Source organism: Trematomus bernacchii, unplaced genomic scaffold, assembly GCF_902827165.1.
Source record: "Trematomus bernacchii unplaced genomic scaffold, fTreBer1.1, whole genome shotgun sequence".
Taxonomy (NCBI): Eukaryota; Metazoa; Chordata; class Actinopteri; order Perciformes; family Nototheniidae; genus Trematomus; species Trematomus bernacchii.
In genome coordinates this window covers 16113-138722 of record NW_022987905.1, presented here as the reverse complement: position 1 = coordinate 138722, position 122610 = coordinate 16113, and the positions used below count along the sequence as shown (strand labels likewise).

Sequence of the window (122610 nt, the reverse complement as noted above, 5' to 3'; positions counted from 1 at the left end):
GGTGGGCCGGCGGTACCGAAGTGGGCCGGTCGAGAGTCCCGGGCTGATTTGTAGTCCCAGTCCGCCCCTGTCTCTGAACCACTGCGGAGGCTCCGGCGACTTGACAGTACATGAGCGTGCTCCACTAGCACCCCGCCCCCCGGTCAAGAACTTCAAAATGCAGGGCTATATAAAAATCGCTGGCCCCCGAAAGTGTCTCTAGGAATACTTTTTGCCCTTGGACAAATGTAGTTGGTGATCCCTGCACTAGAGGGAGGGTGAGGTCTGCACTCAGGCTGCACTGTCAGTTTGTATGCTGTTAAACCCATTTTCTAGATAGGCTACTATTTTATTTTTTTCCTGTAATTGAAATAATTACTAATGCAATGCCAGACTGACTGACAGTGTGTGCACCCACAGATCCTCAGATACAAACCACATTATGCCAGTGGAGCATTTTATTGCTTTAATCAGTGCATCCTCACTCTGATAGGGACTGGGAGCCACTCATCAGCCTCAGTCAGCCCATTGATAATATTTTATTTAGAAAGCTTTTGAGCATAATAATCATCCTCAATAGCTGCTTGTTTGGTTTCTTGGACTCAATGAGCACAAAAGTTATTTATAATCTAATCAAGGTCCTTTTAAAAAAAAGAAAGGATGTCAGAGTTCAGGTTCAGATTCAGGTTTTTCCCTATGAGGATTATTAAAGGTCCATTTGATCTTATCTTAAATATGGAAAGGAAATCTAGACCCTCATTGATACATTGATACACAAAACACTGTAAAATAAGTATAGGTGAGTGAATACCTTTGTTAGAGTTGAGCTCTTAGTGATCTATGAAGTGATCTAATTAATCGTCCCTAAAATGCCAGCTTTACTGCATTTCAGTGTTTTTTTTGTATTGATATGAATTGATGAATTGCAAATGTAATAACAAATCTGCACCACTAACATACATTTATTAATTAATGTAGGTCCTGCATAACCTCTGTTTTGTAGCTGGTCAATGTTTTATAGACTAGTTTTAAGATATTTACAATCTAGGTTATATGATGCTCATATCATATATTTTGTAGAAGTTAACACAATATTTAGCTTTTTGATACGAGTTTGGACTTGTTGACTTATTTAGCTAAAATAAAACGTTTTTTTCAATCATCATTTTGTTCTGCTGTGAGAGAGCTAAAAATAGTCCTTTTAGATGACTTCAGCTCTGATGGCCACAGAGGTGATTAACCAGCTTGGTGACTGACATTATGAGCTGTTGTTTAGTCTGTGAATGAGCTCCCCAAACGTCACTCTTTGACGTCAGAAGCGGGTGATAAAATAATGAAATCCAGACCTCAGGGATGCTGGTTCACACACTCTTTCATATATTTCCTTCTACATACAGTGAGGATAATTCAAATGTCAAATTGGAGACAGGTATTAATCCAGCAATATGTATTTGGTGTAATACTTGTTGTTCTCTCACCTTATAATGAATCTGCAATGTGTTGTCTGCTGATTGCTGATCAATGTGGTGTTTGTAGGCAACAGGATCAACAGATAAGAGGATAAGAGTTTAGTCATGTGTAGTGCGGGGAACATCACATTATAGCCATTGTCATAATGAATTAATATTATTATAACAAGATATTAATATATAAATAGGATGTGAAACAATCAATTTTTAAAATCACCAAAGCAGAAAGCCTCACATGAAGTTTGTTTGAAACCTTTTGAATTATTTTCAGTTGATCAGCTGTGGGAACGTTAACTGTGAGAGTGAAACCTGTCAAATCTGGAGTGAAGAGGAAGGACACTCCCTTTGGCCACAACATGGTGGTCTATGTATATAACTCAGCATGACTGCACTGCTGTTACCACTCCCTTTTTCTGTTAGTAATCTAATATTGCACCCTTAAAAAACAACAGTTTCACTTTTCTGTTAAGCAGAAGTTCCATTCGACACACACTCCTGCTGTGACGTGTTAATAGATGTCATGACTCAGGACTTATTAAGCTATACACAAAACATACCAATTAACTGTACCCAATACATCAACTGTACCCATTAAGCGCCATTTACTTTGTGAGAACTGTGAGTGACCAATAGGCTCACCACAGGTTACACAGGGTAGGAAGTGACCCAATTCTGTGTGTGTGTGTGTGTGTGTGTGTGTGTGTGTGTTTGTAAAAGAAACAGAGAGTCAGAAAGGAGTATGTGGCCCCTCCTCCCCTTGCTCCTCCCCCTGCTTGCGTGTGGACCTCAGTGTACCTGTTTGTGTGAGTGTGTCAGATTGTTGTTGTGTGTCTGTGAAAGCAGAAGAGCTAGCAGCATAAGGGGGAAAAGTAGTCGACTGGTCAAGTGGCGGAAAAGTGGAAAACAACAGCTCTGGGGAGGCGAGTGTCAAAGAAGAAGAGAACGGAAAAAATAGAGGCAAGTGAGAGAGATAGAGGCAGGGAGGGAAGGGAGGCAGATTGGGTCAGAGAGAGACACAAAGTGCAAGTATACACTGTAAAGAGAGAGAGTGTGTGTCAGCAGAGCACACTTCCCAGAGGAGAGCCAGAGAGCGAGAGAGACTGCTGAGAAGTTCAGTCTGACAAAATGCTCAGGAGGAGGAGAAGCGTGTCCTTTGGCGGATTTGGATGGTACGTTACCTTTTCATTGGATGCTGTGTGTGTGTGAATGTCTGCATTATGTCTGCAAAGGCTCATGGTTGTGCACATTATGGTTTATAATGAGTTTAAAGGATGCACAATGTGCTGTTGAAATGTGTGTGCACTGCTGGGTGTTGTGTTGTGCAGAAATGTAAACTTTTTTTCTAAAAAGGAAGGATGGGTGGAGGCTGTTACTCTGTGTCACTCCTATGACACTTTGTCCTTTGTGGTGTGTGTGAGAATGTGTGTGTGTGTGAGAGAATGTACAGTTTCACTCTGTGCTGTCTCCGTTTGGGGGGTGGTGGTGGTGGGGGGGGATACAATCAACAGGCTGCTTTGTCTGTTGTTTTTTTTATAATGTCCAATTAAGGGTCTTTTGTCACTTTTCTTACCCGTCATATTTGCCCCCACCTATTGACCGAGAGGTTTTTCCCATGATGCAGCGCTGACGAAGTTGCCAGAGAGTCCATTTAGTCCTGAATGAGCTGACACGCTCAGATGGAGTGTTTTTGTTTCTGGCTCCCCTGCTGCTTTTGGGTCGTTCTGGCACTGAAGCACTTCTTCAGAGCACTTTCCCATCCCAGCTGGGCTGATGTAGCACGTTCATCCAGACAGGAAGATACAGTATAACCTGAAACAGGCACAGCTGTGTAGAGCAACACAGGGACTATGTGATAAAAACATGAGAACAAATCTAATCATTTGCAGTAAAACTTTGGATTTCTCAAAAGGAAACTAATTCACACATGAATTTCAGGTCGCTACTCAGTTCAGTTTACTTTTCCTAGTTTAATCTAGCTCTTGGTATATTCCCTCATAATGGTGTAAGTGCAAAACTTAAATTTTCTGGACAGATCAGCAACAGCTAAGTTCAGACACCTTGACTGTTGTGCGACTCAAAACACAAACGTTCATCATGCACAGCCTGAGTGTGAAAACAATTAGAGGGTATGCTTATAGTCCCTTTTAGATTAAACCATTTCTTATGATATGAACTGTCCTGCTGCAGGAAAGTCTATGAAAACATTAATTTGTTTGTTTTTTTGGATTTCATGAAGAGGCACTAATATGGATGTGTGGATGGCTAGTTCAGACTGCATGCATTTCTAAATGAAGAGCTGACACATTTTTTTCTCCCCAGTGTTTACATGCACACACACACACACACACACACAGTAAACTATTCCTTTAATCTCTAAGATGTGGGATGAATAAAGCTTCCACATGATAGACATGATCTGCTTTGTTTCAGGCATACGGTGGGTGGTGTGTCTTGTAAACTACTTAGTAGTAGTAGTAATAAACTTGTGAGCACAGACTGCAGTCACAAACAATATGGTGTCACTGCAGCAGAGAAGCAAACTCAATGTTACTGTAGATGTTCACTGGGAATGTTTGCATTTCAATATTTATCTGTCTATTATCTGGATCCCTATTAGCTTACGCCTGTCATGTCATGGCCATTTCTACTGATCATATTTCCATTGTTGAGGTCTACTAGAATAGATTTAAATTGTGCAATTTTCCAAACTCACATTGGTTTGCCATACAGCATCTCTGTATAGTATGTGTATTCACCAGGTATTCACTCTCTGTCCTAAACGGCTTGTTGGAGCTCCTGCCCCCCCTCCCTGTGAGCCCAGTGTGCTCTGATTGGTCGGGACGTTGCGAGGAACGGACAGGTTTCGGGTCGGCGATACAGAGAGACACAGCGAAACTCATCCTTAGCACACACAAACACTCATAGCCGAAGTAAAAACAATAAGTGTGGCTTGATATTGAGTAAGAAAAAGGTTTATAACGCTGTGAGAATGGGTCGGTGGAGAGCATTTCTCCGCGATCCCAACTCGTCTATTACCAGCGTTCAGGGAGCTCTATGCAAGTCAATGGGGACTCCCTGTTAGTTAGCCAAGGGATCCTGGTGTGCGAGGTGCTCCGCGGATTGGTCCATTTGGGCCAATCCGGTCATTTGTTGTTGATTTGGGTGTTCACACGTCACAGAACCCAGGAAGCAAACAATGGAAAATGAGAAATCTCCAACGAGGCGTTCTGGGGCAGCATACAGTAGACAGGTCTCTTCTGTGTTAGAGTTTTACTCGCTACAGGGTGTACTTTGAGGGTTTTTGACTCTGCAGACCGTTTACATGCATAACAACCTTCATAACACACAAGGGGACGGGTAATAACCGGAAAAGCATGACATGGCATGATGTGCCTTTTCTTTTGGCGCAGAGCCTCGTTAAAGTCCTCATTGAATAGAGATGTTTGTTCCTTTCAGATGTCTTGAGTTTACCTTCGTTACTGTTGATTGAGGTGCATATTAAATAAAGCATTATGCAAACTGTTGTATATACTACATAAGATGACCTCGCTGCACTGTACAGGCAGTCAGCTGTCAGCGGGCTGGCCTTCGGCTTGAAGGGGAAATTCAAGGTATTTCTGTGGTTCAATATGAATCTGTTATCCTGACATCGAGTATCTAGTTTACAACATGATCTCAGTTCTCTCTGTCGAATGTGCCTCTGTTGACTCTGCTGATAACATTCAAAAACCCTGGAAAAAATTCAAATGATATTTAAATCATCCAGGTTGGATTATAAAAAAAAGCACACACTGTGTCAAAGCACTCTCTGTTTTGATGTGTGTTTGTCGGTTGTGAGTGCACATTTTTGGATGAATTAGATCAGGCACTGTTCTGCATGGTTCATTCTACAAATTAATGGGATTAAAATATTAATGTCATAACATCCTCTTTGTAAAGGCATGTGAGGGGGGCGTAAAACAAGCACTGAACATGCACGTACACACACCTGCAACTTGCAAATAAAAACATATTTGCATATACAGTTTATCTTAAACCTCACAGGCCCTGCTCTATTATCAGCAGTACATATAAACTGAACTGACAGGTTTTCCATGAAACGTCTTCTGACCTCCATGTTTATAGTACGAACAGTATTTAGTGAAGCATGAATGAATCCCTTATAAACATGAATACCTGTCTTAACCGGTCTGAGCAGCTTTAAGAGATTCAATCTTATTAAAGTCAGCTGTTACACAGTGATTTTTACACTGATATGTTCACACAGTCTGCAGGCTCTACATACTCTGCATGAATTGAAGATTCTATTTGGAAATAAACACATTTACTCTTGGTCATGTTGTAAGCTCGGTTGCGCAAATTACCAAAATATGTTCAGGAAATGCGTTTTGAAACGCCTTAGAAATATTCACTTTTTTTTTTCTTTCTCAGGTCTGTGGTTCATGCACTTCACTTTATATAAATTGCTTTGAGGCTTCCACATTTTCCTGAATGCCAATAATGACAGGAGAAGCAATCACGCATTAATGACCATTCTTTTAAGTGCCGGATCACCCGAGGGAGCCATCATTCCACTCCATTTGATGTGCAGTGTTCATTTGCTTATTACTGTAATAATAGAGCACTTAAAGCAAGGAGTTTAATTGCTGCTTTTACACTATTTGAATCAGAGACGTGATCAATAATATCTCCCTCTCTCTACCCCCCCCCCCCCCCCCCCCCCCCACTCTCTCTCTTCCTCTGTGTGTGTGCGGATGCTGCCTCTCCAGGATTGACAAAACCACTTTGTCTGCACTGAGAGCCCGGTAAGTTCTTCTTTTTATTCCGGTTTCTTTTTTGCTTCTTACATGATCAAATTAAGCTCTATATCCAGTGAATATCCTAATCGAATTTAATCAGGCAAAGGCATAATTTGTGCAAACTTGCCTGTGGAGAAATTCATGAGGAAAGGAAATCCTTTGCATTGCCTCAGATATTTTACGGGGTGATGGATTGCCCTGAGTTTCGCCTCTCAGGTTGCCTCTATACCTGGTGATTGATGTCTTTGTAGAGAGTGTATGCAACCTGACAGGATCTGCAGACACTCCTCAGGAAAGGAAAATCTCCTCTGCAGTTTTGGAAAATAATACATTTTTAATTATTATTTTTTTTTTTTCAATTTAACATGAATCAAAGCAGAAGCAGTAAAGGATAATACATTTTACTTAAGCTATATTCTAAGTATTTTAACACAGAAAATGGGACTTCATTTTGAGTTCTATTTTTACAGTGTTGGACTTATAGAAGACCAATTTCATTATAATATACGATAACTTATACAATACGTAAAATATAAATCTTTGTATATGAACACATTTCTCTTTCTCTCGTTTAGTTGAAACAACAAAATATATAATATAGTTTATATAATATTTATTTTGCCCAAGTCAGATTTGACCAATGCTTTTTATTTATCACGTGACCTCTCATAGCCACAGTACTCTTTACTAGTTGACTTGAGCTGCACTGTGTTGCTCCACTTCTTATTGTGTTGATGCTTGATTCATTGAGCAGCTGCCATTGGTCACTTTCACTTTGGTCGTCTATGTTTTGGAAACAAGAAGTGACTATGTTCAACAGATAATTATGAGCTTCCTTTACAACACACGGCTGTAAAAGGAGACGAAAGGGTCTTGAAAGATGTGTGACTGTGTTGTGCACGTTGAGAAAAACCATTCATTATAAATGAAACACATTGTGTAATTATCATCTGAGGTACAAACAGCCACATGGTCAAATTAATTCTGGAGTGGAGAGCTGAATATCATTTGCTGAGTTGTGTACCTGCTTCCTGAGATGTTCTTTGAGGATATTGTGTTCGAGGAGCTTCCCTTTGTTGAAACAAACCACCGCGGCAAGCCCTGCTAATGGAGGTTGCCATAGTGATGGAGGTGAAGGGCTTCTGTGAGTGTATTTATATTAACTCTGTCTGTACTCTCACCCACTACCCCGCTTCATCTGTGTCTCACTTTTAAGTGTATCACACTGACATTGACTGTCTGAACAAACATGTTGAGACCTCTTGTTATGTACTTCCTTCGTCTCTCACCTGCTGCCAAAGCTCCGCTTGGCCACAATGATGCCACCTTTTGAAACTCTGATAAGGGATTTTTTTAATAATTGGAGATTGTAGTCCCGATTTAAAAAAAGTTGCCATAACTCTGGATTTTGGTAAGCTGGGAATGATGAAAAATGATGAAAAATGCCCTCACTGTAGGGTAATTCCCACCTGTTTCAGCAGGTTGTTGTTCTTGAATCAAGGTAAATGAGACTTGATTTGATAAAATACCAGATACTCAATGATTTGCATTGGAAACATTAAAAGATAATGTTATTGCACTGGCAGATTTTTTACATGGGCTTTTAGTTTGCAGCTAACAATACCATTGGCTGGCTGATTGAAGGTGTTCCCATCATTACTGATGTGCATAGACTATGGCTTGGGAATATTACCCCTCTATGTATCCTATCAATTATATCAATTATTATAATTTTCTTTTGTCTCTCTTTCTTACAATTTGTCTGCATCTACGGTATTCTTAGACACACGCACACGCACACACACACACACACACACACACACACACACACACACATACACACACACACACACACACGCACACGCACACGCACACACGCACACCTCAGTGTCTCCCTTGGTTCCTGGCCAGGTGTCATTAGACCGTCTGCTCCGGAGTGTCTCTGAATATGAATGAGTGAGTCGTGACTCCTACTCGAGCTCCGCTCCGCTCACACGCTGAATAGAATTTAATTGTGAGCCTGTGTGTGTTTGATCCAGTTGTTAGATGTAACAAAATGGTGTAGAAGCGAGCATTCTAAGTTAAAGAAAGAGAGGAACAGAGATGTCACTCTACAGGATGGAAAGGATTGGCATATGTCTAACTTAACGCATACAGGCTCACAGTGGGAATCTAATCAGGAGGATTGGCAGAGCTAGTTTTGTCCTTATTGCTGTGGGGACGCTTAGCTAACTCTGGATTTCTAAAATGTGTTTTTAATATAAATATTTGGCAGCAAAGCAGCGTCACGGGTCAAACAAGGTTGAGGAAGCCTACACTTTGTAAAAATGACTCGCAGCTTGGCATACTCCTAAATTATGACTTTTATGCCTTTTCATTTTACTCAGTTGTCCGTAGCTGGAATCCTAGGATGAAATAGTACCCGGTAGATGTATCGATATAAAGAAAAATAAGGCCACGGGAACACAAATCATCAGATGCAACAGGTGTGAAGATTTGAATGTGATTTCTTCTTTTATTGACTGCCCTCAGTTCACATTGTGCTTTTCATCTCATCCCTTATTCCAACTTGTTCTCCCCTCCCCTCCCTCCCTCTCTCCTGTCATTAATCCTCCTCTCTGCTCATGGTTACTACATTACAAAGAGATCTCTCTGTCTTTGCCGCACACACACCACCTCATTAATAACTGCATAATCAAACCTGTGTGTGTGTGTGTGTGTGAGCAAACACATGCATCTGGTTGTGGATGTTGTCTTGAAGTGGTGGTGAGGGTAAATGAATATTACAAGTGGGCAAACAGAGATAATAGAGGAGAGAGAGGATGAAACATACAGTATAGAGGCAGAGACCTGACCATCGTCTTAATACAGCAACCATGCCCCGCAAGCTGTGGTGAGTAACGGCTGTCCGTCTTGTTTGTTTTTCTACACTGTCTTACTTTTCTTACTGGTTGTTTTGTAATTCCATATTCTGATTGAGTCTTTTATCTTTTTACTTGTTTATAATAATAAGTTGTTGCTATTAAGTATATCTGTAAGTGAGTTTCCTTACAAGTAGAGATTAGAGCTGATATACTCTACATTTGTATTAAGTCTGAGTCATTTTACGAATGATTACTTTGAATGAAATACGTTGTTAAGACTGCTATAATGTTATACAGCAGTAGGCTACATCTTAACAGACTTTTCTTTTTTTAGATTTTTATTGGATTTGAATGTCACAGCGCAACCTTTAAGAAAATGTCAAGATTGTAATTCTTTACACATATAAATGAAAAATGACTTAATATAAAACTGGATTTGCTCCTACAGTATGAGATGAGATTGTAATGGGAAAAAATGTATCTTTACCTCTTTATTTTTGGACACTGTCCTTAAGCTTTACTCTGAATGAATTGAACATCATTTTTAAACACCTTCTGCTTGATTTTTTTTGTCACAATTCTGGTGAGAATATTATGTGGAGCTATTGTTTTGAGTTATTCTGCATTGTAAAGTATTGCAAATGAATATGTATGGACCCCAGTACAGTAGCAACAAATGATGTTACATGTGCATTATAAGCAGAGGGGAAAGGAAAGGGTTTTAGTTGATTTAATAAGTAAGTCTAGGTGACTACAGCCAAATTGAAAAGAATATAATCAAGCAGTAAAGGAAACAGTTTGTTGTATGTGTTTCCACAGGATATTTGATGCCTCTAATCATAAAGCACTTCAGATACAGATCTGTTCGGTGTGAGGAGAATACATTAAATGGCACGATCTGCATCAGTCTGAAGGATTAATCAACCTGTTTCAATAAGGAAAGCTATTACACCGGTGTGCCTCTGTACTTTCCAATTTGTCTTGTAAGAGCTGCTGGTGTCCAGTGTGCCGCATGTCCTTATGTATCGCATCACTTACAAGCTGTAAGAGGGCTTTAGGTGGATTTAGTGGAAGTACCAACACAAATGACCTGAGGATTTTGTTTCTCAGACTCAACCAGATGGTTTTACCCGCTTACTTGTCATTCTGTCCTACTCCCTGTCTGTCTCCTGCTGTTGTAATCATGCATGTGTGTGTGTGAGACAGAGAGAGTCTGCAGCCAGCTGCTTCTACTTAGATGCTGATACTCGCTGTGCATTATTTCCATCCTTATCAACCCCTCCTCGGTTGTCTTCATCCCTTCTCCTCATCTCTGCCATTCTCTGCTTAGTTCAAACAGAGCAGCTGTTCAGACACACTCCTCTCAGCCCTGTGATGTGGCACTGCAGAAACCTGTCGATGTATCCTTTCTGCTGTTCAAGAATAAGGCTGCAGCCAGGATACTCCTTGATAGATTGTGCTGTACTTTTTACCACTTATATTTGAGTTTTAAGATGCTTTTTTTTGTGTCACAGAGATCAGAGCAGGGTGGACCAAAATGCAGGAGGCAGGGACGGACAGAAAATACCTCTTATTTAGGTTAAATCCAGCAAGGCAAGACAAACAGAGCCAAAACAAACGTCCTGTTACACAACATAAAAGGTTCTGGCAAAGACTAACGGAAGACTTAAATACAAGCTTATACTAATGAGGGCTAAAGTGCTCCTGTTAGCAGGGCTGTTCGGGAATAGTTGAAACTAATGAACACAGGACAGACAATCAAACAGGGGGGAAAACTGAAATTAAAAACAGACATAATGTTACAAGTTATTTAGCTGATGATTTTATCCAAAACCCACTTACAAACACTTTATAACCATAACTATGCCTACAGGATCTTTGAGGTTAAGTATCTTGCCCAAGGACACTTCGACATGATGACTGCAACATCTGGGATCGAACACCTGACCCCTTCATTGACAAATTACTGCATTTATCTCCTCAGCCTCAACCGCCCCCGTGATACAGATAAATGGAAAAATCTGAGTTATGTTTGGACTGACTGGCAGGATGAGTGACAGAAATGAGGATGGGTCCCTGGAGAAAATAGGCTTTGATAAAATAAAGTGAAAGAGGTAGGAGAGGATGATAAGGGGAGGTGCCTTCCTCCTAGAGACGCCCCCACCTCTTATCTTTGTCTAGCCAATTTTTTTTGGGGGGGGGCCAGGTGTAAATGTTATCTGTCTGCCAGCATCACGGAAAAGAGCAAATGTGCTGCTGCTATTTCTGGAGCCTGGCATTTACCGTATTTCCTGCTGCACCTTCTATATTGCAGGAAGAGGTGGTGAGTTGTGGCCAGAACAAACACGGGTATAAAAATCTGCTGGTATTATATTTACTTTAGGTGATGGCTTATTAAAACCCAAGGCTCTGCTTTATAACACCATGATTAGTCACAGGGAGGTTGTGTAAAGGCTTTAAGTAGCTGTCAGCTTTATTGAGATTTGAGATTTTATAGTGTACACAGTCACAGTCAGTTTATGTATGAGCCTACAGGCAACAACAGAGAGAAAGGATAGAAGATAGTTAGATATATGATAGATACTTTATTGATCCCAATTTGGGAAATTCTTTCGTCACAGAAGCAGAAGTGTGTTCAGACTTTATAATACAATACAATACTTAAAATACTTAAAAAAGTGGAAAAGATAATTAACAATAAAAAATAAAAAAAACCTTATAAACAAAACAATATACAATATTCTGGAAAGTTAAAATAAAAAGTCAAAAATACAACAGGATCCAAAATACTACAGGTCTTTTAAAAGAAAAAGAAGAAACTCAAACTATGTAGCAGTAATATATAGGACAAAATTCAGACATGTTTTATGTAAAACACAAGTTCCCAGGCGGGTACATTTGGGAACTAGGTTTTGCTGTAACCACACACACAGACACATCCAATCCATTGTATTTCTATAGCACATTTAAAAACAACAGAGTTGAACAAAGTGCTGTACATCAACATCTCTCAACATGTACAACGATCTGGTGGGATTGACTCCTCTTAGCACTTTTTCAAACAATACAGCTGTAGGGCTTGGGTGAGAGTTTGTTCACTTGCCTAGAGGTGGCTGAGTGTGGTATGAGTGTGTGTGAGAAAAAGGCAGAGAAACAGAAAGCCACACACTTGCGGTGATACTTGTATGTGGGAAGTGGAGGAACTCCACCCATCCTCAAGCGCTCAAAGGAGGATGCCCCACTTCCCCTCCTCGCACTGCTCCGATACCACTGAATTTAAGTTGGACAGTTTCATATTGTATGATGAAGAAGAGGCAAAAAACCCACTGCTCTTATTTGGAGCGTTCACCTCTGTAAGGTTAAAAATCACAATTTTACAAAAAGCACAAGATCAATATACAAACAATAGCTTAAACATCAATAAAATAACATGTGAATAAGTAAAGCAGGTATCATACAGTGGTCAAATGATTTCTCATGCATTTCTTTTAAGCAATCCATAGAGGTTAAGTATGTGTTATCGGAAGCCATTCCATATTTTTGTTCACCTAAAATGGATGGAAACTTAAGATGAATAAACTTCCCCTTGGTTAAGTGAGGATAAAATCTCCTTCTGATCATGTATTCACTTCTTGCTCTGTCCTCTATTCTGTATAAATCAGATTGTGGCTGGTATAGTCCACACATTTTCACCTATTCCTGCTGTGACCACATGAGGGAGCTGACGGCACATGTTTTTCTCAAAGTTTCTCTCAGAGGGGGGACTGACGTGAAGGCAGCTGAAATGAAGAGAAATGATCACTAGAGAGAGCCATTTCTCCATTTGCATGCGGGCTGAATCAGTGCAGAGGTCTGACACACCTGTTAACACGTCTACTTGTTGAAGCTCTCACAGGGCGACAGCTCAATTTACTCTTCATTTTTGTTATTATCTAGAGGTAAACCAAAGAAAAAATATGACACATAAAGGTGATATAATTTAAGATAAGATGTACTTTATTAATCCCAAATTGGGATTTTTGTTGGTCAAAGGCATGTTATAAGGCATTACATATGAGTTAAACATATAATCAAATATAATACAAGTAGAATACAAATAAATAAATAATATAAACTGTAAATATAGAGGACAATCAGAAGTCCTTGGTTAGTCCCAAAGCGGGGACATTTACCAACAAAAGACAATCATTTGATTTCATATTGTTGCAGAGTAATGGTTTATTTTAATAATGCCTGTGTCTTCATGGCTAAAAAATGCTTAACAAGGTGGAAAAAAACAACAACAGTTTCATCACATGTTCCATCTAATGTCCCCTGACATATACTTTAAACCCAGTAGGCTTATGTCTATAGGTTACCCCTGCAAGACCAGTGCACCGTGTTTTGCCGCCATACTGCATGTAGCAGCCTATAGGGAGTCAATGCTGTTGCTGTGGCAACAAGAACTGATGATCACCTCCGGGATGGTCCAGTATGGTTCATTACCATGGTGATAGGCCCTGTTGTCTCGCCTTGCAGCCAGACTTATTCACCAGTGCATCAAAATATGACCAGCAGAAACACAACCTGACTTGCAATGCTAGTGGTTGCCCATAGAGACCACAGTGTGTTTTTCTCTGCCAAAATAGCTAACCATAGAAACAGATAAGGACATACACAACATATTAGGGAGGAATTATTTGAAGAATGTTACAAAGAAAATCCCCAAATTCATCCATGCAGTGTTGTCTACTTATTATGTCGGTACCTCCCTTGAAAAGGAAACAATATTTTAATTACCAACAACAATTTATGCTGTTATTTATAGATTTATGGCTGTCTATTACGATAATATCAGATTAACCTTTTAATTATCCCCAGAGGGAAATGTGGGTGTTATGGCAGCAACAGCAATGACTATTAAACCCAGGAGAGGTTCACCTTAGAGTACAAACCACAGAGGTAACACAAATTAACATATGAAACATTAATGAAAATAATAAGTATCTGCACTAGATTTAATGTGTAAACTTGGATTTGCACTTTCACACTTGCACGTGTATTTTAACATATTCATATTATTCATATTATGTTAAAAAAAAGTATTTTTTATTCTATACTGTCACTTGATATTTTAAATGTTAATATTTAATATTCTATTTATTCCTTGTGTGAACACCTACCTGTCCTCTTCTTTGTTTCTTATCTTATTTGTGTTACTGCTAAAACACCTGAATTTCCCTATCAATAAAAGTTGATCTTATCTTAAACGTTATATACAGTCTTCAACAATAATAGATACATATTTACATAACTTTTATCCCTACCTTTCACTGTATTGTAACATCTATTAACTGTATATTGTTTAATCTCTTTACTCTCTTTATATTATCAGTAGATTTGTGTTGGACGTGTGTGTCAAAAGTATCGTGTTGATAAAAGGGGACAGCCTAACATGAGCAGTAACACGACACCTGCAGTATTTGTGCCCTGTGTGTTGACCCGTAACTCTGAACTGTCTGTCTGTAGGGAAGTTTTATTTCATTCATCGCCTTGCATTCTTTAATTCAAATGAATAAACAAGATGCCTTGATATTTATAGACATGTTAGGAGAGACAGTGACAGGTGGCTGTTTCAGGCTGATGAGCACGTAGGAGCTCTTTCTTACAAAAAGGTTACATCTGATGTAACAGTTCAGGAGTGGAGTCTATTCAGAGGGAAATATTAAGGACATTATGATGATTACTGCCTGTGAGGTTTTGTCTTTTGTCATTAATTGAAAGTTATTGAAATCAGGGGTTTCATAATATTGCATTTTACTTTTTTGATGCTAAAATTAGCAATCCATAATTTCAGGTGTCATCTGTCTAACCCAAAGGTACATAAGAAGGTGTCAATGCTTCTCTTTGTACACTGTAAATATATGGAGGCAGCAACTTGTTAGCAGCTGCGTATTTAAACAGCGTGCAGATATCGTTCCTGGCCAACCTGATAATTCAAAGTCAAATATTAACTCTTGTTTTCATTCTGTTTTGATCTCTAACAACTCCTTAGGGAAATAGGTTGCCCCTTAGCAGTTCATTGCTTAATTATATTCAGCAGCTTGTTGCTAACTGTTTCTCTCTGCAGTTTGGTGCTGAACACGTTGTGTACAGTTGGAGTGTTTTTGCTGGCTCTGGCTTAAAGTAATGCACTGAACAAGTTTGTTTTGTGGGAACAAACAACATTGTTGCAGGTTGTAAAAGCAAAACAACAAGATGAAAGAAGAGATAAAACTCAGTTGATATGTGGGTTGATAACTATTGGAAAACCTCTTTTACATAAAAACGGGATCCATTGTTAAATAAATATGTTGATTATAGCAGCTTTAATTACACTAGATTTGATCAAACAGAAATGCTACACACCTAGGAGATGAACTTTAATTGTTTGAACTATGAGCAGTTTATGGGAAATATTTCACAAGCCTGGGAACAAAGCCAGTTTAACTAAATGTGGGACTGTTTCTTTTTTCTATTGCACTATTTTCCCATTATACCCGTGTTCTGTATGTGGTGTTTTTTGCTATATGTTCTTTTATGATATTTTGAAGCTTGTTTTTAAATGTTTTGCCTTGTAAAATCTGACAACAGATGATAATTCACCTAAAAGCTAACTGCTTCATTACCACCATGTTGGTTGATCAATAGCAATGTCCTCTTAAGGAAATACCAAACAAAAAACACCATATCTGCTTTTCTCTCTCTTTAGTCTCGATCTCTGAAACATGTAACCTATTCCTATTAGTTTCACCGTGTTTGTGTGCCCTGCTTGTTAAGCGAACGTCTTGTTACTCTGAAGTCCCCAAGACAACCAGCTGCCTCTTTGCTTTTGACAAATATTTACTTCTTGCCTTCTGGCTCATGCTACACACACTCACACACTCACACACTCAGACACACAGAGTAGCTGATAAGCGCACCATCTGGCCTGAGTGCTGGCTGTTAAGGGCTCATAAAAACAGCCCCTCACCTATTTAGAGGCAGAGGGCTCCCACAGCGGCAAGCTGTGGATAACAGGTAAACAACATGCACACGTTTGCATGTGCATCCACGCACACACACACATTCATGTGCACCCACTCTCATACCAATCTGTATCCACGGGGGACGTAGGAGGTGAGAAAGTGAGCATCAGAGGATGTACCTGTTCTTGTTCTGTGAATGTCTTCATCTCTACTGCCCTCACTGACCTTCTTTGAGGATTCAGATATAGAGATTGATTCTGAAAACCTGCAAACTGATCCTACAGTTATGAACGCGGCAGTACTGCAAAATACTCATCCACCAATCTTATACAACGTTTCAGCGCTGGGTTTGTTATTGGAAATGGTTCATTATTATCCATAGCAATTGGTTCACAGTATTATTACGGAATGATGTTTGGTGTAGCTTGATTCTTAAAAAAATTAAGCTACCCCCTTATTGTCAAAATCCTTGGGAAATCCACACCTCTGAACACACTCGGTCTTCAGTTTGTTGTGCTACATTTTCATGAGGCCGGGATTATCCTGGAGTTCACAAAAGGTTATTTTGTTCTGTGTGGTCAGGTTACAAAAATTGTTTTCACCTTAATGAAATACTACTCTTAGGGTCTAACAAACAAATACCATTCGGCTCATTTGATTCACAAGAGTCTCAGTTTTCCACAGACATGCAATTAATGCAATTCAAAACTTGTTTGGCTATGTCTCAATATGAATATCCCCTTAAAACACTACCATTTTGTTGCTCTTTGATTACTTGTACACATGGATTTGTGTGCAACGGTTGAACATTGTCTCAAAACACACTTGGCTACTATGCCACTGGAATTGCCGCCGTTAGCTAGCTTGCTAACATCGATCAGGCTCTACCTCCCTAGTGAGCTAATAATAGCAAATCATCCCAGACTGCTCAATTAACCCGAAAAAGATTTACGGGCTTTGTTTTCAAAACCTATATGGTGGTAGGTGTATAAAGTATTTAAAAAAAAACATAGTATCACCTATTTGTATAATGCTGTGTTGATTGGAGCCACTACAATCCCAGCTAGTCCCGCAGTTTCCATAGAGTGGCGAAGTCCCTCCCCTTCCGGTGGACCTCCATGGGACCTTATTTCGGAAAAATTATGTATTGAAGTCAATGGAGAGAGAAAGATTATCTTTCGATCCCGTTTGAATTGTGCCACGAATTACACATATGATGTTTGTCAATTTAAAAGATAATTTTGCAAGTCAAAAGTTCTATCTATATTGCGCTGATCTTAGCTATCTCTTAGTGGAGGAAATCTGGGATTTGTAGTCTTTCGAGTTGCGTATTTTTCATAGTCTTATATTTTAACAGTTTTACGACAAACTGTGACTTTTTTGACATGGAAATGATTTTTTAAGATTGACAAACATCATATGTGTAATTCATGGCACAATTCAAACGGGATGAAAAGATAAGTTTTCTCTCTCCATTGACTTCAATACATTATTTTTCCGAAATAAGGTCCCATGGGGCGGAAGTAGATGGGCGTGACTTCGCCACTCTATTCCTAGCGTCCAGCGTTCCACACTCAACTTTTTGAACATTTGTACCGGCCCCTACACGCGGCGGCGTGCGTTGACTCTTCAACGCTTCTGTCCATTCAATTTGAATGGGGTGACGTCATGCTTCGTCGAACTGCATTGTGGGAGCAAAGCGTAGCTTTTCTCGCGGGGCTCGCTGCAAAAGTAGAGCAATGTTCTACTTTTGAAGCTTCGACGGAGGCGTCAGCCAATCAAATCCCGCTTATGCAAATCTGCCAGTACAAGCGCTAGCCAATCAAACCGCGTGTATGCTGGGAGAGCCAGACCGCAGTTCATTTCCTCATATGCCAAAAAATTGAGGAGAAAATAATCGTAGCGGTAGGGAATCACCCGGTGCTTTATGATCAGTCCCTGTTCACCTACTGGGATACAAACCGGAGGAGCCAGGCATGGAGGGAGGTGGCAGAGACAGTGGGTGAAACTGGTAGGTTTTCGTGTACTTCGTTTGAATGGACAGCTAGTAGGCATAGACAGTATTTAGCCAGCATGGAATGTTGTGTAAAATAGCACCATAGACATTAATGTCATAAATGTTCATCATATAAAGTGTGACATGTAAAACCTTGTATTCAATTGACAGGAGAGATTAATGTGATTGGTTGTTGGTCGCGTTGCTCGTGTAAACTCCCCAAGCTCAAGACACGCCCACTGCCAAGCGTCAACGCACGCCGCCGTGTGTAGGGGCCGTGTAGATAGATAGATAGATCGTACTTTATTGATCCCAAATTGGGAAATTGTTTTTGTGCACCATACTCATAGCACATAGCACATGTACAGTAAAGAAGTACGCAAATTGAGACGCAGCATTAGACTTCTTTCTGACAAGCTAGCATGACATGGTTGATACTCAAAACTGAGCCCACTACAACTGCTCAAAGACAAAATTAAACCGGTGGGGGATTACATTTCGTTTTCAGATTTTTGAGGACCCTTCCAGCAAGACTCGCAGGTCTCCCTTGAAAAAGAGATCGATGATCTCAATGGGATTCACCTGGTTAAATAAAGGTTTGAAATTAAATGAAGAGAAAGTAAACTTTACCACCAGCTGAAATGAATATGAGCAGTCTGACGTTTCATAACAGAAGTTGTTATGTGCTATTTGTTGGCAACTGCAATATCATCACAGCTGCTAATTAAAGGATTTTAGAATATTATCATATCCTCATTGGGGAAAGTTATACCCTATTTCATCTTTTCATCACTATTTGATACAGAACTGATCTCAGCGTGTCTTGTGTACATATTTTCAGTGTCTTGTCAATCTCTGTTGTGTCTCTCGAAGTCTTTACCAAACAATAACCAGCCCTGGCCCTGTTGCGAGGATGCTGTAAGTTACGCTCTGCAATGGCTGCTGTTACTGTTTTGTACACAAACACTTGACATAAGCTGGCGGCAAATTACAGCCCGTCTTCTCATCCAGGAGAAAGCAGGGTAGTTCAGAAAACGAGAAGGAGACAGATTGTGGGGACGGAGGGGGAGACTTTGTGCGTTTTGAATAGAAACAGAAGGATCAGGGGTGATAGAAGAGAGCAAGGAGACAATAATAGACCAGGGGAGACAGATCCTTCACTGAGATTGCACCAACAGATGGAAGAGGATAAAGTAAGACCTCCTTTACCTCTAACTTTCACCGTAGAGATGATTTTAACATCTAAAAAGGGAGAAGAGGGTCGGGATGGAAGAGAAACAATAATAAGAGAGGAGGAGGGGTGAAGACTGGAGGAGAGAACAAGAGATGGAGTCTCTCCTGGGAATAATGGGCTTTGGGTTGAGAAAGAGGGCAGAGGAAAAACGGAATAAGATGTCAAGAGGACGGTACTGGGGGTTATGAAATAAAATCTCTCTCACACCCTTGTCATTTTTCCCCTCTGTGGATTAAAGTGTGTGAGAGGGTGAATGCATGTGTGGCTTCTCTTTGAGGTCATCCTCAAAAAAACGTGAAAGCTGTTGACAGATGGTGGATGTGATGTTTTTGTCCATCCTCTCGTTCAGAAGCCTTTTCAGAGCTTTCTATCAAACTAAAAAATGTTTGTCTCTCACTTCTGACCATGTCTCTATCTATCTAAAATATGACTGTCTCATCTTGCTCTTATTTCCGGGCAACGGCGGTAGAATCAATGTTTTAGCTGCATTTTGCTCTTGTTCGTCTTTGTGTTTTATATCCACACACGCATACAAACGCACCTGCTTTCCCTGCAGTAGGTCAGTCCGTACATACATCAGAGGCAGGGAACAATGTCTCGCTCCGGCAGAGCTGAGCTCAAACACAATTTGCTTTCAAAGGAATAATTCATCTCCATATGAGCAACCCGCAGAAACGGCCTCAGCTTGTCCTTGCCTGCTTGGCCGATGGTTAAGGCCTGTGTTGATTGATCCTGGCAATTTACACCCGGTCACGACAAAATGAAATCACATTCTACAGAAAATGATGAAAATGTTGTGAGATACGCACTATTATGTAAAAGTGACAGCTGCCAAATAGTTGATAGAACTTTTTTTTCCAGGAGAGCAATTGGACTATTATTCCCTTTAACTCAGATTTAGCTTAAAGGTAGGGTAGGTACGTTTGAGAAACCGGCTCGAGATACACTTTTTGTTATATTCCATGGAATGCTCTTAACATCCCGATAGCAATGAATATCTTAAGTGCTTTGACAAAAAATCCATAAAAAAATTTCATCTGTGGAAGCCGTAATACTGTAAAAAGTACGACCAATCATTTTAGCCGGCCCGGCTAAAATAACTGGATGGCCTACCTGCCTGTCAGCCTTCCATCTGTGCACAAACTTATCTCGTGCCCTCATTGGTCATGTGCACGTTCGTGTGTGTTGGAGGAGGGGCTCTGTAAGGAAGTGGCAGATTTTCTCCGGTTGTGTATTTTCAAATTCTAGCGATCTCGAGCCGGTTTCTCAAACTTACCTACCCTACCTTTAAATGCTTGTTTTAGTGCAGTTTTTTGTAATGTTGCAAAATAGAAAGCTCTTAGTATGAGGACTGACTTAGCAGATATGTCTCGGAGAAGCGAATACATCCTGAGCTATCCTCCAAACGTTTTGAATGCTGTGTGTATTTTTTTGCAAGAGGCAAGGCAGAACATTGATTAAGCTAACTATATTTGATTTATGTCACGCATAGCATCAGAGAGGAAAACAAAGCACAAAGGGATCAAATACAGGATAATCACAATTTCACGGAAAATACAAGATAACTCAACTGAAATGTAATGTATCTACATAGAAGAAAAAACACTTTTTCGCTTATGTTATTGTACTTTAACCTGTCATAAATCCTTTTGCAGTGATTTTAACAATCAGTGACAAAAATGGCAAAAACCTGAGTACAGATTATGGCCAATTTCAATTTGCCAACACATCAGAGGCAGCGATGAAAACAATTGTGCTGTAAATAGCCCGGAGTGTGTGAAAATAATTGTCCGATGACATTACTGTGGCAGCTCAAGGCCAGTGTGCGTGGTGATTTGCAAACGACTGTCTGTGGTTTGACACTGTAATCAGCGCTGACAAAAGAAATAGATACATCACCATTCATCATCGCCCTGCATCACACTTTTCTCATTTCTCTGCTCTTACTTTGGGCCTGTGATGTCTCATTTGCATTTTATCTGGTGCTCACTTTCTCTTGTCACATGTCTTTAGTTTCCTCCTTCTTTTAGGTTCCTTTTTATTAGACTTTCTTTGTCTTTATACCTGGTTTGCAGTTTGTATCATCTTTGTCTTTTGATATTTTCTATACCTCTGTTAGATTTTCTTCTCTGTTAAATTCTTCTGTTTTATTCGTTAAAATAAGATGAACAAAATATTTATATTTGCCATGAAAAGTAAGTGATTATTTTCCTTAAATGTCAAATGTTGCTAATGCAGGAAGAGTCCACACCTATTTCAAAAGGGTAATAAGTAAGTAAGTAATCTATAAATGTCATTTGGAGCGGACAGTTTCTAATATTCTTAAAAGGGTGTGCTTTGCCTCTCTGATGCATGCTGGGATACGCTACAGCCCCAATGACCGTGAACAGGAACATGGATGTATAGAAAACACATCATTCCCCTCTTTCCTAACTTCTCTCCATTTCCTCTGTCTCAGATGTTTTATGACACAGGTGTGGGCCCGCTCTTCAGCTGTTACTGATTCACTTATGTCAAATCATTGATTTACCAAACAGAGACGGGTGACTGCATGATGAGGTTGAGGGTAGGGTCAGTCGGGCATTGATTTTTTTTTTCTGTCTAATTTTCTCAGACCCAAAAATAACTTTCATATACTGCTTTTTCCAACCCCACTTGAAAATCTATTTATTTAGCTTCAAAGGTGGGGTAGGTAAGTTTGAGAAACCGACTCGAGATCGCTAGAATTTGAAAATACACAACCGGAGAAAATCTGCCACTTCCTTATAGAGCCCCTCCTCCAACACACACGAACGCGCACATGACCAATGAGGGCACGAGATAAGTTTGTGCACAGATGGAAGGCTGACAGGCAGGTAGGCCATCCAGTTATTTTAGCCGGGCCGGCTAAAATGATTGGTCGTACTTTTTACAGTATTACGGCTTCCACAGATGACATTTTCTTATGGATTTTTTGTCAAAGCACTTAAGATATTCATTGCTATCGGGATGTTAAGAGCATTCCATGGAATATAACAAAAAGTGTATCTCGAGCCGGTTTCTCAAACTTACCTACCCTATCTTTAATTATTTGTTTCTAAATAAAAAAGAAGCAAAGTAACGTTTTGTGATATTATTTTATCATATACTGTATGTTAACGTTAAGAACTCAAAGTCGGTGTTATTGGTAAAGCGTTGGTGTGGGTTGTTAAGATTTAACTGACATCACAAGTTTACCAAGGCCGCCAAGTTTAAATTCAAATGTTACAAAAATGTGATTGGTGCAAAGCAAATCACTGATTTTTAATTGAGCACTGACCACTTGTAACCAATATAAAAACACTAACAAGTGCCGAAATGTAACTTGTGAAATAGCGACAGCTTTTTTTTGTTTGGCAGATTGAGAACATACATAGGTTTTTGTGGTCTTTAAAGGGCGACTGTGGCTGTCGTATTCCAACCAGAAGGTTGTGGGTTCGATCCCAGCCCGTGCAGTCAACATGTCGAAGTATCCTTGGGCAAGATACTTAACCCTGAGTTGCTCCCGATGGCATGGCCAATGGTGTATGAATGTGTATTAGTTAGTTCCTAGAGCAAGTGGCACTGCTCTGTATGAATGAGGTGTGAATGGGTGAATGACTTGTAGTATGTAAAGCGCTTTGAGGGGTCGTAAAGACTTGAAGTGCTATATAAGTACACTCCATTTACCATTTTAAAGGACATTGAAGAAATGTTCCCTGTTGCTCTGTGATATCTTAGGGCAACATAAATATAATATGTCCTATTATGTATGGCACCATGTATCCATCATGTTTTTGTAAAGTACATTCATTTAGTCCCATTTGTGAATATAACCGTCACATAGATCTTGTCATTGTGTTATTATAAATCAGGGGTGGGGAACCTTTTTCCTCTCAACGGCCATTTCAATTCTTTCAACATCCCCCAAGGGCTGTACAAATTATTGACCTCTGCTTAAAAATACTAAAATCACAGCCCATTCATTTTGCCTTTCTTTCATGCTGTGCAAAGAAAAAGCAACCTCTTAATCCAGATATCTTACCATGACTCGCGTATGCATGCATGCGCACGGTTGTGGCATGACCACCAAAACAGAAAGATATGGACACAAGATGTGTGCAAATGTATTTAGTTTCCTATCCATGTGGACATGATTTAAGTGGGGGGTGGACCTAACCTCCTCTAGGGGGGTCGGGGGGGCATGCTCCCCCGGGAAGATTTTTTTTTAAATTATGAAGTTAAAAGCATCAATCTGGTGCACTTTGAGAGCAACATTAAGAGATCTATGGATACCTCTCTCAACACCCATATGAAACAGAACTGTAAGCAGATTTTATTTTTATGGATATTTTACAAATCACTGTATTCTTGTTTATTAATAACAACTTTTTTTTTACTGTCATATAGTATTTTATACTTGTTTACTTTATTCTCTTATTTTTTTATAACTATAATGATCATATAAAGATGTGCCTTTACCTCACTGGTTGTAGAACAAGCTTCTTATATTCGTTAGCATAGCTAGCTAACCAGATGCTAATAACAACAAAGTTATTGACTGTATGATCAGTATGACAGATGAACAGATCGCCACTGGGCTTTCAACTAAAGACACAGCCACGCAAATACTGCGGCATGTGTACGGCTCCTTATGGGTAGGCCTACTGCAATTTCTGAAATGCTGGAGCGGCGTTCTGGTGCTCCCCGTCAGAACTACACCCCTGTCAGTCGAGACATATACCACGTGGTGACACGTAGGCTCGTGTTGTGTTCAAGGACCCTGACCTTGGCCAAGAAAAACAGGCACTTGCTTGTTTAATTATTTTGCGGTCTAGATTTCTTTAATTTCTTTCTTTGTTGCGTGTGTTTATAAATTACCTCGAGGGCCGTACCAAATGGTCTCGCGGTCCGTATACGGCCCGGAGGCCGGAGGTTCCCCACCCCTGTTATAAATGAATCCCTGATGAGTAGTATTCATTTGTCAAAATTCTGCACTCCCTGAACCAGAACCAGCCTTGGTGTTGCACACTGTCTGTCTGGGCTGTCTGTGTCACAGCCTATCTGGAGCCCAGACACCAATAGTCCTGCTGATGGACCATTCATCACACACCACTTTGGACGCTCTCGGGGCAAGAGAGCAGTTTGTAATAGCTGTCTGTGCTGTCGTGCTGTGAGTGAGTGTGTGTGTGTGTGTGTGTGTGTGTGTGTGTGTGTGTGTGTGTGTGTGTGTGTGTGTGTGTGTGTGTGTGTGTGTGTGTGTGTGTGTGTGTGTGTGTGTGTGTGTGTGTGTGTGTGTGTGTGTGTGTGTGTGTGTGTGTGTGTGTGTGTGTGTGTGTGTGTGTGTGTGTGTGTGTGTGTGTGTGTGTGTGTGTGTGTGTGTGTGTGTGTGTGTGTGTGTGTGTGTGTGTGTGTGTGTGTGTGTGTGTGTGTGTGTGTGTGTGTGTGTGTGTCTCTTCTGTTCTGCACCTCCGTTCTGCTCTGAAACTCACAGAACTTCTCCTTCATCGTGTTGATACTTCTTCACACTCACACACTCCAAAAGACAGTTTTATCACCATTTCCTCTTTAGTTTATCACTTGTATTTTTCCACAGCTAGGGCACAGGGAAAGTAACTGTGTGTGTGTGTTATAAACCTGTCTCCCAGCATTGTGCGTGTGCTCTCAAAGCCAATAGAGCCTCGTCATCAAAGACCCTTTGTGAAAGTTCAGTTCAGCCAATCCTGACTCTCTCCTTTCTGCAGCAACAGTGACAAACACTGTTTATAAACGGCAGCACCTGATGCTCCATCGATTCCTATCTTGTTGACTCATCCTTCATGATATTTGTTCCAGCAAACCTCTAAAGTCTAAATGTTTACTGCTATAATACGAAAGAGGGCCATCTATTTCAAGGGTTTACAATATTAATGAGTCAAAACACTAAAGGCTATTCAATTAGTACCAAAACAATAACATATTAATTACATTTCCTACAGTCTATGCCCAATGGAACCGGAAAGCTGTGATCAATCCTACGGTCTGCTGATAAAAGCTTTTACAGTCATTGCCTTAAACACCAGATGGCTGATGAATGTTGCTTTTTGTGGAAGATTCAGAAATACAAAATGGGTAGAACTGAGCAATGATGGCAATCGTGGCAAAATAACTCTTCAAATTGAAAAAATCTGATCGCAATCAACAGATTTCAAAACACATTTCCAGAATATGAGCAAAATAAATGCAAATTAATGCACATTTTCTATAAAAAGCTGCTGGTACCAATTCTCAAGGTGGCAAAGAAGGTGCAAAATGTACAATGTTTGTGTCTCCTTGTATTGTAATCCTTCCACGTTGTTGATCATTATAGCTGGTGCCATTACAGTATGTGTTCAGGATGTCCATGCATCTGCCCTTTTCTTGTGAATTTGATGACTCACTAATACATTGAATTTGGCACAAGGCTTTACTTGGACTCAGGGATGATCTGATTAGATTTTGGTGGTGAAAGGCTCAAGGTCTCTGTGACCTCACAAAACACATTTTTCGCTAGAACTAAAACAAAATCCCTAAACTGTTTACCTTGACTCTTTAGTAGAATGTCTAGTCACATGATCATCATTTTTCTTCATCAATATTTATTTTTGCTTATCCTCTTTTCATAGCAATTTTTATTTGATCAAACATGAGCTTTTCCACCATAACTAAGTGAACTTTTTGGATTGCCTGGTTTGCAAAGTCACAACAATTATAGTATGCAATCCCTCCCTTTGTTGGACAATTTATCAAGCACATCATGATACAGAAGCTGTAACGCTGATGTCTTTCTTTATAATTGTCACATATAAATGTCACAATACATTACTTTTTTGTTTTTTATAGATGCTTTATGTTTTGCTTCATGCACTGAGTCAGTTTGTTCCAGACTCAGACATGTGAGGCACAGATTTGTCTTACGGTTCAGTACAGTATGAAACAGCTAACAACAGCTGAGTTTTAATGAGCACATATTCTATCTGTCACCTTATATCACTCTTTAAAGCTGGCTCTTTATATATATATGTGTGTGTGTGTGTGTGTGTGTGTGTGTGTGTGTGTGTGTGTGTGTGTGTGTGTGTGTGTGTGTGTGTGTGTGTGTGTGTGTGTGTGTGTGTGTGTGTGTGTGTGTGTGTGTGTGTGTGTGTGTGTGTGTGTGTGTGTGTGTGTGTGTGTGTGTGTGTGTGTGTGTGTGTGTGTGTGTGTGTGTGTGTATATTGACCGTCACACAGCACACGTTCTGTCCCTCTCCTCTCCTCCTCCTCCATCTGTCGCCTCTTGACAAACACATGGTGTCTTGTTTGGCCGACTCAGCAAGGCCCCCCGGCTCAGTGTGCTACATGCATAGTCACACACACACACACACACACGCACACACACTCCTCCATCTCTCATGTATAGTTGTGTAAGATATCAAGACTGAGTGTGAATGGGATAACAAAAGCTCCGAGACTGTAGCAGATGGATGCGTGATATGGCACAGAATAATTAAGCTATAAGCAAAGAAAGACAAGAGATAAAACTGTAGTGCACTGTGGTCAACTCACAAGAGGCTGTTAGCATATTGGTCATGTGTGTCCTAAAAGTCTGCCAGAGCATAAGTCTCATGTGGAGGAGGATAATACACACAGGAGAAGGCCGATGGGAAGAGCACAAAGTCATAAACATGGTCACAGAGAACCACAGCCTCTGAAAGATCAACAGAGTGACTTTGTTTTCTACATGCATGCAGAGTGAGGGGGTGAGAGTTGGCTTTAGCTCACTGTGAATGCCCAGTCTTCTGTCTGTCACATAGACAAGTGACATAAAGATCTCTAGGATTACAGTTGATTATTAAAGAGCTACACATGCTGTAGAAAGAACCACTCTAAGTACCTGCAGCAATGCAATATAGCTCATTGTTTCTATAAATAATAGAAATAGCTCATTATTTCTATAAATAATAGAGGTTCTTCTTTCCTTAGGAATTGTGAGATTTTGGGAGTGTCTCAGGCGTGAAATCAAATCTGTGCATGTGTTAAATGTCTTAGTGCTCGATGTGTAATCCAACAGATGTTAAGGCTTGAGTAAAGCCTAATCTCTATCAGATAGAGTTGAGTTATTTCCCAATATCTATCCTGGATTATCAAACACCAGTGTTTCCCCTAGGTTTACTGCTTTGGGGTGCTGCCTGGCCCCCCCGGGGGGTGGTATATATATTTTGTAATCCTCTGGAGCAGAGAGAGGAGCTGTGGATTATTGTTATTTATTAATGCATCAGTGTTTCTTAGGGTCAAAAACACTAAACTCACAACTGAAAATGAAAGTCAGTCGTTATCCGAGTCAAATCTGCAGAAAATAAACAAGTTAGACACTGAAACATGCACATCAAGTTTATTTAATAAAAGAGCACATGTTTAATGTGAAAAGTGACCGTAGATAGATTACTTCAGTTGCAATTTGGTGCTATATAAAAAAATAATTTGAATTTCAGGGGGGGGCGCGGGGCTTCGTTGGCGGGGCGCAGCGCCCAGGGGAAACACTCTCTCAATCTAGTCGGGAAAGTAAAACACTTGTAGTTTAGTCCTCCACAAGTCTTTCATCAGCTAATGGCGCGTTTCCACTACACGGCCTCGCTCGGCCCCGCTCGGTATGGCTGGGCCTCGTTAGGACTGGCTCACTTTATGGCGCATTTCCATTACAGTTTAGGAACTGGGGTAGTATCTATAGTAACACAGTGTAGGCGGAGCCGTGACGTGATCTTCAGAGGACCCCAGAAAAACAACACAGCCGTTAGCTGTTAGCACTCAGAGCTCACAGCTCCTCATATATGTTCAGAAACTAGACAAAAGTTAAACAAGTACAAACCACAGACTCCCTGTGTCATGGTGAATACAGTCGCTGCTTTATTTATGTCTGTATAGGCCGTTGTTGTGAGTGTGGACGGTCGGAGCATATACTGCGTTAGCTTCGCCAATCTCCATTTAGAAAACAAGCATTTTAAAAGGTTTTTCGCCTGCCGTCTGTCTGCAGACTTGACAAAGCATTAATTCATGGTTTTTACTAACCGGTATCAGTATGTTGTTACTTCGGCATCATTTTGAAACGTGTATTACAATTAAATCACGGTCAAATATGTCCATCTTGTTGTAGTTGTTGCCCCCTTGCCAGCGACGCTCTCTCTAGTTTAGCATACTCAGCCCGACTCAGCCTCGTTGTCTCTGGCCCTGGACCCACGATTTTATGAGGCCAGAAAAACTGTGAATTAGGACCCGCCGGCCGGTACTAGGCCAAGTGGAAACGCAACCAAAGACGGGCCGCTGACATCACAGCCCTCTTAAACCGGGCTGCGGGCTGTAGTGGAAACGCGCCATTAAATTCATTTGACGTAGAATGGATTCTAAAGAAAAAGAGGCACAAAATGAACTTTAATGGCAATAACAACATGTTGAATGTTCGAAAGCTTCAACTTGACCGTAGACATCTCTTAAAAGACTTAAAAATAGATTTCTGACCTTGACTTCATGTTTATTCTGACACCACATGAATGCAGAAAAAGGTCCTGACTTGCAATGTGTACAAAAGCGGATGTGATTCGGAGCGCCACAAAATGAAATGGGTTTTCCTTGGCCCATGCTTCAACCTTCCAGCTAGTTTCATAAAAGTTAGGATAGTAGTTTTTTCTTATATCTGCTGATACAAAAAAATGTCATTAATAGATATGGAAATAGCGTTGGCAAACATGTGCCTGTTCACATATCCAACCGCAGCATAAGTATTCATTTTGAGTCCTGTTTTCAGGAATTAAGTCCAATATTCACTCTCTTGTAGCTCTATTTTGGTCTGCACAAACCCCTGAAGAAAATCTCTGGTTCTTTAGCTGCTAAATGCTCAACAGGGTTAACTGGCTTGTCGCTTACTGTGTCTGTCTGCTTGTTGAAGCTGGGAAGTTAGTTTACAGTACATTTTTAAGCTTTTTTTTAATGGAAATCTCTGCCTGCTGCCTCTAGTAAAGGATGTTGTTGAGCGTGATGAGAGTAAACCAAGACTGTGGGCCATAGACCAAAACAACAAGCTGAAAACTAAACTTATGGAGGAAATAGAAAGGTCAGATTGTTTCTGTCACTTTTCGCTGTAGTTAGTTGGTCTTAGTGTGTGACACCTTTTTATCAAAACAACATGATGCATGTGTCATGAACGCTTGATTTACCCTTACCCCTTACCCTTCTCTCGAACAGTGGTTATATGAACCTTTACACCATTGGTCTGATTAAGTCCAGCCTTTGTCAAGGTTTCAAGTACATTTACTCTTAAACTGAGAACCCATTAGAGAGACAAAAGGCGGTGAACAAAGGGGAACTTGTGTTCAATGGTGAGAAAGTCGGTTTAGGATTACCTGAGTGAAACACTATAGTACTACAGTAGTATTGCGTAAACTGATAAACAGCACACTTTCAGGGATACTTTAATTTTGATCAAAATATACGATTTTCTGGTCAAAGGTCAAGGTCATCATGACCTCACATCTGCCAAATTCTTGTGAACATGTTATCTCAGAAACACAAACTGTTTTTGGTCCATAACCCAAGAATCAATACCTTAATGTTGACACTAAAATAGGTAATGACTTTTCAGACAGACATGGATGTTAACTGACACCCACTAATTGGTACTGGCAAACAAACGCAATGCGGTAATTATAGTTTATTTTGTGCTATGTATTTTTATTTGTGTTATTGCATACATGAGCAATGTGGATATACATTTTTCCGAGCCATCCATATCTTACGTTTATTGTTAAATCAGATATTACATCCCAGTAGGCGTCTAAATTAACATAACAAAAGAATGCACATAAAACCCAAAACTGAACAAAGCCCAGGACATTCACAGAGAGATCTCCTCATTCCTTGGATCTCAGAGGCAGCTTTGGAGACATACAGTAAGAGGGAAAAAAGCGAAGTCAGGCGCCCATAAGCGAAATATGACCCTTGATGAAATGTAAGACGTTTCAGGGTCTCAGGCTTTCTTTCCAAAGCCAGAAAAAGTAATCAGAGTCTTTGTTGATTTCATTAAAAACCCTGAAGAAGAAAATTCCACTGATCCAAGGATCTGTAGCACTTGCATAATAGGATATATCAAATTACGCTTCATGAAAATGCTCACTCTACCACTTAGGTTTACTTACTTACCACATATATATACTGTATCTGCTTGCAATATAAACCATCCAAATACATGTGAGGGAAAAACGTTAGGGTAAGAGAAGTATACGAGCAATTCAGAAGAGCATACAGTGGAATATACGGAAAGGACTGTAGAAATGCATTTTGCCATCCATTGCTGCCAGTTGTTGTTTAAACTGTTCATCACTGAGCTAAACTCATTGCTTCCCATGTCACTTATAATGATATACAGTATATGCTTGTGGTAACATGTTTGTTTGTGGGTGTGACTGTGTTATTATTTTATGTGTGCATTACTTATGTAAGAGCAGTTTCCCTGCCTTGGTACAGTGTCTGAGTAATAACTCACTTTTGTTACCTTGCCTTGGAAGAAAACGCAGCATGCTGCAGTGAAGCTTTCTTAAAGTAATAATCCTACAACCTCTGTGCTTTGTTTGCTGCTCTTTTGCTAATATGGTACGACAGTGATTCATGAAGCTTTTACATTTTGAAACAGCTGTCAAGTACTTCTGGGAAAATCCTATCACTCGGTTGAGGATTTATTTGCATGTTGCCTGCAGAGGAAATGGGTAGCATGAGAAGCTACAGCTGCCACGGCTGGAAAGATAAATAAGAGCTCCACACTTAAATCTGATTAACAGGAAAACAAGAGAAAAGAAACAAAAGCCTAATTGTACAGAGGCAATGTGCTGAGAAGGAAATTGATGCATTTGCTTAAACATCCACTTCGCTGTCTCCATTTCTTCTTTATTATAAGGCAAAGTTGAGTGCCTTTTATATTATTATGCTAAATGCAAATACATATGCATTTAGCATCGATTCAGTTTTTTAAAAGCAAAAAGAACAAAGACTATTAGATGGGAAATTACTTTGTTGGATATAGCAGGCATTAACTGGCACATATTACAAATAAAACACAAATCCAGAGTCAAGAAAATATACATTTTTTAGCGATTAGATTTTTGTTTTTGTTAAAAAATACATGAAAAGACAACAAAAGAGCTCCAAATTGAACTTTCTGAGCCTATTATTGGCATTTGGCTTCAAGGCGTTTTTACTCCTACAGTATATACGATGTTAATCCTAAAAATACAGTGTATATTGATGCATTTATAAAAGGTTCAGTCATGAACTAAAACAGCTTGGAATTGTACGTTTTCCCAAACTAATCAAACATGTGACAAAAAGAGAAGTGGTTGGGGATTATTTTCAGCGGCGTATTAATTCACATTTAGTGCTCTAGTGAGTATCTGGGGCAGCTGGATGCAGTATGTGAGAGTTAGTGTTCATGGTAATGAGGCTACATGTTACCCAGTGCAACAGTGTGGCTCCTTAATGTGGCTGTAATTGTTTTTGGACCACAATGGAGCTCTTTGGCTCAGAGGAATAAACTAGTAGTGCTTCGGCTACACAGGCATTACTCATCTGTAGGATCAAATAATTGTTGGTTATGTTTTTTTAAGTATAAATACAGTATTGCTTCTTTTCTACAGTGCATATAATAATCTGGCATTCCACCCGGGCGCTATACTTCTAATTTTAGCTAAAAGAGGAAACACAAGTGGTAACTGCTGACCTGACTGCACACACACTTTAGAGTGGGAAATTATACCGAATTAGACATGAGTTGAACAGAAAGAGGAACAGTTTATGATTTTACAAGAGACTGTGCGGAGTGCTTTATGGGTTTATGTTTATAGTAAACTCCTCTATAAATCACTTGACACAGCCTTTACTTTAGGTCTGTGTTTGTGTTTGAGTGTAATGCATGTGTGTGATCATACCTGTGTGTCACCGTACTTGTAGTGCTCTCAGTAGTTGGGACAAATGGGCCTTCTTGATGAAAGTACTGGGGAAAGGATCAGCATGTACTGTTCAAGGGATGAAAGTACACAGAGAGGGGTGATGAAAGGAGGTGTGATACAACGTGAGCAGGTAGGCAGTGAGGGGTGGACTAGTCTATAAATTGATGCAGGTTCTTAGTAACAGATTACTGGTTATCTAATAGAGGGTGATCAGTGATAACATATTCTGTCAAAATAATCACATTTAAATTACTTTCCTCCACTCACTGTGCAGATTGGACAGGAGTTATCAGTATACTGTTATCCAGGGCCGTCCCTCCCTACAGGCCGATCATGCAGACTGCTTGGGGCCTCACCTTGCGGAGGGTGCCTCAACTGAGCCGAAAATGCGACGCACCTATGCGCTTATGCGGCGCAATTAGTGTGGCGCGGCACTAGCTCCACTAGCACCCCCCCCCCCCGTCGACACTCGCGAACCAGAGGGCCTCATCATATAACTTTGCGTGGGGCCTCATGTTGGCCAGGGACGGTAGTTTTGAGTAAGCTCAAAAATTATTCTTACAAAATCAAAATGTCCTTTTTTTTTCTACAGAAGTCTCCTTTCATCTGGTATACCTACAGTATACTATAGATGACTGGAATACTTCTGATGAGGACAAGTGAGAGGAAGAGATAGGGGGCAGGATATTGAATGAGGGGAATATTAAGGAATAAAATCCGCAAGAGTGCAAGAAAAGAAATGCAGTATGGTTTTAAACATTTGGATGACAAGAAAGCTCCTAAGAAGGCTTCAACATGGCTGAAAGTATGATATCTAACGTAGATACAGCCTTTGCAAAATTCTTTATTACATTAAGAGTTAAAAGCCACACCAAATGAGAAATGGAAAGTCAAACATTTAATTGGATTTGTTTAGTTTCTAGAGAAGATCATTAGTAAATGAAATCAAACAATACATGTCAGACTTTCTCCCTCTAATTAAAGTGATCAAATACCAATTGAATATCACTGAAATGTCCCCAGCACCAACACACAGAGGAAGGAATTGTCCACACTACTGTAGCTTGTACTGACATGACAAACAAAGCCTTGTGAAGACTAACCAAGTTTCAAAACGTTGAGTATTCAATACTAACTCAAACCGCAATATCTCTGAAATACCAACATTTGAAATAGTTGTTTCCCCAGTCCACTCTACATTAAAAACAACATAAGAGATAGCTCAATGTGAACTTCTCATACCCAAACCATGAGATCCCTACATTGATAAGGGAGGGATGGCCTTTCCTTCTATTTACTTTCACAGCTCACCATTTGATTTATATGACAACATGACATTTACGAGGTAATCTCTTATTTATAGTACGTTTGACATTTACCTTTGAACCTTATTTCTTCATAAACATTGGACTCTTGTTCATGCCTGGACTACAAACACAACTGTTTCTGTCTGGTGGAGCTAAATGTAGCGCTACACATCTGCAGAAAATCAAACACAAGCACACACACAGACTTTTATACACCCATGATAGTGAGGGATTTAAAATACAGTACCGATCATTATTTTTCTCTTATATAAAAAGAACAAGGAGGATTGGGAAAAAAAGGAATTGAACTGCAGAGGAAGGTAATGAGTGTGTGATGTGTGTATTTGTGTGTCTGTGTGTCTGTGTGTTGGGGGATGGAGTGGTTACTCAGCAGCAGTGAAGGTCATTTTCTCCAGCAGGCTTGACGCTGGGTCAAGCATTACTGTATGAGTACACGTATATGTGTGTGCACAAACACGCGTCATAAAATACCTTTTATGACGCGTGCCAAAATGCATTTTGTTTACTACATGGTGTATCTCAGAGTTAAGCATGTCATCTATATATGTGTGTGTGTGTGTATGTGTGTATGTGTGTGTGTGTGTGTGTGTGTGTGTGTGTGTGTGTGTGTGTGTGTGTGTGTGTGTGTGTGTGTGTGTGTGTGTGTGTGTGTGTGTGTGTGTGTGTGTGTGTGTGTGTGTGTGTGTGTGTGTGTGTGTGTGTGTGTGTGTGTGTGTGTGTGTGTGTGTGTGTGTGTGTTTCCCGTAATAGATTGAGCAGCAAAGAGAGATGACGTTAGAAGACTGGCATCTGTTTGTTTGGGAGACACTTGAGAAGCTGTGAAGTGACAGGAAAGGCTGCTTGGCACCATTGAGAGACACATGAGTGTTTCAGTGTGTGCAATTAAGAGACACAGAGGGTTAGTTCTGTACATGCTTACCTACACTTCAAACCGACAAAGTGGTCAACCGTCATCGATTTTCACTCGAATTACAAAAACCAACATGTCATTTTGCTTCAAGTTAGGGTGAATTATTGCTGCAACACAATATAAAGGATTAATCATAATTACTGTTTTCCAGCCACAAACAAAAAAAATACATGTTTTTATATTTCATAAGTCCATTCCAGTTCCCAATGTGTCAAAAATAAAACTAAGATTAAGCCACCTTGTTGCCCAGAATTGTATTCCTAGTAATAAGGCTTTGCGCAGAATGTGGATTATCTTTCTAGGAGAGAGTTAAATTGAACAGTTGCTTGGATTAATAAAATATGAAAAACCCAAATAATTAATAGGATGCTGCCTTTTTGGTTATTGGCGGCCTTATCTGAGGGTTGTTGGAGGATTTTATGGATTTGGGACTCTTTGGCCTTGCAAGAAACCTATACAACTCTGTATAAAAATTAAATAAACAGATGACTGAAGGAATAAACACTTTCCTTTCTCAAAAAGATGAATCAGTGAATTTCCTCGTTAATAGCCTGCACGTACAAACTAGACTATATCTACTCTGAATGTTTATTCAAGCTCAGAAGTGTACTGGTGCACCTTTGTGAGACTCACAGGAACATTGTCACACCTGTGGGGGGGTGTATCAGTGTGTGTGTGTGAGTGAGAGAGTGAGAGAACGGGGAGGGGGTGATTGGAAGAGAGTGAGTGGTGTTTTTGTGTCTGAAAGTAAAATGATACAGGTGTCTCATTTCCCCCCCTTGATGACGCACTTACAGTAGGCCCTAGTGAAATGCCCGTGCAACTGCTAGTGTATGTGTGAGGGAGAGAGAGAATGTTTGTGCATGTTTTTTGTTCTTGTTTTTTTGCAGTTGATCTCTTGGGAAAATGTGATAGTCCAGTTGAGCTTTTTTGTGAGTTTGGAAAATCCTCAGGTGGCTTTAAGCAAGGAAGCCATGATCTGTTGAAAAAAACTAACTGCAGTTTTTGGAAGCAAATGTTTTTGTTTTCCTCAAGAAAGGGCAGTAACTTAAAAATCTACCAAACCTTTTTTATTGGTTGGGTCTCAAGGGTTTACAGCCTTGGGGGTCCTCTGGGCAAATACTCTGGCAGCTCTGCAGTTGCTATAGCGCTGACAATACACAGGAAAAGCAATGCATTGGGAAAATGGGGACCCTCAATTTATTGTTGTGTTTGTTGCTGCTGTTTTCCCAGCTGAATCTATTCCCTGGTTGCTGTCTGAAGCATCAAATCTATTCAGATGTCTTTGTCTCCTTTCTTGAGTGATGCATTTTTCTAATTATCCTCCAAACAAGGAGTCTGTGACGCTCCATTTCAGCTTTTCGAAAAACATTATCCCCATTTGCCAGTGTCACTGATGTGCATTGTGATTCACTGTGTATAACTCTGCAGTGTCAGGCTTTCATGTTGCTTTATGTCTTTGTCCTTGTCCGTCTATAGATCTTTGCTGCCACGTGAGAAAGTCATAATTCACGCAGCTATTTTGAACTTGAATTGAAAGATGTGTAATATGTATGATGTAATAATATAAAAACCCTTTTTTGAGGAACTCATTAGAGAAATGAGCAAATCCGTGCAGTAAAGGCCGACTGTAGAGCTGTGTAATGAGACGGAAGAAAGTTAACAAATCTCGCAATGGTGCAAAAAGGTGTTACAGTTTCTATTAACACATGAAATCCATTGTATTATTAACTGGAAACATAACGGTTGCTTCCTGTATACCAGGATATGTATGTGTATAATGCTTGAAGACTAATTTAGTATCTTTGGAAATACTTACTATTCACTTTCTTGCTGAAAGTTAAATAAGACGAGTGATACTGTTCTAATTTATGTCTGTGATGTATACAGTAGGAGCCAAAAGACGGTTAGCTTAGCATAAAGACTGGAGATAACAGAAAAATACCATACTGGCTCTGTCCAAAGGGTGAAAAAATACAAACACTACCTCTCAAGCTCACTAATTATATTTTGTTTGTCAAAGCCATACAATGACTTCAACGTAACTAGGCGCCAGGCAACCATGGACTCCTGCTTGCATTCTTAATGCTAAGCTACGCTAACTGTTCCCTGGCTGCCACTTGATGTATTCAACAAGATCAAATCAATTACTAGTAAAAAACCCTTCAGACTAATTATACAAAAAACAAATAAAAGAAAAAAAAGGAATCAAAATGAATCAATTAATGATGAAGCAGCTTGTTCTGTTAAAAAAAACGTGTAGATACTATTTAGAACAATTTAAAAATAATGCTAGCTAATGCTACTAGAATGATTGAGTCAATTATGAACCCAGCACTCATTCACTCGCTCACTCAGTCAATCCCTAACAGAGAGGAAGAAAATAGGAGGCATTGGTTGAAACACAACACTTTAGATCAATATATTTTAGGGACCTGACTACTTTAGCTCTGTCCAGTGATCTGTAGAAGAGGAAAAGCACTCGGACTCAAAATGGACAGAAAACACAGTGGACTGTGAAAAGTGAGAAGCATGCTGACAGTTTAATAGTGGGAGGAATACAAATACAGGTAAATTGGAGAAAATATGTGGCACGACAGGATAATAGTAGGCATAGAACAAGAAATGCAGCGTGAAGAAACGTGTTATCTTTTTCCCTGTGTGTCTGTGCACAAAGGAGAGCATGTCAAATTTGGTGAAATTATATTTTCTTCATGCGGTGTCATTTAATCTCCTTTCATTTTGTGAGGTTATATTTCAATTCTAATGTCCTTGGCAACGGCACAGAAGGAAATAGGCTGATAAGCCTGTTTTGAATTGAGATTTCACACAGAGGGACTTATGTGTGTGTGTTTGTGTGTGTGTGTGTCAGAGAGAGAGACGGTGTGCGCCGGTTGGCATGCGTGTGCAAATGAAAATAAAATCAAGCATAGATAGATAGGTCAGTGAGACTAATATAACATTATTAACAAGGGCAGGGAGAGATAGAGGGAAGCAAAGAGTAGAGGGGGAGGAGGAGGAGGCGGTCCTTTTACCAACTCCATCCAATCAGATGAAGGAGGGAGGGGCTCAGCAGTCAGGAAGGAAGGAGCAGAGCAGCAGCAGCAGACACAGAGGGAAGAAACAGAGCATGTTACAGAAGGAGGGAGATGTTGGAAGGTAGAGGAAGGTAGACAGAGAGATGCTGTGCCATAGTGTGTATGTCTGCATTGCTGTCAGTAGCGCCACTCTCCATCCTCTCGTCGGGGACCATGATGTGTTATGGAGCTCGGATGCACAGGTTCGCTGCTCATGCAGGGGATGCAGATAGAAGTTCACCTTGAGCCGGAGTCCAACATTGTCTGTCTGGACCGCTGGGATTACAAGAAATGCGCATTGTTTCCGACACAAAGATCAACAGAGATTTAATCGGATCTGACCACCTGCCAAACCAAAAGTGGCTTCAGATATTTTAACTTTTGGATTACTGGTCCAGACCTAAACCACAACAGAACTGAGAATCCAGGGTCAGAACTCAAACAGGTACTTGCTCGGCTGAAAGTTGCCAGCTGTCTCTAAACCAGACAGCTTTCAGAACCAATATTGTGACATTCCCAACTCACACTGGAAGCCCGCAAACCCAAGCCGGTCCTGCAGCCCGGGGACCCTGGAGCTGGCCTGACCTTGGATTGTCTGTCCCCCGAACCCCTCCTGGCACCGGCAGAGACCCCCAAAATGTCTCAGACCGGAGGACGAATCCACAACAAAAAGGCTGGCATTCGGGCTGCTGTGATCCTGATCGGACTCCTGCACAAGTCTCGCAAAGCCAAGGAGAAGGAGAGAGAGAAGGAGAGAGACAAGGAGAGAGAGAAAGAGGAGAGCGAAGGGTGGGTGAAGTTTGTCCCGTTTTGTGGTTTGATGAGGAAGGCATGCTGGGTATTTTACGTTTAGCTTAAGATCAAACAGGCTGCAGTGCAGTGTTGCAGCTGGGATTGTAAAGAAAACTTTATTACCCTGTAATGTCATTGTTAATTCAGAGGCATGGGGCACTTTGTGGTTCAATGAGATTCCATCTGCAGTTTTATAATCCTAAATGTCCTTTTATAAGAGTTAGTGTGTCTTATTTATATCTTAGTCAATGGAAATAACAGACTTGAAAGAAATAGAAAGGTAGTGAGGATTGTGGGTGAAAAGAGGTTGAGTCCTTTTCAAGAGGCGACTGAGAGGAAAGAAGCAAGTGTTCAACAAGGGAGATGTGTCCAATGAAAAGGAAAAGCTGCAGAGCAAAGGTCATCCTTCCTTTTCTGTTTATATTTCTAGTTTTTGATGCATAAACTAGCACCAATTGACACTTGTTGATGCCTGCTATAATAAAGAAACCCTTCCATTTGTTTAGGGCAGAGTCGTGGGTGAGCTCAAGTTCAATAGGTGAGCTGCGAATTATAGTGGCGAAAAGAATACAGTAATTTACTGCCTACACCCAAGCTGTAAACAGCAGCTGTAAATATGGGATTGAAGCAGGCTTTTAAATTACTTTATTATGGACTATGAAGATTAAAATGAAAGCAACAAAACAATGCCTTTCAATCTCTTGAGCTCTTCAGGTTTGTATGATGACAGTTAATACCAGATTGTCAAGACCTTCAGAAATTGCCACTCCAATTTCCCCAATAAGAGGATTTCCCCTGCATGCTGTGTTGTGTCCAGATCATCTTACTGCTAATACTACCTACGATGAGTGCAGTCAATATGACCCATGGGAATATCCCACCTGATAGCAAACAGTGTACAAGGTTGCCTGACCTGTTTTGACTGAGCTAACATTAGCAGCTTGCACATACAGTTACATTGGGATCTCAGCAGAAGGTTGTTGCAGAATGAGTTTGAATATTGAGGAGCAAATAGACAGATAAGAACTGCGCTGCCAAGCAAATATCACACTATTTGTATACATATTTATAATTTCTTCTACTTCTGCACTGCCTGAGAGTTCTAGCTACAACATGTCACTGCCTACTTCAATGTATGTGTGGCAAACAGGAACATGCAAATGAGCCTCATCAGGAGAAAATCAGTTTCATTCACTAAGATCAGCGCTTATTACCACCTGAGGCTACAGTGAAATTATCAATAACTCAGGATTGCAGAATTATTTTCTAAAGGCTCTCAGGCAAAGATCTTTCAGTGAGATTTTCTTGTGTACTCATCTTCTTTAACAGTCTAAAAGTGAACGACAATAACCCATGTCAGACCGGTATAGTACATTTGCACACGAGTTATCTCTGTCACGTTTCAATTCCTTGTCTGGAGTTTTGAAGATTCGCTTCCACAATTGTTCAGGACCTATAGCTTACGGCGTTCAAATAAATGTTTCAATTGTTTTCTGGCTTTTTTCTCCCTGCTTTTTTATTTAAACAACAGCAGAAAAGGCACAAAGGAAGTTCAATATCTTTTGTGAATCACCTTAAGCGGTAATCCATTCTGTCTGAATGTCATCACGGTGAAGGATGTACAGTGTGGTCTGTGTTTCAGGTTCTGTGTGTGTGTGTTTATGTGTATGTTAGTGTGTGAATGTGTAGGTTTGTTTGTGTGTGTGTGTGTGTGTGTGAACACCTGATAGGCAGCACTGAATGCACTTTGCTACTCTGTTCTAATAGCCTGGACCAAAATAGGCTACATGGAAATAGACTGTAACTCACTTTGCAAACGCTGATAAGTTTATCTGACCTCTGTGTGTGTGTGTGTGTGTGTGTAATTTAGTTTTATATAGTGTACAATTAAACCCTTGAGGCGAGGCTGGATTAGCACTTGTGCTTTCAGGGTTAATTGTGTGACAGCTGGTTTGTGGTGATTTGATTATTTTTCTTCTAAGATGATAAACACCTGTTATATTACCTAATCCTGAAGTCTCAGTTTTTATAAGGAAGCAAACCTTAATATTTTAGTTGATAGAATTTCCACATTGTGTATAAATATGGTGTCTTTAATAAAACAATTCAATACACAGCAAACCTGCAGCAGGAGATTTGTGCTTTCTATGGCTCTGGGCAAAATATGTACTTGAAGGCAAAAAGGTCAACACACAGTGACTGGGAGGAAGGGGTTGTCAGTCGGGCCCAAGCACTTCTTATTTAACCCAAGGGCCTTATATTAATCCAGCCATGCCTGGAGGCTATGTGTCATTTGTGAATGCAACAAAACGGCAAAGTCACATTCTATCATGGAAACACATTTTCACCAGAAGTATGTTTTGAATGATTCTTCTTGATATCTCCTCATGTCAAATCATAACAGTACAATGATGTCTAGATAGCATAATTATCCAGAGGGAAGATATGTTAGGTTCTTAAACGTAAGCAGCCTTATATTAAAACAATAAATACAATGGAAATTAAAATACAGACTGGCAATAGGAAACACTTTGCATAGACTGCTACAGACTTTTTCACCACCTCACTTTTCTGCAGAGAACATGTGAAACTGTCATTTTCTTTTAACAACACAGAGTGAAGTCCATACACAAACGCACAGACATACAGTTTCCCTCCTTGCTTGTTTCTTCTGTGTATTCCTCTCACTCTTTATCCCTGCGCTGATACAGCCATAATGTACATTTGCCTTCCATTAAGTTGAACAGCATGAGGTCTGCTGCTTGTCTCTGAATGTTTATATTATACCCTCCATGCATTCATGTCCTCTGCAGCTCATTTATCTTCAGCTGCAGACCTGTTTTTTGTCAGTGTGTGCTTGTGTATGTTGTTTTTCCATATGTGTGTATGCATTAGTTGTGTTCAGGCAGTTCTTATGCAACAAATGGCTGAACGGTTATGATTGCCTGTCGGTTTGTGGTACAGTCTGTATAGGTAAGAGAGAGATAAACAGTTTTTTGATAGTTTTTAAAACTTTATTTATAATCTCAGTATGGTGCTAGTATTTTACAATCATAATCCACACTGTGTACCTTCCATCATCATGGCGTTCTATGTAACATACTGGAGAACTACTAACTACATACATGAGTCGACAAGAGAAACAATATAAGATTGATACGTCATCGTCAACGTAATTTAGCAAATTGCAATATTGAATTAGCATGTTCTATGAATGCACTGGCCCGGTGCTACGCTACCTCCTGTTGATTACGGGGAGTTGGAGAGTAATTGCACAGGAAAAAGCATGACCTTCACTATAAGTGGAGGTTTTCTGGCTCACAAAACTGCATTAAGTGGTTCACTGTAATGTATAAGACTGATTCACTGTCAAACAAGGGGAGAAAATGTCCACTTCGTCTGTAAATTATGCTTCAGTGCTGGTGACTATAACCACAAAAGGGCTGAGCAGATGCTTCATAATAAAAGCCCAAATGAATTCCATTTGCTGAACGGCTTCACAGGGAAAGGTTGTCGCAGATGCATTAACAGCATATACATGTAAATGGGAATTGGGGCTGCTTACATTTATAAGGAAACTTGTTAAATTGTTTTATCTTTCTCTGGTATTTTTCATCTAGGATCCCAATGTTGAAGGATTTTTTTCAATTGTAGAATCATCAAAACATCCTCTAGCCTGAATAATGATTGCAGCCAACTTGGCACACCTCCTTTCTTGCTTCTTTATAAGCAATGTTTCTACTTGTCAGGGTCATTTGGGTTTTATTTTTCAGCTGTGAAAGACTCAAGGAGACCCTTTTAATGGAAATACCTCTGAAATCTGGGGTTTTTGATGGTGGGTTTTATAGACACAAAAGCAAGGACTTTAGAGCTTTACATCTCTCATACAGATGCCTATATTGTAGGTACTCAAACCAGAGAATTATTTGAAAAACACATCTTTACATAACATGCATTCAATTGAAAAGTCTGAAATCACTATGTGACCACGACCAGTAGTTCACATGGTCTTCAAACTGAAAACAGCTTATGCATGGATTAAACAAACAACATTTCACGTGTGATACTTGTTTGAGGTGCTGTTGGCATAATTTTGCTTCCAGGTTATCTGTTTCCACCTGTTTCCTGTCTTTATGCTAAGCTAACCAACTGTTTGCTCGCTTCAGCTTCAAACTGCTTCTTAGAATCCTCCAGAAAACTATTTCTGTGTCTACAAAATGGGTCTTTCATGTGCAATTATTCCAAACAACAAATATATTGTAACCACACCCTTATATGTCCCAATATGCTAATGGACTTTATTCTGAGAGGTGTTGCCATGTCATGTGCACAGAGGGAATTAAACAATTAAACATCTCATTTAAAAATGTTTTACTCAACAATGGAAATAATAATATAAGAAATGCCAATAGCTGTGCACCAACATGTGCTGTCTGTGCATATATACTGTATATATTGTATAACACAACTGTGGGCTGTTTCAGGTCTTAGTGACTATTATCGTTCTCTCTTCAATTCAAATCCCTCTTCAGTTCACCGCAGGTCTTTCTCACCTCCCATATATTATTTATAAGAACACTTGTCAAAGTAATAGTGAGGACAGGAACATCATAAAATGTGCTGATGATTCGGTTCGTCGTCAGCCTACACGCACGGTGTGGAATAAGATCACCGGCCTGTGGAGGAGTCTTTCATCCTGTTCAATGTAGCAAACACTGAGGACATGAGTATTGATTTTTAGAAAGTTGTCCACTGCTTTAAATGGCTTTTAGTAAGGGAGAGGAAATAGATCTGGTGATACGAAACTCAATGAGATTCCTAAAAAGTGAAGCTGTGCGTATCATCCTGAGGAAAAGACATGTCTTTTAAGGTTTTTCTCTGCTTTGAGGATGTTTTAATTATAGAAGCATCTTTGCCTCATCTTGATTTAATGTTGCCTGACATGGAAATCGTTACACAGGCAGGAAGAACATGCTTAATGTGACAGGAGACAGTTATACGGGTGAGTCAGACACTGATCAGGGATATTTACTGGAAGCCCATACATTGTCCTGCACAGAGAATTTAAGATCTTGCCTTCAGGTCCCTACTGAACGTTGCCATTGATGACCTTTGTTAGTCTAAACATGGAAAACTGTCCCGCGTGCACATTAATAAACAATATCTTCTTTCTTTTTCGACACATATTTTTGTAGAATCTAACACTTGATATGATATTAGTTTTTTTCCTCTCCTGTTGTTTTTAATCATTTGTTATGGTCTCACAGTTTTGAGTGATTGTCCCAGTGGTCTGATTTGTTTTGGTGTTTAAACCCAGCACACATTTGATATTTCCCTCTGGGGTAAATAGATTGATTTGATTTGACAGTTACACAAGTATCTCAACAGTCGCGGTCCCCAAAGAGAAAATCTCATCAAACACTAGTCAGTGGTCTATCTCTTTGAGGGCCCTTATTATGAAGATGTTGTGGATCTTCTGCAGAGCATAACAACATAAATTAGAATATTCAAAAATCAGCGCTCTCTCTCTTTGAAGAGCTTCTGAAAATGTCTATGTTTATCCAAATGCATGTACGCTTCAAATGTAGCTTTTTTTGGTGAAATTGACCAGCTCAGGATTAGAGCCTCTCGTATACCATCCAGCCGGGCTCATGGAGTCTGTGTAACTGTGTCCTGCAGAAGCCATGTGGTTGTTGAAATGTTTGGAGATTAACAACTGAGAGAATAAATTACGCTAGCAGCTGGTCGCAGCTAAAACCCATTTCTCCGACACACTGTGAGCTGCGACACTGCAGCCAGCCCGACAGTTGTCCAGAAGAAGGAAATGACACACATGCACACAATACAAGGCACGTCTGTAGTTTCTACTTCTGCTGTGTGACTGCACACTGATTCAATCTAATTTAATAACAAATAAACCGGGTAAAACTGGCTAACACGGAGAACAGATGGTGGCTATTTGGCTGTAATATTACGACTGGCTTCTTTTACAACCCCTGTCAAGCTTTCTGCTCTCAAATGGCAGCAGATTCACCCCTTTAAATTCGTATTAATTTTTAAAGGGTTTGTTTAACCAGGGTTTGATTTGTAGTCGGCAAACCACAAATTTGAAATGAAAACGTTAACTATAGGATACAATTAACTGCTGCCAGCTAGCTTAAAGCAAATATTAGCTTCATCACTTGGTTTGAAAACCCTTTTGAATTTCCCCATGATAAAACAAGAATGATATACATGATACATTATTCAAAAACTATTAAAGACATGGTAATAAAGAAACTTAATTTTTTCCTCAACTGCAGTGTAGAGCTTGGTATTCTAATATAATCCTATTTTGCTCCTTATAGGTGCTGCATCTGACTCAACCAAGTCAGTGTTTGTATAGTCATTTCACCTGTAAAAAGGCTTTTAGGATGACGATTAACCCATGTGTTTGGCAAACGTAATGATCTCAGGTAACGTGCTTGGCTGTGTTTTCTGAAGCGTTGGCTACATTTCCCCAAATCCAATTAGGAGCAGGAAGTAGCCACTCATTTTAGCATACTCTCTCGGATACTTAACCTGCACAACCAACCATAGTTATTCACTAATAAACGACTTCTTGGCCTTGAAAGTTACACGGTTAGCCAGGCATGCAGGTGTTCGCACATGAAAAAACTCTTGAAAACAAAATAATAAATAATGGGTAACCTGTTGTGTTCAGATGCTAAACAGTGTTTGGACAATTGAAATGTAACATATTATTTTTTGTGAAGCCTATGGAATATTCTTAACATTTCCTCTCAGAGAAAGAAAATCTTGTTAAGCAGAGCTGATGTTTAAAAGAGAATTTCGTGTTGCTTTTCTTAACCGCCTTACACAGTTTTTCCTTGTCCCGCCCCTTCCCTGCTCTCCCTGTCAAACCCTCCTTCTCCGGCTGTTAAACACAGCGCTTTCTATTCACTGACTCACTCGTATTTCCATTCCACACCGTCTCCGCCTGTTTTTTCTCTGAACTCTCAGTTACTCCCTCGTGTATGTTTCACCTCTGTTGTGATTGGCAGCTGCAGGGGACTGCTAGTACAGTAGTCACACACACAAACATGCAGACATTATATTGCACCTGAACTTACATGACTCTTCGCTGTCTAGTTGTACGAATATGTTGGTGTGCATATGTGTGACAGTCAGCCTTGTCTTGCGGTGTAATGGATGAGAAGGTATTAACTCTAACAAGTGTCCAGAGACCCAACCAAGACGGCCCTATTTACCCAGCTCTGCTCAGGGGATTGAGGATGCTATTTATAGTCAGAGATTCATTTATTCTCTTTCTCTCCATACCTCGCTTTGCGGCCTTCACTCTCAGCGATCTGCCTGATGATGATTATTTCAGCCCCCCCCCCCCCCCCTTTTCTTCATATCTCTGTCCTTTTCTTCGGGACCTTTCTGCTCTGGTATGGTTATCAGCTGGTCTGATGTGAGTCGGTTGAAAGGAGAAGTATTCAATGTCTTCTAACAAAGATGCTTGACTCTTCCTTTCCCTCTCATCTGTGGGTTAGATTGGCCAATGATAAGGAGGAAGTGGGCAGAAAATGAATAGGATTAGCTAGGATTTATGGCATTTCCTGAGATGTGACAGAGAGAGCTATAATGCCAGGCAACTATGTTTTTACTGCAATTTGTATAACATTGTTGAAAGTCTGGGTACAAAATAAAATAACACTCTTCAGATAAAGAGACTATGCAAACCTATTTTGTCACGCAATTTAAGTGGCAGAAAGCATTTGCAAATGACATAAAATGAAAGGAACATTATGGCAACACCTTCCATTTACCATCAGGGGAAGTGCATGTGAAGACAGCATATTGTGATAACAGAAAGTAATTGAAAAGAGGATTTTCTGCACCTTTTCATAAGTTGAACCCAAACAAACATTTCTTTCACTTTACAAAATGTTGTTATTCAAAATTGATCTGCTTTTCAGGGTTTCACTAGCTCAAAAGACTTGTTTATGCACCTACTAAATGCATTAAAGTCACCCAGCAGTACATTGATCATAAGCCCTGCCCGAAGCTATCCAAATGAAATGTGATAAACTTCGTAAAGCACAACCATAGACAAATAAACAAACATGATTCAGCCCGTGGCCTTTATCAGTGTCTCCCTGCTGTTGGGAAGTATCAAGTCATCGTATCAAAGGTCTCGTGGCACTCTTTGTGCAGCGAGACACAAAACAACACTGACATTTCAAAGGTAAGACAAAAGCTGCAGTGTGTAACCTTTAATGGCCTGTAGTGTTTTCCTGTGAGGTTTAAAATCTAAATCCAGTGTCAACGATACTGTGTGCATGTGTCAAAGAAGCTGGTCATTTAGCCAGTGTGATCTTTAAAGAAGTCAATAATTTGGCGTCTTGCTAGCTATTATGTTTAAGTGAACCACATGAGTGTCATGCAGAGTAACACACTCACTGCAGTATAATTAACCTGGTTTCCTTGGGATGGAAAGAAAATGACGCACACACTCATAGTTTCCTTGGGTGGGACTGTGTGTGTGCCTGGAGAGGGTGAGACCTTCACTGGTGTCTGGTAGTCGGACACTTGGATTAAATAGAGACATTATTGAGAGAGTGGAGGGCAATGGCTTTCCTTGCTTTTTTGACCTGGTTTGCTTTAGTGTGGCACTGTCTTTGCAGGAATGGCACCAGCATGCACACCACTACTCATATGTACTTTAATTACTAACTCTACAATGTAACTTCCTTAAATTCCTGTGTGTTAAAACTTAGAATATAAATTAGCCTACCAGTCACAGCAGAAATGATTGGCACCATACCACATCTATTTAATAGCAGTGTAAAGAAAGTTAGCCCTATAGTATAATGTTTATTCTGACATATTTGGCTCCTTAAAGGTGCTGCATCTTCATCAAGTACTCGTTGTATAGTACATTCACTTAAAAAAAGGCTTGTAGGATAAGGACTACCCCATGTGCTTGAAAAACGTAATCATCTCAGGTAACGTGCTTGGCTGTGTTAGCCGAAGCGGCCATTTTTCCAAAACCCAATAAAGAGCAGGAAGTAGCCGCTAATGTTAGCATACACTGGGAAACCGTCGGTTTGTAATCTGCACAACCAACCATAGTTATTCACTCATTGAATGCTCCTTTGCCTTGAAAGAAACAGGGTTAGCCAAGTGTTCGCAACTTACCAAACTCTTTCGTCCTGTGTTTAGACTTTGAAATCAAAAGTCAAATGAACCTACCAGTCACAGCAGAAATCTTTGGCACCATAGCAAATCAGAGGCAGAACTGAACATTGGCTGAAAAAAAGACAAGCGAATGTAATCAACTGAAACCAAAAACCTTTTTTAATTAAAAACGAAACTATGCTTAATTGAAAACTATTATAACGGTGGTACTGAGTCAGGCACAACAACAGAACCCTTTTACCATTTTGGAGTCGCACAAGAGCCACTTGAAGGTCTCTGAGCTTGTTTGTTTGCATGTGTGGGTGTGTGTGTGCTTGTTGACATGGGTTTCAGTCTGTCACATATAGAAGTTGTTACTGATAAAGTTTGTGTGTAGGAGTGTTTGGCAATATGTTGTTTTCCTTAAGTTTTGTTTATATGTTAAATAATGTCTGCAAAAAACGTCTCACACACACACACACACACAACAGGTCTGAGCATTGCATGGCTTAATGATGGTTGAAAAGATGATCATTTATCTTCCATCCGTAATTGCTAATTATATGAGATGAGTTGTTTTGTTTGTTTTTGTTTGTTTTGTGTATGTGGCTATCGTGTGCAAATGTGTGTTTGACTGTTTGTGTGTACTTCAGAGTTCCCGTTAGAATATTTTTTTGCCGGTCAACATGTCCGTTAAAGTTGAAATCTTCCGGACAAAATTAGATAAGTGCCGGTTAAAGGTCTTCTTTGTTATTTATTGAGCTTTAAAACAAATTGATATGATTCGACATTAAACAAACTAATTATAGTAGATTAACTACATTATTCAAAAGTGTACAGTAATTTACAAAAACGCGGGAATAATAAACGGAGCGCTCTCTCCTTCTCCTGACAGCCCGTCAGTATCATGCAGCTCGCGGATCCAGTAATGAGTGACCCGACAGTAAAACTAAACATATCTATAACTAGTTTAGGTAGTTTGAGAGGTAATTAAAATAGCTACGTGTGATTTTCTAACCTGAAGTGTGTTTTGCTCTGCTCGCCGCTGCAGGGGATCATGCAGAGCTGCGTGTCGACTCGTCAGCAGCAGCCGATCTCTCTCTCCTGTCAGATTAGACTTTACTCGCATTTATGTCCATATCGATCAGATCTAGCTAGTTCTAGCTAATGATATGACTACCTGCTTGTTAAAAGACACCTAAACAATAAGCGTCGCTATGCAACCGGATGAGGCCACAAAGTATAGCGCAGCATTATGCATTTGTTTACATGCCCACCGGAACCCCGAGGCATTACCAACAGATCAACGCACAATCAACCCATACAGGACATCTCTTTCTCCACATTAAGTGTTAGACATTAGAATTGACAATTTTTGTCTGTCACATACTCTTTTGTCTGTCACATACTATTCTTGTCTGTCACATAAGTGGCGCAACTGATGCGGTATTGCGCTAAGGGAAAATTATTTTGACCGGACATTTTGACCGGAGAGATTTAGATTTGCCGGACTTCAGCATATTTTACCGGTCATTGTCCGGTAATTACCGGCTAACGGGAACTCTGGTACATGTAGACAGACCGTAGCCAATACTCATGCTGTTAATAGGGATATAACATGTATTTATATTTATCTTATTTCTGCTTGCCAACTCTGTAGTTAAGGACTAATTGTGTTTGTACAAATATATATATGATATATTCATTTATAAAAATAGCAGATGTCTTTTCATGAGACATGCTTCCCCCTCACCACCCGTCTTTCAGTCCTCTTTTTCATAATGAGTGTTTCAGGTTGTGTGTCCGGACCGTCATATCTGCTGTCTTCTTTATATCTATTCATATCACAGTCAGAGAGACAGGGCGAGGCCTGGCGTTCCCACAGGAAACAGCCGGTGACTTGAGTGCAGTTGCCTTCTAATTATTGCTCCCCTGACCTCTCCGCATATCTGGGCATATCTCAGATGCCTGTACTCCCCTGTTGGGCAGCTGACTCATACTTTCATTTCTTACCTCTATTTGTGGAGTTGACTTTGTAACAAGAACGGACCGATAGATATTAGATAGGACGGTGGAAAAGAGATGGTGAAAATTGGGAGATATGACAACACTGTGACCTTGCCTTGTACCTTTCAATGCAACAGATTTTCTAAGTAATAGTTTTGCTAAAGTAACCCCCAAACATGAAGAAAAATTCCTTGTTCACACATTCAGTAATAGACACTCAATTCAATATGTTTTAATGAGCATTACATAAAGACTTTAAAGGTTATGTTTGAAGTAGTTATACATGTGTTTGTAATAGGGCTGTGCGATTATGGCAAAAATCATAATCACGATTATTTGGGTCAATAATTGATATCACGATTATTAAATACGATTATTCATTGACTTTGAAAAAATCCATTTATTGAACTTTAAAACAAATACAAATAATAATTTGAACAGTATCCTTTTAATTTGATTACCCTGAACGTATAATTCAACTGAAAAACCAATACAAAAATGAATGATACATTTAAATAAATAATATCAAAATAGTAAATACCAATAAACAAGATCAACAAATATTTTGGAGCGCACTTCCACAAGCTACTAAACATATGTAAATATGATAAATACAAATAAATGAGACCAAAATTAATTAGATCAGATATGTTGCAGTGCACTGTCACAACCTAGCAAAGCAAAATAATTGTTTTTTTCGATTATGTTGTTTTCGTAATTGTGGCAGGCCAAAATCGTAATTGCAATTAAAATACGATTAATTGCACAGCCCTAGTTTGTAACCATTATCACATTGTTCTTATGCATAAAGCATTCAAATGTTTCTAGTTTAGTGTTTAGGTGTACAGTTGCATAACAGTGCTTTTCACAACAGTGAGATTGTTAGCATAATGTAGTGCACATGGATATAATATTTGCGTGTACAGCTTAAAGTCATGGGAATGACATTAGTTTTGCAGATATTTGGTCATAAACTATTTAACCCATTAAAATGCAGGCAGTCATTTCGATCTCTCTGTCTGTACACACAAACTGAAAGATTGACATTAAAGTTGACTTTGACTTTTAACTTTGAAATATGACTCCCTGTACCAAAGTTAGAAATCCATCCATTACGATGTAAATCTCATCTTGTTGGACTGAGTATGTCTAAAATGTTTAGTTTATTACATTATGAGCCTTAATAATTTCAAATGCATGAAAAAGCAGCTGTTAGCACCTTTAGCCCTGATCATTAAAACACTACTCATATCTTCCTTAAGATGTGTCTCCGATCTCGTAACTTCATTAACTTTGGTTTAAGTTACAAGCATCGCCACATGCCTCCTGTAGCACCAGCCCCTTAATTGCTCATTAGAGCTGCATCTGTCACGTCTCATATGTAATGTTGCTACGGATTTCGCTGTGTGGTCCGATTCTTTATTATCTCAGTCTGCGTGATCATACATCAGGGTTGACAGGTCCTATACCTTCCACAGCAGGGCCTCTACGCTCTCCACCTCCACCCAACCTTCATTTTTCTCCTTTTCTCTGCCTCTAATTACTGTTGTATTAACTCCATTAGAGAAACCATCAGTTGTCTAATTGGCCAATTGGCATGAGGATCGGGCTTCTTATCAGGTTTCATAACCAAAATGAAGCCCAACAGAAGTGCGCAGTAAGCCCCCTGGGAGAGACAAGAGTTCACCCTCTCTGTCTTTTTGTTACATTACATTACATTACATGTCACTTGTTAGACGCTTTTATCCAAAGCGACTTACATACTCAATACTGTGGACAATCCCCACAGGAGCAATTTGGGTGAAGTGTCTTGCCCAGGGACACAACGACATGCTGACTACAGTGGGGTTTGAACCTGTGACCCCATGATCCGAACACCTACGGACAACCCACTACGCCACACGCCTCCCTGCACCCTCCATCACCTTGGTTTCCTGTTTTAATTCCCCTATCTCCTCTTCCTGTGATCGGTCTATCATCTGGGGTTATATGGAGCTGTTGTTCCCCTATTTTCTCCCACTCTCTTCGCTCTCCGTGTCCCGGCCTGTGCCTGCTGTCCTGCCGTCCTAATCTTATCTCAAGGGGTGAATCAATAGAAGAAATAACAGAGACGTATTACCCTCCCTCCTCTATCTGTCTCTCTCTTTCTCTCACACAAACATCACCACCGGCATCATTAGATAAACATGATTACTGTGCAGATGTAATTACTGTTGAATCAACGATAATTAGCGGCAGCATAATGCACGCAGGATTATTTAGATGTTGGTGCTCAAAAATTGAACATCTTGTACCAGGTTGGATGTAAATTTAGAGCATAATCTGCCCTATTTTCGCTTAAGTAGATTTACAACCACTTCATCTTTGCTCAAGATGACAAAGGCTTGAATTTAGTTACACTTTATTCAATATCTGTTTTCCTAAAAATCCATTAAAGTTGACGCTTATTGTTGTGGATGAATGTATTTTTAAGAGGTGACTTCAGCGCTCTTGGCGTAGCGCCCAGCCACAAAGAGAGTCACACAAACCAACACAGCTGCCACATGTTCCCCGCAGCCAGTATTTACTGTGAAATAATGCAATTGTGTGGCAAATGCTGCACTTTGGTTCACTGGGACATTTCTGCCGTGCACTGTTTGTACCAGCTCTGAGCCAGGGGTTTAAATGTAATTTGACCTTGTGATTTCATTTCACAGCCTTGTTGCTTATTTCCTCGAAGCCATCATTGAAGGTTTCAACAGAAAAGCGCGGATACAAATATCTAATCAAAAATCAAACATGTATCCATTAAGTCAGAACTGAAATTGATAACACGGTGTTCCTCTTGAGAGGCACAGCTAACTTTGCAGCATTGTAAGTCTCCTCTTGTGGTGCCAAAAGCAGCGTTTCTGACTCTTACTGTACAGCAAGGTGTTTCTCCCGGATTTCTCATTTCCATTGTCCTATTTGTTCCCTTTACAGTTCTTTTACATTTTTGTGTCTTCTCGTTACTGTCCTTGAACACATGAAATCCTTGATTACATCGAATCCCAACATTAGTTAGTGATTAGTTTGCTATAACATCAACCATGGCAAGGTCAATGTTAAGGAAAGATTGTGGCTATTGCAGTAAACACTATGGTTAAGTTATGAACATGCATTTAAAACAGTTGATTCAGGGTTAAGGAAAGAAAATGCAAAGCTAATGCAATTAGCCCAAACCAACAAATATGGCCTCTCACAAATGACATGCACTTGCTTGTTTTATAAGACACATGGAAAATATAAAAGGGCTCTTTTCTTTAAAAAAAAGAAGAAAATCGAAGGGAACCTCAATACGGAGAACTATAACTGGAATAACCTGATAAATGTTCTGGCCCCTAAACTTGTTTAGCTCTTTGACTGTGAATGTTATTGCATTGTAGGCACAACGTCTGTGATGGTGGTCTCTATGAAAGTCTGTTGTTGTGCACTCCCATCCACCACACCCTTACTTTCCACCTTTTTAAAGGACACTTCTTCCTGCGTTGGCAGTCTATTTTTACCGTACATAAATCATACGGTGATTAATCGTCCAATGTAAACATAGTTCCTAAGGATACTGGCTGTCATTTGATGCTATGCTTAGCCTTGAGTGCACACATCTCGTCTAATCTTCTTTCCAAAGTTCCCTCTTCTGACTCACTTTCTCCATGACCTGTTCTTCCTAAATTATTTCCTTGCTTCCTCCTTCCTTCTCTCTCCGTATGCGCACTTCCTCCATTCTTCCTGGGTGGGAGTAGGTGACGTAGCTTGTGTTTCATTGCCACAGAGACAGCCCATGCTGCAAGGACACCGGCTTGTTGTCTTTCCCTCTGTATTTAATGGACACAAGCAATTTCCCTCTGCAAACAGCCTCTCTCTTTGTACAGTAAGTGTGTGTGTGGACACACCGATACAGGTCAGCTGGAGAGACACACAGCAGGGATCCGCCCTATTAGCAAGCTTTTACTTTCACAGGTCAAACACACAGTGTCCTCCTTACCTGTGACAGAGAGAACAAAGAGGAAGAACAACGAACAATGTCCAGCAAAAAGAGAAACTGGCTCATAAAGCTCTTTCAAACACAGTCCACCATTGGTTACTTCGAGCTAACACACTGAAACATTACATACACAGTGAGACACAGTGATGCCTTGTGTGATGCTGAACCCGTGGAAAGCACTGGCCAGTATGGGCTTTTCCTCTGGACAGTGGAAAGAATATGGTGAAACAGGAATTTGGTTTTAGCCTGCAGTGACTCAGTGAGAATCCAGCCTGCTTTGGTTTTCCTTTTTGCTTTGGCTGTTGCTGTTGCTGTTCGAGCCACAGGTAGAAATTATTTGGAAATGACAATCAACTGCAAGGAGCGCTGGTGATTAAATGAAGTCACGAATGTTTCTCCTTTTTTGGCAAGCTGCTTCAGGTTCAATATTTCACATTTATATGCGGCAGTGTTTTCGCCGCCAAAAGCCACTTGACACAGCCACAAGAGAGAATGAAAGATAGGCTATTAGGAAAGAAGCAGCTTATTAATTTTAAATAAGCACTTAATTGAAACACTTATCTTTCCATTAAGGGCTATAAAATGAATTAATATCATAAATGGCGTGTGGATTAGTGCGTTGGTGTTCGGATCAGGGGGTCACAGGTTCAAACCCCACTGCAGTCAGCATGTCGTTGTGTCCCTGGGCAAGACACTTCACCCCAAATTGTCCACAGTATTGAGTATGTAAGTCGCTTTGGATAAAAGCGTCTAACAAGTGACATGTAATGTAATGTAATAAATATAACCGTAAACAACACTAGATATTAGATTTTGGACATTGTAATATCCTAATATGGCATATTTGTTGTTTTTTATTACAGTAAAGTTATATCATTTGATGAACTAACCCTCTTCTAGTTGTTCTATGATTTGCCCTTAACAATGAGAACACGTTATGTATCCCAGGGGGAATTAGATTTTGTGACAGCTGCATAATTTTTTAGTAAAATACATATTGATATAGAAATGTGCAATAAAGAAAGCCTTGGCGACACTGGGACATGGCCTCTTAGGCACAGGAAAGAGGCAGGGCGTGTTTCAGAAAGTGATTATATCCACGTTATTGACGATTATTTATCAAAAGCCTCATTTGTAAATATGTTTTGAATACACTCATTGTCAACCCTACAATGACAATGTAGTTGTTTCATTGACATTGAGGTATTTCATAACAGAGCAACTCAATGTGTTGGGTTAAATAATATATTGTTGGTATTAAAACAGGACGTTAACCATTGTTATAGTTGAACATTTCATAAAAAAAAAGCCTCCAAATCCAAATACACGGCAGGTTTCTGAGGTTAGGCTCATTTTCTGGCTGTCTCCCAGGCACAGCTCACCCTTTCACATTTTGAAATCATTAATGTGCACTCGTGCTTCTGAGCACGCTGCACAGAGAAAGCACAGCATGAAAGAGGAGTCTGCGGGTCTCAGAGGACTTCTCTTCAAGTTTCCCTGACGGCCCCCGGGACCCCAGCCACCGTCTGATACCTCACTGCATAATTCCAACAGGCTCTCTACTGTAGCTCACTTTAAAACCTTACATTTGAGCTAAAATCATAATAATAGTAATAATAATACACTTTATTTGTATAGCACCTTTCATGCACAAAGCAGCCCAACGTGCTTTACAGAACAAGAAGAAAAACATAATAAAATAAATACAGAACAAGATAAAACATCTACAGTGATCCTAATGAAAATCCCTTGAATTAAAGCTGACAAGAAATGAAAATAGGTTAACATAAAACAATTGAAAAAATACAATTTAAAATGTAAAATAAAAGCAAAACAGTAAAACATGGACAATGATACCAGTGATACAACGTAATGTAGTAAGTTTGAAGGTCTTGCTTTACACAATGAGTTAGCTTCAGTGAGCTTTCGATTTAGCTTGCTTACTTTTTAGGGTCCCTAAGTATGCATCGATACAAGGGTGTCACTTTGTGTTGAAAAGTGGTGGGGACATAAAGGCTTAGATTTTAAAAAGTTAGTAAAGTTTATATATATTTTTTAACGATCTTCAATATGCGATATGTAATTGTATTTAATTGTGTTTTGGTATGAAGTGGATAATAATGGCAGGTCTGGCAAAACGCGTATTCTTTTAGGTTTTAATACAAGACAAGTCATTTTGTTTTCACAGGCCAAACTCGTTAGCAGGATAAAATGATTGTTGATTTTTTATCTTCAGGGCGATTTTAATTATACATAACAGTGTTTCTCTTCAGGGTTGATTGAGGGTTAATCAACAGGACAATATTGGTCTTCATCGACACACTCAAATAAGGGAAAGGACAGTGCTAGGATCAGCCTAATCAAATAACTGTGAGAGTGCACTGCATACCCAAATGAGGAGGGGTGACCTTTTTATTAAAAACATTGGAACAAATCAATCTTATTCATTCCTCATGTTGTCCTCTACTTTCCAGGAAACAGGAACTGCTGAACATTACCAACGTCCCTCTGGGAGAATGTCCCCCATCACCGCCCCGCACTGCACCACCCAGCATCAAGGTACACACACACACACCTGCACACATATGTTCGGACACACATGTGAACACACACATTTTTTTAGATGTATATTGACTGATAGAGGTTTTCATTGAGGCGTATTGGAAAATCTATTGATTGTATCTACTGATTCTGATATCAATAAGAAACAGTGTCAAACTGCTGTGTCATGTCACCACTATTTTCACACAATGACACATGCGTAATTTAAACTAAGGTTTTTACAGGCTTTGATGTTTTTATATGTCCTTATTAATTCATGGTACAATTTTATTTTCTGTCCTCTACTTGCTGTGTATTCTGGCAGCATATAAATAGCCTGAAAATATGATATAAATTATCAATTTGCATGTATATACAATATGTATGTAGATTCAGTGTATTAAAGTGGTAAAACACAAACTCTAATCCGCAAACACCCTACATGATATTTTGGTTTTATTTTGTTAACATATAATCCAATTTGTATGGCATATTATAATCTCATGAACAACATGCAATCATAATTGAAAATAGGGCAGCCTCTGTTCAAGCAAGATTCTTCATTATCTATTTTAAATATTGCTAAACATGCAAATGTATTCCCCATTCGTCCCAGTCTTGCAGTAAATGCTTCTCAAGGCGTCAAGTAATTTTTTCGTTTTAATATCTGCTTGAAATACTTAATATTTGTTAAATTACCTTTATATGCAGGGGTAATAAAAGCCTGATAATGATATTACTTGTTTATATTCCCTTATGTGCAGTTCTGGTATGACTTGCAGTCCTCGGGATTGCTTTTCTTATTGCCAATAAGAAGATGTGTTATTAAAAGGAAATTGCAATTAAATTCTCCTGGGGTTAACATTTATTTATGACCAACTAAAGTAAGAAAAGGTTGGAAGCTTTTTTTAAAGTTGCTATGCTGAGTTCAATCAAACGGTGCCATCAAAGGTAACTTTGGCCAAAGCTGTGACTTGGCAAATTGAAAAAAAGAATATCAGAGCAAAACCAAACTGAATATGAATACAAATGAAATCCATCAGACTGCCAAGTCATCCTTCCCAGGTGTTGTCGCACTGACTCATGTGGTGACATATTATAGTGCTATACTTTTTTACCTTATGTAAATTTTATGAATTGTAATTTGTTCATGTTTTTTAAAGAGTAATTACTCACACTGCATTGCATTTGTTCATAAGAATATTTCAGGTTTTCCTCCAGCATGATAAGAGAGAGGGACCTTTTGCAGGGAGGCAGATAAGCAGGGTGATATAGAGGAAATAGATGGCGGCTCCTGCGAGAGGAAGCCACTTTCTGCAGTATGTCACCTTGAACTAAGCCATTATTATTATTGAATCTGCTGAAGACAAGACAGGGAGTTAGCACTAAGAGTAGGAAAGCAACTGAAAGGCAATGTTGGCTCATGGTCACTGATTGACCCATAATGTGGTAGACAGAAAAAATACCATTTACGGTGAGAAAATAAATGAAAGTATATCTGAAATGGAAGGACATCAATTTTCCTCTCGCTGTGTGGTTGACTTCTGGTAATTATCAGTCGGCAACCCACAATTTTGCTGTGAGCTGGAGTGGTCTAATGGTCAGCTATTCATCATCAACGTCACACTGGTAAAGAAGTTACGATGAGCGAAAATTCCTGTAATAACAGTCAGCATCAAATCCATCAAAAGACCGTCCAACTTTGCCTGCATAGACCTTTTCACAGCAGACTTGTGTATCCTAAAAAGAAAGGCACATTTTCTTAATACCATTAATAGTAGCTGCGTTACACTCAGGGAAGGCTGTGATATTGTGAAATGTCTCACTGGAAAAGCTAACTGGGGCACTTAACGGAACTGAGCCATTGTTAAAGTAGCTCTAGTTTTTATTTAATGTGAAGTCATATGAACTGAAGTTAATTTTGAATGGCTTTGGAATAATGACACCATCTGCGTTTGTTCCCGTCATGCCTCGCTTTTACTTTGCAATGCCTCTGGTGCGCGATCTCCCTATAAGGTTGATTTAAGGCACTCAAAGAAAATGTAAAGGACTTGAGTGGCAATTATAGTTAACAAAGTAAGGTGAAAATTAAATTAATATCAGTTGTCTTATTCCTTGGGTTGTTTCTTGCTTCGAAAAGAAGACTGGCTGCTAGCAGTAGCCCTGTAACTAACACGAGGGTGAAAAGAGGTGCTGCAGTACAGGCAGTATGAGAAAAATAAAGCACTTTCTGATCATTAAAACATGTCACAGTCGAGTCACAGAATACTAATATGAACCTGAAAATGAGCAACATGGGGCCTCTTTAAAAAACATTTTCCCTGATCCTCTAATTGTTAACAAAATGTCAATAGTGTTCAAATCCTCTTGTGTGCATTTAATGTGATGACTAATGCGCTACTCATAAATACAAAGCACTCACATGTGATTGCACAGATTGCATGTCGTTGCTACGCAGCGCTGTTATTGGCATTGCTCTTCTAACAAAGTGGCCATAAAGATGATTCTCCTGGAAGGCCACACATAAAGCAGTACTGGAGCTACTTAACAACTGAGTGTCCTTTGGGGGAGAAGTTTGATTTTAGGACAGTTGTTCAGTTGTTAAGACAGGTGTTTAAACTTGGAGGTCAGGTGACAGCGGTGGGTACAAATCAGTAGACAGGGTTAAATTAAGATAGCGGGATAAATGCACTCAAGGAAAGTCGGTAATTCCATCCATATTACACGTAATGTAATGTGTATAAGTGAGCGTGCTTTTGAGTCTATGTTTGTGGAATAACCTGTTCTGTCCCTAAGATTCAGTTTGCATGAGTAACTTGAATTTCCTGTTTGAGCTTCAGTCTTTAAAAGGCCAAATACACTTTAAAGGCAAGTGAGAGGGAAGTCACTCTCTAAATGTAGACGAGAGGTAAGAATAAGAGGAAGACAGAGAAATCAGTGGCCTCAATGTTCAGCAGCTGTACAGTAGCTAGGTAAGTCTGCATGTTGACTCATAAAACAAGTAGACAGTCTGCTTTTGAATAATGTAATGTTTTAAGATCGAAATGTGTGGTGTAGTGTAGTCTAATTCAAGCAGCAATTTACTCAAATTTGAGCAATTATCTTTGGAAATCTTCTCATCATTTGCTCAGCAGCAGCATGCTGGTTATCCTGTTAATACAACATCTACTATAGTGAACATTGACAGTGAAAGAATAGCTTGCAGGAGGAAAAGCACATCTCTGAAACTTTTAAAGTATTATTTTTAGCACATTCACACCTACATGTGAATCCTTCGCAGCAATATTTCGTAACCCAGGGACCAAGCCAAAACTTTATTGACTCACATATCAAATACAGATGTCAGCCGGTGTCCCAGGTATCCGACACATAAGAGTGTTTGAGTCTTTCTTCACATCTGTCAGCCGTGGAGCTCAGAGCTGCCGGCTCAGGCTTATCCCTTCATCCAGCCGTCACCTTCTTGACCCAGAGAAGGAGTCATGTTGTGGGCAGGAGAGCAGAGTCTGTGCATGTACCGCTAAGTCATGCTAGCATAATGTTGATTTTGGCTGGTATTTTGAACAACTGCACTAAACTAGAGACAGAAAGTTGGATATAATAAGAGCATGATACCAGTGGTACTACTGTCAGTTAGACTCACTAGGAATAAACAGAGCAGAAAGGTACTAAAGAAGTAATGACAAAAAGAAAAAAACTAATAGCAGAAGCACCACCTAGCACAGTTAGCTCATTTTCATTGAACTCCTTTCGTCAAGTTTTCAAATGCTTTTTTAAATATTTAAATCATGTAATATTCCTTTAATCCTGGAGATAACACCAAGAGACACAGAGGCCTCTGTCCCTGTCTGTGACATCTCCTAATTTCTGTCAATGTGCGGATGATTGTGTCCATGACTTTACATGAATATGTGTGAATTCTAGCAGCCAACACGTCTGTCAGTCAGGCCGGCTGCAGGCAGCTGATCTAATCTGCCTGCAGCCTGCGATAGCCCGAGCGCGTTGCCAGGGGAGATAAGAGATGCAGATGTTGTTGCCAGGCTAAAGAGAGAAAGAGAGGCAAAACACACAAAGAGGCAGGATAAAGAGGAAAGAGAGTAAAAGAGAAGAAAACTGAATAGATGAAAGGGAGATGTCTCTTGTCCAAGCACCTTTCTGGTAACCGCAGTGTCTGTGGATGATGAATGAACACTCTGTGATCACGGCAGGATCCCTTTCATAGTGCCAGGACAGGCTGCAACAGTGCGTCTTTTAAAATGCCATGGTCAACAGTGTATAAGTACAAGCAGCTCTTATCTTGATAGATTCAAGGAAACTAAAAGATAAGACCGCAAAAGCTGCTTTTTATAAATAAACTTCCTTCCTTCCTCTTTTAGCCCTCATATGATCCCAGTCACCATTAAACCATGCGAACGCAGACAGACACACACTTAGATACTGTATAGCGAGTGCTGTTTGCTAAGAGTGCATGCTGACTGCCACAGTTGCCATCTAAACGATGTTGAATATTGTAGGTCTGGCTGTCTGGTGTTGACTCTGCTCACAGCACTGCATCGGCTTACAACACTTCTAACTGGTTAATATTAACTGCTTGATAAGCTCTGTGTGTGTGTGTGTGTGTGTGTGTGTGTGTGTGTGTGTGTGTGTGTGTGTGTGTGTGTGTGTGTGTGTGTGTGTGTGTGTGTGTGTGTGTGTGTGTGTGTGTGTGTGTGTGTGTGTGTGTGTGTGTGTGTGTGTGTGTGTGTGTGTGTGTGTGTGTGTGTGTGTGTGTGTGTTGTTCTATCTGCAGTGGGAGTGGTTAGGATAAGTGCAGGTTACCAGCGTAGCACATTTTTTATTACAGTGTATTCCAAATTACCGTGAAGCAAAATGGGGTTATTACTTTTTTTTACCATCGGTATACAGCGATTCAAACACTTCTCAAGACTTATCTGGTTATGAGCTACAGTTTATCGGTAAGACATTTATTTCCTCTTGAATTGTATTTTGTGACATTACTGAGTGTGCCGCTCTGAGACTGGTGCCTTTATGAGAGTGATAGTGCATGTTAGTGTGTTGGATTGGCTGAAAAGTCATTTAAAGTAGGTTATATAGGATGTTTATACAGTAGTTGATGTATTATCAATGCTTGTTTTCATTGGTTACAACATGATTCATTGGTTACAACATGATTCTTGTTTCAACATGATTCTTGTTGTAACCACTTAAAGAGAAACCATGCTGTTGTGAATTCTTTATCAGGAATGTTTTGCAACACTTTTTTAGCAGGAAGTTTAACCCTCCTATTGCCTTCGTTCCCCCCCCCCTTACTTTGGTGTTCGCGGTCAAATTTGACCGGTCCTGTTTTAACTGCTATTACATTAACACACACCATTAATCATCACCAAATTTCATTTAACATACATGAAAAACTGCAGTAAATATACAAAGAATAGACACTGAACATGTATTGCGTTTGCCAGGTGTGATCAATGTGGGGGGATGGGCACATAAGGGGGGATGACACATCTAGAGTGTGTGTGTGTGTGTGTGTTGTGTGTGTGTGTGTTGTGTGTGTGTGTGTGTGTGTGTGGTGTGTGTGTGTGTGTGTGTGTGTGTGTGTGTGTGTGTGTGTGTGTGTGTGTGTGTGTGTGTGTGTGTGTGTGTGTGTGTGTGTGTGTGTGTGTGTGTGTGTGGGGTGGGTGTTTGTGTGTGTGTTTTATCTGATCCGGATGGTTACTAATTCCTTTTCTTTATGGCGGTCATTTTTGACCGGGAACACCATGGGTGTTACAAAGTTGACTAAATCATCCAAAATTCAATGACAGTGGTGATCAGCAATTGTATATGTTCAAATGTCTACTGTGAAGGATATCGTAAAGCCTTAATGAAATCGAATGTAAAACAAAAAAGTTATGATTGATGAAAGTTGTAAATCGGTCAGATTTGACCCGAAGACAACAGGAGGGTTAATGAGGTGCCAAGGTTTTGAGTGAGTGCGCATACACACTTGTATAGCTGAAACAACAAGGCATACATTGCACTAAACAAAATACATGTGAGGAAATCTGAGGACAAAGACCCTAGCCATGGAGCCCATTATCACCCTCACAGCTTGTTTATGTGGCGGGGTGGCCGCCCCGGAGACAGAGAAGTGTAAATGGACTCGAGGCTGTGTGTGTTTGTTCGAGTGTGTGTTACTTTCTGGGGAAGTGGTTGCTTATCAGTGTGTGTACATGTGGGTGTGAGGGGCTGGGAGTCTCTCCCCTGCCTTGCCATTTTGACACGGTTAAGTTTACACAGTTGAGGAGAGTCAAACAGAGTGAGCTGGCCAGTAATATATTCTGCGGTCAACACCAATGTAACCCATGTAAGACCTTTAAATTCATACGTTTTGGTTTTGCTTTGAGTGTCGAAACACTTGTTTAAAGTGTAAATTAGAGTCAGGGAAAGGGTGTTGTGCTGACTAAATGTGTTTTTGGTGTCAGTAGATTCTGAGGATGCTTTGGAAGTCAACGTTTCGCACTCTGTCTTATATGTTTTGTATTCTTCCTCTTTCTGTTTCAGTCTGCAGAGTTCTTCGATATGCTGGAGAGGATGCAGGTAGGACATTTTCATTCATCTTTTGATCCACTTGTTTGTGTTCTTTATTTACCCCCTCTTTTTCCTCCTATTGAGAAACATTTGCAGCATGTTTGTGCCAGCTGGAGATTCTTGCACCGAGTACATTTTGAACATATTGTGAGATGGTATCTGTCCTCGCTCTTATTCCCCAACCGTGGCCAGATTTAACATGTACGAGGCTGAGACAGACATTGATGATTGAATCAGTATAGGTCAGCCCGCTGGGTTCAGCCTGTTGCTCATGGCATTACTTTTTTCTCCGTCTCTGTATGGAATTCATCGATTTTCAGTCTTTCTCTTTCTGTATGACACTTCTTTGTGACCCCCCCCTCTTGGGCACAAGTATGAATAGTCTTTGGACAGATGGGAGGATATCAAAAGGGAGGGGGATTGGAGGAGGAAGAAAGTGTGAGGAGCAATTAAAGGAACAGGAACAAGTGGCTGAAATAAGATTCAAAGAGAAGTAGAAATGCTTTTGCAGATTCTTTAGGGAAGTATTGGTTTATGGTTTACCTCTAAAATGTGTCAATCATGTAGTCGTACAAGGTTTAGTCTAGGTTTAGTTGAGAATGCAGTGATTTCTCTGCAGCATGGTCAGCATCCAATAGGTTTCAAGGGACCACTGACATGAATTAGGAAGAGATAGTAGGTTTTATGAATCTATCCATACATCAGCACATTAAACTACCCATAACAAAAAAGGGAAGGCTCTTTCGCCTACTGTATAGAACACCTCTTTTTAGGCTGCTTATATTCTTTATTGCATTTGTTATCAATAAATCTCATGTTAAACATCAAGAGCAACAATGCATTAATCCTCAAACATGCATCATAATTTGCTTTATACAATTTTTCCTCTTTTCCCTACATTGCATTGGGTGACATGTTCCTTCAATAGAATAAACAGGCTGTAGTTTATTTTTGGGTCAATACATGCAATGTCCTGCTGCTGAAAGATATACCAAATTGGTTTAAATCTGCTGCTGAAAATAGTTCCTAACAGATGCTGTTTGAGCAACAACAAATGTGACCTGCTCTATCGAAATCAGTCGCATTGACCCGAAGACACATTTTGAGTTGTATACACTGTTGGAAAGAGGAGATTCCTAGCTTTCTAATGATATCAGGATTGTTTTTGTTCTCCAAATATTAAGCAAAATATGTCACATTATATAATGACTGTCACCGAGTCATCATTTTGAGAAAAAGGCCTTCAAAGTTTCCTCTTCTCTGGAATCCATCGATCTGATTGATTATTAGCGGAGCAAATGATCAAAATAGTCCGGAGGGAAAATATTTCCGTTTGGATTACTGGTCTGGGGGAAGCTCGCGAGTGTGTGTGTGTGTATGTGTGTGTGTGTGTTTGTGTATTTTTACGTTTGTGTATATTGTGTTTGTTTCCCGGGGAAAACACTCACGAGAAACACCGGCTGTTGTTATGCTTGCTGTGACGTTAAATTACTCCGTTCTCCGCTTGTAATTATGCCGTTACAAGCTTCATAGTTGTATTTATCATCTAAATTTGCCGAAACAAGTTTAATATTCTGAAAGCCAAGACTTTGTTTAATTGAAATCAGATGAAAACAAACTGTAACGGACCCTGCCGTGTTATCTATGATTACTATATGCCTTACATTCATAATTTCAGCCGGAGGGAGGGGGAGCTGCGCTACGGAAGAGCAGATTGCGAGCGAGAGGTGCCTGTCATCTTCCCTTTACAAGCTTCACAAATGTATTTATCGTGTGATTTTGGAAATAAAAGTTTCATATTCTGAAAGCCAAGACTTTGTTTATTTAAAATCAAACAAAACACCCGAACCCCGAAAAAATAGTTTTTTACGCAAATCCACGTTTATTTTGAAATGAGCCGTTGCGACTTCCGACTGATTTCGATAGAGCGGGTCACAAATGTAAATGGAAACACATCTGTATGAAGAAATAGTCTACATAAACTGGGTAGGGAAATTAGGACTGAAAATTATGTTTTTCTGTCCACCATAACCCAGAAGAAGACAGGCAGGAGTTATGCCGCTCTGGGAGATACAGACGCACAGCTCAGTGAAAACATCAGTCGATTTATTTGGAAAGTGTGACTGGGTGATGACAGTCAGTCAATGCAGCGCCATCATCAAAGAGTCTCACACACACATACAGAAACTGCGCTCCTCATCCATCTTTTCTGACCCTCAGCTTGCATCGACCTGCTCTCTTGAGCTCTGCCATCTTTAACTCCACATATGGAACTCAGTGTTCAATGCGTGCTTCTATACTGTAATCTGGATGGTGGGATAAAGGTCACCTTTTTGACCCTCATCTCTTTTTCTACCCTCCTTTCTTCGTCATCCTGTAACTTCACCTCTTAACACCTGTGCCTCCTTCTTCCTTTATCCTCTCCTGGTCTTTGTCTCTCGGACTATGACGGAAAATGAAAAGCTCTTCAGTGCTTCTTTGTGATCAGTCTCGTATTGTTAACGATGACTCCCTCGTGATTGTAACAGCTGCTCCATCAATATGCACTCACACACACCACTACAGAGCAGACTGAGAAGTGTGTGTGTGTGTGGGTGTGTGTGTGTGTGTGTGTGTGTGTGTGTGTGGTGTGTGTGTGTGTGTGTGTGTGTGTGTGTGTGTGTGTTGTGTGTGTGTGTGTGTGTGTGTGTGTGTGTGTGTGTGTGTGTGTGTGTGTGTGTGTGTGTGTGTGTGTGTGTGTGTGTGCGTCCAAAAGTATTTTCTTGTATGAATTAATTATTGTTATTTGGTAGCATTATAAGTGGTGGTGGTGGTGGCGGTGTGTATGTACGGCACTCTGAATCCCCACACGCTTATTTCAACACTCAGTCATGGAGACAAGCTATTCCACTGGGCCTGAACCATAATTGGCCAATTTAGTTTCAGTCTAATAGATTGGCTTTCCATATTTTAATAACTATAAATATAAATACAAAACTCTGCTGTCTCAGTTCATGTCTAAGTTCTGGTGTGTCCCCAAAAAAGGGACACCTGAGGAAAGGAAAAACAAAGCATTTGCGGGAGCTGGATTCAGAGGGAGGGGGGGGTGCGTGCGTGCGTGCGTGCCTCATTAATTTGTCTGGCAACAGAGACAGTGAGGTCTGAGAACAAGATATTCAGGGACAGTTTATATTGCAAAAATATAAATCAAACTTTCTCTTTTTGACCCTTGTGCTTTTCCATCCTCATGCTGCGTTCGGACACTAATAAGGTCCCTAAAGCTGAAGAGACCAAAAGATGGAAGGTGTGACCAGAGACACTAGCACACATCTCTGCATGTTTTCCTCCCGCTGCTTCATCATGCCTCCTGATTTGCTCTGTGGTTGTTCTTGTCTCATCTGTCAGCCTTTGAAGGAATCCGACCCCCCCACTGTGAATGCTTTTCACATTTTTCTCAAGGCTTTTAAAGTACAAAATCAATAGCCTACTGATTTGATTGATTATAAGTTGAATGAACTCCAACTGTCAATTGATCCTCTCTGGACTGCCAGTTTCCTGACTCCTGCTGATGCAGAATATAAATGAGTGGCTGCCCGTAGCGCTGCGCCCTTAGTGCTGCGGACGGGCCTCAGCACTATTTAGAGGTCATACACCCGAGCTGTGCTACGCTAGCAGACTACCAAACAACTACAGGCTCATAGCAGCTCCTAACCCAGCAGGCTACTGAATCAAAACACCTCCAACATCATCAGGGGGTGACACGCCCTCATTGATGCTCGCTTATGACTGTGCATTTCAGGCTGTTGCATCATCTCCTCAGAGTTCATTTTGGCATAAAAAGTTGTGTTACCTTTCTGTGACTGTGTTTGTGACTGTGCTCGCAGCTGTACATTATGTGGTGGTAGTTGGTGAAGTTTAATTATGTTAAAATGAGTCCCTTTAACAATGTGTGTGTGTGTGTGTCCTCTATTTGACAGGATGACTATATCCCCTACCCACGGATAGAAGATGTGAGTCATTTCTCACTCACTTTATACACTCATTTACACCCATCGCATGTGTATCCACTAGCTAGAAGTGTTTCTGATAATAGATAATACATTTCAAGTACTTTGTCTTTTTTTTTTATTATTGCATGCTTAACAAGGATAACTTATGAGGGTATTATTCTGGAGAACTCTGCTTGCTTCCGAGAGCTCTTATGTTTGACTATATTTTTGCTTTTATCTTCCTCCCTCCTGCCCTTCTGTCCTAGGTCCTGGGGAAAGGTGGTCCGTACCCCCAGGTGATCCTACCTCAGTTTGGGGGTTACTGGATTGAAGATGTGGAGGCACCAGTAGGGACTCCCTCCTCCTCAGAGTCCAGTTTCTGTGAGGAGGAGGACGGAGGAGAGGGCATGAGCCCCGCAGGAGGGCACAGCTACCGCCTGGAGTGCAACAGCACAGCTCGCGCCTACCGCAAGCACTTCCTAGGCAAGGTGAGTGAGTGTGTATTAATGTCAGGTTCTACTATGTATGAAGCAGAGGCAGTATTCTGTTGTGTTTGACCTAACACGCTCTTTCTCTCTCATGCATTCAGGAACACATGAATTATTACTGCACCGGCAGCAGCATAGGACACCTCATCATGTCTCTGAAACACGAGGAGGCTGAGGGACAGGAGTTCCTGCGCATCATGCTCAGGTAATGAGGGTGATGAATTGTCAGAGCTATAGAGAGGCGAAGTCCCTCCCCTTCCGGTGGGACTCATGGGACCTTATTTCGGAAAATGTATGCATTGAAGTCAATGGAGAGAGAAAGATTATCTTTCGATCCCGTTTTAATTGTGCCACGAATTACACATATGATGTTTGTCAATCTTAAATAATAATGTCCATGTCAAAAAAGTCACAGTTTGTCGTAAAACTGTTGAAATATAAGACCATGAAAAATACGCAACTAGAAAGACTACAAATCCCAGAATCCCGGTCCTGCATGCTGGCTCTTACGGAACCGACTAACTCTCCCTGTGTGTATGTACAGCTCTCAACACGCCCAGACTTGTAGTGATTTTCACCTCTTTTAATACTTTTCGCCTCATTCTGAAAGAAAGAAGTGAAATGTGCCAACGTGACGGCCGTCTTGGTGTGTGGTAAGAGACGGGAGATGTAGTTCATTGAGCGGTGTCACACAAAAAAAGTGTTACTTCACAGTTTTACGACACATTTTTATTTTTTTGACTTGAAAAATTATCTTTTAAATTGACAAACATCATATGTGTAATTCGTGGCACAATTCAAACGGGATCGAAAGATAATCTTTCTCTCTCCATTGACTTCAATGCATAACTTTTCCGAAATAAGGTCCCATGGAGCTCAACCGGAAGGGGAGGGACTTCGCCTCTCTATATCTTGACTCAATGCATTTCATGTGACATACTCACCCTTTTCAGTCAAATCCATGTTTCTCTTGCTTTATGACTTTGAAAGTCTGTCTTTAACGTGTCTGCTCTTCTTGTTCTCTGAATTATTACGTTTTTATTCTATTCTACTTTACCTGAGATTATACCATGACTATGCTAGTCGCTCTCTGAGATTGTGCAGTATACATACAGTAAGCACAGCAGGGCTTTGAGATGAATACATAAAATATATATATACTCAAGTATAGTACAAGTACCAACATATTATACAGTTAGTACATTACTCAGTTACATCCACCACTGCTAATTAGTCAGTGACAAATTCAGACAAAACAGCTAAAGCTGCTTGATAGGTTATTAGCATTTTGTTATTTTGATATAAAAACCAACGTTTTGACCTTTAGATGAAATGTAGAAGGAACATCAAATTATCCTTACAGGATCATAATTGTAGAATGAGTTCTTGTCAAGAGGCTTCATTTAATGGCCATCGATCCTAGAGTTGTTTAGATATTTCAGTCTAGACAGAAGTGGTGGACCAATTTTGAAAATGAATAGCGACATTGCCGTGCACCGAGCCACAGAGGTAGCATGGCTGTAAAGAAAAATGAACTCTCTCTCTCTTGTTTGAAATGTGTTGGGTCTTACTTGTCTCCTTTCTCTTTTCTTGACATGCACATGATCATGATTAACTCTGAGCAGATGTGTGGCGCTTTAGGAGACAGCTTTCCTGACATTATCACAGTTGGTGACATTTTAATCAAAAGGAAAACAATGAAGTGATGCGATGTTTTTTAGATTAGCATTGTGGGGGCTCCTCTTCATTGTGTATCAATCTGCCTATCACTACTGTAGCTGTCTTTTTTATCTGATTACACTAAACTCACGATGATCATAGGTTTTTCCTAATGTCACATCATTGCATATAAACACATCTCTGAACAATCTGACTAGCTTCTGTTCTTGGTCTGTTGCAGGTCGAGGATCAAAACCGTCCATGACCGGATCTCTTTAGCAGGAATCAACCAGCTCCCTAGTGTACCGCAGATTGCAAAGGTAAGAGACAGTTTAAAAATACACAAGGTTTAAAAATAGCAAATCTCCATAAACCCTCTACACCCTCCATGTATTCAGAGGAACATCAAAACATAATTTGGATATGATGAATGAAGTCTGGTCGGCTCTTAAGGGGAAACAAAGGAGCTGAAGAAGGACATCTTTACGGCATCTTAATGATCTCATAAATAAATCATTTCACAATGTTTCCTACCTTTTATTGCAACACAGGACAAAATATAACAGCAACAAATACGTCTGAATTTGAGAACAAGAGGATGAAAGAAAACAATCAAAACAAACAGAGAGGTTGATAATACCAGTGAAATAAGACAAACCAATAGAGAACCGCAGTGACGCGTCCTAAAACCCGGAAGTAAACTCCTTCCGGTTCCTTCGTCAAAAACCAATGCAATTTCTCCATAGGATTTTGGAAAATAGCTGGAAATAAGGTCTGTGGTTGACACACATTTAAGAGACGGATCACGTTTTGTTCAGCCGGATAATATCCACATGTCTACCCTACTTTTATAATTTTCTAATCATAAATCTAGTCGCCAGAAGCAAAATGCTAACGTTATGCTATAAACGAACTACAGCAGGGTCGCTGCTTCAACGTCACGCCAACTTAAGATCCATATTCAAACATACAGATTCTAAATGGTACAAGTTGAAGCGTTTGTTTTAACAGTTTGCAGGAGGCAGGTACTTGCTTTCAAGCAGAACACGGCAAACAAACTTAGCGGGAGTGTTTTACGTGTTCGGTGTAATGACGTAAAACGGCCTGGACAACTTCTGTAGTCCTATTCAGCGACATGTTAACAACCATCGTTTTTCAGACACGTAAACTCGTCAAAAATCACCAGCGGGGTCACTGCTGATGGATTTAATGTCGTAGAACAAAACGTGATGTGTCTCTTCAATTTGTGTCAACCACAGACCTTATTTCAAGCTATTTTCCAAAATCCTATGGAGAAATTGCATTGCTTTTTGTCGAAGGAACCGGACGTGGTAAAAATGCTAACTTACTTCCGGGTATTAGGACGCGTCACTGCGGTTCTCTATAAATAAGGCAGAATAAAAAGTTAGGAATATTTACTATTTCTTACTTTGTAAACCTTTAAAACATGAAGCCAAACATCAACAAACTTACCTTGGTAACTGTTATTCTGCACAATGAGATACAAAAGAAGCAATACCTATATTTTAATGAAAGAGATCAATTATTTACAGGCCGTAAAGCCTGCCAGGGGAAATGCAAATTCTCGTTTGGTAATGCAAACAGTGAGATCTCTCTCTCTCTAATAAACACAGCTGGGAAGAGTCTGGCAAACAGAATACTTTTGATTACTCACTTCCAAAAGACAGAAAAACATTCACACATTAAATAAGAAAAAATAGAAACATGCTTGCTTTTTCTGTAATCCTCCAACAGTAATTATCATCCATGCTTCCCATTTTACATTTGGAAATGTTTTACCCTGACATGTGATTTCATGATCCAGTCAGGGATATGCAATGTGATCAAAGATTTTCATTGAGCAAAATATTGTGATTTTTAGATGTCAAGAGATACATTTAATATATTTAAAATATATTAATTATGTGATGTTTTAATAATTGATTGATTGCCTGTGAGATGTTGTGCATTACCTCAATGGCCTTATACAAGTACAGTGTTTACTTTCAATACTTTAACTATAATGATATTTTTCTCATATGATTCCAGTCAAACAAAGTGATATATTTTTCTTCTTTTAGCTTCTGTGTGATGATGCCACGGGGCTGAAGTTTAACCCGGTTCTGTACCCTCGGGTAAGTTCATCCTAAACTCCCACAGTGCAAACTCATTCTTAGTAGTCTGCCCTCAGCTCATTTGGCCTGTTATCAATGAGTTATTCAAGCATTCTGCGCAGTGACAAAGGTGCACTGTAGGGTCGCAAGTGCTAATACTACATTAAATAACATCTCCCACGTCTTTATACCTTCCTTATTTCTACTGTGTATATTCTTCACCTCTATAAATGTGTCATATACTTTACTAAGGGCCTGGGTTTTTATTTTGAAGGTTACCTCAGACACCTGTTCCTATTCCAACGCCTTCATTAACTTGTGACCTTAGCCCTCTCAACCTGAAATATAGCACGCAACTTATCACATGTTCCCCTCATAAGCCCCCTACTGCGCTAACATCTGGCCTGTTCAGTAAGTCAATTATTCAAAAATGATTGAAGAGATGGCGATTTCCTAAAATGGTCACGATGGCTCTGTTTGCCCTCCTGTGAGCCAGGCGGAGGAGTGAGATGGAGCACGCTCTCAGCCTGGGCCCCGGGAGAGGAAAAATAACCCATCTGTGTCGCTGAGAGCCTTCTCTGAGGGCTGGAACAGTTTGTCGCATGTCAGCCTGTAACACGGGCCCAAATAGACCTGCCTCGAGACATGTTTTAGAACTCGAAAAAACTAGTTTTCCTTACTACGACAGCAAGAAGAATATGTGTAACAAGTTAGATAACCATGGGGAGAACTGTTAGTAAGAAATATTTGTTTTTGTGCATTGTGCAGGGATCCCATTTGATAGTGGCTTATGATGAACACGAGGTGAACAACACCTTCAAATTTGGAGTCGTCTACCAGAAGTTTGGACAGGTGAGCAACCATGATGATCTTGTCAGTTTAACTCGCACACATTATTTGATCTTAGACACTGTTTATATTTAGTTTTTTTCGCCCTGTTTTCTGTTTCTCAATTACATAATGATTACTTCTCTCAGACATCAGAGGAAATGTTGTTTGGGAACAATGAGGAGACGCCAGCTTTCAAGGAGTTTCTCAGCACTCTGGGCGACACTATTGAACTTGAGGACTTTAAAGGGTAAGAGAGGACTACAATGTGATTTAATAAAGAAAAAGAAAAAAAAAGTGAAGAGAATTTAACCTGTTGGGCAAAACGCACCATCTGCAAGAAACAGCGTCTGAGGGCTGCTTAACATTTAACAACCTATTAATGTGTCATACCCACTTAAAGGTGGGGTAGGTAAGTTTGAGAAACCGGCTCGAGATACACTTTTTGTTATATTCCATGGAATGCTCTTAACATCCCGATAGCAATGAATATCTTAAGTGCTTTGACAAAAAATCCATAAAAAAATTTCATCTGTGGAAGCCGTAGTACTGTAAAAAGTACGACCAATCATTTTAGCCGGCCCGGCTAAAATAACTGGATGGCCTACCTGCCTGTCAGCCTTCCATCTGTGCACAAACTTATCTCGTGCCCTCATTGGTCATGTGCGCGTTCGTGTGTGTTGGAGGAGGGGCTCTGTAAGGAAGTGGCAGATTTTCTCCGGTTGTGTATTTTCAAATTCTAGCGATCTCGAGCCGGTTTCTCAAACTTACCTACCCCACCTTTAACGGGAAGAAACTCAGCTAACTGACGATGTGAACCATTTTTACCGAAACAAAACACAACTCTAACGCCGAGCCTCTGAATTAGCCCTGAGCGAAAAAATGCTAACGCACTTAGCACAGAACTCACGGTAGCAATACTTTATTACTTATCGGATCTGCACAAACAAGATATCAGAATAAAGCTGAGATTCCACAGATTCTAGCGGTATAAGTATCATCACTGTGAGATCAAAACTTGCGGCAGCTCAGGCAAACCCAGACAACACACAGTGTAGCTTTACTGAGCCAAAACGGCAAATATTTCTTACCTTTGCTGTTTTTCTGATCAAAAGTTGTGTTCAATGGCATTAAAACGAGAAAAACGCTGCTGAAGGTTAATCCAATGTGTCTGTGTCACTTTGAAATGATTACTGATAATCCATCATTCCATTTTTGTCAAAAACGGAGATTTCATATTAGCTGCTATTAGAGCTACAACCCAGCTTCTGGTTTTGGGAAAACTGCGTGTGCATCACTCTCACTCCTCAATGGTAATGTTTAGATGGATTTAGGCACTTTCCCTCGATTCTATTGGCTCTAACGGTTCAAAAGAGGTGTCAATCGTCAAAATCGCCCGAGAATTCTATATTGATTCTGACTTTTCTTCATCCAACTCACAGGTTTATCATTGCTTTGAGAAAAAAGATTATTAATTTACCCCTTTTAGAAGTGAAGTTATAGTCATTTGTTCTGGGAATGTCATTTTCGAGCCTGAGACCTGAAAAACAGGCTTGGGGCTTAACAGATGGGATTTGGGAGACCAGAAAAAGAAAAACACAACTACGAAAAATAATGTAGGCATATGCCTTTTTAAAGTGCATTGCAATCAGAATGATAATCCGATATTTTGTGTAAAAAATGATTGCTTTGGTGTATATGGTGCATTTAAAATACAATAAGAGGAATTTAATTATTTAAAAAAACAAACACATATATTAGTATTACAAACATACAAATAAAAAATAGAAAAATAAATATTTGCTAGAAATATAATTATACTAAAACTAACTACAATAAGAAAATGACAATGTACTCTAAGAACGCAAATATGTGCATTATATCAGAATTCAAAGTGACAGAGCTGTGCAGTTATAAACAGGGGTGCACACAACTTTCTCAGTGAGGTACTCAGATGAGTACCTCACAAGTGTTTGGTACTCCAACTTCTGGCGATTGTCAACTGGGGGGGGGGGGGGGGGGGGGGGTGATAGTGGAGTACAGAGCACGTTGTGATCAGCTGTTTTAGCGCAGGGCTGCTGTACAGACCGACGTTAACAGCAGCCCTATCTAACCACCTTCTGGAAAAGCTTCACAAGTACGTCGGTCCGCAAATGCGCTTTGTGACACAAGTGACAGTACGCATTTCAGATTGTTGCCGCGCATGCGTACCTGCGTACCAGTTATGTGCACCCCTGGTTATAAAGGAGGTAGCAATGAACAGAAAAGTACAAAATGTATATGTGCAATAACAGTATGGAATAAAAGGAGGATGATAGCAGAATAGCAGGGTTTATCTGCAGTAACCTTGGAGACATTTGTCATGCTGGTTCGGCTTTAGCATGCAACCAGGATAAAATGCTAAGGGAAAAAGATCAGAGAAAAGAAAGTGCTACATTGACACGTGATCAGAACTTTGTATACTGTGTTTATAGCCTGGCAGGCTTTTCTCTATTGTGTTACGCTTGTTACTTCACTGTAAAGGAGAAGAACACATTATGGCCAAAAACTTTTGTGCAGCTTTGGGGCTTGTTAGGCACAAAATGTGATGAAACAGATATTTACAACACATAAAATGTAATCTTATCCTATTACTAAATGCTGGAGGTCACAAAGATACAATGACACATGTGCTTTGATAATGCCAGGTTCCGCGGTGGGCTGGATGTATCTCACGGACAAACGGGCACTGAATCAGTCTACACCGTCTTCAGACAGAGAGAGATCATGTTCCATGTGTCAACCAAGCTTCCCTTCACTGAGGGAGATGTGCAGCAGGTAAATTATGGCTTTAATATCGCTAGATTTAACTGCAAGATTTTAAACCAGTCAGATATTGGCAATATGTCATGCGGTTCTTCTTGCTGAATTGCCATTATGTAAGCTGTGGTTAAATGTAAATCAGAGGTTTACAAGTTATTTGAACTGATGCAATTAAAAGCCTCTTGTAAATCCTGTGTTTGTTAGCGGTTAACAGCATGTGTCATAAAAAACTCTTACTGTTGATTTAAATGTTACCTATAAGCCACACAGCCATAAAACCAAAGCCTTTACCAACTTGTAATCTTTTGACTTTTCCCCTCTAACTCTTTAGCTCCAGAGGAAAAGGCACATAGGAAATGACATCGTGGCTGCAGTTTTCCAGGAAGATCCCACACCGTTTGTTCCAGACATGATCGCCTCAAATTTCCTGCATTCTTATGTGCTGGTGCAGGTGGAGAACCCCTGCACAGAGCACACAACCTACAAGGTACAAACCAGGCCTGCATGGTATAGAAGACATAACTCCTATTCTGGGTTGCTCTTTAATAACTGTAGAAGAGTAAATCAAACGCTGTGTGAAGAGTGTTTTGAAACTGCCAGTGGTCCTTGTCAGCTGGGTGCTTGTCATAAAACAACATAAATAAATGCATAAGCACAACAAAGTGAAGAATAAATCAATTTTCACTTGCAATTTCCTCAGACGTTACATCCTCCCAGCTTGAAACATGAGGCCTCCTGCCATGCATGCTAATAACGTGTTTCTATTGTTTGTTTTATGTCAACAGGTGTCTGTTACAGCGAGGGAGGATGTGCCTCCTTTTGGACCACCTCTTCCCAACCCAGCTGTCTTTAGGAAGGTGAGAATAGACTTGACGAATTCAGAAATACCCTTTGTGTTGTTAACAATAACGACTTAAGACATCACTTGGATTTAAACATGATGGAAAAAGAACGTATTATAACAAAAATGGCTTTGACTTCATCTCCTTGACTCTGAGGTATTTATACTTTAACCACCACATAACTCAAGCTTACTTAACTACCACGCTTAGGTTAGCATTTTAGATATAACTCTAGAAATTATACTTCTACTTGACTCAGTTTGAGTAATTGTCATACTTTATGCATATTTAGCTGAAATATGACATTGATTGCAGACTTTTGTGTAGTAATGATCTATTTCTTTACATTGTTGTTTCGTACCTTTTATAAGTAAAGGATCTGAGTGGGCTTCTTCTTCCATTATAGCTAGTTTTTTAAAATATCTTAAAGTGGACCTATCACGCTATATTTGAATAATATAGTGTAGGACCATACCTATATAAGGCATATTTATTTTTTTTCAAAATACCAAACAGATCATGCATTTTAGCCATGCCTCATTTTGCTCAATTTGAAAAATGTTAGCTCTGTTTTTGCAAGGGTTGATTCTGTGAGCAACAGCACCATCTACAGGCCTGGCATATGTACTACAACGTCTCCAGCGCTTTCGAACGGCAATGCCGTGGTTGTCTCCTCCTGATTGGTGGAGTTGGCCCAATAGCCGTAGCGCCACTGTCCTGACGTCAGGACAGTGTTCAAATCTGGATCAGTTTTTATCAGATCCGTTGCAGCCCCTTTTTTAGAGATTTGGGTATGGAGGAAAATAGAGAGGGTTGTGTTTTCTGACACTTGGTGAGTTCCCTGGAACACCGGGGACACATATTCATGTATAAAAGACATACAAAAGTGCATTTTGCATGATAGGTCCCCTTTAATTAAAACAAGTAAAAAAAGGCATAAAGTAAAGGTTTTGAGACAGGTAAGGATGTAATGTATGGTGCTGATGGTTATAGGTCACCTTTCTTTCCCTCACTATTGCTCCCTCTCTCTCTTCCTCTCTCCAGGGTCCTGAGTTTCGAGACTTCCTGCTGACGAAGCTGATCAATGCCGAAAACGCCTGCTACAAATCCGACAAATTCGCCAAACTAGAGGTGAGTGACACGTCCGCACAACCACTCGCAGCAGACCATCAATCACAGCCTCCTCCATTATCATCAACATAACCACCGTGCCGATATTTTTTCATGATTTTTTTTTGTGTTTTTTATTGATTCCAGGGGCGAACGCGAGCTGCGCTGCTGGACAACCTCCACGACGAGCTGCACCGTCAGAGCCAGGCCACACTGGGGCTGTTTCAGCCGGGAGACGACGACAAGCTGGAGAACGGGGGGCACGGGGGTCTGCTGGAGTCCTTCAAGGTGAACATGGACCTCCACAGAGATATAGATGACAGCATGTAATGTTCTCGCAGCTCTGTGACATTTATATAATCACACAGCACAGGAGAGTGGGGTTTTCATGCTGTAGGTGAACTAAATGTCACAGGTCTGCAAGATGACGTCAGATGCTTAACCATTGTTGCTGCTGCTTTTCTCTATATTCATTGAGATATTGACACAAAGAGTGTGTGTGTGTAGACTTGTGCAATCATGTGTGAGTGTAAAAACGAATGAAACACAACTGTATTTATGTGCTTTTAACAAAAATGATCCCTTTATCTTAATTTGTCTCTTCTGTTTTCTATCATTTGCTGACTAACTCTGTCTTTTTCTCATAAGTCCTCACACTCTATTGTCCTTAACGAAAGACTAATTGATGTTAATAGGACCATGTAAATGTGTACTTGCATCTGTGTGTGTGTGTGTGTGATTGTATGTGTGACTAATGTGACAATTTGGCTCTCTTGCTCTTCACAGGCATTATGGACAGCTACTATGCACTTTCTGCAGTCAGTCCCAGCCGCTGCTGTTCTCATTGCCGTCCTGGCAGTCGCTGTGTATTACCTGTCTGCATTACTGTAAATTCAACAGAGGATCACCATATCATTAATAAACATTCTTTTATATGATGTTGTTTGTGTTTATGCTTTCAAAGAAATAAGCACTATCTGTGTTAGATAGCAAAATGAAGACTTTATATAATGTTAAAATATTTACAGTTTTCCTATTACAGTATTACAGGACAATCTGATTTTTATTTCAATAAATAATGTTATTATTAAACCAAATTAATACTAAGTAACAATAATAAGTAGGACAACACACTTTATTCATCTACTACAGCTCACTTTGCTTCATTCTTGGAGAGCTGCGCCCCCTGGTGGTTGTTCTGTACAATAGCATCTATGAACCTAAACGTCAAATCATACATAACATTACTGTTGCATTACACTGATAAAACCTCACTTCTATTCTCTATCTGTATGTTACTAATGTACCTTTCCACTCCTATTCCACGTTCCCTTTCACCCCCTTTTCGGTGTATTCCTCTCCTTCATCCACCAACTCTCTGTTTCCTCTCCTTCCTCCAGAGAGCCATGCGTGTCAGGAGCCACTCTATGGAGACCATGGTGGGTTCTCACCGCCACAGAAGTCCCGGGGTAGGAGGGGGGGTCCCGGCCAGCGTGAGTGGAGGAGGGCTGCCGCAGAGCACAAGTGAATGCACAAAGAGCACCTTCACTGTGAGTAAAAGGACTTAAAGGGAAGGGAAATGGGTGATGAAGGGTCACTTTAAATTGAGTGGGAAATGGTGCTGTGTAAAAGTACTATATTACTATTCTTAAGGTAATATGAAAATAAAGTAAATCTGTGTTGTGATTTTAAATAATTCAAGCCAGTCTCTTAAACAGCTTGCACTGAGAGCTTCTGTGTCAAACAGAGAATAATGCAATTGTTTAAGGGACAATTGTTTAATGTCAATTAGTCATTAAGAGTCTACCCTATGTCTTTTCAAAAGGGAGAACTTAATTGTGTATTCTGTGATCTTCAGCCTCCTGTGTTGTCAGCCAAGTCTCCTCTGAAGAGCCCGGTGAAACGGCGCTCAGGCCTCTTCCCTCGTCTTCACTCCAGCACAGAATCCCCATCGGACAAACACACACGCAGGTTGGTGTTTTGCTCGTCTCACTGTTTTAAATGTCACAGCATTTGGGATTAGGTATTAGGAAGTGGTGGACTCAGTAGGTATTAGGAAGTGGTGGACTCAGATTTAATGCTTAAATAAAAGAAGCAATATCATTGTGTTGAAGTTTACAAGTAAAAATCCCTCCTATTAGACATTTTTCCATAGTAAACTATAGTACATACCATGGTATACTATGGTACTATGGTACCACAGATATAACAACACTACATGCCGCGATCCCTCAGCTATTAGGTACATGCCGCTGTACCACAGATAATACAATGGTATCTCCAATAGGCTTCAGAAAGAAGTCTCCAATGGAGTCTGTTATGAGTATGTTATAGACACTCTCAATGTCTGTGTTTTTATTTTTATTTATCCGTTTTCTTTTGTCTGCAGTGACCAAAAGACTGCAGAGGTCTGCTCGCTTTCCCAAGAAGTAAGGTCAGAGACATCGTCCAATCCCAGCTCACCGGAGATCTGCCCCAACAAAGAGAGGTAGGAGATGGCAAAAGTAAAACTAGGCAAAGTTGCTCTTATGTCCCTAGTTTTTTGTTGTCTTATGGTCAGCTTCTCTACATCTCTGTTCCCCTCTGTTTCTCTCCACAGGCCGTTCATTAAGCTGAAAGAGGGCAGCAGCAGCAGCGGCAGACCGAACATCTCTCGTTCTTCGTCCAGCACCAGCAGCTTCAGCAGCACCACGGGAGAAACAGAAGCTCTGGAAGAACTGGAGACAGTGAGTTCAACTCTTAAAGACTGTCCATATTTTCAGGACATTCCAAACAATCAGTATTTGGGTTTAAAGATAGGTTTAACTGAGTGTGAGATTGTTGGTTCATTTAGAAGCCTTGATGGGTTAGATAGTCTGTGATTACCAAAGACCGTCTAATGGAGAGTGTTAAGTATCAGCGCTTTGGTATTAATGATTAGAGCTCCTCTCCCTTTCTGTGTCTCAAATGATACTGCTAGTCGTGTTATCTTCTATCAGACAGATAAACAGTGGGCTGTAGAAATTGTAACTTTTCAGGGCCAGAACGTATAAAATAATATGTAGCAGTAAAGTACACCAGAGTGTTTCATAAAAAAAAAGTCTTGCTCTTCTTCACCTTAAAGCTGAAGTGCTGAGCTTTTGTCTCCCCCCTCTGGCAGTGAGAGTAATTAGTTAGCTTTAGTGATGCTGGTGGGGTAAAATGTTTTTAAGCTTCACACAGTGTCAGCCATTTACCGCTATGAACTACTGTTTTACATAAAGACATTGCAACTTTTGCAGGCCTAAAATAATGTGCCTTCATTGAGCAAATGTCTCAGAAAGTAAACATGCTCTTTCTCGCAAGCATCCTTTCCGTACTTCCTTCCCGACATTTGGTGCCTCTTTGCCTTCAGGAAGTGTTAAATCAACTTCAGCTAAAATATCCCTTTTTTGTTTCCTGAGCCTCTTCAGTTCCTTTCCTCCCCCATCTCTTCCTCAATAATAAATGCTTCTGTGCTCTCCTCCCCCAGGCCAACCATCCCTCTATAGCGTCCTCTTCCGCCTTCAGTCCTTCCCTCAGTGTTGACAGCCAGGGATCAGGGACGCCTGTCATCATGTGCCGCAGTCCAACAGGTAAATCTATGTTTTTACACAGACACACTTTAAGTATTCACAACGTGAGATGACAGACTCTCCAATGAGCATGTTCTTCCTTTTCTTTCCATTTCCTTCTCCCATATTCAGCAGATGTGAAAAGTAAGACGTCACCGAGGTCAAACTTGAAGTTCCGCTTTGACAAAATGAGCCAGTCATCCACAACTGTAAGTGTGCATGGTTAGCTTTTTTTAAATTTAAAAACAACATTGTAAGGCTTGTTTCTTATTACACAGTCATAGTAAAAAATACAAATTACGAGATATATCACTGAATGTCCATCTTATTATCTTTGTAATGTCATGACACAGGCGAACTGGTGTTGGGTAATAGGCCCAGACAGAAAGAAGCTTTCAGTTTGTGAATACTCTCCTCTAACTGTTCACTTTCCTCTCTTTCAGTCCGAGTAGCTTTGTGGAAGGAAAATATCAGACTTGCACAACAAAGGGACAGCGCGGGCGAACGATGCTGCAAAAAAATAAACACAACAACCACAAAACCCCTGGAGAACCACTTCCATACGCCAAGGATCACGCCATGATTACCACCTGCACCGGAGTCCCCACTAACTATAAACAAACTGACAATACTGTGAGTGTATAGTGAGGAGAATCAGCTAACATGTGGGCTTTCCTTTAACCTACCTTAGGCTATAGAAATTAGATAAATACTTTGCCGATGTTACAAGTTGCTGCATCTCAGTTGTTAAGTGTTCACATCACACGAGGGTCCTAGCATAGCTGTAATACTGTGAGTGGGCAGAGTAAGACCGCCTCAGCTTTTTCTCAAGTACCTAGATTGAGACTATGGCTAAACTGTTACTCTTTATCTAGTGGAAAGTGCAAAGGACCTCTTTAACAATTGTCAGACATCAGGATGTTCCCTTTTTGCCTTTTCTCTTAAATGGTACGTCTGGCAACAGTTCCTCTTTTACCTAAAAAAAAGTATGTGGACACACACAGACAGACACACACATGCACGGAAATATAATGTAGACTTACAGTAGCAGCGTTTTGGAAAAGGGAGTCTCAATTCTCCACTGAAGGATCTGAGCTTTGCATATACAAAGTGCTTTTCTAGGGAACACCTTTCATTTTCAGGATGCTTTTGTAACCCTGCTAGCTGCCGCGTTGTGTCTACTGCACTATAAACACGAAACTCAGTCAATATCTATGACAGCATTTCTGTACCTGTAAGGGTAACTTCAAATTCCTGTGCTTGGTAAGTGGAAATTAGCTCACAAGTGGCACAGTAGGAGACACTGCCAACGCATTTTGCCATACGCTTACTTTAGCCAAAGCTGCGCCTTACAATCTATCAAAAGCTCTTTTCACCACTGATGCTCTCTTTCGCTCTGTCTGTCTATCTGTCTGTCTCTCTCACTATGTGAGAGGACAAAATACTTCGGGGTCCGGTTACAGCAGCTTTGTGGGTAGACGCTCAACACCCTCATCTGCTGAAAATAGACGTTGCACTTACTGTACTGAAAACATTTCACCTTCTGATACCTCCCATTGAAGCTTGCTAGCTCGGTGTATCTGTGTCTATGGTCTACTGGGTTTAAAGTTCCCAGCATTTAAGCTGATGAAGAAGACTTGAAAAAAACGAACCTTTGAACCACACTTTGGCAAAAACTATTTGAATGTGAACTTTGAGCTTTTTTTCCTATTTTTTTATTTGACGCATTGTTAGTTGTTATTACAAAGTCTTCTAGAAGTAAATTGCCAGTTGCTTAAAGCACAATAGGTCTACTCAAGTCCTCAACTATCCCATAACTTAGCCTGGAGCTGCACAAACGAGAATTAGCAGGGCAACGTGGGATTGTGTTTATCAAGAAAAAAGCTTAAAGACACACAGATGTGTTTCCTATGTGACCAAAAGCCCAAGATGGTGGGTCTTTGGAAGAATATCTTTGTACTTTTACCGTGGGGAGAACCATTCCTGGATGGCTTGATAGTGTGTGAAGTTAGGACACGCAAAACTCAAATCTCAGAAGGTTTAAAGGGTCAGTTCACCTAATTTACAAAGATCTTGTAATTTGGGTGACATTTTAACTTGGCAGGAAGCTGTTAAGTTTCTTGATACAAACCTCAAGGAAGTTAACAGCATTGACTTATACACACTGTGCTTACTTATAGGCCAGTGATTACCTCCAGAGAGAGAAGCAGGGACAGAAATATCAGAAAAGTTTAGTTTGTAGCAGGTATCGCCTAAAATGCCCTGCAGCCTTTCCTCTGTTAATATGCTTAATTTATTAAAACGATAACTTCTTTTGCATTGATGTCATGTACAAATGTAACTGCAGTATGCTAATTAAAAACGTAAAAATTATTAGAGGAATATATTAATTTAAAAGATGTCTAAAAAATGTATATGTATATTTGGTTATGTAACGTGCCATTGAGAATTTATTCTAAAATAAAATGTTGTATTTTGTGTCATTTTTGTGGTTTATCTCATTTTTTAAATCTCACAAAACACTGGATGGAGGGTATTGTTGATACTTTTAATATGTTATGTACAAAGTCACATCAGAATCATTGGTAGATATTATATACACAGTTGGTTTCAACATTTTAAAAATCCGCAATACATTTAAATTAGCTATACTGCATTTAATGTTTTGTTTCCCAGTCACATTCTAGAAATAGTTAAAGTGTTTGTTAGTGAATTCATGCTGCAATATCGCTTCATTATCTTCTCAATATGCAATATCCTGCATGAAGGATTTTGGCACATGACGTTTCTGGTTTACTTGGCATCTTATTTTGTCCTCTGCTTTAGTGATTTGCCACAATATGCACATGAAGCCTTGAGATCAAGAATGAAAAGTGAAAAGCTCCCAGGTTTCCTGAAGACATCCAAAAGAAATATTACACTATTCACAGATTGTGTTTGCACCTGCTTTGCTGCAGTCAGGAAAATCTGAGGGATGAATACACAGTGGACTGGTCAGGCTTTTTGGTGACTCCCTGCTGTCTCAATGCATCCTGGGAAATGTCTGCATACACCACCTACAAATAAAAAAAAGTTATTTAAGCACACTCAAGGGCATGTTTGGCATATTAAAGGCTAGTGAGAGGAAACAAATAGTTTTCAGGGCATCATGTCTTGAAACGGGGCGTTCACTTACCTCAGTCTTCTGCCTGGCGATTGGAATGGCTGTAAAATACAAAAAATAACAACACAGTAAATAAAGACATTTTGAAAATATACTTTTTACCAGTGTTACAGGCAAAAAAATATGAAATCTGGATACCTTTGTGAGAGGAAGTGCTACGTTTCATTGGTATCGGTGGTAACTGTGGAGCTGGGTGTGGTTGGTTTCTGTTTGCAACTGAGGGGGGGAAGCGTTTCCTGGGAAGTGGCACAGGCTTGACTTCTGAACTCAGACAACGAGCCAATCCCAGAATGACAGGAAGAGACAGAGCAGCAGCGGCACAGACCAAAATCCTGTGCAATACACTCCTCTGAGAGGAGACAGCTAGGGGCGACACGAGTTAGGTAATTAGATTATCTTGTTTGAGTCATGATAATCATGTTATAAATGAGTCCACATACCTGCAGTGACGTTCACATACTTCAAGTTTCCCTGCTCAGTGTCATCTTTAGCCCATGTAACACTGCATCCATAGGAACCTTCGTCTGATTTGTGGACATTCAGGACATTTAAAATCAGTTTAGTTTGATTGGCTGAGAGATTCACCTTGGTCACATGGTGCCTGAAAATTAAGTTTTCCTCAGTTGAATTTTTCCGCATCCAGTCTCCCGTCCAGGTGCCTCCACAGTGCTGGACCACACAGGACAGAGACAAACTGCCCCCCGCTGGGACGTCCAACGTCTCACGGTCTGCCAGGACAACCTGGCTGCATTCTTCAGCAACTGAAAGTGGGAAGGATCCTTTAGCTCATTATTGTGCAGCAAAGAACTGCATACACAGAAATATGCAAATAGGATTGTTGTTACCTTGATATGTATAATACTTTGATAAGGTCATTTATTGAAACTACATGTGAACATTTTGACCAATATTGAACTTCAACACCAAAGATTGCATAATTAGATTCAATAGACATAGTTTGTACATATTGTGGGTTGTTTTCTGCATTCAGAATAAACCTAACCAGATAACTACCGCATGCACAGAAACATTTATTTTGATGTCGGAATATAGGGAAATAGTGTAGCAACAAGACAAGAGACATACAGTACAGTTTGACAAACATTTCACATTCACACACTAAATACATACAACATATAGGAAAACATTTCATAGACTGTGGGTTACCTCCTTTAAAGCTATACAACAGATCAGATCAAATCAAACTGTATGTATTTACTATGTTTCATACCTAAAAGGTAACCCAAAGTTCTTCACAACCAAAAACAATAACAATACTAACACCTCCCCTTCCAGGTAGTAAAGACAAGAGACACTAAATACCAACAGTATTCAACAAACACAGACCAGAATAAAACAAGGATAAATACAATTCAATTAAAAGCCAAATTAAAAAGTTAACTCTTGAGTTGGTCTTGAAAGTTTATGCTGACCATCGGGCCCTCCACAATCATGGGCCATAATAATAAAAAGACACTTCACCATGGGTCTGTGTCTTTAGGTATAGTTAAAAGCACAGTACCAGAAGACCAGAGAGTTTTAGATTGTTCATAGGTTAAAAGCAAAAGAGCTTTAATACTGGGTGCAACGTGTGAGAAAGGCAAGACTATGTAGTCTGACCCAGCAAAATGTGTCAAATGTAACAAATGGGAGATTTCCCATATTTAAAATGAGAATTTGAATGAGACTTCCTAAGACGTGCAAGTAGCACAAAAAAAACGACTTACCAGCATGAAGAAGGCAGAGACAGCTGATGGCACTCAGGAGATGGTAACGCATGTCTGGCAGTAACAGTATTTGTCTCCGTTCATGACAAATGTCTTTCACTTCCTCTTTGCCGATCAAGTCAGGGCTTGTTTAGAAGTTTGATATGCATGTCAGCGAAGGATACACTACTTGTTAGAATGTTTTTCAGTTGCTGTGGCTCCATGAACTCGCTCTTTCTCTCATTTTGTTTTCCTCGATAGCCTGTCCTTTATGCTGCTGCTGCTGCTGCTGCTGCTGCCGCTGCTGGTGTCCAGATGGAAGTAAAGGAAGGAAGAAACCCACTAATCACACCTACACACACACACACACACCTACACACACACACACACACACACACACACACACACACACACACACACACACACACACACACACACACACACACACACACACACACACACACACACACACACACACACCACACACACTCTGCAAGGCTCACATACTAAATTACAGGAATGCATGACCTCATAAATGGAATATACTCTTCAATTACCGGAAAGGGGCCAGTTTCAAGGAACAGTTACACTGAGCAAGATTTTATTTCTTTGTTTTGGAGCATATAAACAATTCTGGATTCGTATTTGCCCTTTCAATGGCTGATATATGATGCATGGTTTATGCCTGTTCATGGCTGTTTATGCCATGTTTATGCAATGATGTTGTTTTTCATACTTCTTTCATAACTGAATAAATAAAATAACTTCCTTTTAACCGAGCTTGCAGAAAAAGTTTTAAGGGTTTAAAGAGCTTTATTTCCAACATGGTGAAATGTTTTAGAGACTTTTTACACCCTGTACTTTTCCAGCAACAAAAGGCAAACATTTGTATTAGCAAAAAATCCACTTTCAAAATAAAAGCTTGTCACTTTTAAAGAGAAAACATGTTCTTGCTGTAAACATTTCTTACATACATCAAGTGATCCCCCTCACGCGTGTACAATGTAAGTGATGGAATGAATGAAGTACACATATGAAGTGGTCTACTTACAATTAGTTATAAAGCGTGGTTTTGTTTTGAAAAACAATAACGTTTATTCCGTATTTATTCAGGCAAGTTGTTCTCTCTCTGTACTCTTGGCGCGCTCGTTTGATGGTTCCATGTTCTCTGCTACTCACGTGAGTTGTGGGAATGTCCGATAAAATAAGGGTAGTGGTGCTCTGTGGAAGAAAAACTGCAAAATATAACCACTGGAAATTCCCTTGTTGTGTCAGGCAATTTCAATGACAATGCCTACTTAGTTCAATTAGGTTACTTCACAGCAGGACTCCATATTCATAATTACTTTGGTAATAGATCCAGACAGGTTGATATGGTCACCAAAACAATAACTTAACACATGAAAGTGTATACACATGATATTTTGTATAAAGCCTATTGTAAAATAAAATGTATATATCTAAATAAAATACAATTATTGTATGTGTCCAGCATGTATGTAAGAAGTAGTATTGTGCGAGTATTTTGGGGAAAAAATACTACAGTAAAAATGTGTGTAATTAGATTTAAATATACATTAAAAAACTGTACCGTAATCCATATGTTTGAAACAGTTAAACACTACTTGTTTATATAGATAGATAGATAGGATAAGTATTTTATTGATCCCAATTTGGGAAATGTTTGCGTTGCAGCATCATAAAAAACAAGGCAATAAGAGAAATTAAGACACTAGAAATAAACAGTCCAAAATAGTTCTGAAATAGAAATAAAATAGCATTAAAAAGTTACAAAGTTAAAAATAAGATATATACATGTGGAAAATATACATGTGGAAATAAATATTACTGATATTATATTGTCTGAGTTTGAATTTGTAAAGTAAAAAAATAAAAAATAATAACAGGTTACACAATAATATAAGTGTAATATACATAATACAATCATTAAATACATTATTTTCTGTATAAGTTGTTTTTTATTTTTATTTTTTTTTTATTTTGGTGCGGTCCCTTTTTCCAATAACTCCGCCCATCCGCCACGTCAAACACCGGCTGCGAGTGCCCAAACGAGCGCACCCTGTTTTCACACCGTCACCGACTGACTTTCGGTGCAGGAGATAAACAAAGAGCCGGTGACTTTTCAGGAAAACAGACAACGCTTCCCAAGCTCCACGGAAACATGGAAAAGGGTAGGTCGAGTGCTACTTTCTGCTGTTTCAGCCCCGGTGGTTCGTTTATTATATGCCCGAGTGCAGTCTGTATTTGACAGCTAGAGGATGACAGCTGAGGAAGCTAATGTGCTAAGTTAGCATTCAACACGCTAGCCAGTCTGTTAGCATGGATTTACCGTCGTTTACTTCACTAGGTGTGTCCGTTCATTCCGATACTCTATCAACAAAGTACTGACATCTAAACAGGAGACACACACAGCTAACCCACAATAATGTGTTAGTTAAAATCTGGATTCATTTTCAGGATCCAGAGGTGTTAGCTTGTGTGGCTAGCCAGTCATGCATCTGATTTAGTAATACCAGAAGCTGTCAAAGTATTTAAAAAGGTAGGCCTATCAGTTAATTTTTAATCTGGTTTTCATTAGATGGGACTTTAAAATATAAGCTTCACCTATACAATACTTCTTTCTTAATATATTCCCACAATGATTTAAGATCAGTGGTGTTAACTAACGAAGTACATTTGTGGCAACTAACGAAGTACATTTGTGGTAACTAACGATGTACATTTACTCAAGTTCTCTACTTAAGTATACATTTGAGGTACTTGTACTTTACCACAGTATATTCATTTTATACTACTTTATACTTCTACTCTGTTACATTTTAAAAGTTAATGTTGTACGTTTTCCACTACATTTATTTTACAGATTTATTTACTGGTTACTTTATAAATTCAGATTTTGGCACACAATACTTGGGAAAAACTTTACAAATATGATTACTTGGTATAGATTTAACCATCCAACATTATATTTAAGTAACTACAACCATGAGTGGGTTAACACAAACAGATTATTTGGCAGTTTGTTATTATATAAGATATTTAACCATTCCTGAATACTTTAACCACTGCTTCAGATTGATTTTGATTGTTTCGATTTCGCTTCCTAACCTCAGCTTTCACAACTGTTTGTTTCGTAAGCAAAGGTCAGACAGTTATTTCTAAGACCTTTGTTACCTAAGTGTGCTTTTCTGTAAACCCAATGTTTCTTTATCTTTCTTCCAATATTTTAAAGTGTCAGTTAAAATGCAGGACTTTGATATTTTGATAATATTCTGATCTTTGGACTGTGTTTTAGTCAATTATTGTGGATGTCTACTGAGCCTCCACCGTTTGGCTTGATGCCAACTGCAGTTGCACATGTAGCAGTGATGGGCATAATAAAGTGCTTAGCTAATATATAAAACCTGTTGTATAACCATTGATGTGTAAATGTGCAAGTCACCCCGGCTGCCTGGGGTCGTCCCCTCCATAGAAAACTACTGTGATGTATGTTCTCAGCATTCATGCCTCCACTTGTTGAAAAACATCCAGACCAACTGACTTCCTCACCCTTTGACTTTTTGGAATCTGTTCTTTAAGACACCTCTCTTATTTCACTTTGAATGTGTTACCAGTACACCTATCATAGAGTGTTAAAAAAGCATCCAGAAGCTTCAATACATTCAGAAAAGCGCTGCTAGGATCCTGATGAGGGTGCGCAAATATGATCACATCACCCCCATCCTTAAATCACTACACTGGCTCCCCGTGGAACTGAGGATCGAATTCAAGGTCTCCGTCTTCACCCACCAGTGTGTCCATGGAACTGCCCCTCCCTACCTCAAGGAACTCCTCACCCCCCATACCTCCTTGCGGACTACCCGCTCCAGCAACTCCAACTTCCTCAAACCCCCCAGGACTAAGCTCCGTACTATGGGAGACCGGGCTTTCTGCTCGGTTGCCCCCAGTCTGTGGAATGCTCTCCCCGACCACATGAGAGCACCACAGACCGTGGAGGCTTTTAAAAAAGGCCTCAAAACCCATCTATTCAATAGAGCCTTTCCCTAGACCTTTTATTTATTACCACCCTTTTATTTTATTTTATTTTTTATTGTTTTTTTTATTGTTTTTCTTATTGCTTTTTATTAATTCTACCGTGTTGTGTAATGTTTTTATACTGTTCATGCTCACTGCTTGTAGCACTTCGGGATTTGAAGTCAAATATGAAGTGCTTTATAAATGAAACCCATTATTATTATTATTATTTGAACCCTTTCCATACAAATCAGTGTCCAAAAATGCAGCTGTTGCGCCCCTAGCAAAAACCCTGTTATGACACGGCCCCCCATGCAGGCCTGCTCTTGAAATATTCTCTACCTCGGGTCAGGTTCTGCTTATTTTCTGATACACTTGGCATGACGGGGTATGAAGCTTGACACTCTCCTAATCTGCGGTGGTCATTGAATTTGTGTCGATGGAAAATAACCAGAATGCAGCTGAGAGAGAGGGGTCGAACAGTCGGCCTCACGCATGACTAGGCAATGTCTCTTTCAACGGTTAATTGCTCTGCACTCTTACCCTCTCAAAGTGTGTGTGCACCCATCCTACCCGGGACTAGAGAGGCTTTCCAGTGTGTTCGTCTCACAGATGGAGCCAGACAAGTGATACCACTGAGCTCAGATCAGCTCTTAGCTCCTTAAGGCTGCTTTAAGCGAAACTAGAAAGCATATTTGATAACTACCTTGTTTGGCTTGTGTTTTGCACTATGCCTAGCGTCCTTCATTCCTCATCAGAGGTCTAATCAGGAGGGTGCTCAATATGGCTATTGTCCACTATAAACTTTATAGATGGTGGAAAGAGCGATGCACAAGACAGCTGTAGTATTCAATAAATGATGTGCTTTTATTTTATGACTATTGATCTGGTATTTTCCAGGCATTATTGTGACGTTTAAGTGCGTAAGTGCTCGTAAATCAGATCTAAAGAGAGAAGTGTGTATACCTAAAGTGCACAGATGACTCATGGTAATTGGGACAGTAGGTAGTTCCTCCTTGTAGTAATAGTTATCTGTAAAAACCTTCCTGTTACAAATGAACTTCATGTGACCTTCTCGCTCCTGCAGGTCTGAGTCAGGAGAAAGTCGCCTCCTTCCTGAAGCGGCTGCGGGCCGAGCCGCGCTACATGTTGGCCCAGAATGTGTCGACCTGCGTCGACCCGCTGGAGGTCTGTCTGCAACGGCAGACCGTCCAGGATACTGTGCACATCTTCCAGCACACTATATCCACAGAGGGCAAGCCCATCACCAACCAGAAAAGCTCAGGTAGGACATCATGTAATACAGTCATTATTACTATGAAACAAAATGCATCCATATGTGGGTCTGAATGGATGCGTTTAGCTGTTAGCTAAACACACATCATTTAGTTGGTGAATTTGCCTATTAAACAATGCATCGAAAGGCAGCACAAACAAATGTGAACCAGCACACATTTGTACTAAAAGTGATGGTATTTCTGAAGTAAAGTGAACACTTTAGATTTAGAAATGATCAAATTCCTGTGCCATACTGTAGCAAACCTGAATAATACTGATTGGAGGACAAGCTGCAAAACTTTTCTCAAATTATATATATTCTTTATATAAAATATTCCTATACTGCGATTATCTGTAAAAAATAGTGGATATGAATGCTTAATCTTTTCTCAATTGTTATCAAAAAAGGCTGCAATGTTGCGCTTTAAAGTCTTGCCTTAAAAACAAATGAATAAATGCAAATTGGGAATCCTGAATAGAGTCCATGCCAACCATGATACAATTCAGACTATCAGTTTTAGTTCATGAAACTTTCTTTAAACTAGTAAATCCAACTTCTTGTCAATTTATCAAGATTTGCATCTCATGCATGTTACACAGTGACTATGCTATAATGTATACACTTTAAAATTACACATTCTTTGTCAGTTACAAATCAAGTTGTTCTTCAATCAAGGAATCAAACACACGGCCAACTATATCAATAATGAAAGTTAGGTGAAGCACACAGGCCAAACAGCATTTCTGATTCCTGTACCTAAACAAATGTTACTTGAAGTCCTCCCTAATCTGTGCATCTTCGTGTCTCAACGTCATTTTCTCTGTTTCCAGGGAGATGTTGGATCTTCTCGTGCCTCAACGTCATGCGACTTCCCTTCATGAAGAAGTTCAACATAGAGGAGTTTGAGTTTAGTCAGTCGTATCTCTTTTTCTGGGACAAGGTAAGACCCTCACCAACTGTTCTCTGTTCCTCAATGGGCTGATAGATGCACTGTGTATCTGACATCTGTCAACTGTAGATTTATTGCACGTTTTCCAATCTTACTGTTTTATACACTAAGACCCCACTTACACGTAAACGCATACGAAACGCAAACGAAGCGAATACGATATCAAAAAAGTCTTCCGTTCACACGAGACCGCTCGGGCTATACGAAAGAGAAAAGTAGCGGATACAACCGTTTGAGTTCTCGTGTAAACAGCACATAAGAGTTCACCCTAGTAACATTTGCAATTTGTATATGTATGGAAGTGTTTATTTGTGTTGTTTTTCAGTCAGGACATTGTGTATGCGTGTGTGGATTATTATGCAGCAGTGTATACAGTCATTGTCCAACTTCTGTAAATCCCTCTTTTGTGTGGTTATAGTCAGTGCCCTTCCAGGTTTGACGTCACAGTGACACCCGCGAAATGTTTTTACCTTTTGTCTGTCTGTTTTTCTCCCACATGTGTAGACAGTTGTTTGTTCCATGCACCATGAATACACCTCTCTTTGCAACATGTGCCAGCCGAAGGGAGTAACACTGAATGCGATAGTAGTTCCAAACAAGGGTACATTAAATGTGGAGCTCTAAGAATATCCCGCCCGCTGTCAGCCATAGATTCTTAAATGACATCAGATGTGTAGTTCAATCTCTATGAGCGGGTCTTTCAGGCCTCTGAATACTGACCAATGAAATGACCAGAAAGCTGTGTTGGTTAATGTTCTTTTATAAATGATTTATCTAATAATAATAACGGCTGAGTGCAAAGCCTGCCTGAAACGATCTTGTTGAATTTCTTTAGAGGTTGATGTTTTACAGTCAGTTAAGTCTCAAGTACTCAGTTTTGTTTCTTAAAGGTGGGGTAGGTAATTCACTTCAGAAACACTTTTTGTTATATTCCATGGAATGCTCTTAACATCCCGATAGCAATGAATATATGAAATGCTTTGACAATAAATACATAAAAAAATGTCATCTGTGGAAGCCGTGGCGCTGTAAAAAGCACGACCAATCATCTGAGCCGGCCCGGCCTACCATGGCCTACCTGCCTGTTAGCCTTCCATCTCGTGCACACACTTATCTCGTGCCCTCATTGGTCACGTGCGCGTTCGTGTGTGTTGGAGGAGGGGCTCTGTAAGGAAGTCTGAAGGAAGGGGCAGATTTCTTTCGGCTGCGTACTTTCAAATTCTAGCGCACTCGAGCTGGTTTCTCCATTCTTACCTACCCTACCTTTTAAGCCTATCTTAAGTATATGCTTTACGTATTGGTAAAGTCACAGTATTACATTGAAAACCACACATTGCTCTGTTTATTCACCATGTTTTCCCTTTCTGTTAGTTCATTTTTCTACAGATTTAACATTGCTACTACAAAATATGTATTATTTTTTGTCCTTTTACAAATAACAGAACTTATAATAATGTGTTCAAGTCCTGTCTGATACCGTTTTACTTATTATCTGTTGCGCTGTAGGTAAAACGTGATGCTAATTGTGTTTGGTTTCAAATCTTAAATCAAGAGTCTTTGGAGGTCGTTGTCTTACAGTTAGTTTGGCCCCAATACCAAGTTTTATGACATAAGCCTAACTCAAGTCTAATTTGTTCAGCCCTTAACATTTTCTCTGTTTCTTATGTTTCTTTCTGTTTGTTTTCTCTTCCAGATTGAGCGTTGCTACTACTTCCTGCAGGCCTGTGTGGAGACAGCGCAGAGGAAGGAGCCCGTCGACGGACGTCTGGTCCAGTTCCTGCTCTCCAATCCAACCAATGACGGAGGACAGTGGGACATGCTGGTCAACCTCATCGGTTTGTACGACTTTTATTAAAGGTTAACCCTTATTAACCACCAAATCCATTTTATTTGCCAGTTGTGGCTGCTTGTTTTGACAAATAAACACAGGTCGCAATTAAAGCAAGGTAACTTTTGTCAATATATTCTTCACCATTTAATCAGTCAGATAATTTTAGGGAGACTATAAGCACCAAAGTGTAATTCATACATTTTTATCAGCATGGTAAACAAGTGGAGACTCCTTACTTTTTAGGCAGAAGTCTGAATATGTGTCCTTTTCTCGATTACTTCAAATCCTTTAATCGTCAAGGGACCAGAGATGTATATAAAAACATGTTTATTGCTCCGTTTCAGTTTCATTGTCTCATCTTCCTCAACATTTCTGGCTACAAAACAAAAGTGTCCCCACATTTCTCTGTTTAGTTTTTACCCTTTTTGACTTCTTGGTATGACAAATAGCATCCTTGCTGAAAGGCAGGTGCGTTTTAGGAGGATAAAGAGATGAATTGTGTTGGTGCTATAAATCCTTGGGTGCTGTAAATGAACAATCTTAACTAATGCAAAGCTAATGCAGCAAGAACTTTGTGACAAATGAATGAAATACTGGTCCAATATAAACACATTTCTTAAGTATGGGTGCGTTGAGTCCAGTGACTGAAGCATATGAAAGTTCTGGCTGTTAATTGCAGTTTTACGGTTATTGCATTAACAATAATGTTTTTTTTGCTATTTTAAGAAAATAGTTTTAAATGTTGTTTCGTCCTGTCTTCAGAAAAGTATGGAGTCATCCCAAAGAAATCCTTTCCCGAGTCACACAGCTCCGAGGCTTCACGCAGAATGAATGACATCCTTAACCATAAGGTGCGTTTACACACTTCCTTCAGTTCAAACTAATCACGATCAATCTGTGAGAATATGCTGACTGTTGTTTTTGTGTCCCTGTGTGTTCCAGCTGAGGGAATACAGCCTAAGACTGAGGAACATGGTGGCCAGTGACGCTACTAAATCTGAGCTCTCTGAGGCCTTGGACACCATGATTGAAGAGGTGAGACTGAGTGAGAGTTTCCTATAGAATAGAATAGATTATAGTGCCTTTACACTCCAGGCAACCATTAGCATGTTTTAAAGGAACTCTGTTACATAGCCTGTGTCTGTCTGGAGGAGCTAGGGACTAAATGTAGTTCCTCTAGAATAGTTTTAGGGTTGGGACTTTACGAGATTACCATCTCAGAAAATATCACGATATATAGCAATACACTATAGAGCAGGGGTGTCAAACTCAAGGCCCGTGGGCCAAATCCGGCCCCAACTTTATTTTATTTGGCCCGCAAGAGCTTGCAAAAAATATAATACTTTTATTATACGGTTTCATGCCACTTTACAGAAGCACGATGTCTATAAACTACATGTCCCACAATGCATCTCATTTTGTGACATGCGCCCTGAAGTGACTTGCAATTATTTGAAATGATTTGCCCTAGACTTCTGCTCTCAGACGTAGTTAATTATGAAGTTATTACCCTATCCGATAATAATCCAATGCAGAGGCATTAATGTAATATAATACATTATTTGATATATATGTATATATATGTATATATATGTATATGTATATATATATATATATATATATACGTATATATATATATATATATACGTGTATATATGTGTATATATATGTGTATGTATATATATATATATATATATATACGTATATATGTATATATGTATATATATGTATATATGTATATTGATATAGTCTTAAAGTTACAACCGGCCCTTTGAGTGCAACCTTAATGCTGATGTGGCCCGTGATGAAATTGAGTTTGACACCATATAGAGCTATTCTTATTACTGTGATTATGAATATATATGTTTTTATTTATATAATTGTTATCATTATCATCAGTTGCAATGCCCCTCAAAGGAATGAGAACAGAATTATAATAATACACTGAATATAAACATCTGATTTAAAAGAGAAAGCTAACAAACGGTCTGTAACACTTTCCTATTTCTACCAGAAGAGGGCGCTGTCCATTAAGACATAACTGAGCACGTTAGAAGTGATACCTGAAATGAGCTGAATGTAATCAGGGTTCGAGTTAATCCTGGTGTAGGGTTGACAGATTCAAGTTAAAACTGTTAATACATTAAATGAGCTGCAACAAATAGTAACCTAGTGATGCTTTGGTCAATATGATGTATTTACCCCATACAATTAGGTGGGGTACAGTTTTCTTTTTAAATAAGAAGCTTTAACAATCGCTTGTTTAAATAGAGTAATTTTGTAATAACCATATCATTCATGTTTAATATCAGACTGCTTAATTAATTGAGAAAGAAGTGGAAAGACATTCCAGCAACTTGTCAGATCTGATGCAGCACTTCAGTAATACAGTGTTTTCTTGTATTCAGATTCATTTCACAAGAACAAAACATTTGTCGCCATTCAGGTCCGTTAATTGTCTTGCTTCCAAGGCGTTAAAAAATAATTCTGTTTCCCCTTAAGAGAACTTGCAAAAAGACCTGACTGTGTCTGCAGTGTAGTATGACTTAATAGTCTTAATGCAAATGTGTGTGTGTGCACATGTCATATCAGGACCATGCAACAATTAAAAGTAAAGAAATCACCTGCACACCGCCCCACATGTGGCAGGTTGAAGATAGCGATCTTGTTTATGGAACAGTCTAACACAGAGCATCTGGCGCTGGACAGCAAAGACACAATTCACATCCTAAATAATAATTAACGTGCACAAAGTATTTCACACCACAACAACGTAACATGTTTGATGTATGTCCATGCGTGCGGTGAAATGTGCCTACAGTGTGTTTTTGTGGCTGGGACAGGTTACAGTGTGTAGGTGTGTGTGTGTGCATAAAAGGCATTATTTACGCTTCCTGTGTGTGTGTGTGTGTCTGAGTGACTGTATGAGCGGCCAGTCAGTCAATCAGCCTCCCATTGAGTGGGTCACACACACAACGCTGCTCTGGGGATGCAGCCTTTGTTGTCAGCTGTTTGAGTGCATTGTGCTTCTGGCTGGTTGCTTGTTTAAACAGTCGCCTGTATCTCACTGCGCCACCACACACACACACTAACACACATATGTTATGCAACAGTTAAGACTGCTCCCACCACACTGCACGACAGGGTGGGGGTGGCTGAGGGTCGTCGGTGTGTTTGTTTGTCCACCTGGAAGCGGTTTGTTTTGCGAAACACCGCTCTGTCACGGCCGCTGCTGATGGACGAGTCGGTGTTGTAAGAAGAACGAGCCAGATCTAAAACCATTATTCAGTATTGGACCACCATATCAGTACAACAAGTTAAATTTGACATCCATCAAATCCCATTATTTAAAAATAATCCATATTCTTGAATTCATAAATCAAATTAAATAGAAATTCAGGGATGCTTTTGATGTAGAGCTTCCATGTAGTTACTGTGCTATAGATAGGGAGAGCATGTTTTGAATTGTATGTTCAAAAGCACATTCAAGTGTCAATGTTCAGCTGCGAGAAGCATCACAGTTGCATATTGGTTAGGTAATCATTTAATTAGTTTAATTGTCCTGATCACAGGTTCTAAAACGTAAGGATTTGCATTAATCTCGTTGGAAACAAATATCTTTGACAATTTGTCAGATAAAATAATCAATTGTAAGTTCATTTCTTCTTTTATAACTAAATAACAATTTCATTAATACGACAAATAACGAATAACATCATTGATCAAAATAAACGGATACAAATATACCATAATTATATAAAGAAATGGCAGTCAGTGTAAAAACTGTTCCATAACCCCTTCTACTGAGCAAGTGACTGACATATTATTTTGTGCAAATATGTTTGTTGACACCCTGTGAGAGTGTGTGTTTGTGTGTGTGTGTGCTTACATAGTGTTTTGTTTTTATTACTCTTACACGTGGGAAACCAGTGTTTCTTCTACATATTCACCTGCCTTTGCATCAGTGTGTGCACATATGTTTCTCGGGATCAGAGTGGCATGTCAGTTTTGCTTTGAGGTGATGCTGTCCACCCCCCCGTACGTAGCGGCTGTGAGGGTGCACTGGTCTTCATCACGCCAGCCCCTCACACACTCCCATGACAGGCAACCAGGGTCAGCGTCTCTGCTTCCACTTACTGTACCCAGGGTGCGCTTGATTTAAATGGATCCCCTTGCGTGTAAAGAATCTATTCGCTTTGTTAACTTCGGTCAGGCTCATTGCACATCACATCTACCTAAAAAACCTCTACAATAGCAGCTTGAGCCTTTTTTTAAAGCTGCACGTACACTCGGCTAGCAAGCTAATCTCATGCACCGTTTGTCTTTATAGTTACAATTACAGTATCCGTACGCTGCACTATTGAGGCAGAGGAGGATAAGTTTCAAAGGCAGTCTTTTTCTTTGATGCTGTGTCTGGTGAGTGTCCCTGCTCCTCTACTCTCACTTACATAGACAAGTAGGCGCACAAATGAAGGGCCATTCGCTGGTAACTGTACGTGCACGTGTAGTTAGCAGTACACACACACAGATGGTATCCCTCACACCACAACTGTAGCCCCTTCCATGCTCCATTGCGTCATGGAATCAGAAACGCCGTGTGCGGCTCTGTTTTTGGCTCCGAGCGCACGGAGAGTGATTCTCAAGACAAGTCTAATTTATGAGGCGGCCATCAGATCACAGAGGAACCTTCTTGCTGCAGTTAAAAGAGGGTCGCCGCCGCCGGCTATTGACTCGGTTGATTTGTTGTTCGATGTGGGTGGGTTGCTGCAGATTTGTCATTGTTAGGGGCAGAGTCGTCCACTCGCATTTCTTGCATTTTTTTTTTTTCACCAATTGTTAGAATACAACGCCGACCACATGTGTTGCATGTTTAAAAAAACATGAAAGTTTAATCAAAACCTCGCTCATTTTTATCCAAACTGTTTGCATGGTGTCATTTGTTTACACTGACGAGTCCAGCTTCTAGTCAATAGTTATATATTTACCTCAGTGTAGCAATGAGGCGCATGTTTTGGCGTTGGCAGGTTGAGTTCCTGCTTCAGACCCTAACTATGTCTGAAATCATTTTTGCTAAAAGCATAGCGAATCTTAATTTGTTATCACATTCGTATGCCTAATGTACAAAATACAAGAGGCATTAATTCTACCTGAAAAATATTTTAAAAACATTATCTGGCATTTAATTCCTGCAGTAGATCTTAATACCATTTTTTTTTTTTTTAAAGATATTCTGTCAGAAACGGGTGAACATATTGCTGCACTGAACATAGAACCATTTCCGTTACACACAAGATGACAAAAGCCAACTAATTTGCCCTTTCAGATATTTTTTGTTAAACTAAATAGTGCAAGCTTACATCACCTAAACAGTTTCCTGCACATCTTATAGTAATTAGGGCACTCCAGCAGGTGCATCTGTTTTTAAAAGGCATATTGCAACATGCTAATTAAATCATGTTTATGCATCAATAACTAAAATCTCTCCATAGAAGATTGAAGAAGATGAAACTTATTGTCATTACGTAGTACAGGTGTATGTATGTCTATGTAACAAAACGGTTTCTCTGCATTTGACCCATCCTAGTGTTAGGAGCAGTGGGCTTCCATTATGTACGGCGCCCGGGGAGCAGTGTAGGGAACGGTGCCTTGCTCAGGGACACCTCGGTAGCACTTGGTCTTTCCGGGACTTGAACTGGTGACCTTCCAGTTCGCCACCATCGCCCCACATAGGGAGTTTCTCTCCCAAAAACTCCCCCCCCTCGCCCTCCATTGGACTCCTTTGTTAATTGCCGTAACATAGTGACATCACAATGAAACGCCCCACTTCTATTGGCTAGCGCTCCAACATCTTGTACATGATGGGCGAAGGGACGGAACATCTATAAGCAGGTGACCAATCACAACAAAGCTGGCCAGCTAACCAATCAGAGCAGACTGGGCCCTGGTTTCAGACAGAGGGTGAAAAGAGGTGCTGCAGCACAGGCAGTATGAGACAAATAAAGACCTTTTTGAACATTAAAGCATGGAAACATGTCTCGGTAGAGGCACAAGATTCACATGTACATCTGAAAATTACCATAGTAGGCCCCTTTAACTGTAACCGGAGTGTCTCGCTCAAGGTTGTGTTATAGACTCACTCCTTACTTCAGGTGATTTGTTTGGGTGACGTAAAACAAATAAACATGCAGAGATATCCCAGCCGGACAACACTGGAGCGCAGATGCTATCGAAGATTAGCTGCGGTTAGCCACAATAGCGTGCATACAGTCAGCTTATTGTTTATAGCAAGACACGCAAACTCGATACGAGAATGACCTGAGGAGGACCTTCTGCTAGAGACTGATGAGCAGAAGAGAAAGCTGCCTGTTAGCTAACTCTTATAACAGCTGGTTCCTCAAACCTGTTAGCAATTAGTATTGTGTTCATGTTTAGAATATTAAGAAATGAATGAGATGGTCTTTTGAAGTTACAGTCCAAACATGAGTGGAGTTTATGATCAACGCCCCGTTGCCGTAATGAAGAACTAATGAAGTGTATCCTGAGGGCCTGGACTCCAATCCTTCGTGAATTCCATGTTGAAAACACAAACATTGATACATCTGTAAACTGACAGTATGATCAGGTTTATCAGTTTCTTTTTTAACACTCACTGTGCCTGAAAGGAGAAAGTGTGTGGTTTGTGAATCAAATTTAAGGAACAATATCATGTTATCAATTTTATGAGTGAGATACATATAAATACTTAACGCTCAACACATTTCAGACACTTTGAACACTGCTGTGAGGATGCACTTTTAGCAAAGTATTTTATTATTTTGCGTCACTATTCGTTGCAGCTCTGTCTCCCTCCCTTTTCTCTGTGTACTCTCTCTAATATATATCTGTCATTACATTGGCAGGTAAATATTGATCCTGCTCAAATGTCTCTGTTGCTGTTTATTCTGTGACCGAGGTCTCTCTTTCAGCTTTTCCCTCGCACCTACTTTACCTTGCCAGGGCAGGATGAGTGGGCGCACAGCTGATCTAGCATTAAGAGAGATGGTTACAGTACGTCTCAGTCAAATCAAGTCAAATTCTCTTTATAATACTCCAAATCATAACAGAAGTTATCTCATAACAGTTTAGAAAGAGCAGAGGCCTGTACTACGAAGCAGGATTTTCGCTTAGCCGGCTAACTTCAGGGAAAACTCGGGGTTTCCGGTCCTACGACGCTGGTTCTCTTTTTAGCGGGCTAGATCTCCATGGTAACTTATGCTGAGCGGCTAACCTGCTCCGGAGCAGGTTAGGTTGCAGGCTAAGAGATCAACTCAGTGAAAGCACTGCCTGCTGACCAATCAGAGCTCAGTGTGCGGAGTTTAAAGCGATCAAGTCATATTACAGGAGAAAGGAAATACAGTTTAAACTGCCGTTGCAGGAAAGATGGCCGGCAAAAATCACAGACTGTGTGAACGTGAAAATTAATAGAATATCCCCTCCCATCTTCAGAGCAATCTGACTATTATAATATTAGCGTTAAGAAAGCTTAATTAAATATCTGCCACAACATAAGTAACCGGATCAAAGTAACATTACGTAGCTTACAGTCCGCGGCACTGTGAGTGCAGACGTCGATGTGTCCCATTATCATTCATATCACATCACATCATAATGTATCATATATTTCCTTATTCGAGTCAGCTTCTTGAGCCGTATCTGGCCGTGCAACACTCAGTGTCACATACTGTATGCAGAAGTATTATTTTAAGCAACACATTAAGTTGACGAAACACTCGAGTCAAATGTAATTAAAGTCAGATCGTGTCTTAGACGGGGCATATCATAAACCTGTTAATGTACGCATTCAAACACTTTTTCTTTTACCAGCTGTATTCACCTTGCAGGTGCAGCTATGTGGCTTTTATCCTGGATAAAGTGTTTAAGTCATGGATGTTTAAAGTTTAACGTCTTCATATGTCTAATATTAAAGTTCACTTTTCATTCAGGAAGTATGACGCTGCGCTGTCAGTACGCTTGTCCGTGTTTGAGATTGGTCGAATGCTCCAAATACCACCCCTTTCATGTGAACGAGCACCTAACTAGATAGGACACGGCTGGCTTGGCGATCCACTTGATAACCCGCGTCGTAGGACCGCTTAGCGAGAGCGCGTACGTTTTGGATTAGGCCAACCGGCTAACTCAAACATATCCAGGTTAGGTTGAACCGGCTTCGTAGTACAGGCCTCAGGTTTAGACGGTGCTCTATACTTTACAGTGAAACAACGTGTCAGGGTATCTGGAAGACAAATTGTAAAGTGAGTAGAAATGGTCCAGGGAGTATTACTTTTGGAGGATTTGGACAAAAAGATGGTATGGCGAGAAAAAGGGGGCGGGTCAAGGGATAACGAAGATGTCTTTCAAGGTGCCGAGGGCATCTGGGCAAACACAGACCAGACAAGAGGACGGACACCTTGGCATGTCGTCTTGCCCACAGTCAGTCTAAACAAAGTAGTTGAACGAGGAGTCAAACAGATGCCTTTGTTGACTCTGTGCATGTGTGTATTTTTGCGTGCGTCTGTACTTTTTGACATTTCTGTGATGACGAAGGGGGATTGTTTGTTTGCGTAAGCCAGGCCGGAATTTATGCATTTTTGTGTATTTGTCTGTGAGAGAGAATGGGCCTGGGTGGGGTGAGAGTAGTGGGCTCAGTGTTCACTAACCAGAGAGGAGGAATGTCATCTTTATATAGGGGCATTTCATATGTTGACTAAGCATGGGAAACTGCTGCCATGGCTGCTGTATTTCTCCAGGCTAAGCCAAAAATAATCCCCTCGTCCGCTTTATATTCAGCTAGACAAGTTTAATTTATCTGGATATCAGCAGTAGAAGTTAATAAAAACAAAGTGTGTTCAAATTTATTGGAAATGTGTCCTTTGTGACACACGTAGTCGAAGCACTGAGAGCGTGATGTATCACCATTCATCCGCACAATTGGAACAATACAGTACATGGCACACGCTGTTATCTACCACCAACAATGGACTGCTTCGCATCCTAATTTCTCTTCGGTGTTTTTAATCGTATTTGATAGGAAAAGCATGTGCTGGGTCTTGGGAGAGGAGAGCAGAGGATGGGAGAGGTGAAAAGCAAACGGGGGAAATTCCTCAGATTACTATATCAGAGGTTAGAAGGGCCCGATTGACAGACGGCCCAGTCCAAACAACCCAATTTAGCCCACAGGAACTCTGTCTGAACTTCAGCACTGCGGGACGACACATGGAGGGAAGGGGGGGGGGGGAGAATGGAAGTGAAAAAGACAGTAGAGAGGGAGGCACTGTATGGAGGAAAAAGACACGAGAATGTAGGGAAATCTGAAAGAGGCCCAGGCATTGATTGATGGACGGACAGACAGAGGGTTGGTGGGGTTACATGAACACACTTTTAACATATGGGCTGGGAGTTATATCTATAAACATCTCCAACAGCCTCCCTATAGGTAAGGAAAACAAAAGTCCCTGTTCAGGTTTGCCCCGTGGTGGTTTTACTGCAGTAGATCGGCAGGAGGTGCCTCGGGGTTTGTTAAAAGAGAGATACTTTTTGTCCACTCTGAGATGTGTTTTCTGAGTTTTTGATGCAAAAATTGACAGTCTGTGAATTTTAAACATCCCCTACATTGTGTTTTTCTTACGTCCCCTAATATTTTTGAATAATTTTGATACTGTATCTTTGCAAAGAGAGTCACCAGAGAGATGTTTTTGTATTCTTCTACTTGAGTGGGAGATCCCTACATTTGAGATTCAAACAATCTACAATTACAATTACAATTACAATCTACAATTCAAACAATCTAGATTAAGTGTGACATACATTTCCAAAACAGCCAACTGCTTTCTATTATGCACACATATCCACAGGGAAATAGTCTTCATCACAACACTGACAAAGTACTTTGCATCCTCCAGCGCGCAGGAGACTTCGCCACAGAGAGCCAGAGTTGCTATAGCTTAGTGAACGTTTTGACAGCAAACATGGTACAGAGTGAAGTTTTTGGATATAAACCAGACCTGTAGTTTCCTTCCACCACACCAAGAAATCCCACTAGATATTATTGTAAGATATACTAACATGTGTCCGCCGCTGCCAGTTTCAAGCTTACCAACTACTTAAACAAATTAAATATGCTTGTTTGTCAAAAGCCTAGGCATATCCCGCCCCTTAGCCTATCACGTCAAATGTGTTGAAGCGCTAGCCAATAGAAGCGCATGTGTTACATAGTGATGTCACTATGTTACAGCAGTAAACAAAGGAGTCCAATGGAGGCATTTCAGTCAGGGTAAGAGTGTGTGGGAGAGAAACTCCCTCTGGAGGGACTTTGGGGATTTTAGCCTGGACAATAGAAGCACAAGTGTTACATAATAATGTGAGCATTTTACGGCAGAGTGCTATCTGGAGGGAACTTTGGGATTTGAGCCTTGGCAGACCATTTACATGCACAAAAACCTATATAGCACACGACAGGAAAGGGAGGAGCTTACGTCATAAGATCTTCATTGCCATTTCTACACTGTAGCCTATGTGCATATGACCCCTAACAGCATTACAGGGCCCCTTTTAATGTCCAAACTGTGTGCTGTGCAGGTGTTCCGGGTGGCCAGTGTGTGTTTAGGCAACCCTCCTGAGACCATCTGCTGGGAGTACAGGGACAAGGACAAGAACTTCCACCGCATGGGACCCCTCACCCCCCAGGACTTCTACATAGAGCACGTCAAACCTCTATACAACATTCAGGACAAAGTATGTGACCCCTCCAACACCTCCGATTGTGTTACTTGCTGTTTCTCGTATTGTTTCTGAGCTTGGATGTTAACTCTCTACCCTCAGATCTGCCTTGTGAACGACCCCCGACCCCAGAACCCCTACGGGAAGCTGTACACTGTGGATTTCCTAGGAAACATGGTCGGTGGCCGCAGCACTCAGTACAACAACCAGGCCATCCAGCTGCTCAAAAAGGCTGCGGCTGACTCCATCAAGGAGGGAGAGGTAGGCTTGGGAAAATAGACGTGACCGTAACCCCCACATTTCTACAATCAAGCGTCTGATCGTGTGAACTTCATGAATCTGGAAATGCTGTCTTTCTCTTAGGCGGTGTGGTTCGGTTGTGACGTCGGGAAACATTTCCACGGCAAGCTGGGTATTAACGACATGAATGTGTGAGTATAGTGCATCAGGTGGAAGTTATTTTCAATGCCATTTTATTCTAGTCTGCTGTGCATATGTCCCAGATATTAGAAGCAATATGTTTACATGGCTTCAAACATTTCTAGGAACGTACATTTGGGACTTGATGCCTGCAATATACTAGTATTAACAATAACAGTGATGTTTACAAATATTTAACAAATTATATATTGATGTCATGGCAATATTATGCACATAATAATATTATTTAAATAATGAATAACCTCTTTAATCCTTTTTATTTCTTTCCATTCTCGTTATGTCTCCCTCCTCCAATCCCATGACGCACACATTTGTATATTAATTGTTATTAACTTGCCAAAAAGGAGACAAAACACACAATAGTCAAAGATTTGACTTAAAATATTATTCTTAAATTATTATTTATAAATGTATCTATTTATTATCTCAATATATTGTGATCATTTTCTCATTGTGAATGAGAATGATACTGTAATCGTGTGTTTTCTGAGCAAGTAGTTGTAGTTTCAATTGGAAAAGTGACTCAAAAGAGAAATACAATATCCTAAATACTGAATATTCAACGTTTGACAGGCTTATGTCAACGTGCATTCCCGAAGTGTTATTCTCTCCACAGCGGACCAGTTGCTTATCTTTGCCCTTCACGTGTAGAAGCTTCTGTGTCTTCTGGCGCCTGGGTTAAATTTGCCCGGCAAACTGAACCAGCATGGTGCCGAACGTCTGGAACAATCTCTGCTGAAGATCATCCTTCACACAGATCTTTTAATGAGCCATACATAGACTATAAATGGAAAGATGATGAGGCTTAATGCAGCTTCATTCCTACAGTCATGTCATTAGAGAGGAATGAAAAGCTGGAATACAAGATTTATTCATGGGCATCATACGTTGTTGGCAGCCCCTACAACGGAAAAAAGACTTACAAACTGCCTTTTCTACTGAAATGATCAGAATAAAGGGCTTTTTCGTTGTTTTCATCAGGGGGAGTTTGTGTAATCACTTATGTTTATGCATTGGTGCGCGCAGGTTCAACCACGAGCTGGTGTTTGGAGTGTCGGTGAAGAACCTCTCTAAAGCGGAGCGGCTGATCTATGGAGACTCTCTCATGACCCACGCTATGATCCTCACTGCTGTCACAGACCAGGTACCACCACTGTACCATCCTTGAAAAACACAATTTCTTAAGTTTTGACAATTTTAAGTCTTTTAAAAGTATGTGTTTTTTTATAAATGTTTACATGGACTGCCCCCCCCCCCTCTTTTGCACTTTTTGCATATCATGTATTTTGTTTTGGCTATGTTTGTAAAATGTAATTTTCTTAAATGTTTTATGTGAGGGACTGCGGATGGAAATGAGCTCAAAGCTAAATCTGGCACTGTTACGCTTGATACATTTGAATGTTTTAAGTGTTCATTACTGTGCATTGTCCCTGCCAAAGAAACGATTAAATGAAATGAAATGAACACACACATACTGCACAGGTAGATGACTCTCCAGTATGCAAACATAAGGAACGTATACAAGCAGTCGGACAGGAATATACACATTTAGCAGGGTTTATTGCATCAAAGCCGTGTTTACGCTGCTTTAATCGGCTGCAGTTTTTCAAAGTGATGTCAATTTCCCCCCTTGTAAGTAACCCCAGCTGTTAGCACACTTTCTTTCCTCAAGTCACATTTTCTCACTCTTATCCACCCATCATCGTCTGCTCTCTTTCAGGATGGGAAAGAGGGCTTTGAGAAGTGGAGGGTGGAAAACTCCTGGGGCGATGATCGTGGAAACAAAGGTAAGTTCAGAGATGCCATTATTACACAATTCTTCTTTGGGTCCTTTCCAACCTGTATTGAATCACCATCACAATGTATTTTTGAACTGATAGCTGTCAACTCACTGTGACATAGCTGGCTAAAAACGCAAAAAGATAGTTGCTTTCATGTGGATCAGGTCCCATTATTGTATTCATGCTTTTGCAACGTACTCCTCCCGCCTACCCATCACATCTTTCTCGCACCGCTGTGTCTCGTGATAAATCATCATCTTCCTGTTTGTGCCTATTGAATTATGGACAGGATTAGACTGAGAGCTTCCCATGTGTTGCTGCTTTATGAACTTGTAATTGGCTGTGTCCTGTTTCATAAAGACTCACAGACACACACACACATAGGCTTTTAATATAGTTATTTAACCTCCTTGCCTATGGGTCAAGTTGCATAATATTATAAGGTCAGAACAAAACATAGTGATATTCCTCCAAATTCAATAGAAAATATAAAGTTCAATTGGTTTGTTTTGGCTTGGTGTCTTATCACATTGCTTGCTAAAACTGTAGCAGGAAAGCTAACCGAACCCATGTAATAAGACGTGAGATTTCTCCGTTTTTCAATGCACGTCTGACTTCGTGGAAGACATAACACTTGTTTTGTTAACTGGAAACGTTTGAACCTGTTTTTTTTAGTGGTCAGCTGACGGAGTTGTTTTTTGTTTGTTTTTCAACCGCAAAGTCAAAACGTTTTTTTACAAACCAAGACTCGTCTCGTGGAAAATGTTGTTGAGTTAGTAGGGATGGTTTGTCTTTATGCAACAGGACCCAAAACACAGCAGGTAGACCGCATCACTGTCCCAGACTTAACTGTCTACTGCTGTTATTCCCTCTCTCCTTTCATCTCTGTTTCCCATCTTCCTCTCACCCTCTCCTCTCCATCTCTGCGCTCCACATTCCTCTGCAAATTATAGGAGAGTATTTCAGGTCAGTCATGCATCGTCTGGCAACACACACATACAGCGATGCGTATACACACACAGAGGGACACACACTTAATCACAATATTTGCTTGAACCCACAAACCGTAGTGACTGTTGGGAAAACATGTGAAAACCCCTCAGTCCAATCAAATGTATTTCACGCATATCTTATTCCATAAACACCAGCAGATAGGCAGGGCCAGCGCCCCCAGCTCCTCCGCAGCCAAATTAATAACGTTTTTCAGAACAAAAGTTTGAGACGTGGAGTTCACATGGGAATCCGGGGGCTTGTTTGTTTGACAAAAGCTGAGGGGGAAAAAGAAGTGAATGGAGAAAAGGAAGGAGAGTAGAAAACAGAGAGATGTAACAGAAATGTAGATGTGGAGATGATTTTGGAAAGGAGAAAATAGAATAAGAGTTGTAGGTATGGTAAAGTAAAGGGTGTGTTTATAAGGTTTCTAAAGGCTTAACATCTCTCTTCAGGCCTTTTCATATGCCTCCTAACCCTCAGCTTCTCACGAAAGGTTTCCGTTTCTTCCTTGTTTATCCCCTTGCTAACTCCACAGCTCAAGGTTGTTGTTTTTTCCATTTGAAATGGCACTAGCAGGGATTCTGCGGCTCTTTGAAGTATTACATTCAATTGTCTAATATGTCGGCTTCAACCAAAAAAACGTGTCAAAATATATTTATTTTTCGCTTTGTGTGACAACGGACTATTAATAAATGAAAAACCCTGGTCACATCATATATTTATTTCTGTTATGTTTCACTCTTGCATTGTTTAACCATGTCAATACAGTTGTGTACTTTCTAGGATTTCTTTAATACTTTTGCCAGCGTAACCGTAAAAAGCAAATGGGTATTAAACTGCATTCTATGTGGTATTAAAAAGTCTTACATTTAACCGGTTAAAACGTGCAGGTTATTAGGTGGATTTCTTAACAGTTGTCACGGGTTTAGCTTGAGCTCTGAATTAGTTTGACGTGGAAAGAGAGAAACTATGATTTTCCATGAACATGATTCTTCCATTGTTGAGTAAATACAAGAAGATGATGTTAATGTGGATGGAAGGATTTCCTTGGTAGCGGACATAACAAACTCTTATGAAGATAAGCTTCATTAACTTTTCAGTATTCTTCTTATCCATTGCCTTTTATTTTGCACCCAAACCACAGTTGCCTTTCTGTCACCTCTGCTCATTTTAAAGACTCGTATCACTTCCCATGAAATGAGAAACGCCTTTTTTGTAGTCTTACCACAACTCTGCGGGTATACTGTTCCCCACCGTTTCTTATTATCCAGCTCTATTCTTATATTTAGAAAAGACCACCCTCTCATCAGTGCTGTCAAAAGTGTCAAAATGATTTCACAGATACATCTTGTGTTGTATGCACACGGCCAACCTCTAGTCTAAATCAATAAATGAGGGAATATATCAAACTACAAGGGATGACCACAGTCTTTAAACCGTGCGTTTTGACCTTTGATTGACTTTATGTTCTATTCTCCATCCTTTCTATATTAATATTTGCTTTTAGCCATGCTACGCTTTAAAGGATACCAATTAGTGTCAGTTGGTCTACATCCTGAATCAATTTATTATATTGGTTGGCATTTTAGAAAAACATTCATGTTGCCCATACAATATATCTTAATGCCTGATACTAATACTAATACTAATAGATATATTATAATAATAATAGATATATTATTATTGTGAGCATGTTAGCATTTAGCTCAAAGCACAGCTGTACCTGTATACAGCCTAACGGAGAACCTAGCATGACTCTTATGCTGCAGTTAAAATACTAAGACAAATGATGTCATATGTCTCTTATAAACATTTGCTTGACCTTGAGGGAAATGTCCTGAGGTCAATGAAAGATGGGAAGAAGAAGTAAGGTGTTAGGAAAGAACAACAGCAGAATCTGCTGCACCCATACTATGCAGTAGCAGATGATTGACAGAAAATGTGTACGATGACATACTCAAGGCTGTACAAATCAAGTAGGGATTATTGTCCAAAATACAAACGCACCTCTCAGATTTCTCTGCGGTGTAAAATGACGCAGCCACAGTGGATGTTATTTAATGGCCAAATTGTGCAAAATATAAATGTTGATGCTTCGAGGAATTGTGGTACGTCATCATGTCCTTTCCATCAATCCAGTTTACACTTTGCTAAAGGGAAAAAGAAAGTGGTAGTTTCACATAGTCAGGAACATTTTCAAGCATTTAGCTGTTCAGCTAACTTGTTTAAACTCAAAGAATAATGTATTTTTCTATATGTCTAAATCACTGCTCGTTCGCTCACAGCCAGATAACTGTTCCACACTTCTTTAGCTTACAGTACATATGTCTGTTCTGAGACAGGACAGTCAGCCTATCCCTAAAAACAAATAAGGACACCCAACCTTCACACACACCACCATGCCACCCAACATGCGGGTTCCAGTAAGCTCACATCCACACACACAAACACACACACACAAGGATACCACAGTGAGAACCAGGCAACGTGCCATCTAAGATTTGCATACTTGGAAGAGCACATATACACAACACACCCAGACACGCCATCCCCAATACATTGTTTTGAACCGTGGCACGTTCTTGCGGTCGCCCTGACGTCTTCGATAAGTCAACTTGACAGTAGGAGGGATATCTCGCTTGTTCAACTTTGAAAACATGGCGAGGGGAAAAGTAAAGAGACTTAGAAAGTGGCATTAGAGAAACAGAATAACAAAATAACTTCACCATAATCACTCTAAAGTCTGGTTGCCAGTTCTCATCCAGCTTTCTATGTTCCTCGGTTCTGCACAAGATTTGATCCGGTCTGTTTTCACAACACTTTACGTTTTTGTTATCTAAGCAGAAGACACACACGTAGACATCTGTGATTTTAATTAATCATTTCAGCATGGGGCTACATCCTCCTCCAAAAAGAGATGATGTTATCCCAACATGTCTTCTGTCAATGTAAGTCCAAGGTTGGCGTTCATAAGAACCCAGATTCAGCTACTTTGACTTGATATGGCTGCACACACACACACGCACGCACACACGCACGTACACACACACACACTGAGGGAGACGGAGACGGACATTGTTTAGTTTTATCAGGGTGGGTATGCAGAGGTGATAGCAGGAGTGTTGAAGGCATACTGCACTCTAGGGTGGGGGAGTTTGAACTGTGAGGGTCCTCCACCCTTTTTTCTGTCGAAACAATAGAGTTTAGCGATAAAGAGCAATTCAAATAAAATGTGCGTGCATTGACAAAGTTTGTTTCAGCGTTATGTTGAACTGTTTTTGCAGCACTCCCTTCTCTTCTTTCAGTGAAACAGCAGTAACAACGATCAGCTTAATAAGTGGCATGATGTGATCTTTGTAAGGGCATTTCCTTGTTAAAAAATAATCGGGATAAGGGTTTTCTTCAAACTGTTTTATAATATATTTAGTGGCTTAGGAAGGAGCTTTCTAAACTTGGTAGAAAATTTACTTTAAACGACAAGATTTCTCTGGGAATAACTTTCATGATCTTGTTTATTCCGACTGACAAGTTGAATCACCATGTTAATAATAATCTAAACACATGCAGTCCAAAACGGATTAACATGTTTGTTTTCTTTATCAAACTTATTCGTGATTCAGTCACAAACTGGTTAAAAGTTTTTGAAGAGGAGGAGAGACACGCCAATTCCTGATTTATGTTTATTTCACAAAACTAAACGGACAAGTCTATTTTCCAAAGTAAGCATTCTGTCAATCTCAGCAGCATCGGTTTGGTTAAAGTGTAAAAATGTAGGACAAATGTGTTGGTGTGAAGTGTTGAACAGATGTTTATATTTTGTAATATTATTCCAATTTACCTGGTTAATATACAATCCACCTGGATTTATTTATGTCGGTACATAGTAGTAGATCAAATAAGTCTAGTAGTAAATTGCGGTTCCCATCACCCATGTATCATATTAAGATGATAAAGCCAACTCATTTGTATCCATATAGTTTCACCTGAATTGGATTCATTTCCAAGTTGTGGTTTATTTTTCAGTTTTCCCAGTTCTACGCTTTACTCCCATCCTGTCAGGTAAAAAATAAATCTCATTGGCTGTGCTCCCTGTCTCTCTCTCTGCAGGTTACCTGATCATGACGGATGATTGGTTCTCCGAGTATGTGTACGAGGTGGTGGTAGACAAGAAGTACCTCTCCGCTGAAGTCCTGGATGTGATGCAACAGGAGCCAGTTGTACTTCCTGCCTGGGACCCAATGGGAGCCTTGGCATAATACAGAAATCCAGTTTCCAGCCCCAAGCTCTGGTCGATTTGACTCCGCCCTATTCCTCGGCTGCTTTTACCTCTCCAATATTTCCCCCATACCTTCTTCCACAACAGCCTGTTCTTCTAGACAAAATAATAAAGATTTTGTTTTCTTTTTTTACTGGACTGCCTGTGTTTTGTCTGTCTTTATTTCATTTACACTCCCACAACGTTTCTTGTTTTCGTGGATGGTAAACCATAAAGCACTGGATCTGGGCCTGAGCATTTAAAAGGTGAAGTGGGTTTATTGCATCGTAAACACGTGTTTCAATTTGAGACAGGTCGGCTTCAATAACAAGAGGCAGATTTAAGTATAATTGCAATCTGAGCTGTGGACATATGGTAGGTTTGTACCAACAAATACATTAAAAGGCAGTCAACCCTGTTTTTTTAATTGATACACCTGTGTGGTTCAGTGTTTTTAAAATAGATTGAAAATCATTGTTTTTGACTTATTCCTGTGTTCCTTTCACATCCTGGACACGGGCAAAACAGAAGTGATTGACTGTTCTTGAAAAAACAGTATTTCTGCAAACACAATGTAAGCCAGGAAAGTAGGAGGGATATGCATGTGAACATTACGTGCAAACGCTTCTTATATGTAGATTGTTTTCATACCTTCTGCCTGTATCCTCCCTGATTGGATATCTAGGAATGTTAAAAGCAGGAAAAGGGTCATACTTCAATAATACTCGAATCCAAGCACTTCCTGCACAGAAACTGAAATAATTTCTCAGTGACTTTGCAACTCTTCCTGCTTTAAATCATTCCTGTCAAGGTAAAAATGACCTCTATCCTCTCAGCAGTCGGCCCTTCAGCTGAGTTATTGCTATTCACCCTCTGCAGCGTGTTGTTGAAAGCAAGAAGTGCCCATTCAGCTCCACAGGCTTAAAGTAGAAGGGGGACCTGGGACAGCTTGCAGTGTGAATTTGGAAGATTTAGGTTGTAATCTACAGGTCGGACAGGCCTATGTTTTAGGGGAGTTTCAATAACTGACAGGATTTTGTGATATACAGCTTTTCTGTAAATTCCCACCATACGAAATAGTCTTAGAATAATCTTAAAAAACATGGAAACAGAGTTTAAACCAACCATACTAAGTCCTATGTCCTCTTCATCAACCCGCATTATATCGCAACCTCTTCTGTGTTTACCCACTCTGAACTCAGGGTGCCTGGCACTACCTTATCTTTCCCATTAGCTGAGAATTACCTAATTTTAACACTTTTGTTTCTCCCAGTTTTCCCTCATCCATCCATCCCATTCACATATCTACAAATTCATAACAGAATCTCTTGTGCTACTTTTCTCACAGGATTCAAAAAGGAACCTGGAGATTTGGACATTTCTTCTTTAGTTTATAGTATGAGAATTATAGGGTGAAGCAGTTTTTAAAAAATGTACTTGCTACGGAAGCTACTGTAGATAGATGGTTGTTTTGAGATTTAAGTGTTCATTGATAGCTTTCCCAATAATTTCTTTCCTAGAAATTCTCCCCTCAAAGGAATGGTATTTACTTTAATCTGGATTTGATTTAGAGGAGCGTTGCACTGTAAATCTTAGCTGGCAAATCCTGTGTTTCATAATGTGTTCAAGAGTAAATAGGATATGATTTTATATTGTATTTCACCTGTGCCTTTGTGAAGTCAAAAGGTGTAGATTGATCGATTGACAGGTTATTTTTCAAAGAGATAAAGTGAGATAAAAAACATGTGGAGAGCATATTTCTCACTTGTTCAGATGATTGGCAGGTTGTGTGCTAAACGTAATCCTCCAAAAGCAATTCATCACATCAGCTCACCTGGGAGAAGGCTCTGAGAAGAAACTTTGAACATGTGTTCTGGGCCTCAACGTCAAACTTTGGGTAAGAGTAATTTGTTTTTTGGATGCAGAATATTTTCAAGTTTATTCTAAAGGTTGAGAAATCTCACAAATGATTGCAGGTTAGTCTTTGATAGGTCTTGCATCTAAAAAATAATAATAGTAATATAGGCAATTATTACATTTATCATGTCTAATTTTGTTTCCATGTTTGTTATCCTCTTGACAATCAGTCATTTAAGGTAATTAAGTACATTAACTTAAGTGTTGCACTTAAGTCATTTATTGTGTTATCAAACATGTAGCCTATTGTACTGTATCACACGTTACGTTTTAGCCTATGTTTTTAGCTTACTCTCCTGTGATGCTCAAAAAGCTAACGGCTATTGCACCATGCAGCTCCAACTAGAAAAGTAACTTAATATAACATAAGTTATGTGTTAATATATCCGGAATAACAATGTTATAATATAGAATATATGGCACAATCGCTATAAATGATTAAGCTACTTTCATTTACTTAAGAAAAAGTTCCATACTTTTTTTTAACGTTGTACGCTAAGTGACGCATTTGCAAAAAAAGCTAATTGTAGTGGGCCTACAGGTGAGCATTTGTGTGGTTAATTATTTAAATGCGGATGCTATGAAGCTAATGACTAAAGAAGAGGCGACTTCTCTGTTAATGGATACAACATTTTCTGCAGAAAATAACAAATAAATTAAACACGAAGACCGACACTCATCAACAACAATGGTTTCCTGAAGATAAATCGAGGTTCGTAGCCTATAATATTCTCTGCACATTTGTTTCATTTTTGTCATCACAAACATGGAGTGTATTTTGTCACGTTATCTGCATCAAGCTAACATAAAATGCCGTTAATTAGGCGAAGTGCAATACAGTAAATAGCTTATTAGCCCACACGATGAATTTTTTGTTTGTTTTGCATGATAAAACTTGGCTGAAATTCTCGTCAGAAAACCCTAATGCTAATTAAAAGTGAGCCATTCCTGCAACCGAATATTTGCCATGACTTTGTCATTGCAAAGGAAAACAGAAATGCTTGTGACCATAATGTCAGGGAACAGACAGGTCACTGTTTTCTTACTTTTTTGTAAATGTTCATGTTAGTAGTGTCATGGGAGATATGCCTTTGTTTATATTTGGACATTAGGATTTTTGCTTGGCTAAAGTGGATTTAAGATGGTTTTATATCTGACTCCGATTCAGATGTAACCACTTCCTGGTATTCCTGCAGTGAATCTGTATAGGTACCTACAGTAATACATTGTTTGTAGGCTATGTTTTAACAGTAGCCTATAGGCTTTAACAGCATATAAGTGTTCCTCACATGTGTTTTATTCTCTAAAGCAAACAGCCTCTCATGGATTTGCTTTCAGGTAGGCTATGGAATGCAGAGCAAAGCAGGATTTTCGAATTTATGAACCCACAACACACACACACCATGATTTACAAGTCCTGACGTCAAAAATGAGTCTTATGATAGTTTCCATGTTTTTGTTAGACATGAGGAATTAGCCCACAGTTGAACTATACACGACTGTTCATCACACACCTGGTCTCATTATTCTCTTCCATTGTTTTTTCTCCTCCTTCTCAGTAATGCATGTGTGTGTGTGCGTGGATTTGTGTGTTTTGCAATGAGGATTAACCTAGTACTTCAGCTGATGCTGATTGGAATGACGTTCAACACTCACACAGCCTGGCTTTCAACAAGAAGGTTAGACTGGATGCTGTGTGTGTGTGTTTGGTCAAGACAACAAGAGAGGACACAGTGATTATAATTTAATGTCAGCATGACGGGGACTCTATTGGTCCTGTCCCAGACTGCCCTATTTTATATCTCTCAATTTCTCTCACACGTGTACACACACACCACACACACACACACCCACACGTACACGTACACGTACACGTACACGTAGATACAATGTAGTCTAAGTGGACTGACTGCACTAGTGTACCTGTTCATGGTGCATTTTGGCCCAGCAAGTGGCTGTAAATGGGTTGGTTAGGTCATGACAAAGACAGGCTGGGACTGTGTAATCTCTCTCTATTTCTCTCTCTCTCGCTCTCTTACACTCACACACACTTCACAATGTAAATCTTACTCCTCACAAGTTGTCTACATTTCGTAACAAAATTTATGTGCCTGAGTTCCCCTCTTATTCTCCTTTGGTCCTCTTATAAATATGCATCAAGAAGTCTTGGATTAGGAGCGGGGATCCTTTTCTAAAGCTCAGCATGTGTGTGTTAGGGTGAGAGTGTGTGTGTGAGTGGGTGCCTGCATGCCTGAGTGTGTGTGTTTGCGTCTTAAGCCATGCAGAGCAGAATACGGCCTGCTGTAAGCCCAGGCATGTGTGATTTGTGTGATTGGGTTTAGACAGTGTTGATAGGCGACTTCTTGGACACTAGATGACCAGATGTTCCATGGACAACGCAAGCTGTCATGCTCAAATATTCAAGGTAAGACCTGTCTGTCTTTTTACAACAAATTCAGGCTGGTTCATTCTTTAAAATGACTGTTAACTCAAATGATACATTAATACTGATTGCTATATCTGAAAGGTATGTACAGTACATGTGTATGTTTGTAAGCCAGAGACACGTAGTTTGATTTACTAGGTGAAAGGTTTTCTTGTGCAAGCTTTTGAGTAAGTCTAATTAATACCTTATTTTCGGCATTTATCCCCCTGCTGTTTTATTACAAGGTTTTGAAATCTGAATAGTTTAAGTCAAGCAAGTCATATTTTGGAATGTTTGCTCAAAATGCCAAGATATACTTTAGGCTCCAATCCAAATTATTGTTGTTTTTGACAGAAACTAAATAAAAATGTATTTTTGGTGAAAGATAAATATAAGTGGTGGATGCAGTACAAGAGAGACTCAGAGAAGACAAGTCATGACTTCTTAACGATTTCTCTATCCATCGAATGTCTTTGGGTAATTTTGATTAAAAACCAATCAAATGTTTTTTGTCTGAACTTTTTAAAAGCTTTTTTTATGTTCAATTTTCACAAATCAGCTTCCACTGTTTATTTGAGGGAACAAAATGTGGGCATAAAGCCAATATCTTTTCAAGAAATCCCAATATAATTAGCACAATGCAAACTATAATCCTAACTCACCCGCAGGGTATGTGTCTGACACTTTTTGAATGAAATGATCAGTATTTTAATTTATTTAATTGTCCTTTCAGAAATCTGTTGGGTAAAGTAAGTACTAACAGCCTCTGAGATCTTTGGGGAATATTTGCAGTACTTAGTCAAATAATTAAGGTGGTAAACGTGGACTGGAGAATATCTTTTCCTCACAGACGCGGTTGTATAAATGGCCCCAGTATCACATGATTGTTAAAGTCATTAGTTTAGCCCTAGAAAAATGGCCTAATTCTATGTATATTATAAATATTCTGACATTATCTGACTTAAGTTCCTTCTTGTCTCACGATGTACTGTTTTCATTGTCATTGTTAGTTTTATGTCACAATGCAGGATGCCTTTTGAACACTGGCATGTCTTGTGTAAATATATGCTCTGGCATTTTGACAAACCTAGCTTTAGTGGTGGGAGAGTTACTCACTTCAAAGTAAGCAATACTGTCATCTCAAAATACTGTTACAAGTAAGGGTCCCTGCATTTAAAGTTATACATCAGTAAAGAACACAAATATATAAACACATACTTTAAATACCAAAAGTATAATAACTGATATTCTATATGACCCATTTCTGAATAATATTAGAAGAATGAAAGTTGTTATATTAAAAATACTCTAAGTGTAAAGTACCTGAGAACTACATTCCTAGCTTACTGTATGTGAAAACAAAAACAAAGTTTGTTCTGTAATGAACACTAACACTATTCGGTCATAAGCCCTCTGAATGGACATTGTTCTTTAATTACCAGTATTATGTAATGTTATACCTGTAGTATTTGAACCCTTGTCGTCATGACACACCACCTGCCCTGTAATCTGTTCTTGGATGCCCTAAAGGTTGTGTTTATTTATAGTGGTTGCACGTCACTGTTGTGACTAAGGGACAGTTAATGTTAGGATTGTGTCTGGTTGCCGGTGTCTTTTGTTATCCTTAATGACACCCAGTGTGGCTTAATGACCACAATGTGTTATGTATAAACCACAATTGTTACATAAATCTTGAACATTGACACATTTACTTCCTTTAAAAAGGCAAATTACAACTCTCAGTTTCACTTTAACCAAATTAATATGCATTGATTATTTTCCTTCCTTGCCTGAAGTGTAGTTCAAAACGTATAGTCCAGTGGTTTTGGAGTAGTGTTTTCCTTAACAAATGTATGCATAGACTCAACAATAATAATCCCCCCCCAGTCATCACTCATACCCAGTAGTGTGTGTGTTGGTTGTCTATCTGAGGGGGACCCTGCCCTCTGCCCTGGATTTTCCCTTTTTTCCTAATTCTGCTGGGTTTGGGCTGTTCCTGTTTCTCTGCCCCTGCCCCACCCCGGGGCTCTGTTCTGCGCTGACACTGTAATCGGTTGTCGTCTGAGTCTGAGGCTCAGGAAATATCCTCCTGTCTGGACTCAAACATTTCCATTAACTGGCTAACTGAAGCCCCCTTAATCTCGCCGGTGTAGAGTCGGACCCCATAGAGGAGGGGACAACTTTGTGTGTTTACATACGGGCAAATCTTACTCATTGTGCGTTTAAACAATCCTACAATTTCTGTCACTGACAAACAATCATTAATTTTAGACCTTTTCAACTGTGAAAACGTGTCAATAAATAAACAAACAGGATTTATATCTGCTGAAAGCGTTTATTAATCAACATTTCTCATTAGGTATACAAGTTGTCATTATGCTTGTAAACCTTTTAAGCTCAGTGCGTCCTAGGATGATTAGGATTGCAATACTAATACTATGTACTGACAATGATGAGGGAATATGTCACAGTAATGTTCTTGGGAATTGATGTTGAATTGAGACAAAACTGAAACAAATCAAGGCTGGGGTTTATGCAGCGTTTCAGTTAGAAAAAACGGTTCCTGTCAAAGTGTCCCGGGAAGATTTCAATGTCCTTGACAAATGTGAGAAATTCCTGTCAGCTATTATTTTGGTTTAATATTGAAGTTAAGTTTTAACAGACAGATTTCCCCTCAGTTATAGGCCTACTGTATACATATTCTTAGATACATTAAACCCATGATAATTAATCCTAGTAACTGCTTTTGTGTATTTCAGAATTTTCTCGGGTGCTTGACGGGGCCAACAGAGATATTTTACATCATAGATACAAAATGGTCAGCATTAATAAATGCCCTTATTAATATCTCCCCCATTTCCTAACATCTTATTCTACCACTGCAAATGAAAATAAGTTTCTTCCTCAGAGCCGGTTACTCATTGCGGGACATTTAAAAGCCAAAAGTGTTTTTTCTTTTCTCCTGGGAGTAGTTTCCTCTGAAAGTACTACAAGTTCCCTTTAGTGTGTTTGTGCAGAGAAGTGTAGAGGTTTTCAGACTAGCACATTAATGCACTTTCCCCCTCCCTTGTCTGCATGCACTTTGTTTTTTATTAGCTATGGCTCAAGTTGGCATGATGTCAGGGGGCCATGGGAAGGTATAGCATAGTAGAAACCCTACAGAGCAAAAAACTGTCAGGTTGGTATCTCTAGGCTGCAGTTTTTGCTCTTCAGTAGGGCAGGTGTTTGATGACAAAGTGGCTTGAAGGAGGACATGTATTACCGCCAACTGCCCTCAAGAAACATAGATATTTCAATCCATAATTGTTCTTTTTTTTTTGCCAAGTCCTCTGCAATAAAAATGCTGAGTGCCACAGTGACGCGTCCTAAATCCCGGAAGTAAGTTAGCATTTTACCACTTCCGGTTCCTTCGGAAAAAAAAAATGTAATTTCTCAATAGGATTTTGGAAAATAGCTCGAAATAAGGTCTGTGGTTAACACAAATTGAAGAGACAGATCACATTTTGTTCAGCCGGATAATATCCACATGTCTACCCTACTTTTATAATTTTCGAATCATAAATCTTATCGAGAGATTTATGATCGATAGGTTTATGATTAGAAAATTATAAAAGTAGTGTAGTAGTATAAAATCCTATGGAGAAATTGCATTGGTCTTTGTCGAAGGAACCGGAAGGAGTTTGGGTTTTAGGACGCGTCACTGTGGCACTCTATTAGTCAATGTTTTAAACTGGAAAAGAAAAGTTGAATATGTCTACATTAATGGCTGGCCACGAGAAAAATGCTTCTTTCATTTCCTTCCTGCAGTGTTTCCCATTACAATCGTCAATTCAGTAAAGATGATTATTCAAGGATTTGTCCATGGAAGTTATTGTTATAGCAACAAACAGACTGTAGATAGACAGACAGCAGAGCTAACATATTATTAGCCAGTTTGGTATAACTGACAATATGACCTCATTAGAGATATGTTATACAACATAAATGTCAGCCAATAGGTAAAAAGAAGTTGCAGTAAAATAGTTTAAAATATAGCTTGAGATAAGATGTCTCTATTACATAGTTTGTCCAGATAAATCGACAGATAGAGAAATCTTTCAGAGAGAAACCGTGTATTTAAAATATTTAGCTTTTGTTATTTTTCACTTGTCACAGGTCCAGAATACCCAGGAAACCCCCTGAGAGTTGCCAAAGCAGACTCTGATAAGCACATTATTTTTAACTCAACCCTTCCTGACGTCTTTAACACAGACTGCAGGGTGTTGCTCTGTGTTTTAAAAACAGCTAAATTACAAAAGCTGGCAGAGAGCCCGTAGCTTTATGAGTTGATATAGAGTGAAAGATACACTGAGCAGGCGCCCTTCTGATCTCTTGGGGATTTCAGAAGCAAGCTGATATACGTTCATGAAGTGGAAACTTTCAAATGTCAGCCTGAAATATGATTGTATCCCTTATTCTGCATTTAAAAAAACTAACATGGATTGCTCTTACTTAAGTCAGTGATTACACATGTAGTTTATGCAGCGCAGGTATGCGTGACAAACTGTTTGCATGTTTGTGCTTGTGTCTGTCTGGACGTCTGCCTGCCTGTGCACATGATATATAACGTGAAGGCAAAATAAAACACCGACACGAAGCTGGAGACTGCTTTTACATTTAAACATTTTACTTCTTGAGTTCATTCAGAACTTTAACGTTTGTCTGTTCAATGCAACAATTTGCCGTCTGATCAGTATACGAAACACCAACTCAGAACTTTAAAAAAAGCAGACTGTGTGCCTAAATTACAACAACAACCTGGGGAAGTATACAGTGTTTAGAAAGCAAGGTCAGTCTGATCTGGGAGCTTCTCAGCATTACTATGATTCAGGGACTCGCACACTTGACCTTGCAATAACACCAACCGAAAGCTACATTTTCTAATGCAGCGTGTAAAGTATGTTCAGTGGAGATAAACTTTTATTATTAAAGCTCAGTAACAAAAACACCCAGAAGTCTGCTTGTAAATTGATACAAAAAAAAACATCAACAACTTACAAGCAAACTGCTGGTTTTGTCAAATAATGCTCACGTTTTAAGCATTATTTGACATATAAATCATCTCAATTGAGCATGTTTTGCTGAGGTAGAACAGGACTCAGAAATGACGGGTAACGGGTCAAAGCAGCAAAAGTCTAATCTCTCCGCAGCAGGTGTGTGTGATGACACAAGGGGAGACAAATGGAGGGAGGGGACCAAAGATTGACTGATGAGAGAAATGTAAAAGCATAATGAGCTAAGGAGGAAAATGGAAGAGGAGGGAGTGTGAGAACTCAAGCAGTGTGCGCGCGTGTGTGCGTGGGTGTGTGGGTGTGCGTGTGTGGGTGTGTGGGTGTGGGTGCGTGTGTGTGCTCTAATTACAATACTGTGTAAAAACTCCACTCCAGCTCGTTATGCTGTTTGTATTGTTATTGTGTTTATCAGTCCAAGATCCAAAGTGTGCATGTCTGCGCTTGCATAATGTCTCTCCAGTATCTTCTCTCTGAACGAATGCACACATGCATCCATCTCTGCATATGTCTGTGCGTCTCTGAACGCAGCATGTGTGTAAGTGTGTGTGGTTACAAGTCAGGGAGAGAGGGACAACAAGGGAGGGAGAGAGAGAGGGAGAATGAGAGAGGTTTGAGAGCTCAATGGGCAAACACTGTGTCCTGATGTGCTAGTGCATGCAACACCACGGGATTCTTTGAAGTTTGGGTAGAAGTTGCTGCTGCTGCTGCTGCTGAGTGTCTTACAGCTGCCTCAGGGTCTACTCGTCCTCATTTACCATCTCTCAAGGTAATGTATGTGAAGCATGGGAGTTGGGATAAAAACCTAATGGTGTCTTCATTTTGCTTTTTTTGTATTTACTTTTGTCTGCCTGGAGACAATTTATTTGAAGATTAAATAGAGTTTACTAAGATATGAGATGGCTCAAAAGAGTCTACCTTTTTTTATTTGGTTTGTTTTATTATCAGTCATTGGTATTTTTCTCACGCGTCCTATTTCAGTTTATCTGTGTTTGAATCTGGATGTTATCATCATCCTACGCAGCTTATTCTTTATTAAAGTCTTCTTGGTTGAACGCTAAAGGATAATGATTTTGTTATATTACTAGTGGCTTTAAAGTTTCCACCACAGTATCATTTTGTAATTTTGTTGTGTTTTCTTATATAACGGGGGCAAGGGGAAAAAACAGTTTTCAAACTTAATTGGAGTGTTACTTCTTCACTCAGTGTTTTCAGACTTTGATCAAGTGTTTCTGCGGGTCAGATCAAGCTGTTCACCATTTTTCTCTACCTTCTATTGAAAGGTTTGACAGCTGATACGTTGAGGGCTTTGTGAATGATTGTAAGTGAAAAACGTATAGTCATTCAAGTAAATTGATTACATTTGCAATGTATCCCTACGTTTCCTTAAAGATTCTACCTTTTGAGTAGAGATTGTCTGTCATTGTCGGTCAAGTTTAATATCAGCCAGGTGGAGCGTACTTGGTTTTAATCATTCTTTGTATATTTAAATTCAGTAATTGTTGTAATGAATAACTTGCTCTCATCAGGAAATAAGAGTACAAGTGTGTGAGGAGAGAGGATCTTGGTTGCTGCGTATTCAGATGTTAGTGGAGAGTGAATTTTGTGCCGGACACTCGTTCTTAATTAAGATAATGGCGTTCCGTTTAAATGATGTCTACCTACATTCAGGCATTCATTAGTAATTGAGCTAACACTGTAAACTAAACTAAATCACTCTTAAACTAAATAGCTCTCAGTTTGACCCATTACTCACGTGAGCAATTTAGAGTCTATTTTGAGCATGTGTGAACTTTGTACTGAAAAAGGAATGTCTAAGTGTGGTTTGTTTTTGTTAAATTAAAAGGTAATTGTGTCCATGCCTAGCTGTTCTTACACAAATGAGAACCAAAGTAAAGATGAAAAACTAAAAATGTTTGAAAAGATCATTTAGTAATTATAATTGAT

At 39.9% G+C, this 122610-nt stretch overlaps 4 protein-coding genes across 10 annotated transcripts in view; 3 read left to right on the top strand and 1 right to left on the bottom strand.

Moving 5' to 3' along the window:
• Positions 1 to 2241: 2241 nt before the first annotated feature.
• rap1gap2a (RAP1 GTPase activating protein 2a) lies at positions 2242 to 82569 on the top strand. 7 transcript variants are annotated; one of them, XM_034114753.1, is made up of 23 exons: positions 2242 to 2617; positions 6218 to 6253; positions 56066 to 56150; positions 62676 to 62711; positions 66659 to 66691; positions 66937 to 67158; positions 67260 to 67363; positions 69059 to 69137; positions 70899 to 70952; positions 71700 to 71783; positions 71909 to 72009; positions 74447 to 74576; positions 74893 to 75048; positions 75347 to 75418; positions 76448 to 76534; positions 76661 to 76801; positions 77914 to 78063; positions 78372 to 78484; positions 78903 to 79001; positions 79113 to 79239; positions 80004 to 80106; positions 80218 to 80294; positions 80529 to 82569. In XM_034114753.1, the coding sequence occupies exons 1-23, from the start codon at positions 2574 to 2576 to the stop codon at positions 80535 to 80537; spliced, it is 2142 nt and encodes a 713-aa protein (XP_033970644.1). In that variant the 5' UTR covers positions 2242 to 2573; the 3' UTR covers positions 80538 to 82569. The 7 variants fall into 7 exon arrangements, 6 of the variants coding, with proteins under 6 accessions (XP_033970644.1, XP_033970645.1, XP_033970647.1 ...); XM_034114754.1 differs by lacking the exon at positions 6218 to 6253; XM_034114751.1 differs by lacking the exons at positions 2242 to 2617; positions 6218 to 6253 and adding an exon at positions 37694 to 38413.
• Positions 82570 to 82614: 45 nt separating this feature from the next.
• si:dkey-52l18.4 lies at positions 82615 to 85320 on the bottom strand. Its single transcript, XM_034114758.1, has 5 exons — positions 84976 to 85320; positions 83689 to 84009; positions 83387 to 83611; positions 83261 to 83289; positions 82615 to 83141 (listed from the first exon to the last, which is right to left on the bottom strand). The coding sequence occupies exons 1-5, from the start codon at positions 85025 to 85027 to the stop codon at positions 83043 to 83045; spliced, it is 726 nt and encodes a 241-aa protein (XP_033970649.1). The 5' UTR covers positions 85028 to 85320; the 3' UTR covers positions 82615 to 83042.
• Positions 85321 to 86998: 1678 nt separating this feature from the next.
• Positions 86999 to 111432, top strand: blmh (bleomycin hydrolase). Its single transcript, XM_034114837.1, has 12 exons — positions 86999 to 87146; positions 90077 to 90274; positions 91099 to 91208; positions 92911 to 93052; positions 93811 to 93899; positions 93991 to 94083; positions 103663 to 103818; positions 103906 to 104064; positions 104167 to 104234; positions 105271 to 105388; positions 105965 to 106031; positions 111126 to 111432. Exons 1-12 carry the CDS (start codon positions 87137 to 87139, stop codon positions 111272 to 111274), a joined length of 1359 nt encoding a protein of 452 aa, XP_033970728.1. The 5' UTR covers positions 86999 to 87136; the 3' UTR covers positions 111275 to 111432.
• Positions 111433 to 121236: 9804 nt separating this feature from the next.
• The window catches only part of slc6a4a (solute carrier family 6 member 4a), a 14441-nt gene continuing 13067 nt past the window's right edge, over positions 121237 to 122610 (top strand). Inside the window, exon 1 of the mRNA XM_034114865.1 lies at positions 121237 to 121432. The gene's annotated coding sequence lies outside the window, so the exon portion shown is untranslated. The remainder of the gene's footprint in view (positions 121433 to 122610) is intronic.

What these genes read in the sequence shown, in the direction of transcription:
- blmh (XM_034114837.1), top strand. An exon ending in ACTCCATCAAGGAGGGAGAG is followed by an intron (nt 104,065 to 104,166) that starts GTAGGCTTGGGA and finishes TCTTTCTCTTAG; the next exon opens with GCGGTGTGGTTCGGTTGTGA. An exon ending in CGATGATCGTGGAAACAAAG is followed by an intron (nt 106,032 to 111,125) that starts GTAAGTTCAGAG and finishes CTCTCTCTGCAG; the next exon opens with GTTACCTGATCATGACGGAT.
- rap1gap2a (XM_034114751.1), top strand. Translation starts at nt 38,262, where the DNA reads ATGTCTCAGACCGGAGGACGAATCCACAACAAAAAGGCTGGCATTCGG. An exon ending in TCTACCAGAAGTTTGGACAG is followed by an intron (nt 71,784 to 71,908) that starts GTGAGCAACCAT and finishes TACTTCTCTCAG; the next exon opens with ACATCAGAGGAAATGTTGTT. An exon ending in ACCCAGCTGTCTTTAGGAAG is followed by an intron (nt 75,419 to 76,447) that starts GTGAGAATAGAC and finishes TCCTCTCTCCAG; the next exon opens with GGTCCTGAGTTTCGAGACTT.
- si:dkey-52l18.4 (XM_034114758.1), bottom strand. Translation starts at nt 85,027, where the DNA reads ATGCGTTACCATCTCCTGAGTGCCATCAGCTGTCTCTGCCTTCTTCAT. An exon ending in TCTCTGCCTTCTTCATGCTG is followed by an intron (nt 84,010 to 84,975) that starts GTAAGTCGTTTT and finishes TCCCACTTTCAG; the next exon opens with TTGCTGAAGAATGCAGCCAG. An exon ending in TCGCCAGGCAGAAGACTGAG is followed by an intron (nt 83,142 to 83,260) that starts GTAAGTGAACGC and finishes TTTTATTTGTAG; the next exon opens with GTGGTGTATGCAGACATTTC.